The sequence below is a fragment of the Pagrus pagrus genome (assembly GCF_965226575.1).
Source record: "Pagrus pagrus genome assembly, chromosome: 7".
In the NCBI taxonomy this organism is placed as follows: Eukaryota; Metazoa; Chordata; class Actinopteri; order Spariformes; family Sparidae; genus Pagrus; species Pagrus pagrus.
The window spans coordinates 2,178,139-2,322,317 of NC_140191.1; the positions used below are offsets into that span (position 1 = coordinate 2,178,139).

The 144,179-nt window shown below is 43.6% G+C and overlaps 3 protein-coding genes across 18 annotated transcripts in view; 2 read left to right on the top strand and 1 right to left on the bottom strand.

The window, feature by feature from the left end:
• Positions 1-5,254: 5,254 nt before the first annotated feature.
• mef2d (myocyte enhancer factor 2d) lies at positions 5,255-115,296 on the top strand. Of its 16 annotated transcripts, none has more exons than XM_084358506.1 (13): positions 5,255-5,440; positions 46,083-46,493; positions 55,979-56,182; positions 70,094-70,228; positions 79,630-79,861; positions 83,679-83,735; positions 93,442-93,620; positions 94,595-94,624; positions 98,726-98,843; positions 99,218-99,389; positions 101,226-101,294; positions 105,044-105,094; positions 109,340-115,296. In XM_084358506.1, the coding sequence occupies exons 2-13, from the start codon at positions 46,440-46,442 to the stop codon at positions 109,785-109,787; spliced, it is 1,749 nt and encodes a 582-aa protein (XP_084214632.1). In that variant the 5' UTR covers positions 5,255-5,440; positions 46,083-46,439; the 3' UTR covers positions 109,788-115,296. The 16 variants fall into 16 exon arrangements, with proteins under 16 accessions (XP_084214632.1, XP_084214622.1, XP_084214633.1 ...); XM_084358496.1 differs by lacking the exon at positions 70,094-70,228 and adding an exon at positions 70,350-70,487; XM_084358507.1 differs by lacking the exon at positions 70,094-70,228 and adding an exon at positions 70,350-70,487 and having other exon boundaries at positions 94,595-94,615.
• A 9,439-nt stretch (positions 115,297-124,735) lies between these two features.
• nes (nestin) lies at positions 124,736-135,113 on the bottom strand. The gene is made up of 4 exons (XM_084356939.1): positions 134,162-135,113; positions 132,132-132,256; positions 129,438-129,511; positions 124,736-128,235 (listed from the first exon to the last, which is right to left on the bottom strand). The coding sequence occupies exons 1-4, from the start codon at positions 134,990-134,992 to the stop codon at positions 125,414-125,416; spliced, it is 3,852 nt and encodes a 1,283-aa protein (XP_084213065.1). The 5' UTR covers positions 134,993-135,113; the 3' UTR covers positions 124,736-125,413.
• A 5,029-nt stretch (positions 135,114-140,142) lies between these two features.
• The window catches only part of LOC311260067 (killer cell lectin-like receptor subfamily B member 1B allele A), a gene marked incomplete at both ends in the record, with an annotated part of 6,893 nt that continues 2,856 nt past the window's right edge, over positions 140,143-144,179 (top strand). The window contains 3 exons of the mRNA XM_084357580.1: positions 140,143-140,209; positions 142,163-142,240; positions 143,349-143,453. Of these exons, the coding sequence (XP_084213706.1) occupies positions 140,143-140,209; positions 142,163-142,240; positions 143,349-143,453 (250 nt within the window). The remainder of the gene's footprint in view (positions 140,210-142,162; positions 142,241-143,348; positions 143,454-144,179) is intronic.

A 144,179-nucleotide genomic window follows, 5' to 3' on the forward strand; every position in this document is an offset into this window, starting at 1 on the left:
CACAGTATCATATTTTATTAACTGGTAATGTGCTTTGTTTTCAAAATCTCGCTCAGTTAAGTAACTAAAGCTGTCAGATAAACGTACAGAGTACAATAATTCCTTCTCAAATATAGAAAAAGATGAAGTATTTTAATGAAATACTTACGTTAAAGTACCTCAAAATGTCACTCAGGTTCAGTATTTCAGTTGCTCTCCACCTCAGAGCGTCTGACTCAGACAGCGTGTTCGTTAATATGCTGCTATGACAACCTGCACTCTGCTGGTTTCAGTCTCTCCACCAGATGTTGAACCTGCTGCAGGGATCTGCTCACACTCAGCCTCTCGAGCCTCACCGAGGGTCCATCACTGATGTTCGATGATCAGAGTCTGGCCTCCAGTTTACCCCCCGAAGGCTTTGAGCGAGGTTGAGGTCAGGCTCAGTGCAGCACAGCCTTCATTAAGATTTCTCTTCACTGAAAAATAAACAGTCCCAGACGACCAAACGGATGTGGACAGTTTTAAAAATCCTTCAAACTGCTTTTCATTGCAGACGTTCAGCCCTCAGGCTCTCTGTTCCACTCGTGCATTAAAATGTGCGACATATGAACGAACACATCATCAGAGCATTTTTCTCAGCAGGGCAGCGAAGTGGCTCTTAATCTTGGAAAATTAATTATGACATGAAAACAATGTCTTGCACCCAGTGAACTGCTGCTGGAGAAACGATGTCCTCGCTGCTTCAACAGGGGGCGCCAAACTGTAGTTATTGATCGGGTCCTGCTGGCTGATATTAGTTTGAGCAAAATGAATCTTGTTTGTGGGGTTACACAAAGTTTAACATGTCGAATCCTCTCCTCCAGCAGATCATGGTGCCGGTCCTGCCCGGACTCTGCTTCCTGTGTGTTTGTGTTTGTGTATCCAGACTCTGGCCCGGCTCTGCTTGTTTGTTGTCATTTTTTTCCCGTGGCATTTCTCTGACCCCGGAGCACAAATGGCTGACCGCTGGACTACCCAGCTGTACGAGCAGAGCGTCAGCGGGACATCCATCTGACTGCTGCAATTCCCCCTCTGAAATAAAAACCCCATCACATAAGCTTCTTATGCAAAGCAGAAAACACTGTGTAATCTCCCTCTGTGTCGCTCCCTCTGTGTGTCTGAGCCGGTGTCAACACTACTACTACTACTACCGCCAGTTACTTCACTGCTTTTAGTTCTGTAGCTACTTAAGAAATCATGACAACTTCCAGTTTTTATGTTTGGTGGCGCATTACTCAGCTGTTCCCCCCTTAAACTCAAAAATACCTATTCTTCCTCTCACCTGTAGTGATTTATATCATCTAGATTGTTTTGGTGTGGAGGTGAAGAACAGAGAGCCTCAAAAAAACTACATCTGAAACACTCAACAGCAGAAGAGCAGTTGTCTCTTTCCAGATATCACTACCTAGTTACTCAGGATGACCCACAGACCTTGTTGTGAGCAGTTACATGCAGGAACTATTTTCTTTCTACCTGAACACCTGCCAACTGTATCACTCCACCTACTCATAGACAAGAGGCTCATACCTGTGATAGTTCTGGATGTAAACATTAATGACGTCCTCCACGGCTGAGCTGTGTTGTAAAAAAGTAACCAAAAGTCAGACTCTAATAAAAGAAAAGATGTCGGACATTGTGTTCAAATTTACAGTCATACAGTAAAAGTCTTAAATCTGACTGTAAATCTACTTAAATTAAAGTATTTTTCAGGCAATCAAGTAAAAGTTAATTATACGTATACTTACAGTTATGTATCAAATCAGTGTTGTTTTGTTTATTTCATTACCAATAAAGCAAACTAATTTAAAATGCACTTTGTTGGCTCTGATGTAGCACAATCTGCAAAGTAGCAACAAACTAAAGTTATCAAGTAAATGCAGTTGAGCAGAACATGGAAATACTCTCAAGTACAAATACCTCAAAATTGTGCATGAGACTCCTCAGGACGAGCTCTGTGGGTTATCTCGAGTAACCGGGTCAGGATTTCTAGAAAGAGACTCTGAGTTTTAATAAATGTATTTGTTTGGGTGCCATGTAGCTCCGTTATACTGGAGAGGAGGCCGACGTCTCTACAGCTGATGTGTCCAAAACTCTGCAACTCAAACCAAAGAAATCTAGATGGATAAATCAGCGCTACAGGTAAGAGAGGACAAATATGTGTTCTTGATTTTTAAACGTAATGATTGCCCCGCCCTCAGGTTCTGCCAGTCATATTGATGAGGCGTCACTTGTGTCCTGAGACTGAGATATCGACCCCCCGCCTCACCTGAGTGGAGACACAGCACGAGTTATAAAAGTAGATTGATTAAAACACCTTTGTTCGACTTGTGACCTGTTATAAAACAAGATGTCTGGTTTCTCGTGTCTCAGACGTCTTTGAGTCGTGAGCGGTTCCACCAAACAGAATTTCTCCTCTGAACTCACCGCCTGGTTTCAGTCCAGTAACAGTTTGAGGCTGAAGGAGGAAAAATGAGCCGTTATTTAACAAATCAAAAGATTAGAGAACAGTCCAGAAAATAAAAACAGATTTGTGGATCAGAACTTTGTTTTTTCTTCTTCCCTCTCTTCGTCATCATCTGACGACCCTCCAGATGGATCTGGTGACCATTTGGACGGGCCGGACCCGCAGGTTGGGCACCACTGGACCTGGAACAGCTGATGATGATGACGTCAGAGAGAACCATAAAAAAGGTCACAGGAGACATTCGACACTTGAAACACAGTTTGCTGTTTACTTCAGCAGATTTTTGGACGTAGAGCTTTTACTTACAGTACTGTGGAGTTGTTCTACATTGTGGTACTGATCCGTTTACTTAAGTAACAGGCCTGAAAACCACTGTGGGTTTGTCTGTTTCCAGTGTTGTGTTCTGGTTTTTATTGTCTCACCAAAAGTCTGTTTTATATTTGAGGATTCCTGACCCGACTTCAAACCCTTTATTAGATTAAACTGTTAGTCAAATGTTTTGGATGGTGGAAGTGGGTTTTCTGTCTCCAGAACCATGTGTTCTGGTTGGTTACATACTGTTTCGTACATACACCACATCACCCCACGATGCCACAAGTGTTAACTTTCAGTTCCCTTTACGGCCTGACCTTTCTGCACAGCTGAGGTCGGGCCTGCTCGTACAGTGCTGTAGGTGCTGGACTGTCATCGATCCGGCACCGCAAATGTGTGCAGCCCGGTACAAGAGTACAAGTCGGAAGTGGTGGAGAGTTTTGCCAAAGATCTTCCTCCTCTGAACTCCTCATGTGGTTTCACTCAGCTGTTCAAACCGTCTGATATTTCACAACAAAAAAAGGAAACGTAAAAACAAGTAATAGATTTAATCACCTCATGACCCGTCAGAACTAAACCCAGCTCCACCCTGAGCAGTAACGTGACGCTGACACACCATTGCATCAGTGTTACAAATCTAATAATAAAAAATAAATGATTTAACAAGTGTTTAGTTTAAAGATGTCACTGCTGCTCTGAGTCTGACGCAGGGCTTTTACTTGTAACGGAGCATTTTTGTTTAGTTGTTTTGGTGCCTTTACTGAAAAGTTGCTCTGTGTGTATGATCCTGCTCACAGAACCACGGTCCAGTCCGGACTGAAAACAAAAGGGGGGATTATGCTTCATGGTTCTCGCTCCAACAGTGTGGAACAAACACCCACCAGATATCAGAGCAGCCAAAACTTAAAAAGCTTTAAGAAACTCACCTGTACAGACGAGTGTTTGCATCGTGTATTTAAAGTCTTTTGTATTTTGTCTTGTTTGCTGCTCTTTGTTTTGTATTTTTGTGGAGCAGCTGATTTTATTGCATTTCATTTGCTTAGTTTGACTTTCCTGTACTGTACTTTATTCTGTGGAGAACCTTATTATTGTTGGAGCTAATTGTAGTTAGTTTGGTTATTATTTGTGTTTCTTTAGTCTATTTATTTCCTTGTTTAGTTTTGTCTCGTTAGTATTTTGCTTTGTTTTTGGTTTATTTAGGAATGTGTGTAACACCTGAGCTCATAGAGGAGGAGGTAGGTCAGACGACCATGATGCACTTCTTCTGCCTGCATAAACTACAAACACATGGTGGCTCTTTGATTTTTATTTTAAAGTTTGATTTAGATTTAGATACAGTTACTATTATAACTGTTTTGTTATGTTTTTTCAAGGTTAAATAAAAAACATAAATACATTTTAATTTTCTGAAAATTATAAATGTTTTTAAATATAGTTGCCTACTCTGCTTTTTAAATGTATTTATTTTCACTTTAACTGTTATATTTTGACACATGCAGACTTTAAATTGTTTTCCTGATGTTTGTTTTTACATTTTATTAATTTATAAATGTTTAAATACAAAGAAGTTTAATTGATCTTCTTCTTTTCTCGTTAATTAAATAATGAACCAACTTCCAGCCGTCCCAAAATAAAACCACCTCATGCACGAGCTGTATTACTTTAAATCTCACGAGCCGAGCACGTTTGATCCACGCTGACGTAACGTGACGTCGCCTCACGCACGTACAGTGAAGCTGTAAACAGTGAGAAAAAGCTGTAAACTGTGAGCGTCGTGTCTTTTCACGCGCACTTCTTCCTAACGCTCACAAAAACGTGCGCACGTGTGAAGGTAAACATCTGGCACAGGTGTCGCCGGCCGTGCCTTCACGCGCACACACACTCACACTGTACGTCACTCTTCCGCTCACTGTAAACATCGTGTTCCTCCGCCGCTGGACACACGAAGTAGTGCGGCGGAGATTCGCACCAGTGAAAGTACAGCGGAGGCTTTTTGGGAGCTTTAATTATGTTTATGACGCTTTTACAACACGGACATGATGTTATATTTAATGTAGAGACCCTGTATGGCATCTTATTCCTGCTCCGCTGGGTAGATGCACAACTTAAATCCACGTTAGGGGGTCTATATGATGTCATTTATAATTTTTACACGTAAATATTTAGATTTTAAAACACTTTGAACGCGTGTAGTTGTGTGTAATCACACGCGCTGACTGTAAACTCTGATTTAATATTAAATAAATCAGTTAAAGCGGAGCGAGTGCGCCGTGAACACGACGGGCGGAGGGATATAAACTCTTAACACATGATGTCGCCATCAGCCCTTCCTACTTCGCCGCTCACCTTCCAGCAACTCCGCGCAGGGGCGCTGTGATTGGTGGAGGCGGCGCGCACGGCTCGCTCCCATTGGCCCGCGCTTCCCGTCAATCATAAAAGCAGTGCCCACAGGATAAGATAGGCACCATTTGCCATAACTAAATAGTTACCTTGTACATCAAGTAAAGGGAGAATTGTTTTTAATTGGCAGCCCACCGCGGCCGGCGGACTCTTACCTGCTCCTCCACGTCCACACCTGCTGAGTGCAACACAAGTGTGACGTCTGACGCTCCCGTGTCATCAAACAGATGTGGATACAGAGCTCGGGTAAGTCTTCACCAGCTTCTATTTGCCTCATTTGTGTTATTGGCTCTTCCTGTGTCTGTGCGCTTGTGACAGTTGTGTGTCTGTCGGTGTTGTGTTAACTCCGAGGGAGGCTGTGCGCCCCGACCCGCAGCCCTCAGCCTCCCTCGGCGGGTTTCGTGTGTGTCAAGGACACGCAGCGCCGCTTCGTGTAGTTTGTGCTGCTAAGTTAACATCAGTATCACACTTCCAGCTGCTTCCATTCCGACTGACTCTTACTTGCGTGCACGTTTTCCCGTCCCGCACACCACCTTCTTGGAAATAAACGCCCCGCAGCAGCCCCGGCTGAGGGGCTCGTGCGTTGTGTGCGCAACAGTAATACCACTCCATTAAGGGAGCTGTCAGGAGCGATTTACGACAAGTGTCAGGCTGCTGTCTGTGGATGCGATTTCTCTTCGTTTCTGCAAAGTGGATTTAATCTCAACTTTTTTATTTTATTTTTTTTATCGCGCCATCAATTTGGTTCACGCGTCAGATGGCAGCGCAAAGTGGGCAGATAAAGAGAGGAAACAGTGTTGTGCCTCAGGATCTCTGTAGTTCTTCATAACAAGAGAAACACACATATATCCTTAAAGCTGTTGTGTCTGTCGAGTCATTTTATGTCTCTTTCATGAGCCCATTTCCGACAATTGTGCTCTCATCGCTGTGCGTAATTGCTTTTCTCCCGGGAGAGAGAGTGCCATCAAACTTCTAATTTCCTCCTCCAACCCGGAAACCATTTTGCTCGTGGAAGCAGCCCTGTGTTAATGATGGCATCAATAAACCCGAATAAAAACTCCTGTCAAGTTCAGCTCTGAGGTTTGTCTTTGGCTCATGATTTGCGTTCTTTCCCTCTGGTTTGGCTGCAGCTCAGGAGAGGCAGGTGACTGGGATTAGAGGGCAACAAGACAATGAGAATGTGTCTCTGGAGGGGAAGTCTCCGCTGTCAGGAGGCAGGAGGAACTGTTATCTATTACATCATTATCTAGTGCAGCAGAGGGATGTGCTGCAACACGGACGGATGAGTGTTTCAGCAGCGCCTGCAGGTAGAGTCCAGGTTGCCAAAAAGGTGTCACGGGGATCTCGAGGGAGACAGTCCAGATAAGGGTGCTGAGTCCCGGCAGTCAGAGGAGGAGAGCAGATTAGCCGTTTCTTACGCGAGTCTTTGGCAGCAGGACGCCTCAGATGCTCAGTGTTGCCAATGTTTGACCAAATAAGACACGAGTAAACTGCTGTGATAAGACTTTAGTGATTCCTCAGCGGAGAAATCAACTTGTTAGAGTCCCATTTCTGCCCAGACACAACAAACCCATATCAGCCATGAACGGCGACTGTTGCGTTGCCTCGCGTCGCCAAAAAGCTGCACTTGAACACACCGCAAAGACTACAGACTACAGGCAACGGCAAACTGCGTGAGAGGAAATGGCTCTCGATACCACAAGGTGGCGATAGTCTGTCGTTGTCATTCAGTAAAAGAAAATATTTGGATATACAAGCCGTCGTTACGATAAAGCAGTGTTTGCCTTTCATTTTCGCACCACCCTCGCTAATGTAGCCACTTCTGATCCAGAATAAGTGTGATTAAAAAGAGGCACATGGTGCTATCGACGAGGCGTCGGCGAAAGATAAGGAGAAGCCGCGCTACATGGGTGAAAGTATGGGTACTACAGCGACAGGCTCGAGGAGCTTCCCTTTTATTTTTCCTTTCCCAGAGTGATTTCTCTCCCCGACGATGATTCTGTGCTCCGCAAACAACTACGGCCGCAGACGGCCCTGACATTGGCAGGAGAAGGTTGCACGTTCGAGTCCCTTAACCAAACATGTCCTGAAGTTTTGCCCCTGAAGCTCTCAGTTCAAATAGCATCAGATAAGAGTGCAAATACCCAAACTGTCAATATTAATCAAAAAACCGAGTCATCACGATTCAAGATTTTGTAGGTAAAGGTGTTGGAAATAACAACCCGGAGGTCTGAAGTGGAATCAGAGTCAGAACTACGTCCAAAAGAAATCCTGCCAACATCAGATCTTCTTCCTTCTCTCATCTCGTTTCAGTCTAAAGCTCCAAATCTTCTGTTTGAAAGTTTGCTGCCGTTTGAAGCAACCAGTATTCGTTCAACAATTCCAGCGTCAGAATAAAAAAAAACTTGTGAGTTTTGTCAAATTTCACCATGGAGACAGGTTTATGTCAGCACCTTCCTTTTTTTTTTTTATTGTCTGAGGTGTGAGCGAGCGTGGGTTTTGGCTGACAAACAAAAATAAACGCTCTGTTGTTTCTGACGTTGTCAAGATGTCAAAGCTAATAGGAGCTCTGAACCAACACACACACACACACACACACACCTTATCTCTTCCTTCCTCCCACTGTGAGATGCCAACATGCCGTCTTTGTGGGCCTCGATTCTGGGCGTTATTGAAGGCCCGTATCCTCGTCATCCTCTCCATCAGCTGCTCGTTGGACTGTGAGGACGGAGGAAAACGTTGATGATGCACTTTAAAGATCCGACACCTCTCTCTCCTCTCCTTACATTACATTCATGCAGCAGCAGTCTCACATTTCTCCTCAGTCTCTGGAGGGCTCTCCCTTTCACTCGTGTACTCACACAGGAACACAATCCATAAATTGAACCAAATATTGTAGCTGGACTTGTTCAGTGAAAAGGGGCTTAAGCTGCTGATAACTTATGGGCTCAGCTCCAGTAATGGGCTTTTGTGTCCCTGAGAAGCGTGACTGCAGGCGAAGCTGTACGCCTAGCTCTCATCGACAGAGCGAAGCTTCCGTGCCAGGACAAAAAAACTTAAGGAGACAGTTTTTATAGTGAAAGTAATCTTGGAATTAATTCCCCTGAACATCTCATCCAAATTCTCAGAGTTTTTTGCGAGGAAAGCAGGACTGAAGCCGAAGCCATGTGCTCCATCGTGTGCTCTGCTGGCTACAGTCAAAACACAGCGGGAGGAAAAAAAAACCCACCCCCTCCTCTGCCTCCTTGTTTCTGTTAATTTGAGGAAGTACAATCATTCTCTCCTGCCGCAGCTTCCTGCTGAATTGCAAACACAGGCGGTCGGCCGTCGTGCTCTCCAGACATTACAGAGAGCGTCAGAGTCTGTCAGAGGCGGCATGAGGTGACGGCGTGCACGGCCATGTCGCTTCAGCAGACACAAGTTCAGTGTGAGGTCTTTAAGCTCGTGTGTCTGGATGCACCAATCACACCAGTGTTTAGTTTATATTATCGCTTAATCTGCTATTTATCTTACTTAATGCCATTTTTTTCTGTAAAATATCAGAAAATTGTGGAATAAATCTGCTCTTTATGACTTCTCAGTATCCAATGAGACGTCCTCAAATATCTTACCCGTGTATCAGTGTTTTCCTTGTGTCTGTGGATGCAGTTTCACCTTATTTAGACCGTTATTATATCCATGTGCGTATGTGAATAGTAAGTAAGGCTGGAGCAGATAATAAATAATCAACTACTAAAAAGAAAACGTCCAAAAATAAGTCCACTGGGGACAAACTACAACTATTAGAGCTGTAATCGAGTCAGTTTAGATTCTCTCCATATTGAGTAAGGTGGTGCCAAAACAAGCTTGGGGCATGATGTGCGGTAAATCCTATATATATTTAATTTACTGTAATATATGACAAAGGAAAACTCCCAAGACTTCCAGTTCCCTATTTTGATGAGTAAAAGGAAGAGAGGTTTTAAGCCTAATTTCTAAGAAACATGTTGTTCTGACTCTTTTTATATCAGAAAATAAAAATGAAGGTCCATTAGTAGCTCTTCTTGTATCACACAACCTTGTCATTAAAATGGTAAAACTTCCATTTTCCATTGTTTTGAGCACTTTGAGGAGTTTTTCTGCCATTTTAGCTTTTTGTATTTTGAGGCCAACATGCAGAAGTTTTTGTTAAAGTGAAAGAAAACCTTAGCTGCTGATGGAAGATCATGTACGATCAGGAACAGCTGCTAACGGACTGTTTGTGGTTTTTTATAGGTTTTCTTTGCTAAACTAAGTGTAAATGTACCTCGAGAGGCAGCTGGATCCATTTTGTCGGACCACTCAGCGTCCTACAAGGAGCTACTGGCAGCTACGGGCCGGGCTTTAGATGCTTTAGATTGCTTCGAGCTTGATTTACCAACTGGCTCCGCTGGTGGTGTCGCTCTCCTGCTGTTGATCTGATTGGTTGAAGTTAGCCTGTGATAGACAGATGGTTCGTCCAATCACCTGCCAAGTATTTTTTTTGAAAGTCTCTGCCTTTTTCCAAAACATTTTCCTCGTTGTTGCCAGATCGTTCTGTGTAACAAACCATCCGGCACCATCAGGTTAAATGTGAATGGAGTTGATTGAAGTATTAACATACGATGCGCAGATTTGATTAGTTCATCAACAGGAAATTGATTTATGTTTGTTTCCTCAGTTATTCTGGTCAAATGTGAAGATTTGTCGCTTCTTCTTGTTTAACGTCATTCTAACTTAAATATCTTGTGTTTATTTTGGAGATGTCAGCTCGGACTCAAACAACACGTGGTTAACATTTATCCTGTTTTCTGACATTTACAGATTAAATGATTAAACTAAGGGCCGAGCACCGGCTCCTAAATGTTGCTGTTGGCTTTGTGCGAGCTGAGACACTCGAGCAGAGACGATCTGTGAGGAGACGAAGAAGGTTCAAACCAATTCGTTTGAATTAAAACTAAAGAGCAAGTGAGCAGCGACACATTAATCCCCTGACAGATTTTCCAGAGCTCTCCATTAGTCAAGACCCTTCAGACTTTCACGGTGGACCCGGAGGGGCTTCATCCTGCACTATAATTTTAACTGGGGTCTAATTTTCACTAATCAATTTGTTTGTTGGCCAGGCTGAGTATCGACGGGCTTTAATCACTGCCGAGGCCAGCCGGAGCAGAAAATGACATCATCACGCTGTGGAGGTTTTAAAGTTTGTTTTCTGCTCCGACACCGTGAAGCTGGACGGAGAAGTGTTGAGTTTGAGTGCTAAATGGAGGCGAGCTGAGCGCCCGCAGCCTCCTGCCACCTCATTGATTTGGCTGTTTACCTCTTCGCCCCAGACTCGTACAGTAGAGCAGCTTTTGGTGGACATGTGTTTCTGCGTGCGCTCGCCTGCAGCTGACCCGTGCTCTCATCCCACGACGGCAGAAAAAAAAAAAAAAACCTCTTCTTGTAAGCCGGGGTTAGACGAGCACGCCCCCGCGACTGCTGTCGAACTGAAAGCCCTCGCCCCACAAGCCGTGCTCCTTTTTCAAAAAAACGGACGAAAGCATTTCAGCAGAAAGGAGCAATTACTACCTGCTCTGCTCGTGTTGCTTTCATGGCCCTCTTTTGTGTTGCTGATTCCAGGGCAGATTTTGTCCGCGGCTGTTCCCACGCTGAGCGAGGAGAACAGGAAGAACTCAGCCGCGCAGCAGGCCTCTGCCTTCTGCTATTATGGCTATGATTCAATCATGGCAGGGCAGCGTTTTACCCCAGCACACTGAGAGAGGGAAAGAAACGTCCTCTCTCCTCTCTCCGTTAATGGAACTTAAAGCCAAAGGTGTTTTTGTACAAAGAGGGAGACCATCAGCCACTTAATGTGGGAAGTAACAGCAGCTAGCCTCACCTCACAATCCACTCTCCCCCCCTTTACTGCACTTTCAAAATGGCCTCCCTTCTGTGCTTTGCAGCCAGAGCAGCAACACGCAGGGTGGAGGAACCAGACCGGGCGAGATATGCCTCTCCCGGCGCTGCTCATCACGCCTACTGTTTGTTTGCTTTGGCCTGAACTGGAGCGGCGAAGTCGAGTGTGTTACAGTTACAGTTCTGGATTCGGTTCATTTTCAGTTTCACATTCTCAAATTAGCAGCAAAGCAAAGCAAAAGTTCTGTGACTCACAAAATCGCAGTTGCTCACGTTCGAAGCAGCATTTTTTTTTAATGGCGGCGTGGGAGGATTTTTTTAATGCCGCTTCACCCATGAATGAACTCGTTTCTCTTTGAGTAATCTCTCGAGCCGACAGCGACGATGATTACACGGAAATGTAAATGTAAAGGTGAGAATGTCGTCGAAAGGAAATTAATTACCAACTGGTCTGACGATCGATGAATCGTTTTTTCAGCAAAAATGTCGAACGTTTGCTTCGTCATTTATTTATTTATTTATTTGAAGATGTCGAAATTTTTTGGGACATTTTACAAACATTATTTTCACCACAAACTGGTGAAAGTAATGTGCAGATTAATGGATGACGGTCTGGTGTGTTGCTGGCTGTCTGGATCACTGTCGAGAGGATGTTGATGATATAATTGTTGTGCAGCTCTGATCAGTTTTCACTGGTTTCTTTCAGTTATTCTGTCATCAAACAACAGGAAAAATGAACCGACAATTTAACCTAATTAACCGTCAGTCGTCATGGACTCTGATGAATTTAACAGAATAAACAATCAGAAGATAATCCTGGATCATGCATTACACATTAATTTCCTGACACTCAGAGAATAAACGTCGACTAAACGATTGTTTCAGCTGCGTCACACTCCTCAGTCGTTACTAGTTATTGGAAGGAAACTCGAGCACACACAGTGAGAATGTTCAGAAATCACAGAGCTGAAGTGATTTTGATTCCTGTACATTCGTCTGAGCGTGAACCTGCTCGGCTCGGCTCTGCTGTAATCGTCCAGCTCTCATTTTCACAGCAGCTGCGAACACTTGAGGAATAAAAACTGACTCCCAGCATCCATCCTGTCCAGCCTGCGCTCCAGAGCTGCTCTCCAAGACGTCGATATAAACCTCAGTCTACCATCGAACGGTAGGGAACAACATGCGCCTGAAACCCCTTCGTTTGGTTTATTTGCCGTCAGTCTGACCTTTGTGAAAACGCCAAACCGTAAGCATCGAATAAACCACTCGAACATGCATGTTGGACTCAGTACTGAGCCGCCGAAATGTTTCCTCAACACCAAGAACGGTCGAGAACAAGAGCTGACATTCTCAGATTTAGATTTGTGATGTGATAGTTTCTGATATTGATGATAGTTTTTATTTAGGTCGTCTTGTACGGCTGAGTTTGGCTTATTTTTTGTAAAATCTTGAAATTGGTTTGGAAAACAAAAACTTGAGTTCTGATACTTGGACATCTTTTAGACCCGAAACAGTTAGTTGATGGTTGTTTTAATCGTCTTTGATGGTAAATGTTGTTCAGGCACTTTAAAATGGAAAAACAAACTATGTGAAGACCGAGCTGTGAAGGTTAATCAATTCATTCTCTCATCCTCAGATATCTTGATAATCCATTTATCGGGTTGACGAACAAAAAAAAAATCTAAATTCCAGCTTCTTCAGTGTGAATATTTTCTGTTTTCTTTCCTCGTCTGTGACAGAGAACTGAACTGATCTTTGGGTCGTGGACAAAACAAGACATATTTATCGACCAAACAACTAATCGATTAATCGGATAAATAACCATCCGATTAATTGACATTGTGAATCCTCATTAATCGCGGCCCTGTGTGGATGAAGCTGCCTGAGCTTCTTGTGACTGTTTTTCACTCTTCGGTGACATTTTGTCGACCGAACTCTTTTTATTGATTAATCAGGACAACAAACTAATGATGATAATAATTAGTTGCAGCCCTGTAAAGACTTCCAGACACCCAGCTGTGCATGCGTAGTGTAATTGTCCTATATTTGCCAACATGTCCTCCCTGCTCGGACCCTCGGGGGCCACAGTGAAGGATTAGGGTCCAGATGAGTCGTGGCTGCAGGGCAACAAACTGCCGTTACTTACACAGGACTAATCCCCCCGTCCTCCAGCAAGCTCCTAATTGAGCCATCATCAGCTGCTGATCTACGGGTTAAACATCAATTAAGGTAATGAGCATATAGAGAGGAGGAGGAGGAGGGTGGTGGTCCTCAGTCCGGAGGGCAGGGAGGTGATGCAGACCCGCCCTGAGGAGGAGGAGTGATGATGGTGGCGGTGCAGGATGGAGCCTGATGGTGGTTTGTTGTTGGTTTAGCTGTGTTTGTGTTGGACAGGCCGCCGTCTGAGCTGCTGCTCAGCTGCTGCTGGACACTCACACACATTTTCGGCTGATGTCATCATCGCTGTCATATTTAGATATCATACCAGAAATGTTCAAAGTAATGAGATCTGGGATATGATCCTCAAAATAAATCTGTTTCCGTCATTTGTGTCACAGAGTGATGTCGCCCAGTGAAACCTTGTTTTGGTGCCGTACTGTCGGACTTCTCGGTTCATCTTCAGCGCTTCACCATGAAAACTAGTTTTACTTTTACGACTTAAAATTGAAAATAACTCGGTGATGACTGGAATACGTTGTTCAGAAGTAGCCAAGCTTCTCGCTGAAGGTCTCATGTGCTGATGTAGGTCATAGACAGGCATCAGGGTTCAACTGAAACTGTTTCATAAGTAGTTAAAAGTTCCTCGTGGTCCATTTCATTAATCGTTTAATCAATAAAATGGCACATGACGAAGCTCCCAGAGCCCAAAGTGACATCATCAGATCGTCTTATCATCAGTCCAACTCGCCAAAGAAATCAGATTACAAACAAACAACACATTCCCAGGTCTGAGAGGAGCTGTGCAGTGATTCAGTCGCTGTATCGATTAGATTTTATTAAAATATCCAGATAGTTATGATGTCATAATGATTTCAAGTCATCTTGGCACAAAAATCTCTTTTCCAGTTAAAATCCCCCAAATCTCTCAGTACTTGGTGACTTACATGACTTTATAACTATTGTTATCTTAATCATAGTAGATTTTGGATAATATGTTATAAGTGTTGTCTGTTCCTGGTTTTTAAAGGCTTTCTGACACATTACTGACGATTATTGATCAGAAATCTCATTGTTTTCAGATTTTGTACCAAAAGTCAATGTGCCAATATCGATATCGAGATATTTGGTCAAAAATATGATTTTGTCACCCAGTCCTGGCATTAATGACGTGCTTTCGTGTAGATAAAATGTTTTTGGGTATCACGTGTTGCCTTAAAATATTTGGTTGAAATCTTTAATATATGCGGACACACCGCTCGGTGTCAGGAGGTGATATTTCAAGTCTCTGTGGTTGAAGAAACTGAAATTATTGAAACTGAAACTGCATCTGAAGAAAACCCAAAACCCGCCCACGCCGTTTGATTGACAGGTGCTCTGTGGACGTGCGGCAGCAGCGTCTCGTAGATTACCGCTCGGAAATTACATTTTTAAGCATATTTATCCTCGCCGAAAGCTTTTGAGGAAATTAACGATTAAGCCTTAAAAGCGTTTTGTGCAAACAAACACACATTTGTCTTTAAGGAGGACGTGTTGAAGAATGTCATCTGTCCCCTGAGAGACGCTCGGTTGGTTTATTTAAACAACAACAGTCAGCCGGGTCGGACGGGGACTCGTCACAGCGCCTCTGGTCTGTTTTTGTTGTGATGGCAGAAGCTTGATAAAATCAAACTTCCTCATTATTTGACTTAATGATAACAGATTCTCCTTTTGGGTTTTTGATGCTGCAATACGCTGCAATTTGTCTTCCTGCCCGACTTCATTAGAAGAAATTGTGTCTAACGGGGTCAATAAGAAGTCAAACGTGTCTCCACTTCTGGAAATGCTTCCTGCCATGTTAAATTGATCATTCAATATTTAACAAACACTGATGATTCAATCTTTAAACGCGTTATTATTTTATAAGCAGAGCTCTTAAGATGACTCATAGATTTAATAGAATCCCAAAATTGCGCCTCGCTTTCATGTCAGCAGTTTAGTGCTCCTCATCGACTCGTTCAAACAGCTGCAGAGTGAAACTTTGAAGTCCATCGCGTGTCAATTATAGATGTTTGTCCTCCGAGATGAGATTTGATTGACATTTTTAAAAACATTGATTTAGTGATAAACAGAAGGTGATTCATGAGGACCGGGAGTCTGCAGCTCCAGCGTCGCTCCGTCTGTCTTGGCTGTATCGAACAGTGAAACGTGTCCGTGTTGATCTCAGTCTTCAGATGTGGTGCAACAGTTTACTTCCTGATTTGGTTCCTGAGGTTGTTTATTTTCCTCGTCCTTCCTTTTTAACAGTTCCTGTGAACTGGGACTTCACCGGTATTTATTTGTTGTAATCAGTGAAATATGATATGAAACATGAGGAAGTTGTGTTGCTATGAAAACAACCTGATATGTTTGTGGCTTTTGTGGGCGAGTGGCGACTTCATGTCTCAGCTTTCAGCAGGAGCGACGCGCTCAGCCTCCGAGCTGCGAAGGGGAAGTTGGATTGCAAATTCCTGTGTGCTGGCGTTTGCCCCGACTGTGTCACCCCGGCCTAAATTATAATCAACCTTTCTGTGGTTGACCGCGGACTTTCCGTTCATCTCACAGATGAACAGAGCAGCAGAGAATGCCTCTGCTCGCTCCTCAGATGATGGACTCTGGGGAAGTAGGGCAGCAGGGTGGCCTGGACTCTACAGAGTCTTGTCCTGTAATCTGAAAGGTCACAGGATTGTATGCGAGGTGTTCGTCCAAAGTGCCCTTGAGCTGGACACTAAACTCTCCAGCCCTCCTCCTGCTCTGATTTCAGCGATGATTTCATTTTGTTTGTAGAAACATGAGTCACACAGCTCACCAGGTCTGCTCACAAAGATCTGTTACATAAAATGTAAAAACGGAAATGAGATTTTTATATATATATAAAAAACCTCTGTGTGGTAAATCCCTGCTCAGTTGTTGATTTTTTTTTTTGTCTCTAAAAATACTCAGTTCAGGGCACTAAATATATCCGGTCTGCCTCGGAAGAAATTGCTGGAAATAACCCGCTTTGGAGCCAAAATGGAAATCTGTGCTGACCTCGTTTTGACTACGAGGTAGAAACAAGCGAATGAAAACACTGACGGCATGTAATATTTATTTTGATCAGGGATTATAGAATCCGTAGGACTCTGGACATCTCATTACATTTCATCTCCGGGTGTCTGTGCCGTTTTGTGATCTCGCTCTCTCTCTTCCCTTTTCGCAGTCGGTCGCCGAAGCACTTTATCCAGATTAAGTTGTATTTTCCTTCCTTTAATATACTCTTTACAAACCAAGAGAGGTCATCTGATGCAAAGCTGCCCCAAATGGACATTGTATCGGGCGTGTGGTGGGATCAGAGGACAGTGGTCCCTGGATCAAGACACAAACCTACGGCATCTATGTGGGTTAAATGCAACTTAAACCCAACACAATTTGCAGGATTAACCTTAAATAACGGGAGCTGGAGCGCAGAGAGTCGCAGCACTCGCAGGGTTGCAGCAGCAGCAGCAGCAGCAAGCGGCGGCACTCTGAAAAAACCAGGCCCGGCTTGACCTTGACTGGGCCGTGGTGTCAAAATCCACTTAAATTCAATTTGAATCCATTTAGTTCAGCTTCTGGCAACCTTCAGCAATACAGCCTTTTATTTAAAACTCCATTACGTTCTCAGTAGTCTTGGAGCTTTTAAAAAGTGGCTGGAAAGAAGAAAAGTGACAAAAACCAAACGAACAGAACTGAATGTAAGAGAAGAAACAGAGAATCTGCACTTTCTCAATAACTGATAATGATAATTTAATTGATTAATCGATTAGTAGATTAAAACAAAATTAGTTGCCACCCAGTTGGATAACTGATTAACTGTTTAAGTCATTTTCAAAGCAAACATTTGCTGCAGTAAATGAAGAGTGTTTGGGTTTTGAACTGTTGGTCGGACAAATGAAGCAGTTTAAAGACGTCACTTTGGCCTCTGGGAAAGGAAAATAAGCATTTTTCACAACTTGGTGACATTTGTAGAATAAATAATCTATTAATTATGCAAATAATCGTTAGTTGCTGCGCTGTTTTTTCCACCAAATTGCAGAGAAAATCAATTTTCTCAAAATAAAAAAAAACACTTAGTCAACGGTCATATCAGCGGAAATTCATCAAAGCATTTTTAACGGCCAATGCTGATGACATGACTTTGCATAGGCGCTCTAGCGTTTTTTTGTTTGTTTAAATCACTATTGTCTTGGACAAGATTCAAATAAAAAAGGTAACAGCTTCTTGTTTTTCGCGTACAGGTTCAGGTAGCTTGGCTTTTTTCAGCGTGTAAGTTGTGAACTCCGAGGTTGTTGTTGTGTCTCGAAGAGACCGGGATCTGGAAAACCGTCTACATCCAGTGATTGGGACTCCTGAGGACGTATATCCCAAACATCAACACCTAAACCGTCATAGATACGTGTGTTTTGATTTAAATACACAACCTACGATACTGAAGTGTGTCAAACTTTGTTGATTTACCTCAGGAGACCTTTGCTTGTCCTCATTTGTCTGAATGTCAAAGGTCAAGGTCGTCTTAACTTAGCTGCAGAACGGTAACCTTGAAGGTCGGAGGGATTTAGTGTCAAGGGCAGTAAAGTAGAGCAGACACCTGCCGACACGGGACCCGAGCAGAAAGACTTCAAGCATTCATGGTCACGACAATGTCCTACCAACCTGTCCTGGTTTAGATCTCAGCGTCATGGCAGTGAACTTTTTACCGTTGCATCACATGCGTGTGAACCATTTCATAACTTCATGCTCATTATTTCATAACACAGCTGGAATAAAAGGTTACTGACGACGCCAGAGATCCAGTAAGAGCAGCACGACCCGGGAGGATTATTGAGAATCAGAATCACAAACGACCAGCAAATCGACTGCATTCTGTTCCGCTCGGATTAAAGCTCCTCCGTCCAATGACTGAAGCTGCAGTCTCCACTGTGCACACACTGAGGGTTCACCGGAGGTCGATCCGGTACTGTTGCCAGGGAGCTCCGGAGAACAATGCATCACCAAAGATCATAAAGAAAAGAAAAACAGAAGAAGCTGGGACGAGGATCAAGGAAGCGCTGCACACCTACAAGACCGGAGGAAGCTGCGAGAGAAAAAGAGACGCAGCAGAGAGATTTTATACATCTGTTTTAGGAAAAGTGTTTCTGCCTCGGATGCATCATTCAGTATTCAGAAAACACGGATCATTCTGCCTCCAGAAGCAGAAATGTTTCATAATCAAAGGTCTTTCTGCTGACTCAAACTTGAATAGTAAGTCGTACTGTAAAGTTGCTTTTTTTTTTGTGCCAGATATGGTTTTTTGTTACAGCGAGTGCCAAAATCTTCCAGCAGAAAGATGCCGAAGATCTGCTAAAGGAAGCTCCCACTGCCGGCCTCCGTGTCGTCGCCTAAATTGCTGTTTAAATATGACTTCTTTTTGGATCACATTTTATTTATTGCAGGTTTTAACCTCGTGATACTGCCAGTAGTACTGAAAGAGACGAGCATGAGTAATCAAAAATATCACTTCACTGTTTCGAGGCGTCTCCCTAAATACCAACCGACTCTTTCTCTGGCTTCCTTTCTTGTCTTGTTTCCTCTTTGCTAACGTTGGCTCAGCCGCGCCGCCTCGGTGCCAAACTTATGACGATTGTTTCAGATGAATGACGTGAGATTAACACAGTCACCGTGGTGCTTTGTGAGAAGTGTCACGCCGGCTACAGCGCATTAGGATCTGATCCGGTGCCACAGATCCATGTGGTCCAGATTGGTATTTGGAGCTAAAAAAGCTGCGACTTCACTCTTTTGCCAGTCACACTGAAGGAGGAAACATCAGATTGAGTGGGGGGGGAAATAAGAAGTGGGAGACTTTCAGCTGCAGTGTGAACGCAGCCCGAGTGCCGTGCCACCATACTGACGGGGTTACGATGGCGTGAGAGCAGGGGCTGCTGGCCAGCGCTCCGGCACAGCTGAAATAGCAAGCAGCAGAGCCAGGAGCTGAAACACAACACTCAGGCTTCTCACACTCCCCCTCTCTCTCCAAACCTCTCTCTCCGGCTTGCTTCCTCACCTCTCCTCCTCACCCTGCCTCTCTTATATCTGAGGTCCTGGCATATTTCTTGCTCTTCATCATCCTCATGCAGCCTCCATCCATCCATCCATCCATCCATCCATCCATCCATCCATCCATCCACCCCCCCTCTGACTCTCTCCGGGTCCCGCCTCACCATTGAGTTCCTCCCACACCTCTCTCTGTTCCACTTCCAGCGGAGCGCAGCAGAGAGGTTATGGCCTCATTTGAATATCTGAATGTATATCAACCTCCTCCTCGCTGGGGCGTGGAGTCGTTTTACGGTCGCACAGCTGTGGTGGTGTTATGGGACCATCTGCGCGAGGCTCATTGAGTTAGCCACGAGCTAAAGTGGAGTGTGGAGGGAGGGAGGGAGGGAGGGAGCTTATTCCTCCTCCTTCTTCCTCTGTTGTAGAGTAGCCATTACAGAGTTGGGAAGAGGAAGAAGAGGAAGAAGAAGAAGAAGAAGAGGGAGGAGGAGGAGGAGGAGCTTCTGAAGTCACACACTTCCTTATGTTTGTGTATGTGCATGTGATGTTGCCATGACTCCAGGCATGTGTATGTGAGTTCATGCGTGATCACATACACAGTATCTGTTCATGTGTTCAGTGTTAGCGAGGCACAAATGTGCGTTTGTGCTGAAACGTTTCAGCTTTTGTTAAAAAAAAATAAATAAAAAGGATTTTTTCAATAAGATTTTAAAGATGCAAATGCAAAGAATGAATTCAAGAGAACAAGTTCCTGGTGCAGTTAAAATGATCATGCAGGGTGTCATTTGAAAGAGTTACCAGATTGTGTTTCTTCTACAAAAACCTTTTCTAATACTCGTTCGACAAAGCAACACTTCTCAAAGGCATCAGAGTGAAAGTCTCAACACGAAGCAGCCCGACAAGAACTTTGCAAACGAACAACAGACGAGCAAAAATACGATTTAAAGGAAACGAGCCTACAGAAATACTTCTGCTTTAATAAAGTGCAAAACTTGGACACAACATAACGAGTCACCATGATGAGTAATGTTTTAACTAGCTAAACAGTTCTTTACTGGCCTTCATCTCACATACAGGAGCAATCAGTTCAGCCCTAGCTGGTTAGCTTAGCATAAAGACTGCAACCCCAAATGCTGAAGATGATATCCTGTCGATTTTTGTTATTAATACACAAAACATGACCACAGTTCCTGTCAAGTTGTACAGATTTTAAAGGTTTTTGACTTTGGAAACAGACGTCTGACTAAAAATCTCTCAGTAGCCCGAGAGCTGCAGCGATTTGTGATTTGTTTGAGTCATTTTTCAGGCAAAAAAGTCAAAACATTTGCAGATTCCAGCTTCTTAAATGTGAGGATCTGCTGCTTTATCTCATCTAGACAGTAAATGAAGAGTTTTTGGGGTTTTGGGCCGTTGGTTGGACTAAACAAGCAGTTTGAAGACGTCACTTCTTCTGCAGATGAATCATTAATGAAAATAATAGTTAGTTGCAGCACTTACCCTTACTGGCTTTATTGGAAGTGTTCAGTCATGCAAAGAAAGACCTCCAGGAAGAGTTTCACCATCTATCGTCTATCTTTTTTGTTTTGTTTTTGAAATTCAGGATCTGAAACCTGCTTTAAGCCGTGAGGACTTGAGAAATAAGGACAGTTTACACAGTTAAATAGTGAAGATTGTGTGGAAGTGGTGTCTGCAGGCCTTGTGTTGTTGTAATCACACTTGAACACAGGAAGAGTTTCTGTGTAGTTGTTTTTTTTCCTTGTTTCGGTCTGAAGCAGCGTGTCTCCGGCCCCTTTTCACCACGGAAACAGTGTTTTTCTTTCTTTTGGAGCTATTAAAGAAGGTCTTAGAAGTCATTAAATGTGTGCTCAGAAAGAGCGCAGATACCCTGATGGCTCTTAAAAAGCGCCGCTGAAATCCATTTTCTCTGCTCTGATGTGTAAAAAACCAGCTCACGGCGTCAGCGAGGAGTGTTTTTTTTCGCGGGCAAAAGCACAGCCGTGCTTTCAGTCGATAGAGAGTGTACTTGTTTTCTGGCGGGCCGTGTCAGCGCAGGCATTAGATAACGCTTTATTTGATGGTGTTCAATGGCTGACTCGTCCTCACCTCTCGCCCAGGCCTCTCCTGCTCTCCAGCCCACACGCGCTCCCATGTAAAAACCAAACGCACACAGACATCCACCCACTGACTCACACACACACACACACACACACACACACACACACACACACACACACACACACACACACACTCCCGTTCTCGCTCTGCATCCGTCCTCTGGAGGATTCTGACAGTTGTTTATGTTATTGAACTGGTTATCACATTACAGCTGGAACATCACCAGGCTCGGAGAGAAAGAGTCCTCCCGCTTTCTCAAGAAAGGCAAAGAGAGTGCGAGCGGGGGAAACAACACGAGCGGAGGGGAGGAAAGATAAGGATGTTTAAAATGTTTCTGCTCATCAGCATCGTCAGGCTGCTTTAATTATTTTGTTTGAACTTTAAGAAAACCACACAGAGTCTCAGCTTCAGTCCTCCACACTGGATCACAAAACAGGTCGGTTGTCGTTTTCTCATCTGGGTTCACTTTCTGCAGGAGGACGTTGTTTATCAGTGGCTTCCAAATGTATTAAACATATTTCACCTGTTTTCTGATCTGCCACCTTCAGGATTATAGTTGGTTTCTTCTAACCGTAACCACAGTCTTTACCTGAACATAACCAGTGTTGTTTCTCTGGTAGGACTCCCTCGTCTCTCTTGGTCTTCAGGTACTTCTTGCAAATCTTTGAGGTGTGACTGGGCTCATTATCCTGCTGCAGTATGAAGTCGAGTTATATCATGGCGGGAGTTAAGGTTTCAATACATCGAGCTCAGTTCCCTCAGAGTTAGAAAAGCATCTTCATCACAGATACAGAATTTGCAAAAATAACAATGACAGACTCAAATCAACAAAAGTCCTGTCCTGTCTTGCAGTGTCGATCTCTGAACCCGCAACCGTTTTGAAAGCTACGCAAAAATAGTGTTGTGCTGCCGTCCACCTGCTGGTGATTAGCTTTTCTGTCGCTCCAGAGAAGGCAGATTGTTGCAACGTTGCATTGTGGGTAATGTAGGCACCAGGGTTTGAAAAGGAAGAAGAATGCGTGGAATAAATAATGGTGATATTTTTGAAACGCTTGACTAGTTGACTGCTTTTCAAAACCTGGAGCCCACATTACCCACAATGCAACGTAGCCACTGAGTGACATCACTGGAGGGCAGTTTATCACATCAAGCTTCTTCTGGAGCCACAAAAGACTTTATACTACCTATAAACACACTTTAATGTGTAAAACTGGTGGATTTACCCTTTAAAATGACAGGTTATGATAAACGCCTTCAGCAGGTATGTCTACAGCACCATGGAGATTAGCATTTTAGCATCAATAGCTTTTAATTTGCGTTGAACCTGTAACTTTTGCACCATTAGTCCCGCTTTAGGTAGAGTTAGACAGAATATGAATATGTCATTCGAGCGGCGTTGTGCCTGAGCTCTGTACTTTTATAAAAACACATCCCTGCGTGTTCTGCCTGTTGAGCTGCACTACAAAATGTAAATGACTGTTGATAAATCATTTCCTTTGTCACAGCAGGTTAGAGGTTCTCCGTGAACGATGAGGGAAGAGAAGAAAGAACAGATTTGGTGGTTAAAAAGTCTCTGCACTAGAAGTTACGGAAACTTCTTCTTCTTGCTCTGTTTTGCACACCCAGCAAGAATACATAATCCAAAGATGTGTTTTTTTTCTTCTTCTTCTTTCACCCCATGGTTTTTGTCATCCAATCCAAAGAAGTGCTGCGCTTTCAAATCCCCTCTCTTCTTCCCGGCTTTGCTCCTTTTTCTACAAACCGATACTCGTCGTCCTAAATATCCCGCCCGCGCTCCACCACAATTCACTTTGCAGGAAAACTTTGTCAGACAAAAAAAAAAAAAAGGCGTTGTGGAGACTGTTCGTGTGTCTTCAAATTCCTGAATAAGACTTCTGTGACGGAGCCTTTTCAAAGAAGACGTCTCGCTGAATCTGAAAAAGTTTCACTCGACAATCGAGGAAACATTCACACTCGTGATGAAACGACTTAGAGGTCGATCGTTTTCCTGACTTCAGCCGTGACCTCAGGATTATAAGATCCACATCATATGGTCAAACTGTCGCTGTGATTGTACACAGTGCTGATTGAAGTAAAAACCTGGGTATTGTGGGTTAAAATGATTATGGATTAACATGACAGCGTGGTTTTCTCCCTCGCTGTAATGCCGGCACCGGGCTCCAGCGAAGCAAAGCAAAGGAGCTTAGAGCTTTCAGCCTGTAGTTCTGGTCCGTGGTAGCATCTGTTGTTCTAGTCGGACACAGCGTACACACTCCCCAGCCACTCCAACACATGCTGGAGGGTCATAAAGCCCCTGTTTTAATGCACTGACAGGCAGAGTGTGTGTGTGTGTGTGTGTGTGTGTGTGTGTGAGAGAGTAGGTGGGTGATACAGTATGAAGGAAGGCTTTTCACAGAGGACAATTCCTCTGGAGTCACAACAGGTGTGTGTGTGTGTGTGTGTGTGTGTGTGTGTGTGTGTGTGTGTGTGTGTGTGTGTGTGTGTGTGTGTGTGTGTGGATTGCTGAGGGGAATTATGAGCCGGGCACTAAAAGGAGGAGGAGGGGTGGAGGGCTTATGAAGGGTCCCCTCTGCCCCACCTGTAGCCTGTCAGCTGTTGTAAGCCTGTTAAAACGTCAGCTGTTTCTGAGGAGAAGTGTGTGTGTGTGTGTGTGTGTGTGTGTGTGTGTTAGTCAATGTCAGGGAGCTCGTGGAGGTTGACGGGGGAGGGCTGGCTCTGTGTGGCCCTCAACGCCCCATTGCACATCAAACGCCTCGTCGCCTTCGGGGATTTGTTTGTGAAAAACACAGCGCCTCGTGCTGCGTCGAGCGAGCGAGCGAGCGCCATGACGGTCTGGTTCCTGCCTTGTTTCTTTCCTGCTCCTGTGTTAAACTGTTAAAGTAAAAAAAAAAAAAAAGTTGGACCCTCAAGATTAAAAACAGAAAAAGACAGAACCTGCTCAAGAGAAATGTCAAAATTTTAGCTTTAATCCCCCAAAATAAGTTTGATATCTTCAGAGCAGAAGATGAATCTTTGTGCCAACAGCCAAACCTGAAACATGTCTTTATTTGACAAAAAACTAAACTTCATTAAATTCATCTTGTGTTTAATGTTGAAAGACAAAACAGCTGTTGGAAAGGTTGTGCCAAAATAAAATGAAAAATGATCTTTGTCAGGGCAGATCTGATCAAAGACAAAGAAAACAAGAACTATTACTGAAGTACTCGATGATTTTCTCTGGAAACTTTTTGATTGCTACATAAGAAGCTCAGATCTAGAAACAAAGTAACAACAGCTGGACGTCTTGGCAACCACTTTTGCAAAATTTGGCGAGTAAATTAGTTCCACATTTGGTTCTTTTGTCAACAAGTTAAGTGAAGTGTGATTCAGTCAGAGACTTTTAGGACTCTTTGATGCGGTTTTGGCGTTTTCAGCTGTTTGGATCGGACCTCTGCTGTCATGAGCTGTGCTGCTCATTATCGACTCATTTCCACTTCTTCCTTCTCTTCTTTCAAGTATTTAACACGAGGGCTGCAACTAACCATTATTATTATTATCAGTTAATCTGATGATTATTTTCTCCATGATAACTACATTTTGTAAAATGCCAGCACCTTTCCCAGGCGGCATCTTCTCCAGTCTGGTCTTGATATTAATTTTACTTTCTTTTTTTTAATTAAGTGGCTCCTATTTATATTGGCTGGTGAGCCCTTATTAAAGTCTGTTTATGGCCCTTCATGGTAATGGCCTACTTCAAACATGGCAAGTTACTTTTACTTCTCAGATTGTGTAATTTGAAGACGTTTTAAAAGGAAGAAGATGTGAAAATATCCCATATTTCAGGTAAAAAAATAATATATTTTGAAATGTTTTTTCAATCTTCAAATCATCTTCTGACCCTCAGATTAATCCAGGTGCTCTCACATCTTGCACATTGTTACTGTTAATAAAGTGTTAATTTCACAATCTGAGCTCACAGTAAATAAAACTGAAGGTAACTATAGCAACAGAGCCTCTGCCTGGTTACATGATGATCATTTGTAACTTAAGAAAGGGGTTAAACTCATAGATTGATATATAATATAACCAGATACCAAAACTAGAGATGCACGATATAGATGTTCTTCAGTCGATACGATAGCGATACGATTTCTTATGCTTTTTTCTATGCAGATGATGGTTTACTTTATATTCCACACTTTAGTTTAACTTGAAGACTTTTTCTCTCGTCTGCAGCTGCAGCAGTTTGACGTTATGAGTGCGACATCAGCGTGTTCACAAAACAACTTTAAAGGTGCATACCGCCACCTACTGTGTGTATGTGCTGCAGTTGTTAAGACAACATAAGCGATTTGGCTTTGTATTATCGGCTATCATTTTTTTATCTGCTGACAACTGATAATGTAAATTTTCTATTTTTTGGCTGATAATTTATCTTTCTGATATACATCGTGCATCCCCAACCAAAGCCAAAGATTGTGCCCAGATTTTTAAACCGTTTTTCTCAGCTCAAACCTTGATGGATCAATAATACTTCAGACACGTCTTTTATCATGGTGGTCTATCTAGAAAAAGTATTTTTTGGGCTGTAGGGGCACGTTCAGCTGCAATACCACAAGTGGTCACTGGGCAAAATTGGAAGCAAGGCTGAGCGGCAGCATCGTATCCAGGTCTAAAAATATTTCTTTCTTCCTACAAAACATGAATTCAGCCTGACATTACCTTCATGTTAGCTGATTTCTTGTTGGACCTCTGCAGACCGTGGTGGTGGTTGGTTGAAGTTTCATTGATCTCATCTTTGCTTGGCATCATTTTTCTGACATAAACGTAGCGAGCTAGTTATGTTGGCGGTGATTTAGACGTCTTCATGCAGACTAATTTAAATCTGGAACTGTCTGATCAGAATAAAAGAAAGTCTACAACTCTAACCAGACGTTTGATTACCAGCTGCCACTTCTTGATCTGAAAACACTGTGAGACCCAGTAGGTCATGAAACAGGACTGTAAACACAGACTTCATCAGTCCACTGCAGGACTATCACATCAACATGGAGCAGTCTTGAGCGAGTGCATGACCTTTTTCTCCTCCTGTAGTATTTAACTCCGGCGAGCTCACAGAGGCTGTTTACATTCAGAGAAATAAGAGTCGATTTTGGCCACAGAACGATTTTTCCAGCAGCACTTCAAACAAGAATGATAATTTAAAAGAGAATTTTCTTTTTTTTCCTTCCTCCTCAAAACTTCTTAATCCAAACATCTCTTTGAAATGAACATCGATGAATCTTTAATTCCAGACGTCTGCTCTTCATTTTTCTGGGCGTAAGCTAAACGTCTTCTCTCTCCGCTCTCCAGTCGGTCATGCTGGCGTGGGAGTCGCAGGTGTTGAGTGATTTATGGCTTTAATTTGACTCGATATATTAAATTATAATATAGAAACAAGCATGAAGAAGTAATTACGGATAACACAGCGAGGTTCTTGTTTCCCCTAAGTCGCTTGGCAGGGAGACAGAAAAAAGCTTACTACTTCACTTAACAGACGTGAATAGTGGACTGTACCCAGGGAGACATGTATGAAGTTTAAGATTTGTTTTCCTTCATATGAAGTCAAGAATCATATGAGACAAACACCTCGACATGAATAATCTGTCTCTGAAAATGTGGAAGGTGTTGGCCCAGAAAGGCAGACGGCTTGGAGCTGCAGAGGCTTGGGGGGGGGGTGGTTGGAGCCTTTGTGGTGGCAGCTGAGTGAGGCAGACAGTTGAAGGGAACAGGTTGCTGCGTCTGTTAGGGCTCGTCTTGCTGCTCTTGACCTTTAACCTTTAGCTGTGACAGCTCCTCGGGCTGGGAGATACCAACATTTTTCCCCTCGGATTGGGAGAGCCGGGCCGGGTTAGATGAGAGTCAGAGATGCAGAATACTGCTGTTTAGAGAGAGAGATAGAGAGATGATATACTGAAAGTTATAAGCTTATTTCAGTGGATTTTTATGAATAGCACAAAAACCACGCTGACTTAAAACACATTCGTTTTATCAGCTTGAATCACAAACTGTGGCGACAGCAAACAAGAGCTGTTCACTGGTGCCAACGCTGTGGATTCACCTTATTTGCCCAAATTCGACTTTGATGTCGGTTGTGGACACTTTTCCTACCCAGAGGATGTGATGATGAATAAAACCCAAAAGCATGACAAGCACACTATGTCCTAAAAAAACAACAGCAGCCTTTGTCCAGCTAGTTTGTTCCAAGCAGCAGACCTGTCAGCTGTCTGTCCCCTTTTTTTGGGCTGAATGCAGTTTACTGACTTCACCTCAGAGGATTTCAGGGTAATTAAGTTAAGGATTTAATTTCTTGTTGGCATCTCTAATCACCAACAGAATCATCTTGTGCTCCCTCTTAAGCAGCATGGCATGACAGCCGACGTGTGGAGTGCAAGAAGTAAAAAACAAAGTTTGTGGCTACAAAGAATTTTCTGTCTATAAACATTTAGTAGAAATTATTTTTACACCCAAAAATCACAAGTTTGACCCCGAAGGCTTCATAATCTGCACAGCATACGACAGAGTCCGTCCTCAGACTCTCGATTTTGGACGAGGAGAAACTCCACGAACACAAACATCATGTGATTCCTCTGGACTCGGCCGTTACCTGTCGTGTGCTTCATATCGCACTGGGACGCCTGCCTGATATTGTTGACTTGCTCAGGTTGTGTTTATTTCAATGTTTGTGCTTCTACTGTGGTTGAGTAGTTAAATCTATTAGTCATTTGTCTGTTTTAAGTTTGTTTATTTTCAATTTTTCTGACTTTGTTGTGCTGCAGACCCCAAGTTGGCACAGGGTGCTTTATTTTGAAAAACTGTCCGGATGCGCTTTGCCATTCCGCTGTCTGACTTCCTGTCTGGCTCGATCTGCTCCGTGCAGCTTCTGTCAAAAATAGATTTGGCGCTTCTGGGACGCTCCTGAAATGTGCCGCGGTGCAGCCGGTGGAAACACGAGCGCTGTCCAGCACTCGGGGCGCAGGCGGGACCGGGGGAATCTGGGGATAAGAAAGAAGATTAGCATCCTGTTACCAGCAAAAAAAAAGCTGGTTTCAGTTCAGTGACCAGAAGTCGTAACCATAATTTGCACAAGGTATCATGAGGGATAGAACAAACGATGGACACTGAGTAGCACAGAGGACTTAATATTCAAGCAAAATGTAGCTTATGAACCAATTTTCAAAGATATTTTAGTTTATTAAGAGGAAGAGTTTCAAAAGTTTCCAGTTTGTTGTCTCTTGATCATGACTTGTTTGTAGCAGTGACCTCAACACGGCTGTATTTGCTCCTGCGTTTTAATTTTTATGACGTAACTGAAGGTGGTCTTTAAGACACCGCAGAAAACAACGTGTTGATACTGAATCCTAATGTCTTGATGGTGCAGACATGGGTTTGTTCCACTGAGGAACACTTTGGGGCAGCCGTCATCACCGAGGACTGAAAACCCTCTCAATGCTTTGAGATCAACAGACGTCTTCACATGCCGTGCAGATAAAACCTTCGGTGTATCGCTGTTCCAGCATTGTGGTGTCGTATTTTATGCTGTGAACGTTGTTGATTAACGAGCCGCTCGGGCGGGTTTAAACGACGCTTGTTTCAGGGCTCAGGTTTGATCTGGATGTGATGAGTTTTGTCTTGAAAATGTTCATCTTGTGAGCTGTATTATGCTGCGAGATTTGTCAAGAGTGTGACAAAAATGTGGAGAATTCCTCAATAATGTAGGTCACACACAAGAGAAGAAGCTCACAGCAGAGCCACACCAGAGAAAAGCTTTGTCATTTTTTTAATTTACCCCATCCTCAGGAGGGAGGCAGATTTGCATAATCAGGTTATTCACTGTCAAACCCTTGAAAGCATATCATGTTTATTCACAAACCTATTAGTCATTTGGTACAGAGACAAAGTACCAAATAAGCTTGTCTTCGGCAAAACCTCTCGAGTTTTCCTTTGTGACGGCGCATCACTCAGGTAACACACCTTTCACACGCAACAAAAGCTACAAAAACACGTCTTTTTCGCCTTTTCTACAACTGTTTCTAAGTATTTGCAGCTACATGGATGGAGGTTTATCATCGCCGGAGCAGTAGCTTATACGCTTCGTGTTTCCTTTCAACATAAATACACTTAGCCTCTGGGCAAAGAAGCTGCTTCCTCTCACCGCTCTGTTAAAGGAGAGAGAATAGATATCCTTTCTCTCCGTGTTTGTGCCTCCCCCACCTCTCCTCCGTGCCCGATCCCCCACCACATGTAACCAGCACCACACAGTCTTGGCCAACGCTGGCGTTTGTCTCAGGAAGAGCGGAGGTAGGCTCATAGATCCCCTTTTTAGGCTTCAGGCCAACACCCTGTGTTCAACACGGAGGGCCCCCAGGCAGCCGTGCACATGGACGACAAATGTGGATGGCAACCAGGGGAAAAACCTGGAAAAGGGGCAGCGAGATAAGGCCGAGCGCTTGTGTTTGTTGTGGAAGTAATTGTGTCCTCAACGCTGTGACATTTGGATTGTTGTGTTTTAGTGGTGGTGTATATTTTTCCCATCCATTGGCAGATTTCCTGCTCCTGATAGAAGAGGGAGTTCATGTTTTCCGGCCTTTCCTCTCAGATTTATCCATATAAGTTGCTGCTTCGAGACCCAACGAGCCCTTGGAATTTTCTGCCCCTTGTTTAACCCGTTGGGCTCTGGGCACAGACGTGCCTGCGTCCATACATACATTAGCTGTGTTGTGTGGAAACTCAATGACACAACTGTTTAGCAGACTCCTGGCCTCCCATTTCCCACACCCTCCGGGCCCCCTCGGAGATTTCAAGGTCAGGAAAGGGCAGAGGCTGAGGTTCGTTCCTTGGGAAGCGGAGCCACTGTCGCAAACGTTCACAGACAGCGAATCTCTCCTTTTACAGTCCTCTCCCCGCGGTCATCTTACTGTATCTCACCAAGTTCGGATATGTGAGGATTTGATTTCCAACGGCTTTGGACGCGGCGTCAGATCACAGCCGTCAGCGGCGGCCTTCATCAGAGCTAACAGGGAGTGAAGATGTGGCGCTGCAGCCGGCGGAGTTTGACAGCAGAGGAGTCATTTTAAGAATCGAGTACAGAGAGTTTGGTCTGTGTGGCACGAGACATTACCGGTGTGTTGAACTCTCCGACAGCTGAGCATGCGAGTGTATAGTGTGTGTGTGGTGCTGTGTGTGTGTGTGTGTGTATAAATTTCGGGGGTGGGGGGGCCTCGAAGGGTCCAATGGAACAAAAGGTATGTAGACAGCTGCCGTCCCACTGCCAGCAGCTCATGATCCAAATGGAGGATGTACACACACATGTGCACGAGGGACAGATTGGTGTGCAGCGAGGATCTGACACACTCAGCTAGGCAGCTAGTTACTCCCTCACACACACACACAAACACACACAAACACACACATATGTTTTGTGCAGGCTTGAGCTGCTCATCGTGTACACACCACATTTTTTCTTGTCCATCTTAAATGTAGTTTCACTCTTTCAGGAGTTTGTTTCCGACCAGGCAGCCGCTGATTTCACCTCCTCACTGTGTGAATAAACCTAAAAGTGCACACCTGAAACTGTGTAAAGCTCCAACTAACGATTATTGTAATTATGAATCATTCTGTCGACAATCTTATACGAGTAATCAGTCATAAAAAATGATCATCACAACGTCTCATTGCTCGTTGTGATGTCTTCAAACGTTTGTGTTTTAATCCGACCCATTAGAGCTGGGTAACGCCACCGATTTAAGTTGATTGATTCCAACTTTATTCAATATTTATTGGATATGAAAGAGATTCTGAGAGCACTGACTCCTCTATAACTTTAGGAATTTAATTAAATGGCTTCAGAGATGTGTGGTTTAAATCTGCCTGTGGAGAAACGAAAAGGATATTATTGTGATTTTTGTTAATGTTATTCTAATAAATGTAGTGAAAGAGGACAAAATGAATGACCGATGTAGACCTTTATATTTAACAAAGGACACGTTAGTGTTTTAAACGACCTCTGTGGCCGTTCTGCATTTACGTGGTGCATTCAGGTGCACTTGACCTCTGGATTTTATGAATTTACACTGGATTTTTCCATGAAGATCAGTTTGAATCATTAAAATATTTTCTAAATCTAAATATTTGTATTCTGCTCAGATAAGAAAAAGTAATTAAAAGGCATCAACTTGTGTTCTGGGGACTCATTATGGACGTTTCTGACCATTTGAACACATTTTATAGAAACATGTACTATATGAATAATTGATTAACTGAAGAAAATACACATAGTTTAATCTATAATGGCAGTAATTGTTAGTTACGGCCCTGGAGTGATACATGACAGTGTGTTACTTTGGTTTGTGGAAGGCTAAGGTGCACATTTATTGACCCTCACATCATTTTTACCATCTATGTCTTCAAAACGTTGGAGAAGCTGCAGCAGATAATAAAAAATCAACATCCAGAAAGTTTAATGATAAAACTTTCTGTAGAGGTCCACTGGGGACCAACTACAACCATCACAACCACCATTTACATTCATTCGGCTCAGGTGGACGTTGGGCTCCCGACCCGGCATATTTTTGATGTTTTTCAATATTAAAATTGAAACTTTACCTCATTTTTAGGTCATTATTGTCACCTGTGTCTTCAAGAAACTACAAAAGCTGGAGCAGATAATCAATAATCAACAGCCAGCAGAGAAAACCCTTCATTAGTTGTTTTAAATGGTACAAAAACAGTTTGAACATGAAGCGCCTCAGTTGCCATCACAGACACTGATGAATTGGTGGCAGTTGCTGAAGGCATATTAGGGCAAAGGGTGACCTGGGAGGGGTTTCTGGGCAGGGAGCTGAGTGTACTGTGAGGTGTTGGTGTTGGTGGTGGTGGTGGGGGGGGGGGTGACGAGAAGCAGCAACAGGGGAGGAGGGGTGGTGGTGCTGGTGGTGTCCGGTGAGAAGGGTAATTTGGGGCGTCCAGAGTGAGGCGGTCCACCAGCAGTTGTCACTTGAGCAGCAGTCGATGGCACATGTGCTGCTCTGAGTTTGTCTTCAGGACTGTTTCCCCTCTCAGATCTTTGACTTGGACTATCTCGTCTCGTACTCGGGAGCTCTTTTTCAAATGAACTGGCCTCAATCCAGAAAAAATTGAGACGTGTCTTTTTCTTCTCTGTTTATGTCAGAGCACTTCCAACACCGCCTCTTGGCATCTTTAATCTTTGACGGTAAGAACGACAAATTCGAGACGCTGCGGCTCTCGGTGTGTGTGTGTGTGTGTGTGTGTGTGTTTCTTTTCCATGTAATTGGTTTGAATTGACATGAACGCCGCTTCGCTTAAAAACCATAATTACTTTGAGAGAAAATGTCATTTTTGATGGCTGTTTTTAAGTGTTCACATTACTTCTCCTCTGGCTGAAACTAACATTTTTTTTTTTCATCTTTGACACGCTTGATCTGAGCCGAGAGAGCGCTCGCTGAGAGTCGGTCTCAAAAAAATGTTCTGATTTCTCTAATCAGTCCCAGGAAGCCAACAATCGGTGGTGGTGGTGGCGGCGGTGGTGGGGGGGTGCACCGCTGGTGGCGCCTCCGAGGTAGATAGCGAGGTGACTTCACTGTGTTGGCCTGTTGTCCATCATCAGCCGCCGAGATCTGCTGAGAGGGGGATCGAGAGCGGAGGGTGGGGGTCTGTTGTGAAGATTTATGGTGGATAGCTTGTGTTGTCACGCAGCTCGTAACATCACACCTGTTCTCTTTCTCTGCCTGAATTGAAGGCTTAAGTGTCGAGTGAGCTCCATGATCCTCGTGCTCTTTACACCTGTTTCAACCATGTTGTGGATTTTGAAATTACTCACAAGTTATAATGCTTTGGAGGTATGCATCAGTGCTTGATATGACCTTGTTTGACTGACTGACTGACTGACTGACATGGCCTTAAGTGGAAGAGACAGACAGTAAATATCAGGAAGTTGTTTATCTGTGCTCAGTAGCCTGGAGGTATTGTTTCAGAGCTCAGGAGAAAGCAGCCTTATCTTTATTTTCTTATGTAAAAAACGGTGCGTCTGCTTCTACATCCTCTACAACAACCCTCAGAAGAACTGAGAGGGATCCGTCTCACAAACTGCACATGTGAGATCAACGGGAAGTTGGCTGCTCTGAATTTTGAGCTTTTTCCTGAGGCGAGTTAATCACTCAGCGTGTTTATAATATCGCTTATTCGCGCCTTGTTTGTGCGAGTTTTATTGAGTCGCCTTGTTGCCCGCCTCGTTTGAAACGAGAGTGCGCGGACTCGCCGGGGGGGGGGGGGGGGGGGGGATCCGAGCAGCTGCTCGACACTTGTTTTGAAGGGTATCTTGACAACAAAGCTGCCCCTGGCTCCATCTCCTGTGGCCAGATTGAAAGATGCCTCTCTGAGCTGCCTCTAAATGACCGCACGTATAAACAATCATGACAGAGTCGGTTTATTCTGTGTCCCTGCGAAAGACCTGTTTTCTTCAGGGAGAGTTAATCTGTTGAAAGGATTGCAGTTCACAGCGGCAGCGGTGTGTGTGTGTGTGTGTGTGTGTGTGTGTGTGTGTGTGTGTGTGTGTGTGTGTGCCAGACTCTCTGCTGAGTGTTTATTATTATTAAGTGCCTTCAGCATAGTTGCGAGTGCCCACATTTTATAGCTAATGATGGATAAATCTCACAAAACAGTTTGTGTTGAGCGCTTAAAATAGACAGCAGGTATTATGGTGCCCAAAAACAACAGCATTCCTTCCTCCCACTCACCTGCATTCATGAAAATAAACCTGATAGTACTTGTGATAAACGGTTATATTTAAGTGTCGGGTCGGTTGTCGGAGTCTCACCCGACTCGCTCTCGTCTGAGGCCTCTGTTGACGAGAAACGTGTTCGACTGGTGATGGCAAAACACTCGTGCGACGCCCTCTGTCCTCCAGTGTCACGTTGATGTCATCAGTGTTTTGTCTAGAGGGCATTTTTCTCTGTCACAAACCTTTTGTTGTTTGCGCCAAAGACAATTTAAGACGATGGGAAAACCTGTGACGGAGGAGGAAACCTGTAAACATGTCTTAGAAAGCTCGCTGCTCAAGAGGTGTGTTCCAGAAATATGTGTGTGTGTGTGTGTGTGTTCGCCCTGATCGAACAGATAGGCTGTTGTTTGTCTTCAGATCATTTATAAGAATGATTGTCATTGTGAGATCAGATAACGCTGTTACTTGGAGCAAACCGATGACACAGAGGTAGAGCCGTCCCTTCTGCAAGTACAAGTGTTTTCATTATTCATTTATTGGTCAGTTATGTTCGTTAAGTCTTTAAAATGTCAGAAAATAGTTCCCAGAGCCTGAGGGAACATCTTCAGATGTGATGTTTTGTTCGATCAACGACTCCCAAAGCCACAGATATTCAACTGAGAAGAGCAGCGGATCATCATATTTGAGAAGCTGACACTGATTGGTGTGTTTGCTTTACAGTATAAGTTGGTTAAACTGGTGCAGAACGCTTCATTGTTCGTTGTAACGTGAAGTTTCAGCAGTAGACTGGTAGACTGACGTTGAAGTTATGAGAAGTACTCGGACTAAACGAGTTCATTAGACTAAATCTCATTAAAATTCATTTAATTAATCAGAAAACGATCTCAGTCAGTAGTCGCAGCTCGACACTGAGGCAGGACAGGCAGCTGTTGCTGGGATTGAACCTGTGGCCTTTTTACAGGACGGTCTGTCAAAACACAAGACCACCCCGAGGACCGACAGCCGTGTCGTCGCTGCGCGTCGACTGTTTGGGTCCAATGGATCAGAATCAGATACTCGATCATCAGCAGCATTTTGTCTGTTTTCTCTTTTACCTCTGGTCCAGTGTGAGATCTTTGGCTTGATCAACAGAAAGTCTGACATTAACAATTTAAAGTGAGATTATGAAATATTCATTGGTCCCAGCACCGTTTAAATGTGAGGATTTGCTGCTTTCTCCTGTTTCATATTATTGTAAATCGAATATCTTTGGACCGTTTATGTTCTTTAGCGATTAATTAATTGATAAATTGATCGTTTAGTCTATAAAATCAAAAACTTCTATTTCCCAGAGCCCAGAGTGACGTCTCAAACTGCTTCTTTTGTCCAACCAACAGTCCAAAACCTAAACACTCTTTGACTTTGACATTTTTGGCTTTAGAAATTACTTTATCACCTCAAATCATTTTTATTGATCAACCACTTCATCATTGTGGCTCTAATTTTAAAGATGTCATCTTAAACTCTGAGATCTTTTGCTGTTTTATCAAATTTCACTAACAAAACATCTGATTAATCAAAACTGTGAGCGACAGATTCATCTATAATGTCTCATAATCAGCAGTTACAGCTCTTCTCTGAAGGCAGCTGTGATGAAATGAATGGAAACTAATGGCCGGTCGGAAGACATCAACTCGTACGCTCTAATGATGAATCAAAAACTTCTCCCGTTGATTAATTGATTAGGTTACAGCCCTAATGAGCCCATCCGATACTTCCTCTACAACAGCACCGTGAGGCTAGTTTTTTAATTGTTTTTAAAGCAGGGTTGCCCCAGTTTTAAATCACTTCCTGAACTCCTGGCGCTGCTTCGCCAACAATAACTCGTAAAAACTACTAACTGTAAGGTCTCTGCCTGTCATTGTTCCACTGTATGGTTCAGTCGCCTCACACCTCTCGGGGGATGGGCGTGCCTCCTGAGTTTTGTTAACTGTGTTTACCTTCTTGGCAGTGATGCAACCTGACAGGTCAAACCGCATAGTCCACACGCTGGTGTCGCAGTGACGGCCTCCGAATCAACAACTCACCACAGTCAAAGTCCCGTGTGACCTGCCAACATGTCCTCTCTGCTCCACATGCTCTCTGAGCTGCTGGACAAAAGGCATCTTTGTGTGTCTGTGTGTGCACGTGCGTGGCTGTATTATGGGTATTATCAGGGTATTTTTTGCTGTATTCACGCCAGAGGCGATGAGCGCACACACAGTAGATCAGTGACAGTTAGGGCGCCCTGTGTTAAACGCGTGGGTGTGTGTTTTTCTTTGTGATTGTGTGTGTGTGTGTGTGGTTGTTTGTTTTTATGTATGTGTTTTTAGAGTGTGTGTGTGTGTGTGTACGTGCTCGGGGTAGACTGCGGTATTGACAGCGGCCCCGGCAACGTGGGCGTGATTCACGAGCCGAGAGGCACAGATCTCTTCGCTGCCCCTCCCATCCCATCCCATCCCCCCCAAACCACCACCACCACCACCACCACCTCAGAAGTGCTGCCCTTGCACTGCATCTCTCTCCCCCACCTCTCCAAAGACTCACCCATGATTGGTTAAGAGGAGGAGGGGGGGGGGGGAGGGGAGGGGAGATCATATTCCTACTGCCAGGGTTGGCAGCGTGCACTCACAGGCACAATCACAGTCACAAGCCGGGCTTCAGATAGAAGGCCAGCAGCTCCCCTCCCTCCTCCATCTCCTCCACTATTTGTCACAATGCCTCCCCCCCCCTCCTTCACTCCACCTGCGGAGGCTCCTGTCACAGAACCCTCCATCGGGTTTTGTTGATATATCGGCGATTGCACGCTGGGTGACTGAAGCCTGAGTGTGGCGGGAGCCGTGTCCAATGGTTGCCCGGGAACATGCAGCAACAGGCTGTAAATATCACACAGCTGGTGCTGGCAGAACACCCTCAAGGTTGGGCCGCAAACCGAACCCTGCTGGGTCAGATGAGGGAATTCAGTGGCCCAGTTAGACGCCAGCAACCAAACCCCCCCCCCCCCCCCCCCCCCCCCCCCCCCCCAACAGTCCAACCTCGACCCCATCAGCGGTTCTGCCTGCGCCCCAATGAGTATCGAGTCCCGCCCCCTTCACCCCGACCTGATTCATGCTTACAGAGTATCTTGATGCTGTTGAGCTGCGTATGAACCTTGGCATTAATGCCTTCACGATGACAGTGACTCATACGTGCAGATATTTGAAGCTTAAAGGGGCACTCCAGCTATTTCGTGTTGCACTTTCATGAAGTCAGGGGGGCTCAGATGAGAACGAATAAGAAGGGTTGAAATGGAAGCAGCAGAGGCTTCGAAATCGAAAAATGTTGTCAGACGATGATCCTGAAACTCCCGGTTCAGTGACAGATTCATTTGAAGGGTTAACAGACGCCTAAATGAAACACAGCAGTTTTGAGGATTTCACAACTCTGGAAAATCATCATAGTGTGAAATACTTTGTCTTTTGTCACTTGATCCGACTTACTGCAACCCGGCAGACTTCGTTCTGCTCCGCCCTCCCAGTCTGGTGAAACGCCAACATATTTCAAACTCTACATCCCTCGACATGTTTTCTCGTTTTGATCCTGAGAGCTTCCGCGATTTATTGATAAATCTTTTATTTGTAGAGTATTAAACTAATAAGCATCTTCTTTATAAAGTGTCTTTTGTGAATTGGGGTTTTAGTGTCGAGGCAACCAAACACAACAAAACTCTACCAGCTTCAAAAAAACTCTGCTGAATACCAGGTAACATTGTTACATGTTTGGACATGAAAAGTCTACTGTGAAAGATTAATCAGACTCGAGCTGCAGAAGTTAATGGATTAATCAATTAGTCGTCACTTATTAAATTCATCTCCATCTGTTTTGATAATCGATCGTTCGGTCTGAGTGATCTATCAGGAAAAAAAGGTCATATTTCTCTGATTGCAGCTTCTTAAATGTGAATATTTTCTGGTTTTTGTCCTCCTCAGTGACAGTAAACTGAATATCTTTGGGTTGTGGATAAAAAAGAGGGAATTTGAGGAATTTATTTTGGAGTTTGGGAAACAATGAGTGATGTTTTTCACCATTTTTTTGACATTTTATCGACCAAACGAATAATAATAACGAAAATAAACAAGTTGCAGACTTAACGACACGTTTCTGCTTATTATCTGTGGCACATTCATGGAGCAAATGCAACAAACAAGTACTTTGATACGCTTTGTCTCCATTAATCGGCAACAAAATGTAAAAAGGCTTTTAAAAATGTTGCCCAGTGATGAGTACGTTTTTGCCATTTTGCTTGAAAATGTATTTTTTATCAGTCAACTTCTTGTCTGAGCTCTGCTGTAACAGTCAGATATCAGTTCCCTAACGAGGATCTATAAGATGATCAATGTCTCGGCTCGTGACTCGAACACAAACACCTTCTGATTTGATTTCACGTGGTTCCCAGCTGTGTGGAACATCTGATGGCATCATTTGTCATCTCGTGTTTCGCCCATCACGTCAGTCCGGTCTCAGTGAACATTGAGTGATGAATGAATATTGGTGAAATATTGATCCGCCCGGACTTCAAACTGAGGGACAGATCAGTCATTTTGATAGCCTCGCTGCAGAGGTCACGACTCCAGCAGCTACATGAAGGCAGATTGTCCTGAAACCTGAAGCCCTGACGTCCTCTGCAGATCCAGAAATGACCTTCGAAGGGATATTTTATTTTTTATACATTTCATCAACAGTTAACTTGATTTGTAAAGACATCATGACATACAGCCTCTGCTGTTAATTGGACACCTTTGCCCAGTTTAGCAGCTACAGCGAAGAGTTCAGCTCAAAAATAGGGTGTAAATAACTTTGGACGAGCTGTACGGAGCCATTTTGTGTTTTTCTTCAGTTGGCTTTTACATTTTAAATCAAGTCTCCAGCTGCTTCAGTTGTTTAGCACAAACTCTGTTTTGCTGTGAAGCTCCAGAAATGTTTTGTGGACGATGATGACTTGATGTACATTTTAAGTATAGTATAGTAAGCATAGAGTTGTACATGAATCCAGATATGTGAGCATTTATTGGCAGAGGCTTGAAAAAAATAGATATATACTCACTTTTTGGTCATTTTCAGTGCTGGCAAAGATCCAGATGCCCCCCGAAAATGCCAACTGCCACACAGCATCAGTAAACAATGGCTCTGTGATTCACAGGACGGATTTCTGGAGGATTTCTTTTTCACTTAAAAGCAGCTTGAGTGGTAATTTTGTACTTTTGTGCTTCAGGGTCAGTATCAAGTGTCCGAGTCTGACATTATCAACAACACTTACAGGGTTGTTTCTTTGCAAATAACAGTTTATTGCTTCAGTTATTCCCTTTGACCGACACGTTCACGGAGGGTATGATTTACAAGTTGTTGGCCTCAGTTTGACTTAAATATATATCAGTGAACTCTTTACATCAATCTTCACAGTTCCCACGACATCTGCAGCATTTACCCCCACGCTCCATCCGTTAAACCAGGCAGTAATCACAGCGTGGCTCGGTGTGGACGCTGCGGTGGGGGGTCTGCAGTGGAGCTGCTGTGGTCAGCCTCGGCAGATGTTGGGTCTTGAGTGGGAAAAGTGATGGATTTCTCAGCAGTCCTCTGGCAGAGCTCCAGCAGCTGAGAATCATCTTCACCACCCCCACCCCTCGACTAGCAGCCCCCTACTGCTGAGTGTTATCTCTCTGCTCCAGGCTGCCCTGCTGCCACTTAACACACCAGGGCAGTAAAGGATGGACATGCAAGACGACACACACACACACACACACACACACACACACATGTGCAAGCAAGCGCATAAACAGATAACACACGCTGAGGCCTGACCAATATATTGATGCCTCAATGTTGTATTAGAGACTTATCGTGTTGGCACACTGATAACGCTGCTCTGAAATGACTGGAGATGATTTTTTAGCCCGATGACTGACTTCCTGTCCCAGAACCAGAGGATTTTCAAACTGTGAAGTGCTACTCCCAAGAGAGAGAGAGAGAGAGAGAGAGAGAGAGAGAGAGCGAGCACACTGCTGCTCGTGGTCATAACTCAGGCACATCTGAACACCCACGTCCATGAATCTGCTGAGGAATCATGGAAAAGAGTTGTCTTTTTATAACCACAGAACTGGCCTTCGAAACAATCCGTTTTTAGGTTGTCGTCGGTGTCAGAGTAAAAAAGGGGTAATAGTTTGTACATCTATGTGTTTATCGCAAACAGGAAGTGCTAATAGTTAATTCTGCTGCTGTTAATGGTGCCAAACTGGGCTCAAGATGGGGGACAAAATAAGTTTTTCCTTAATAAACAAACAGAGCTGCGTATCACCAGATTTCCAGATTCGAAATCCTGAGAGAACTAATGTTGTAAATTGTACAAGGAGTCCTCTAAACTGGAGCCTAGCTAGAAATATTAATGTTGACATGAAGACTGTAATTAAATAATTTGTGGATTGTGGTTATGATTTGTTATGATTTCTGCATTTTATTATTAAAAGTATTGGTTAAGAAACAAGAAAATTACTGACAGATGTAGGCCGATGTCAGAAAAACAAAAAAGTTTGTGCAACCAAACTTTGTGGACCAAAGGTTGCCAGCAAACTCCTGCACACATCAGGCCTGATGAAGGTTTACTGTGGAAATGCTGCAAAATAAGTATTAAATATTTTTGCAAGTTAGCGTGCGAGAGTTTCATACAACTTTAGGTCTACTCATCCCTCTCCTACGCAGCTGACAAATGAAATAGATGTGCGTAGACGTATTTTTCTGTTTTGAAACAACCTTTGTTCTCATTCAAGTATAGATTTCTACAGGAGGTGCACTTGAATGCATCATGAAGTTTCTGTCGGTGGTGGACGGACGATACATCGTGTTATGACTCTCAGCAACGTTTTTAATCACATGACTGTTTTGACACAAACATGTAGAGAGGTAGAGATGAAGTTGACAAATCTACCGAGACAAGCATCCGCAGGAAAACATATTTATTGAGAATCAGTGTGAGGATTTTATGAATCCATATCAGATCATTCAAATTCAAATCGTTTTCTTTTAACCCGGCTCTATAAATAAACCTTGAAAAACATATTTTTAATTTGAGTCTATTTCAGGTTTTGTTCTGCTCCAATTACTCTCTCGTGTCTGACCCAAATATTGTACTGTATCAGGCCGGCCTCAGTGTGCACACACACACACACACACACGCAGCTGCATCGTCATCTCATTACATCACATCTTTCCTGTTTTAAAAAAAAAATCCATCACAACGTCGTGGAGACTCAAATCACGTCTAACCCAAACACACCCGTCTCCTGCTGCATTCTGTGGCATATAAGTGGTTTATTTTCTGTGTCATGACTCAGTCACGGGCCCGGCGCTGCCTCCCTGCGGGGCTCTGACACATTCAGCCTGTGGCACAAACATGGGTGGCGATGTATCTGTAATATCGAGGGCAGCATTAGCCTGGAGGACGGCGAGGCAGGTTGTCAGGAGGAAGGTCACCAGTTCACAAACCTCGGCCCGGCTGGGAAAGTCTGGGTGACGTGCCCTTTTAGTAAGTCACTTAACCCCTGATGGCCCAGGGGAGGCTTCTTATTGTCCAGCTGCAGGAGACTGGTTGAACTGGGAAGCTTCAGCTGCATCACGATGCTGCTGTAAAAAGAACATCCCTATGTCAAATTTCTCCTCATGAATAAAATGTCAAAATCAGAATCTAGCCCTCGCAGCTTGTGGCTTTTTCCACCCACATCGCTGGAATGGAAGCTTAACGGCCGCAGCAACAGATGTCAGGGATAATGATGCAATGCAACATTTTCTAACTGTTCTTTTATGGACTAATCTTTGTCGCGGGCTGCTCCGAGGCTCCGAGGCTGTGACCCGATGCGCCCTCCTGAAAGCTAAACGGACACATTCGTACAGCGTCAGTGTTTATATTTCTTTTCATATCATTTCTAATGCGAAGCTAAGAGACTTTACTTTGTCGCCCAGTTTATGTTTTTGCTGGTTTTCTGCTGCCTGTGTATGATTAAGGGCTGCAGCTAACCAATATCGTCTTTGTTGATTATTCTGTCAGTTATTATGCATCTCAATAGACGTCGCCGGAGGCATACAACCATGTCGATCAGTGTTTCCCAAAGCCCGAGGTGAAGTTCTCACACGTCTTGTTTCATCCACAACCCAAAGATATTCAGTTTAAAGTCACGGAGGAGGAAAGAAACCAGAAAATATATTATATTAATATTCACAAGCTGGAATCAGAGAATTATGACTTGTTTAACTGCCTAAATGATTATTAGAACAGATGGCGATTAATTTAATAGATGACTGATAATCGATTAGTTGTTGCAGCTCTAAACAAATGTGATCAATGAGTTTCAGATATTATAAAAACAGATGATGGTGCAGAAAGAAGCTTTACTGAACGACAGAATCTGAATATATTCACATTTAAGAAGCTCGAGTCAGAGAATTTTGACTTGTTCTCTTAAAAATCTAATCAAATATTACCGATTAATCTTTGCAGCTCTAGCATGATTAATCTATCTTTTACAGAACTTTGTCAGATCAAATATAATTTTTGCAACCAAACACAAAACAATCTTCAAATTCAAAAAAGACTATTTTACAGAAACAGACTGAAATGCTGTGAAATACACACTGAGTACTCTCACCACTTAGTTTTTCTGAATACCTCAATACAAATGTGCATGAAACCATCTCGCATTAGAGAGGAACGATGCATCACAGAGCTTTATTGAGAACGAGTTAGCCAGTTTATCCGCAGAGATGATAAAATTTTCATCAAGCCTTGACAGCTGTAATATTCCAGCATCTGTACTTTATAAAACTGAAGGACTGTATTGGATGTAGCAGCTGCACTTTAAACGCTTGTGCAGTTTCCTCAAAAGCTTTGAATTTCTTTACTCTAGTGTGTGCTTTCATGTCCAAACTCCCCGAGTCCTTCTGTTATAAAATGTAAAAAGAAGAGCTTGTCATTGGCCCCTCGTGAAATAAACCATTTAGACGCACTAAGGCGTTCCCCAGGGCTCTAATCTGGGTCTGCTGTAGATTCCTAATTATCGGCGTTAATCTTTTTTTCATTGTCCAGAGCCTCGCTGTCGCTCCCGCCTGCTCAGCCAGGCAGCAGACACACTCCAGGCCCTCTGCTTCCCATGTGTGAGCTGAGATTCTGCCTGACATCAGACATGGGAAGCGAGGCTCCGGCAGCATGAAGGGTAAAAAGGTCGAGACTTGACCACCCCGGGCAGATAAAGCAGCCTTTTCATGTGTGATCAGCCCACAGCCCAAAGACAAATCCCTCCGTGCGCTGCCTTTGAACTTCAGCTGGAGCGAGTCCCTCCACACACGAAGGCTGCGAGACACTCTGAGCACACACCTCTTTATTATTTAGCTAAATGATGTTCCCAACACCTCTCCCCTGTTTTACTCTGTGTAACTGGAAGCTGAATGAAAAGAGTGATTGTGCAACATATTAGGAAACACCTACTCTTGTCAAGAGTACACTAATGAGGTGATCCAGGTAGAATTCATTACACTTTTTCCTGATCGCTGTGATTAAATCAGAAGAGAGGAGATGAAGCGCTCGAACATGGATTTTAAAATATGATTGTGCTGAATGTGTTGGAACTAGAATATTAGAAACTGTTGCCAGTAGTTTGTACATTCAGTTCCTGCAGCTCACTGCAGATTCTCCGTGCAGAAACCGGCTCTGGCAGCCTCCAGTTCTTCATCAAGCCTCTTTTACAAAACAATTATGACACTCATTACACCCTCTTTCTTCAAAACCCTCCCTCTCCTCCCCCTCCTCCCCCCAATCTCTCCCATCAGTGCATAATTCATGCGCAACTCATCGCCAAAGCAAAGCCAATTGCATCCACTCTAAACGAGCGTGCTGTGCGGCGCCCACAGCAGCACAAAAGGAAAACGTCAGTCTCATGACAGACCGCTTCACATGCTTTTGTTTCATAAGAATGGATGTAAATAGAGGGTGTTTCTCCTTCTGCAGCTCTCCCAGGTAGAGGGAATGCAAACAATGCTGGAGAGCTGGTGTGGCGTCTGTACGAGCGGCTTTCCAGATGCTTCAGCTCTGTAATGCTGCCACTTGGCTCCCACTGTCGTGTGTGTGTGTGTGTGTGTGTGTGTGCGCACTGTACAAGTGTGTACACACACAAGCCTGTATGTATATATAGAGCGCTATTTTTAAAGCTGATCCACAAATAGTAGAAACGGGGCCTAAAACGGTCCTCGCCTCTGTTGCCATTCCTGGGCTGCTGCTGCTGCCGCCGCCTTCTCATTCATTCATGAGTTTGCATGAATCTGCACAAACACTCCGGGCTTCCTCTCTCTCTGCTCTGCCCTTTGTAACGTCCACATCCTCTGTGTTTCTGATCAGGCGTCAGACCACTCCTTATTTCATGGTTAGTTAGATGCACAGTGGAATTAGACACACAGTTTTATTACACTCTTTGTCGCGTGAAATTAGGTCAGTGTTCAGCTTAGGTAACAGGGCATAATGTTATTACTGGACACTAAACGACAGCGGGCAGCTCGGCGTTAAATGCTGAGTGTCATCAGAGGGAATCTGCTCACTCATTCCTGCTTCACTGACGTGTTGGGGATATATCCCGAGAGTCTGGAAAATCACAATATGAAACTTTGTTCTTTATTGCCTCCCCCCATGTTGATGGAAAGTCAGGTGAAGTTTCATCGTCCACACAACATTTCCTAAAACTTGTTTTAAAAGGTATAAAGTAAAAAAATAACTGTTAAACAAGATGAAATGGCTCCATACAGCTCGTCTCTGGACGCCCAGAGATCACATATTGATTTTAAAAAGATGTTATTTACATCCTTCACGTGCAGTCGGGCTTGTGCACCCTTTTCAGACGGGCTGCACGCTAACACTTTTAGCTTAGCAGCTAAACTGATGTTTACAGCTTGCTGCCTTCCTTCCTTCCTTCCGTCATTACTGCCTTCCTTCCTTCCTTCCTTCCTTTCTTCCTTCCTTGATTACAGCTTAATAAAAGAGTGTAAGTAACATGTTTTCAAATCAGTTTGAGATGTTGGTGCTTTTGGAGGCTTGGATTACTCTAAAAACAATCAGTTCAGAGACATTTTATGTTTTTTTTCTGTTGTTCCCTTTTAAAACAAGTCCCCAGCTGCTTCATGTCTCTATGAGAAGAAGTGATAATGCCTGAATTGTAATTTTTTTGAAAACTGCCCCTTTAATTGGAGACCGATGTGCAGTTCAGTGCAGAAGAATTTCCCTCCCGTGCAGCGTGGACTGTCGTATCTCCCTGCCACTAGGTAACGTTAAACACGGAGTAAAGTCTGTTTCCTGTCATGAAATTAGCACAGAGCTGGACGGCGTTTGTAAAAAAAAAAAAAAAAAGAGGAAAAGCGTCCACAGACTCGGTGACTCCTCTCTGCTCTGCCTTCGATTGGGGAATCACATTCGGCGTGTCAGGCGGCCCTGACCGGGCAGCAGGCCGCCGCGGGCGACCAGCAGATCAGTGATGTGGCGGTGATGCCTCTAATGAAGCTGACACAGCACAGCCTCCCTCCTCGCGGGCCCCTGAGGGCCTCCTGCTCTGCATGTAGCACCACAAACACTCCCACCCCCCCCCTACGCCTTCATGTTTCAGCCCAATGTGCTTCTGATTTGATGGCGCCTCAAATGCATTGCTGCATCATTTATTCTCTTGTTGGATATCAGGGGTGAAGGCAAATACTGTGTTTGTAGTAGCTAAAGTGGGTCACAGTATGCAAACAAAGCCTCTCTCACCCTCTGCAGTGTCTCTGTCTGTCTCTGATGAATGCCTCTGTGTTGTTGTTCAGGAGCTGCCCAGCTGAGGTGAAGGGGAGGGCAGAGGACCCCGGTTCAGCCTGAGCGTGGATGACCTGCCCCCGGAAACAGGACCATGATCTGAAGAAGGGCGTCGCACACCGAACCCCGTTCTTCCTCTCCTCCTTCTCCCTATCTTTTTTCTTTTCTTTTCATTTTTTTTTTTTTTTTTAAACTAACGGTGTGACAGCCTCCCTGCCCGGCTGCTTCCGACGAGAGTCAGCGTGCACGGAGAGGACGAACTGAGAGAGAGCAGACTGTTTAAAGGAGGAGATAAACACGACGACAGCCATCCGTGACCTCTGACGTTGCCACTCCCCCCTCGCCCCTCCCGCCGCAACACCGGAAACATGGGGAGGAAAAAGATTCAGATTCAGCGGATCACCGACGAACGCAACAGACAGGTGAGACGAGCCGGCGATATCTGGACGTATTATAACTTCCTCACTTCAGTCAGCAGCTGCGTCTGTGACGAGCAGCCTGATTAGAGCTTCAATTACACAGAGACGGAATGAATTAATGAATAAACGTAATGAATGCACACGCTGTGATACAGGACGGGAATTAAACCAGCAAACGATGGATGGGAATACTCCTGTGTTAATAAAGGGTGGAGGAGTAGCTACAGCAGGTCAGCCTTAAAGGAAAAGTTCAGCCAAACATGTAAATTCAGTCGTTATCTGAGCACCACAGGTCAAACATGTCTGCAGCTTCACAGGAAAACACTATTGCAGGATTCTCTGAAACAGCAGAAGAAGCTGAAGGACCAAAACAATCCTAAAAGACTCCATAGAGATCTTTCTTCCTTCCTGCCTTCATTTCTTTCTTTCTTTCTTTCTTTCTGTCTATCCTTCCTTCCTTTCTATCCCTCCTTCCTGCCCTTCCTTCCTTCCTTCCTGCTCCAGTAGATGATGATCATTTTTTGGGTGAATTGTTCCTTTAAAAGACAACAGCTCCAGTCACATAGTTTGCAGCACTAGTACATTTTCTCAGTAAATGTAATTTGTCATGTTGGTGTCCGTCGTTGAGTTATCTGAAAGATCTCAGTCTCAAAACGTTTGAGTGGCTTGAACTCCCTAAAACTAAAATATTCCTGTCATCTGCTCCGATCTAAGAAAAGATAATTTTCTACTCCTCCACAAACTGAATTCCATTGTGGTGACAGAAAAACTGTAACAGCGATAACAGATTCCCGCAGGGATCTGTGGTGTTTTCACATGTCCCATGTAGCATGAACAACATAGTGGCTGTTCTCTCACCAGTGGCACAACAAAAGATAATAGCATCGTGTTTTATGAGGCTCACATGACTTCACGGAGCTATCATGAGGTTTCTCAGACGCTCGTCTTCCTCCCTACAGTGAAAAAGAGCAAGAAAAAGTATGATATCCCCCCTAAAAACAGCCTCAGTCCCTCTGGTTACATCAGCAGCATTGTCAGAGAGGATGAAAGGGTAAATGATCCATCTAAAATGAGTCAACTGGTAAATGGGCTTCGCTCCATTGAGCAGATTGAGTAATGGATTTGACGTGCCCACCTTCAAAAGCAAGAGAGAGAAGAAAAACAAGACGGAGAGAGGCAGAGGGAGAGAAACAAGGTGCCTGGCTGAATAAGACCCGAGCGGTGTTGAGAGCGAGCTGGGCCGGAGGCTTTTTGGAAAAATCATCCTCAGTTTTCTCCTCATCAATCTGAGCGGGTCGCATTTCCATAAAGGCGAACAAGCGGCGCCTGCAGGGGGTCAGCGGAGAACGATGGCTTGTTATTCATCAGTACACAATTGGACATAAAGCAGGAGGAGGAGGAGGAGGAGGAGGAGGAGGAGTGCTGGTTAATGGAGCCAGCACTTGTATCAGGTGTCGAACAGTTCGTCGATAAGGTGATGCACTCTGCGGTAATACACGGCCATCATGTCAGGATCAAATATTACTCATTGACCGCCATCAGGTGATTAACAAGCAGCAAATGGTTTTTCTCGATCACTGCGGCAAAAACTGTCGGGAGTTAATGAACCGAAAAAACTGCGCCGAGCATTTACATCTCCGCTCCGTGTTTATCTTCTCCAGCTCGATTTAAAACAGTGAAATAGGATTCAGTTCTTCTATCAGCGAACATTCAGAGCGACTCTGCAGCGTTTCGAAGTGGAACAGAGAATTAAGAAGGAAAATAAGTGCTTTTTTTTTTACACGCTCGCTCCGTGTTGATGCGGCTAATGAACAGCGGCCTGCTTCTGAAAGGAAATCAAATGAATTTTTTTGGAGTACATGCAGCCCGTCACCCTCCTACGTGTTGATTCAGAAGATGCTGCCATAAGCTCCGCAAAATAAACAGCGTTCAGAGTGTGGGCCCCCGACTGGAAGCATGACAGCATCTCAAACACCACATTTTTCTTACGGAGACAAAGACGCACGGTGAAGAATAGAGAATTGGACTGAGCTGATGGGTTTTTTTTATTTTTGGATAGTGTTAGTCACTTCAGAGCTAAATGAGTTGACTTTTCATTGACACCATGACCCTTCAGGCTGGAGGGAACACGTTTTAATGCCAAGCAGAAGCTGAATTGGCCTTATCGCTTCACCTGACGACTATTTTTTTGTTTGTTTGGTTTTAAAATGTCATCACAGTTTCCCAGAGCCTGACGTGACGTCTTCAAATGGCTTACTTGGTCGAACAAGCAGCCAAAAACTCTTCATTTACTCTTTAATGACAAAGAAAAGAACCAAGTCCTCCCGTTTAAAAAGCTAATGTTTGATATTTTTTGCTAATACAAATACAAAAGTAATGCATGCAGTGTTGCAGTTGTACAAACGGATGTGAAATATATGAAAATATCTGGTTCGTTCATAAAAAGTCAAAGGTACGAGGCTGTGTGCGTAAAAACCTCAACAGCAAAGTACGAAACATTGACTCAAACAGCTCGACATCGTGTTTTTCCTCCGCTCACACTCCTTTGAGTTAAAGTTTTACACTCCAGAAACCTGATTCTACGTTTAGAAGTTTAAATCGGTTCAGTTTCGGATGAATTCAGCATCTACGGTGACGCTGACTGGTTCCAGTTTGTAGCCGTCCAAACCAGACCATCAACAACACTGATGGAAAAAACACGATTTCTCTGAAACAAAGTGTAAATAACTATAACTCAGTCCTATATTATTAAATCATCCAGGAGACTGAAAGGAGAAAGGAGGAGAAACTCTTTCTGGATGACACTTTTTGTAATAACCAAACCAAACGTGAGGGCTGGTTGTGATGCAGGAGTGTCAGGGTTAAGCTTTGTGTTGTTTATGTTGCGGTACAAAATGAAACATGTCGTCCACCTGAGCTCGAGGTGCCGACTGCATCCTCAACAGAAAACATTGGGTAATTCTGAGGGACTGTTGGTGTTTTTCGCTGTTGGCTACGATACCCATGAGCCTCAGCTGCCATTGTTAAACCACTCAGAGTCGGAGGTGTTGAGTCACTGCTGCTGGGAACAAAAACACTGACGATGCTGAACTCATCCAGAACCGACCCGGAGTCTGAATGTTTGAAGTCGGGCTGCAGCTACGCATTATCCTCAAATCCTCATATTTAAGAAGCTGGAACCAGACTGTATCTGAAGTTTTTGCACAATACTTGGCAACTTATTTTCTTTTAATCGCCTCGTCGTTGCAGCTCTAACGTGAACTGACTCAAGCGGCTGATTGTGTTTAGGAGTCATAGTTTATGTCCACAAGCTGGTGTCTTTGATTTTTTTCAGTAAGAAACAGAGTTTATAAAATGTTTTTGAACAGATGATTCAGTTTCATGACGGGACTTCACTTCTGAAAACCTGAAATAACCTCAAATTAGTCGATTTTACTTTCACTTTCCACAAAATGGCAAGTAGAATTTAAAACAACGTTACAGAGCAGAGTTCACGTCTCAATTTTTCAAGTTGAAAAACAAGTTTTCGAGCTCTCTTCAGCGCTAAATCCTTCAGATTGATCCTCACAGAGCTGCGCCGTGACGATCGGTATCTGCCTTTAAATGATCCGACCTGAGACTGAGCGAGCGAATGAAAGAGAGGGTTTCAGCGACAGGAAACAGCGAGAGGAGGTTGCGGTTGTCAGTGGTGGTTTCCTCATCCATCTGCCACACAACCACAACCTCGCCAAGACACACACACACACACACACACACACACACACACACACACACACACACCAATGAAACCACTCGCCCCCTTTCTTTCTTTTCTTTCTCTCTCTCCTCACTGAGGATGTCTTATTCTTCAGTTGCCATTGGTTACCTGGCAATTCTGTTTCTTAATGTCAATTACCTCCAGCTTGTTTATCCTTTGTGGCAAACATCAGGATCGAGACCCAAAGTCGCTGCCCCACCGCCCACTTTCCTCTGAGGAAACAAGAAGAAAGACAGACGGGGGGGCGGGGGGGGGGGGGTTCGAGGATGTTTGCTGTCGTTCTTGTTTGTTTGCCGCGCTGCTGGATGACCTTATAATTTGTTAGCAGAGCGGTTGTTGGTGTTTGCAGTGGCTTGTCTCTTCATCACCAGCCACTCTTGTCATCCTGCACAGCCGTAATTTCCTCCCTTTCCAACATCGCCACATAATTTATCTGCTCGCTGTGTGTGTGTGTGTGTGTGTGTGTGTGTGTGTGTGAGGGAGGGAGGAGGGGGGAGGTATGTAGATAGACAGTGAGATAAAGATGAAGGGGGGGTTAGAGAGAGAGAGAGAGAGAGTGAGGGAGGTAAGATGATGGTAGCAGTGTGTGATGAGGTGAGAAATGGGGGGCGGGAGGGGAGGCAAGAGGGGAGTCGGTTGCCCATGGATACGACCCCGATATAATTTGATTTGTGGCAGCAGGAAGCAATGAGTGAGCGAGTGCGAGAGGAGGGAGGGAGGGAGGGGGAGGGAGGATGTGGAAAAAAAAAAAAAAGCGAGAGAGAGGAAGAGAAAACGAGGGCGAGAAAATAAAAGACGAAGGAGAGGAAGAAGAGAGAAGGTGGGATGAGAGAGGCTTTAAACATGTCGGGCGCCGAAGGAAAGACGAGCGAGAGAGATGAGAGATGGAGAGATTGAAGGTCTCATCCTCGACGTCTCTATCTCATCTCCTCCTCTCTATCTGCTCCTCTCTATCTGCTCCTCTCTCTATCTGCTCCTCTCTATCTGCTCCTCTCTCTATCTGCTCCTCTCTATCTGCTCCTCTCTCTATCTGCTCCTCTCTATCTGCTCCTCTCTATCTGCTCCTCTCTCTATCTGCTCCTCTCTCTATCTGCTCCTCTCTATCTGCTCCTCTCTCTATCTGCTCCTCTCTATCTCCTCTCTCTATCTGCTCCTCTCTATCTGCTCCTCTCTATCTGCTCCTCTCTCTATCTGCTCCTCTCTATCTGCTCCTCTCTCTATCTGCTCCTCTCTATCTGCTCCTCTCTCTATCTGCTCCTCTCTATCTCCTCTCTCTATCTGCTCCTCTCTATCTGCTCCTCTCTATCTCCTCTCTCTATCTGCTCCTCTCTATCTGCTCCTCTCTCTATCTGCTCCTCTCTCTATCTACTCCTCTCTCTATCTACTCCTCCTCTCTATCTGCTCCTCTCTCTATCTGCTCCTCTCTATCTGCTCCTCTCTATCTGCTCCTCTCTCTATCTGCTCCTCTCTATCTACTCCTCTCTCTATCTGCTCCTCTCTCTATCTACTCCTCTCTCTATCTACTCCTCTCTCTATCTGCTCCTCTCTCTATCTGCTCCTCTCTATCTGCTCCTCTCTCTATCTGCTCCTCTCTCTATCTGCTCCTCTCTCTATCTGCTCCTCTCTATCTGCTCCTCTCTCTATCTGCTCCTCTCTATCCGCTCCTCTCTCTATCTGCTCCTCTCTATCTGCTCCTCTCTCTATCTCCTCCTCTCTATCTGCTCCTCTCTATCTGCTCCTCTCTCTATCTCCTCCTCTCTATCTGCTCCTCTCTATCTGCTCCTCTCTCTATCTGCTCCTCTCTATCTGCTCCTCTCTATCTGCTCCTCTCTTCATTCATTTCAATTACTTTCAGTTCAACAAATACAAAGTCCGTGTCGATGCAGGTAAAAACCAGGAGGAGCGGCTCCGAGCTCATTTTAATATAACAAGAGATCACAAGTGTTTCTGAAATGTTGTGTTTAAAAAATGCAAATATCGAGTTAAATATTCACTGATTTGCAAACGTTTCCAAAACAAAAATCTTGCATATTGGATAAAGTCGAGTTTAAAATTCTTGTTTTTTATGTTGCTGATGTGTCAGAGTCAAATAAACCTTTCATCACTCCATCAATCAGCAGAAAAAATCAATTTTCTCTGTGTTTTTAGGAATAAAATGTTCTATAAATCAGGCTGTGGATGACGTATGAACAAAGCCCTCAGTGAAAACCTTCAGAACATAGATCGGGCTGAAACTCGAGAGTTTGGTGGATGTAAGTGCTGCTGGAGTGACTCAGAGTCTGAGGAAAAAAATAACTTTTTAGTTTTTAGACAGAAAGATGGTGAGTAGAGGGAAAAACTGATGACGATGTCGCCATGAAACTTCCCCAGTTTGTTACAGTGTTTGTTTGTGACGACCAGAATAGAAATCTGAGCCAAAAAAATAAATAAATGTTTTCTGTTCACTAGTCGGAAAGAAGATGATCTGTGAGCAGCGCATAAAAGATCAAACCTGCCGCGCTTATTGCTCGTTCTTAAAGGAACAGTTCGCCCAAAAATGAAAATCCAGTCATCATCTCCTCCCTCCATGTTGATGTAAAGTCAGGTGAAGTCTCGTAGTCCACAAAACATTTCTGGAGCTTCACAGTAAAAACAGCATTGCAGCATTCTGCTAAACACCTGAAGCAGCTGGAGACTGCAGCTCGTGCATCTCCAAAAGCCCCAAGATCCCAAATAGATTTGAAAAGATGTTATTGAAACCCTTTTTGTGAACCTTAATCTTTGCTGTAGCTGCATTGTTAGTGTCTGAAGTGGGTGAGCAGGGTGAGAAGGTTTTATAAAACATCTTCTGAAACCAGTTTGGGATCTCTGTGCTTCTTGGATTCCACCAGAGGCATTTTATGGGTTTTTTTCTTGGTTGTTTTTCACATTTTGAATCAAGTCTCCAGCTGCTTCAGGTGTTTAGCAGAATGCTGCAACTCTGTTTTACTGTGAAGCTCCAGAAATGTTCTGTGGACTACGAGACTTCACCTGACTTTCATCAGCATGGAGGGAGGAGATGATGACTGGATTTTCATTTTTAGGCGAACTGCTCCTTTGAAACAAGTATTACACATTGAAAGAAGATGAAGACTTTCAGTTCAGTGCAGAAAACGTGATGTCACCGCAGCTTTTCAGCTGTTCGTCTAATAGAAAATGTGATGATGTCACTCGTGGGCGTGGCCTGGAGCGCTGGAGACCTCTTAGCCCCTTCGGTTGGCTCCGGCAGCCCATCTGTGCACACTCTTTCTTTATTTGCATCCCTCCCATATCAAACACCAGATTCTGCCTCGGTACCTGAAGCCTCTCCTCCTCCTCCTCCTCCCTCTCGTCTTAATCTTTCTGTCCCCGTGCGTGTTTGTGTTTGTGCAATCCTGTGTGTTTAATCCAAACAAAGCCAAATCTCCCCGGATTGTAAATACCAGTTGGTTATAGCAGGGAAGCGCTTTCTAAAGCCAAGCAGCAGACAACAAGGGACCCGGTGCTTCAGCAACACTCCCAGTTCTGTTCTGCTTGTTCACAACTGAGGGGGCTCGTACAAGTGTGTGTGTGTGTGTGTGTGTGTGTGTGTGTGTGTGTGTGTGTGTGTGTGTGTGTGAGGAAGAGAGAGAAATAACATGCGACAGAAGGAGAGAGTGTGGAAAAGCAGAGCCGGGAGAGAGTGTGTGACATAGAAAGAGAGCATGGAAAAGAGCATAACAGAGTGTGAAAACGACGAGGAGAACGAGTGTGACGGCAGAGAAGGAGTGTGCAGGGAAGAAAAAGCCTGTGTGTGTGTGTGTGTGATGTGCAAAATACAAACTGAGTACTTGAAAGCGAGCATGTTTAGACGCTCTGTCTGGAAGTCTGTTTCCTGAAGCACACTTCAGTACTTTTCATGCATTCAGTCCGTCGGTGTTTTCTGTCCCAAATACCCCCCGACTGCATCGGCCTTAATGCTCGACTGTAAAAACAGATTTAGTGCTCTGTGGTGCAGGATGATGTGGAGCTGCGCCTTAAAGGAATAGTTCATCTTTTGAGGAAATGTGTTTTTTTTCCACTTTCTTGAGCAAACTGAGATTGAGAGTCGGCCTGAGGTTAACGACGAGACTCAGGAAGAAATAGTCTGGCACATAATTCATTCACGGATAGAACAGCAAGATAAGTGGTGAGCTTCAGAGGCTACAGCTAGGCTACCTGTTTACCCTGTTATTAGTCCTCATGCTAAGCTAGGTGTATCTGCATGTATTGGTCGGCCGATCAGCTGAGAATGGCCTGACACATATATCAGTGTAGATATTTTGAAAGTCAACTTTGAGATACATATATATACATTATTATAAAAAATAAATGACCTATACTGACATTCCTTACGTCCAGTTCAGGTTCGTGACGATGAAACTGAGCTGCAGCGATGTAAACGGACCCGTGTCGGCTCGACTCGGGCCGTCTGGTGCATAGATTCATATAGATGAACTAGATACCAGATGGAAAGATGGCGGCCGTTCAAACCGAGGAGAGTTGCTCGCCTAGCGCGTACGCCAAAAAAGTTTTCTGGCGTCCCGTTGAACGGACCGTAGACTTTACATTGTGATGACGTCACAGACTTTTCTCAGCTTATTGAGAGTTTTTACAAATCTAAAACCTCCACGGAACAAAGAAAGAGTCATAATGGACCTCGTGTGTCATCAGTTTTACAGATGTCTCTTTTATAACGGCGGAGGTATTTCTTTCACCACAGTGCTGCTCGTGGCCACCGGGCCAGTTTGGAAGCGGAGCTGAGCGGCACCCTCCGGGGGCCTGGTCCGATTGTGTCAGCCGACTTGAGTCTGATACTCGAATGCTGAAGGGATCACCTCATTGTTTGAGTTTCAGCCATGTGCTCCGTGACACGAGCCTTAAAATTCAAATGAAACTGACAGCTTCGCTGCTCTCACCGCTCTCTGCCACTCACCTTTGGTTTTTCATTATTTCATCATTACTTGAAATGCAGGTGTAGCTCGAAACTCTCCATCAGATACCTCCTTTATGTTTTAAGACACAAAAAATAAAAGAGTCTGAGAGTTTATTCGTCTTGGTGTGAAGTGGCAGGATTTCAGGACAAGTTTCTAGTTCTTTAATTCTCTTTTTAATTTGTTTATTTTACTCTCACAAGGTTTTTCATTTTCACCCTCTCCTGTCTCGTGTCCACTTTGCTGTCAGCCTCCGCCTTGCAGCGCATCAAGAACTTATCTGAAGCCGATCGGGCTGGTCGCCCTTTGAGACCTTTAATAAAATCGTTTATATATTCTGTCATGACATTTTTATGGTTTTGCGGTCATCTGACAACAGGAGCAGAGAGACAAACACATGCCGGGTGTGAGCAGCTTCAGCTCGGAGAGAGTCGGAGGCCGCAGGAAAAGTTGTTTTCTTGTTTGGTTTGAGGAAGCCAGACGTGTTTATGAGAGGCTGGATGTCTGCTTTAAGTGACTGTTTATTTTTAAACTGAGCTCATGCGGTTTAGGTTGAAGTTGGAGATAAAGGAAGATGGTTATCAGTCTGTATTTTCCCCCGGGGCTCCGGTCCAGCTCTGTGCCCAGAGCATCTAACATTCAGGGGCAAAAGATGCTTTAATACGTGTTTTTCTTACAGCAGCTAAGGCAGAGCACGTTTTTATTTCTGTTTTGGAAATAAAGAGGATTTTGGATGTAATTTTCTTTCCTCTCTCCTCCTCCTCTTCCTCCTCCTCCTCCAGGTGACGTTCACCAAGCGAAAGTTCGGTCTGATGAAGAAGGCGTACGAGCTGAGCGTCCTGTGTGACTGCGAGATCGCCCTCATCATCTTCAACCACTCCAACAAGCTGTTCCAGTACGCCAGCACCGACATGGACAAGGTCCTGCTCAAGTACACCGAGTACAACGAGCCGCACGAGAGCCGGACCAACGCCGACATCATCGAGGTAAAGCGTGGGATGGGGCGGGTGAAACAACAGGAGTGTAACACAATCATCAGTGATTTAAAGATGGAGTCAGTATTTGTTAAAAACATTATGAATCGTCTCTGTGAACGTGTGAACGTCAGCTCGTTGTAGTCTTACTTACTGTTTCTCCTCGTCTTTGTTGGTGAGTTGGTGTTGAGTTTATTTTCCCCGGTGGGATCGTTAAGACTGAAACCTAATCTGTTCTCGTCCTCCACAGACTCATTCAGACTTAATTAAGTCTAGTCCAGTCTATCAAAGCCAGTCCGGTTCACTGCTTTCAAGTCTGTAAAACTGAGTATGAACTGCTTTTCCCATGTCTTTGGTGATATCCAGCCTTAAATCCAGCCCGGGCCTGTAGAGCTATGGCTTATTATTTTTTTTCACCTGGATTTTATGCCCAAAAATTGTTGTTTCCTGCTGCAAAAAGATGCCAAAGTCACATCCCCCTTTGTTTGACTGACGAATATTTTCATTGTTGATTAATCGACTAGTTGTTTAGTTTATAAAATAATCAGTGTTTCATTGTAAAGGATCCTGCATCTGTCACTTCATACAGATCCACACCAAAAAGTTAATGGTGTCTGTTCTTGGCTGAGATCCATCCTCCGCCTGAGTTTAATAGAAAAAAGAAAATTTAATGTGTAATCCTGTTGACCAACAAACAAACAAACAAACAAACGGACACAGACAAACATCCATCTACCAGCAGCACCTCTAACTCTCTACCTTAATGTTTTATCTCATTTGATTAATCCGTACAAAAACTAAAGTATAAACACAACCAGTTGTGTTGTTACATGGGATTAGCAAACTCTGAACATGGCTAATTGTTTCAGCTCTTTATGCTAAGCTAACTGTTTCCCAGCTGTAGCTTCATATAACAGAAAAATGCAAATAAGATGGTGATTATGCATCAGATCTCTTTAATAGACTGCAGATTGCTTCATTGGAAATTTTCTTTTGATTTTTCCATTATTATCTTTTTATATTACATTTAAAATAAATCCAGAGATTTTTTTTTTTTACCCTTTCAAGACTGAAAATGTTGAGCCTCCACTCGTCTTCACCAGGGCTGCAACTAATGATGATGAAAGTCATTATTGATCTGACAGTTGTTGTCATCGATTAGAAATTGCGAAAAATGCTCAAATTGTCACAATCCTCACATTAAACACTGGAACCAGCAAATGTTTGACATATTTGCTTGAAAAATCAATGAAAAAGGGTCATAAAATAATTGAACTTTTGATCGATAAATCAACTGATCTGGTCTCGACCGACTGCTTTTATTCCCGTCCGGTTCTGAGTTGTTGAGTCCAGCCCATCCCAGCGTCGTTGCTGGCTCTACTCTGGCTTACTGCCTGCTAGCTTGTAGGGAGGGCAGAGGTAGGGACAGCTGGGCCTCCCCCGGTCCTCCCCCCTTTACCCCTCTGTTGTTGGCCCGGCGTTACGCTGAGACCTCTCCAACAGCCACAACAACAGCGACGGGCCAAAGGAGGACGCCTGGAACCAATTGGAAGCCACCTCGGCACAAAATGGCCACCGTATATAAGAAGCAGGGCCTGTCAGGCAGCTGAAAAATAACATGTGTTCATTTGCATATTGACTAGAAGGGAGGTCAGTGATGAGGTGAGGAGGAAAGGTGTGAGGGCGATCGTCGAGTCCCGCTTTTTATGTTTTTGTAATAGGAATACATTTTTTTCCGAACGTCTTTCATCCCTGTGGGAAAAATGCTCCGCTGGAGCTCGTCAGGCGAACACGGAGCACGTTCACATGCCTTGCTGACCCTTTTATACATAATGGCCCTCTCATGAATTGAACACGAGATGGTTAGGTATGATTCAGCGAGCCGTGCTCGCTGCAGTGCAGCACTTAGGCTTCATATGGAGCGTGGACTTAAAGCCGGACTCGCGCTTGACTTTGAATGTTTTTTTGTTGCTTGTTTTTTTACATTTATTTTGCTGCAGGAGTTCACGATCGGTCAACCGTCAGCATAAAGTCACCGTCAGATATTTATTGTCGTGTTGAAAGCTTCAGGATAGTCCAACAAAAACACACACAGCAAACCGGAGAGAAAGTAAGATGATAAAATGAGCCCTGATCTGTTTGGACTCTTAAATTACAGTTTATGTGTTGTTGATTTACCAGGGAATCTCAGGTCGGGGGGAATGTATCAAATTGGACAGTTATTTTTGGAATAAAACCACTTTTTCCACATGTGTAGCCAGGGTCAAAATGCTTGAAGTCATACTGAATGTTGCTGATAATCTAAAATGAAAATGGAGGAAACAAAATGATTGGAGTGGGATTTATGGCCATGCAAAAAAAAAGCGAGAATATTTTATTATAGTTAAATATCAATTTCAGACATTTGTTCTCCAGTTTTTATTCATCCTTCATGAACAAAGTGGTGCCTACCTGTGTCCCAGGAGTGCTGAACTTTGACACCACATCATGAGTTTTATTTCCCCCTTTTCAGACTTTTTTTATATCAAACGCGTTATTGGAAAAAGCTCAGAGGCTTTAAAGATTGTTTGATTCATCTCACAAATCCCTGGGAGGCTCCTCCGACCTCTAGCTGCTGCTTTAAGGCATCACTCTTCTCCCAACTTGTCTGAAGTTATCCACAAACATCTAAATCAATCACTAGCTGGTGTGCTGGAGGTGTTTCAAAACACAGCTAACAGCTTCTCTCCACTGCAACTTTCATTCAGCGCCCTCTTTCATCGGTCGCGCTGAGCGTTCCCGGGCATAAATCAGATCCCGCTACAGAACGTGTGTTTTAGAAATCGAAACCTTCCTGATTTTAACAAAATAATGATTCATTCTGAGCGTTCAGGAAACTACAGTTCCCGTGAAAAATTAAGCAGCACAGCAGCCAACAGGGGCGAACATCTTCATATCTCGTTATCGACAAACTTCTTAGGTGTAGTCGTCCGTCTGACAACGTCTTCAACGTAAGGTCAAGTGTGCAGAAGGACTTTTACTTCCTAGTTCAGTTCCTCAGACTATTTGGGAGTTTTGTAGGGTGTGTGGGGGCCGAAGCCGAGTTCATCCAGCGACATTTAATCCAATGAGGGCTGAAATCTCAGTTAAAAGTGAAGGTGAAGCAGTTTTTGGATTCGAGTGGGCGGACGGTAAACGTGAGGCAGCAGAGTTTGGTGTCGTGTCTTTCACCTCCACTTCCGTCTGTCACTTTCTTCCTCCTAAATCTCCTGATTCGCTCGGTCACGACCGTTTCTCCCTTCTCTCCTTATCCTTCCCTCTCTGTCTGTCTCTGAGTGTCAGCAGTAAAGCCTTTTCTGTAGGCTGTATCTCCAGCTGCAGATGGCTCTTAAGTGTATGCGACCGTGTGCGACTGTGTGCGACTGTGTGTGTGTGTTTCGTGTGTGTGTGTGTGTGTGTGTGTGTGTGGCTGGGCGTTGGGGCTGCTTCGGGCCACATCAGCTCAAGCTCCACTGGCCCTGTTTGTGTGCGTACATGTGTTTGTGTTTTCAAGTGTGTCACTCTGTCTCTTCCCCTCTCTTTATGTGTGTTCATTTGTGTGTGTGTGTGTGTGTGTCCACGTCTCTCTCTCTCTCTCTGTTTGCACGCTCTGCAGTGGCCCATGAGAACGCCTCATACAATATTCAGGCCTGGTGAGCCTCTCAGTTGTGTGTGTCGACCTGTGTGTGTGTGTGTGTGTGTGTGTGTGTGTGTGTGTGTGTGTGTGTGTGTCCTACGTGGTAGCTTCCCTCCTATACCGGCCTGTATACCGTCCCCCCTCCTCACCCGTCCTCTCTGTAGGCCGGGAGGCATTTATTTAACAACTTTTCTGCAGGGTTTGTCCTCAGACGTCCCCTCGTCCAGATGTGCTGCAGCACACACCTCCTTGTGAAGCGGGCGTTAGCGTCTGCGGTGAACCTTGTTATCTTACATTTGCAGTGGCATTTGGAATAAGTCATCACAACCTACATACGAGAAACAAATATATAAATCTACAGCAACACGTTCAGGGTGAAGGTTCAGTGTGTTTTCACTCGTCCGTTCAGGCAAACTCAGAAATCCCACTCGAAGTCAAATTGTTCTTGCAACAATACAATTTTTTAAATGTATATGAAGGGTTTATCAAATAACAACAAATGACTAATACTAATTGTCATGTTTATCTTTTATCTTGGTCTCAAACATGCAACAATTGTTGGAGCTAGCACCACCCAAATAAACTTCTGTTTCCAGGCTAATTGAAATGTTCGCTTGTGCCTCAGCTCATAAACTTCTTTAACTCGCGAGTACATCAGTACTGCACATGTGCAACTCTCAACAGAGATGAGAAGGAAGCAAGATGGCTCACTCCTTAGCCTCCTTAAAAGACGGTGTGTTCAGGTTTTAAACCTGACATGAAACATCTTAATCTGTGTTTTAACTAGTAAATGCAGCCATCACATACATGTAGCAATGTAATATTTAAGGCTTAAATCCCATATATAGTGAGGTAAAAGTGAAAAATTCAGCAAAAAACGAACTAAAAACAGAGTCAGGCCTTTATTTGAGACTGGCTTTTATTGAGATTCGTCACTGGATTTTTCTTTGTCTGCTCAGATTTGATATTAAAAAGGATTTCAGATGTTTCATGGGGTTATAATACCTTCACTTCCCTGGAAGGTTTAATAGTAAAACACTGACAGGAAGCGTTGAGTGAATATGTACTATTTCTACATTAAAACGTCTAAAAACGACTCGACCTTTTGTTATTGATGTTGATATATTCTGTCCCTACATTATCCCAAATGTTGCCAGCAAATCTGAAAGTTCACTCAAGGTCACTGAGTTTCATTTGGTTGCCTGTCGCTAAACATTTCCAGGAGAGTCAGGAAGTCTGCGAACAAGAAACATAACTTTAAAAACATAACCTCGTCTGTGAATATACTTTAATGTAGCAGCAGTGTTAGTGTTTCCTACAGTTTCTCTGTCAGCCTCTCCATCACATCGAACATGTTGCACATTCAAAGGCCACGACTGGTCACATGTGTCAGAAACACTCGTGTTGGGACTTTCAGGGGATTTCCAAGCAGCACGGCCGATCCGACACGGATGTATGGATGAAATATAGAATAATCATTAAATTATCTGCAGGGTGTAACGTGGTTGGTCGAGGACAGAGCCGAGACGTAACGAGTGACAGAAAGACAGAGAGAGAGAGAGAAAGACACAGTGAGAGAGTGAGACAGGATAATTGGATAGTCACAAAATGTGCCCGTTTGCCGCTCTGCCTCTGTGAGTCTCTTGAAGCAAGTGCTTCTGAGTATGAATTATGAAGTGTGGATCGAGTCACGCAGGCACGCACACACTCCTGCTGCACATGCACACACACTCGTATGTTTTGGCTTGTGTATGGTCACCCTACATGTACTGTACATGCACGCAGCGATGCTTAGAAGCACTTACTTTCACATTTGTGTGTGTGTGTGTGTGTGTGTGTGTTTAAGCATGGACTTCATCACACAGTTGGACATTCCTTCACTCCACTACGAGGCTGAGAGGCGATGCATATGCACACACAGCCTCTCTCTGTGATGCACGTGCTGCATGAAAGAGTGTGTGTATTAGTGTGTGTGTGTGTGTGTGTGTGTGTGTGTGTGTGTGTGTGTGTGTGTGTGGGCAGCCTGCCTCTCCTGCCAGAATGTGTTAATCCGCTTGACTGCAGATCCCAATCAGGGCAAGGGGAAGGAGGAGAGCGAGGGACAGAGGGAACACGAGCGAGCGAAATGCTAAAAAGAGCGGCGATGAATAGGCGAGAGGGAGAAGGCAAGATGGGCGGAGAAGGGGGATGCCCTTTTTTCTTCTTTAAGCAGCTCAAGAGGAAGGCAGATCTCAGCGCCGAGCCTCGCTGCAGGGGCTTAAGGACTCCGGGGCACCGCCCCGATTCCTTCCTGGGTCGCGGCCAGGTGGAGCCTCACGTATCGCAGAACACCACTCGACAGGGTTCGTAACTGATTCTGTTAGCCGCCACGATAGCATCGACACGTCCAACACAAACTAATGGAAGTATGTTTTCACCCCTCTCAAGGCTTGTATAACCATCAGTCCCCCCTCAGCACACACACAGGCTGGAGGTGATGCCTCTGTTTGCCTGGAGATGTTAATCCTGCCAAGAACTCTGACGACCTCCTTCCAACACCTGTCATATCCTAATCTGGACCGGACAAGGTTACTGGAAGGCCTGTCCCTGTGCATACATGATTGGTCAGCATCGGTCAGCTGATCACTCTCACTGGGACTCGTTTAGATAAAGTTAGATTTATCTAAACAGCCTGCAGGGCTGTGGCTGCCACTGTGGTCCTGTCCTCAGTTGTAATTTGGGAAATCTTATCGTAAGGAGTTCACATCCCACAATTAGACACAGACTGCATGTGTTATAAGGCACATATTGATATTTATTAATGTAAATGTCTTAAAATATTAAAAATCCTTCATAGAGAAAATTACAGACACTGTGATACTGCTGTATGTCACCAGACAATGATAATACAATACATGACTTTAGTAAAAGTTTTGTTTACCATCAACCCAATGTTTACATTCATCCGCCATGTTTAGTGTCATATGGCGTCAACTCGGCATCTCCGGTACCAACATTTTCTCTGACTTCCGGAGTTGTTGTTCTGACTTGAGGGTATTTACGTGAATTTTCCCAGTCAGGAAAAACATTTTTCTGATAATTCAGACAGCACATGAGTGGACAGTAAATCTTAAAATCATTTCTGCTGATCATAACCATGCAGGTTCACAGAATCCCATTTGTACCTCGCAGGTTTATGTGATCTATAAATCTGAAAATCAACTTAAATTGACTGTATCTGCCTCAAACACACAGCTGGGGAGTGTGTCGCTCTCTGCTGCACATGCTCCATAAATCTCATACAAAGTTCACCACAAGCTTGGACACAAACAGTACATGTCCCAAACTAACCAGCAGGAAAATGACTTGGATCGAGTCCAAATAAGATTTCCATGTCGGAGTAAAGTATAGTAAAAAGAAAACTACCTAAACATGTTTTTTAGTTTATAAATGAGGCCCCAGGTGTAAATAACTTACCTTCAGGCTCCGTTAAAGGCAAAGAAAACCTTCCAGAGAATAATAAAGATAATTAAAAGACACACACGAGGATTCATTCAAAATGTAAAGAGGCGTTGAGTCAATTTCCTTCAGTCTTTTTATTTCTGGTCTTTAAGGCAGAGTTCAAAGCTGTTTTGTCGCCGCCTCTAAACAGAGCGCTCGTTGAGATGAGGGGTTAATTGGAAGTGATTTCTCATTATTACAACAGCATTTCTGCAGCATTTCAAGGTCAAAGACTTCGCTGAGATATCATTGTGCCACGCAGTATTCTGTTCAGAATTGAAATCTTGATCCCTTCCTGCAAAAAAATGATTAATAGTCGTACAATGAAAAAAGGGGCCAAGACTCCATTAAAAAGATATTAAGTGCTGGAAGTCCTTGATTGATGAATTAGTGACTCGCTCATATTGTAGAGATTCTGAGTGATGATGGGAAAAACAGACACGTAGCAATTCTGAAACAAAAGTCTCCTTTTAATAAATTCATCTTCTTTTCACAAATGATGCCCTCCCCTCCCCTTTGTTCAGCCTCCATTAGTGCAGGCAAACAACAATGATCAGGGCAGAGACGTTATCTGTTTTGGCTGACAGGCCGTCTGCAGCCGAGAGGGGGGAACGTCCCACACGGTCGGCTTCCTCTGTAACCAAGCGAGTCGTCCCGAAGCCTCCCAGGAGCCGGCGAGAGGCGGAGGTCCATTAACCTCATGGATAAATAATACGAGTCGGAGCTGGAGGGGTTAGTGGCTGATGGGTTACCCAACAGAAAGTGTCAGAATTAAAGGGAGGATGAAGAACAGAACAGCTCCATGTTAAATCCATCTGGACAACCTCATTAGATTATCGTAAAAAGATGGAAATAATCTTATTGGGTTCACTCAGTACGTTGTTTTTTACTTGTGTCCAGTCGCTAATTGACAGACGATGACTTGATTTCATGTCGATTGTTTCCAGCTTTTGTCTCTGAAGCCTAAAAGTTAAATTTTTCATGCTAGCGAGCCGGTGACAGACGAGGCCGTTTCCTCGCGTCTTGCAGCTCAAACGTTGGCGACACAAGAAAACGACAACTGCTGATCTATAATACAACATCTGGGCAGCCGGTGCTGTGGAGAGAGACTGTGGACATGATGTCCCATATGACTGCTGGAGGGGGCCGTGTGTGTCCTTTATGCAACACGCTAGCATGGGACGTGACATTACGTTGTGCTTGGTGCTGGGCAAGAGAGACTCTGCCTGCTACCTCAGTCGAAAAACACACAACAGCACAAACTCACCGAGAAGAAAACAGTCTGAGTTAATCTCGTATGTGTCGGGGAAATAATGGAGAGTATCTTCACGCTGGATTAAAACTCACCAACTTTATTGGAGGCCACCGAGGCTTCAGCAGCAGAAACACGAAAACAGCCTGATATTAGAAGATTTCAGCCATTTAGTTGCTTCAGTATTGGCTGGAAAGTCATTATTAATATTTATTAATATATATTATATAATTTTGTTTAAAAATGTTTGTTCTTTTATGTCCTAATGTAGCCGTCTGATTTGACATCAAACACAGATCATGTCAGTGGTTAAATGTTCAACATATCGGTCGTTAAGGCCGCCGACTGTCGATTAAAGAAATTATTTAATCTCTATAAAGGGAAATTCAGCAGGATCAACTTTTTTTGATGATGATCTGAATTAAAATCTATATATTTGGACCACAAAACGTCTTCTGTACCGTGAAGCTCTGGAAAAGATTGACAGAAAGTTTCCTTTATTTGAAATGTTGCATTTCAGTCAGAACCAACAGATAAAGGTTTCAGACCAGCTTCAAGAAGAGAAGTAAAGGATTGAACGTGAGGAGCAGCGACGAGATGAGAAAGAAAAGAGAGGAAAACACGATGGGAAAGCTTTGGGAACGGGTCAAGAGAGGACAGAGAGAGAGAGAGAGAGTGGTGGGAAAGTGATGAGAGAGGGGAGGAGGACGAGGACGAGGAGGAGGAGGAGGAGGAGGATGAGAGGAAATGGGCGACCAGGGAGATTCACATATGGAGACATTACAAGAAAGAGGCAGAGATGTTAAGGGCAGGAAACACAGAAGGACGAGTGTGAGACTTTGCACTTTTCTGTGAGAGAGCGAGAGCGAGCGTTAAAGGTGGTGGGCCGAGAGATGAGAAGGCGAAAGAGAAAGAAAGAGGGAGAGAGCTGCAGCGTTTTCATGGAGAGCTGGAAACAGAGGTCGGGCGGACAGGCGGGTGGGCGAGCGAGCGAGCCAGAGGGGAAGGAAGGGAGGGAGGGAGGGAGGCGGGGGCGGGGCTTGTCAGCAGCCGCAGCCAGTCAGAGGCCGGCGTGGTGCTCTGCAGGGTGAATCTTACCCTGGCAACACAATAGAGGGAGAGAGAGAGGGAGAGAGAGAGAGAGACGGCGGACAGGTGAACAGATGGCTGACTGACTGAGAGACAAGCTGATCAGTGGACTACAGAGGGTGTGTGTGTGTGTGTGTGTGTGTGTGTGTACTGTTACACAAAATGTTCACTGTGGGAGAGGAAGAAGAGGAACGATGCCCCACGTTTCTACTGTAATGTTCACAAAATACTGTATCAGTGTTAACATGAGAGGAAGACGGAGAGAGACGCTTGTGATGTCTCAGAAAATACATCGAGTGTGTTGGAGACGAGGAGGGAAACCTGCTGCGTTGTGTGTTTACAGTGAGAGCAGTTTAATTGAGATTTGAGGACGCTTGGTCCGCACTGGATGAAGATTCGTTACTTGACAGTTCATGTCTGCTGCTGTCAGGAGTTCAGGGTGGTCGGACGGGCGTGAAGTGAGTCTGAGTGAAGGTTTTTACTCAACCAGAAAACTTTCTCTCAGCTCATCCACAGTTGCATGACTCCATCCTTATCCTAATTATGCACGATCTGATATCTGCTCGTTGGTGTTGTTCCTGGAACGTCACGAACATCACTGCAACCGGCCAATCACATTTTTCTAGTATCATAGCTTAGCGACTTGGGAATAAGATATCTTTGTTGCCTAAACCAAACCAAGCTGCGACAGAAAGCTGGAAAAGAAAAATGAAAAACATTAAGTCAGCAGTCCTGGAGCAACCTTCATCCAGATGTTCATGAACAACACCAACATGGCGACATCAGATAAACCTCCAGCAGTAGAGTCAGGGTCAGGATTGAGTTTTAAAACTGAAGGACAGTACGGTTTATTTAAACATGTCTCATTTTTCTATCAGTAATTACAACATCGTACTCACCAGGTTTATTTGTAAGATCTGGGATCATGCCAACGACGCCAGAACAAAGTCACATGATCAGACAAACTGATTTAGAGGACAAAATGTGGGCTAAAGGTAAAAATAGTTCCCAATCTGTGTTTAAACATCCATCACAGTTTACTAACAGATGCATTCTGGGAATTGGAGCAGTGTTTCAATGGAAAAAGTCTTTTTGAGCCACTTAGCATTAAGTGACCTGCAGTACCAACTGTGGCCACTACACCCAAAAAATCACCTTGCCCTCCCCGTGCTGCTCCTCTGGGATAACTTCCTGTGTTTTTTTACTTTGATCTTCTGTACTTTGTAGTTTTCTGTGCAATGAAAAATGATTAGCGACCTGACAACTTCCAGATGTGCTCACTTCCAGTTTTACCTCCAAAAAAGTAGTAAAATTAGTAAAATGTAGGTTAGTTTATAACCCGATCATCCGACTGTTCAAGTTTCTTATGTCACAATATTTCCATGTTCTCTAATCTTAGCAGTTTCTTTGGTGAGTACAATGTTGTCAGAAAAGATAGAAATAAAGACCAAAACTATGAAAATGAGACCCGAGTTGTAATAAACAGTAACTGTCCTTCAGGTTACGGTTTAGTGGGTCAGACTGTGGTTGTGTGATCAACATTAGGGTTAGAAAACACCAGAATTGTGCCACCTTTAGTATAAAAGTGTGTGCATGTGTGTGTCTGTACATGTGAACGATGCACCGACATGGCTCCAGTGTCATCACAGTTTTGTTTGCGGGCTTTTTTATCTTTCTGTGTCCTGACAGTCGGGGGCAGGAGGTCCACGCCTCGATCACGTCTTCCACGCAGCCCTCTGTCACATGCCGTCATTGTCATGCCCGAGTTGTTTTTATTTCTTTGTATTTTATTTTCTTTTGTTCCCTCAATATAGTTGTTTTTTTTTTTAGGTCAGAACACACACACACATATCTGCACACACCGACTGCCACTGCAGAGAGTGTTTTCTATGAACTGTGGACAACAAAGCGTGTGGTGGCGGCTCCCCGTGCGTTAAATTTGCATTAAGCTGCAGATCAGAGCGCCGACTTGTTCTGGTGAGACTGAACAGCTGAATCAGGCGACTGTCTCCGTGTTGGAACAAATCTGTCTAATAACCCGTTTCTGTGGGTAGATAAAACGCGGCGGCTTTGACACTGCGATAATAATAATGGCTTCCAGTTTTAATGAGATTCATATCAAAGAGCGCTATTGTTATTAAAACTGAAAGTGTCTTTACCCGACATCCACATGGCATCATTACCCTCTTGCCCTCACCTGTTTTGAAGATTTAAGACTAATTCATCCAAAATTAAAGGAATCTCCGTCTCTGCCTCCTCGAGGGGTTTTTGTCGAGAGCTCTCGCAGGTACGAGTTACCGCCGGCTGCACATCTGAGGTCGAATTGCACGGGGTTGAATCATCCTCACGTAACAGTGAGAGTCGTGAAACATGTGCTTATGTTTTAATCAGACCACCACGAGGCTGCAGTCACACTTGACACGGCATAATTAATTAAAAGAAATAAAGGATGTGTGAAATATTGAATATGATCTTAGAGTACTTTGTGTCTAATTGATAATCTGTGACATGATGCACTGTAAAAAAAAATCTGATGCTCTCTATGATCTATGATTGAGTCCTTAGAGGAGCAGTTCACCCACAAATGGAAAATTCAGTCATTACAGTATCTCCTCACCTCCACGCTGATGAAAGTCAGGTGAAGTCTCGTAGTCCACAAAACATTTCTGGAGCTTCACAACTACATGAAAATCGTCTGCTGTGCACTAAGACTATTCCACCCGGTTTCCAATACAAATGAACTTGTTTAAAATCTTTTTAAATCAATCAGAAAGCAAGTTTTTCTTGATGCAGGATACTTTATATATTGTAATTTCTAGGAAATTCTTGAAATAGGTCAAAGTCTGTTGGAGACATGACGTCATATTCTTCCTCAGCAGTGACAGATTCTCTTCTCCCCCAAAACATTTTCACATCAACAAATGTAACTTTAATTTTCACATTAACTTTGATATAATACCTCGAAAAATATCCATATTTGATACCATTTTCGACACCAGGGGAAAAAAAATTGACACAGAGGGCTTAATATTTTAGATTTTCATTTTAATTTTAATTTTCAAGATACCGTCTGTTAAACATAGCAGCATTTGAGTTCATTTCCTTCTGACCGTTGTTGAAAGAGTAAAGGACGCAGGGCTATGTGGTGAGAGTGAAACAGCACTTGTGTATCGATGTTTTCCAATAATCTGTCAAGATATAAAGATATTTTTTTGTTAATATGCAACCAATTCGTTCTTCTAAAGCCATTAAATCGCGCAACCAACATTTACTTCATAATGATACTTTAGAGCAACAAACATGTTTGTTGCCAGTGTAAGAAAATCACGTCTTCAGGACTCGGTTAAAGATGGAAATGATTTGATAAAATGAAGATTTTTTTTGCAGTGTACTTCATCCTTTATTTCCTTTTTGCTGATAGATTTCAAGGCGAAAGGATTTTCTTCTTCTTTCTCTTCATCTTATGCCACTCAGGGCTAAAGCTTGTATTTGGACCACAGAAGGCTCTCCAGCTCCGGTTTAAGATCCATTCTGCTGCGAGGATCTATCTGCTTGGCTGTGTGGTCAAGGGCCCACCAGGCAAAGCTACTTAACGGCAAATCTCGTTTAGCAGAATCCTCTCAAAATAAGAGCCTCTCTCTCTCTCTCTCTCTCTCTCTCGCTCTTTCCAAAGTGTGCTAACACTGACACAACCTGACTGCCGTTAGCCACGCGCTAACACCACCGCCTGCTCCCTAACACACCCTTTACCCTTTTTGCTTCGCTCAACCACTTTCCTCGGCGCAAAGCTTCACACCAATTAGTAACACTGTTGATTAGCTGGTGTGTCGAGGTGCGATGCCTCACTGTGTCTTCTGACATGCAGCTCAGGTTTATGCACTTTACCGCCCCATGAAAGAGCCACGGGCAGCTCCGGCAGATCTATAACTTGGTAAAGATGGGGGCGCTTGTTTTTCTAACATCTCAGCCTTTGATTTCAAAGCTTTCTCCATTTGGTATTTGAATCAGTAGTTCCTTCACCCTTTTAATCCATGACTTCCCCGAGAGCACCTGCCGGGTGAACGAGTGCAGATTCGGTGGTAATAAGTTGCCTTCACGTGGGCGGCAGATGTTACGAACGTTGACCTGACAAATCGATCGAGGATTATCAGAGGGAGAAAGTTGTTTTTCTGCGAGGCCCGAGAAAAAAAAACATCCTTGTATGTCATCGGCGGGGTCAAACTGTTCCATCTGACTGGTGCTGCTTCGTTTTTATACAATGAAGCCGTGTGGGAGTCGGCAGATGTGGTTCAATCACGATTGGTCATTTGTGTTTGTTGTGAAATGAAAAATGGCTTCACAAAAATGTGCCTGAAGTGGTGATCCAAAAAAATGTGCATGAAATAAAATGAAATGTAAATGTGCCTCCTCCTTCTCCTCCTCTACCCCCCTTCTCTGACCGCTTCAGACGTTGCGAAAGAAAGGCTTTAACGGCTGCAACAGCCCCGAGCCCGACGGCGACGACTCCATCGACCAAAGCCCGCTAAACGAGGACAAGTACCGCAAGACCGAGGACCTGGACAGCCTCTTCAAACGCTACGGCGTGAGTACCGTCACACTTTTGTCACCTTATCTAACCTACCCTTTCTCTTCTTCTCTGTCTCTATCTACCTTCTCTTTCTGTCTGTCTGCCCTCTTCTTGTCTTTTTGTTTGGGGAACGAAGGCTCTGAACAAGAAAGAGCACCGGGACTCTGAGAGCCCAGACCCCGAGGAGCCCTTCTCCCTCACCCCCCGCACTGAGGAGAAATACAAAAAAATTGACGAGGAGTTTGATAAAATGATGCAGAACTATAGGCTGTCAGTGAGTACCGCCCCCCCACCCCTCTGTGTAACCCTGCCCCCCTCCTCATGCTGGTACCTCCTGCTGCCGGAGGTTTTTCCGGCTCTTGATGGCGGCCTGACTACTCACAGAGCACTCGCCTTCACCATTCCCCCACCCCCTCTACCTCCTTCACTCCACCTCTTACCAACAGCACCTCCACCCCCACCCACAAAATCACTACCCACGACCCCCCTCTGATGGTGTGTGCCCGAGCAGGAAAAGGTAGAGCAGAGAGGCCGAGCTGAGGGAAAACTTTTAAAACCAGTTATTATTTTCATTTTTTAACTAATCAGCAGATTATTAAATAATAGTTTGCTCCGTAACATGTCAGAAAATGGGGAAAAATGTGTGCCAGATGTTCTCAGAGCTCAAGGTTTCACCTAACAATCCAAAGTCGGATTTTATGGAAGCTTATGAGGAAATGACCCTATTCTACCTTTATTTATCACCCCAGTAACCAGCTTACTAATGACTTTATGGTCTTGATCCCTTAGTTTCACGTCTTCTTCAGCACAGCATGAAGTTCATTTTGCAAATTATTGTCCGCTTTAGAGTAAAATAGACCAATAAAGTATGAGTGTGCTTCAGGGCGTGGCTGCCTTTATTTGACAAGTCGCTATCATGGTGTCGGTTTCTTTCAGGGCAAACCACTGAAGTTTACTACGACTAGAGATTTCATTTTTGATTAATCTGCAGATTTTCAATAATAGTTTGCTCCAGAAATAGTGGATCTGAAGTTATCAGCGCTCAAGGTGACGCATTCAAATGCTCTCAGTCGCTTGTTTCAAGTCTTCTTTGACACAACACGATGTCCGTTCTGTAAATCACGGTCCCATTTAGAGTAAAATAGACGATAAAGTACGGTGTGTTGTAGGATTGATAAGTTGATATCATGGCTTCTCAGGGCAAACCTCTGAAATAAGGGCTGAAATTTAAGATTATTTCATTTTTCAATTGATCTGCAGATGATGAAATCATTTTTTGCTCTATTAGATATTAGAAAATAGTAACAAATCAGAAGTTCTCAGAAATCAAAGTGACATTTTCAAATGTTTAACGATCCAAAATCCAAAGATGAAGATGAAGAAAAGCATCCTCATCAAAATATTCAGTATTCAAAATTCCAAAATAGTTACAGATACATTTTCTCTCAGTTGACTGACTCACTGCTTAAGCTTTAAAGATATAACATCTAACACTTCTGCATTAAAATGTCTTAAAGGACCAGACCTTTGTTATATATTTTGTTGAGTTGTTAATTTATATTATTCTAAACGTTTCAAAAAACGTTCACAACCCTGAGAAATCCCTACGTTTACTTCAGGTAATGATGCGTTCAAAGTCACAAAGATAGATTTCCATCAGCGGTTGTTGAACAATGGAAACAGCAGCTGATGCCACGCCACTTGCATCATTGATTTGCTTTGATTAAAAGTACCATAGCAGCAGAAATTATACATAATCATACATTAAACAATTTCAACTTGTTTCCACTACCAATCATCTTTCTTTAAGATATCACAAATTACTTTCCTTGATTTTTTCCTGACGCAAGTTGTCGTATTTCAAACCATCTCTAGACTATTTTTAAAATGTGCCATGTGCACTGAAACCCGTGTGACATGATCCACCTGTGCTGCCAGACTTCATGTCTTGTTTTAATAAAAAAGGGACTTCTAGGATGAAGAAAATGTCTTTTTTTTTTTGCAGCTCTGCAAATATAACTTTGTGTGAGTAAGAAATCCTTCGAAAAAAGGCAGTATACCACCAAATAGGGCGCGCTTCACTGTGATTATTCATCTGAAGTTAGAGTCATCACAGTGAAGAGCATCCTCGGGAGTATTATGGCTTTAATACACTGTTTTCTGGAGCCGCTGCAAGTTCAGTAATGTACAAGAATAAACAACAGAAGGAGAGGAGTGCTAACTAGGTCCCCGGTTTTCACAAAAGTTGGCATAGCAACTGTTATCGCAAGGGGAAATCATGCTTTATGGTAATAATCAACACGTTCGGAGCATGCCTCTGAGCGCTCGGATTGCTTGGCTGAAAGTACCAATTGTGTAATACTTAGCAACACTAAAGAAACGAGCCTGCAATTGCAGACGTGCACCAGGCAGGGCTGAGCTTACTCCTGACATTATGCAGGTAGCAGAGAAGAAAGCCAGGGTGCAGCCGCTAACTGCTCGTCATTTGCAGCGTTACTGAGGTCACTCTGTTCCCGGTGCAGTCCTGCTGGATGTGCTCCTGACATTATCCAGGTTCTGCCTCCTGACTGGCGCGCCGCCAACCCCCTTTTTACCACTCCGCTCCTGTGCCAATTTCTCTGTGATTCATTTTTCCTCCGTGCTCAATAATGCCATTAATGTCACTTTAATGAGTAGCACTCAATTTACAGCCCCGCTTCCTGTCTGCCTGCTCCTCTGATTGGTCACTGGGGACGGGACAGGAGTCATGTTAGCAGCGCTGCAGGAGAGTTAGACAGCGGGTTATTCTTTAAACCATATATGTGATAAAAGGACGAGTCAGTTTGTACCTTAAATATGACTTTGTTGAGGATGTTATCTGGAGACGTGATCGGATCAGAAAGGATTGTAAACAAGTTCTGTGTCTGACCTTCTGCAGCCCGATGTGTCCTCCTGTGGGACACGAGCACAGAACTTTTCAGGGACTGCTTGTACTGAGAAAATGAAGATATCTTAGTGCAAAGATCAGTGCAAAGATGGGGCCTGTGAGAAATGCTTGAATAGTATTCTAGCTTTCGGGTTAACTTCCTGAACTCCACCCAGCCGGCCCCTCCCGCAAGTTCACTCCCGGCCCGTAGACTTTACATTGTGATGACGTCACAGATTTTTTAATTGGCTCGAAGACAGACAGATGTATAAAAGATTCATTATTGACCTTGTTTACAGTTCAAGGTTTCCTGTCAGTTTTACAGACGTCTCTTTTCTGATGGCGGTCTGTGAGGAAAATGCTTTTTGGCTGCAATACCACAAGTGGCCACTGGGCAAAACTGAAAGCAAGGCCGAGCAGCGCCATCGTACCCAGGTCTAAATATTGATTCATTATATGTATAGACAGTATATTAGGTGCACAGAGCTTCCAGGTCCAAGTTAAACCTGCATTTCTTCTAACGGCCAGTAGGGGGGAAACGTCAGTGGTTTCAAAAAGAAGTCAGATTGTATGTAAGCTTATGATAACAGAGCCTACGTCTTGATTTATGACCTCAGTAAACAGTTTTCTGACGAGTTTATCGTATCGATCACTAGTTTCAAGTCTTCCTCAGTTCAGCACAGTGTTCATTTAGTACATTTTGGTTCCATTTAAGAGTAAAATAGACGATAAATGAGTGTGCGACAGGTCCATGATTTCTCAGTCAGATCCAATCAGGATATCCTCCCCAGCGCCACCCTCTCATTTGAATTTGGGTAATTACTGGTGCCAATAAACAATATGGCGATGGCCGTAATGCCGAACTCGAGGCTTCAGAATGGTCATCCATCCCATAAACCAAGGGGTAATGTTAATAGTAGGTGTACCCTTGTGTATGGATTAGACTCGTCTAGACAGTTAGAAAAATCTTAAAGATATTGTGTCTCCAAGAGCAAGGATGTTAAAGGGCTCATGATTGATCAACTCTTGATTGTCAGAGTTGATCAATCATGACGAAAACAATGAACAAACTAGATAAACAACACCCAGGCGTGAACAAACTGGACTTATCCCTTAAAACATAATAAATATTAATTGCCTTCATGTCGCGCCTAAAAGAGAAAAACGAGCCGCCTCTTAACTCTCGTTTGCCAAGACAGAGGAATATAATTCAGTCCACCTCCTGCAGAGCTGCAGCTCCTGGCGCTCTGCGATTGGACGCCAGCCGAACATTAGCGGGTAATGTCCTCACCGCCGCACTGCCCCCCGGTCTCTCAGCCTGCCCGGTTTGCCCAGCACACCTTTCACAGGGCACCAGCAAACGGAGGCATACACCACCACCACCACCCACCACTCCTCCCCTCCGCATCATAATCCCCAGCATGACAGCTAGGGGCCGGGATATACAAGCTTAATCCCACTTGTACTAAAATACCTCCTGAGGTAGGGAGAGAGTGGCGAGGGGAGAATGGGCAGGACGCTCGGCGAGACGAGCCTCGAGCTAACGTATCTCTGTTCCCGTTACACTGGCGCTGTGGTAGGCGAGGAAAAAAAAGGGAGCTTTTTTTTTTTTAACCGCAGGGCCTCTGGTTTGATCCTTTTCTGGCTCTGAGATTCAGTGTCGGGGAAATTGAATAAGAAATAGATTTCTTCCTTTTAACAAGTAGCTCCGTGGTGCCCTTGAGCAAGGGAGCTGAACGAATGAATGTCTCCTGTAGAGGCTCGGTGTGAATGTGAACAGGCAGAATGTGAAACATGAAAGTAAAAAAAAAATAAAATGCTGCTCCAGCTGCACAGTTCATCATATCGCATTTGGGTTTTTTTTTTATTTATGGCTGTCACATTGTGTAAGAAGTCATTTCTCAGCAGAACTGAAGCTTTTAAATCCACTTAAAATATAAGAAGTCAACATTTTAATGTCCGATGCAATCAAACTAAAGTAACGCGCCTGTTTTGGAGGAGAAAAGACGGATATTTGTGTTCAGATGTAGGGAGGGAAAGTCAGAAAAAGTCAGAAAAATAAAGACTCAAGTGAAGTAAAAATCAACTTAAAGTATTTGTACTCTGTTACCTCCCAGCTCTGCTAACTGGTCAGCCGCTGTGGCGTCTAAAGGTCACCCAAACACGTCTCTGACGCCGCCTTTGTGTTCAGATCCACAGCTGCTAACAAATGCGACGTGACACTACGAAAGCTGCAAAAAAAAAAAAATCTTTCAAAGGCTTCCAGGACACGAGGGAGGGAAAAGGCGAAAACTAGGCCATGAGTTAAATTCATTCTGATTTACCCCTCGTTGTGAGCGCTCCTCTGAGGGGAGAACAGGTTGGCTTTTCCTCTCGCCTCTTTTTGTTTCCCTTCGCACAGAAGAGGCCTCGAGCTTCCTCGCACGAGCCTCCGGAAAAAAAAAGCTCCCGGTCAATTTATTTACCGAGCTGGGTTCTCCTGCAGGATGACGAGCAGACGGGCCCAATTAACCCTCGTGCGGCACCGGTGTGTTAACTGGAGCTGGAGTGGGCAGATGTAAATTCACTTGTAATTCTTCAAAAACACGGATTAATGCTCAGCGGAGCACAGTGCGGCGCAGGGTGAGGACGGTTTTTAAAATTCATAGTTAGTGAAAGGAAGTGAAGAGGGTTTGGTGGTTATGTCATCGATCTCCTAGCAACCAGGAGCTGGCACCTTCATGGAGGTCCTGTTGAGGCCATTAGAGCCCGGCAATGAAAAGAGAAGGCAACATAAAGAGGATTGTTTGTGGTGCGAGCTGAAGTTTTGGTCGCAATTAAGAGCCGTGAAAACACAGCGAGGCGGAAGAAAAGTTCTAGATGACAAGCGAGCGAAGCAGGAAGTGTTTTTCAAATCACCTGATGTCGACGTGCTTCTGTCCTCGTGACTGTAAAGCAAACGAGACCATTAGAGGAGAAGATTGGCTGTTTCTCTACAGTTATTATCGTTTCTCTCTCGTGTGCACACACAAGCCGGATAAAGAGCGTTCAAGAATCACAACAGATGGAAGTTTCTGTTTGCTCGGGGTCGTGTTTGTAAGAAAAGTTGTTTTTTCAGTCTCATTCCCAACTCGTCAGTATCTGACGAGTTGGGAATGAGACTGAAAAACCAACTTTTCTTACAAATATGACGTAAATATTCTTTAATTTGTTCAGTCTAACACTGCAGCTTCTTAAAGAGTCTTAAAATGTCTCTTTTTTATATAAATATTAATATTTAAAAGTCATTAAATCGTCTTACATTTGACTTTGTGAGGTCTTAATTCCCACAAACATTTGATCCAAAGTCATTTATCTATTTCCTTTCGTAAAAACGAGTCAAGCTCCGCTCTTACACTCTCTTTTTACTCCATTCTTGTATTTACCGGTCATCAAAATGTAGACGCAAGGGACCACATATGTGCTCGTCACCTCTATTCTTACCTGCAACGCTTGAATCAGAAAGTAGCCCCCCCCCCAGCCCCGACAGGACCAGTCTTCTCCACAGTGTGTTTACACACCTCCGTCCACCTTTGCACTAACCCTTCACCCCCTCATCCATCCCTCCATGTGTCCATCCCCTCACTCCTCCCCCCCCCCTCTGCTTGGCCGGTGTGCAGTGGTGCAGTGCTGTCAGCTGCTATCTCCGCCCGCCCCGGGGTCACCACTTCGCTCCGTCTTTAGAGCAAACGTCCTCTTCACACTCTGATGGGTGACATTTTAAATCTCAGAAGGGTCGGAGGATCGGGGGTTTCTCTGGCCTCTCGATGCACCGACGGACTCATCTCGTGTACCGGTTTAACCTCCCCGTCAGGATTCAGTCATAAAATATCATGAAATATAAAATTGTGCTTGATTTTACAGCACTAGCGTTTTCAATGAAGGTTTTCTGGGTTTGCCTCATTAACTGTGTATGCAGGTCTACATATACCGAAGATAAAGTTTACAATAATAAATAAATAAGGAGCCTGACGATAGATAATGTCGACCGATATCAGATTTTTCAGTACTGCGCTGATATAAAACTTTTTTTAAAGATGAAAATGCTTGGGGTAAATTTTAATTATCACATTCTTGGTGAAGTTTAATGTCTACGATCTCTGAGGGATTGAGGGTGTATATCAGCCGATATATTGATATTTCATACTCCCTAACATCAGTGTCACCACTGGAACGGGAAAGTAAACTTTTCTTTCAAGGATATTTCCTATTTTTCTTGATAATCAGGACCAAAAATAAATAGTTATTTTCCACCAAACTTCCTGCAAAGTTATTAGGAAATGATGCAGCTTTTTTTGTTCCCGTCAAAATAAAGTGTGAGCAGATATTACTACGTACTTCTCTGTTCCCTCCCAAAAACAAAAGTTGCAGAGGAGAAAACGAGGAGGCAGAGATCGAGGGCAGGAAGGTGCCCTCGTCCTCCTCCTCTGCGTTAAACTGGGTCCCAGGCAGTTTGAGTACAGTACAGAGCAGCACTGGCCCATATTCTATATATAGAAGTCCTTCTTTTCAGATTGACTTGGAACAGGGTGAAATGGGTCGGATGGCTGGACAACCCGAGGTCCTTGCCCTTGATTTATTTTTTTTTTACCAGGACCGCGGGCTGTCTGGTCATCGACTCTCAGAGGTTTTAGAAAAGTAATAAAGAAAGCGTTGTTAGATGAGGCGCTTCTTATTAACGAAGTATTAATGCACACGAACCTCTCACACACAGTCAGGACACCTCCTAATGTTTCCCCCGGTGATGAGCACGTCAGCGGGGGTGGTGGTGGTGGGATGTAGCTGGAATGTGACGGGCACGCGCTGAAAATGTCACCAATAACACGACGCAATAACCCGCTGCTGCGACAAGTGTTTAACCTGAGCATGAGATGTGAAAGGCGACACAGCTTTTTTTGGCCTTTTCTCCACCAAGTCACCTTGCATGCTGAAACTGAGCGAGAGTGTGTGTGTGTGTGTGTGTGTGTGTGTGTGTGTGTGTGTGTGTGTGTGTGTGTGTTGGCTGGAGGAGTTCATTTCAAAATCACAGTTTTACTTTAAAGGAATGTTTCCAATGTTTTTATATATTTAATCCCATTTAAAAGAAATTGGAAATACTTGACATCACTTTCAGATTTATTTCCTGCTGTTGAAACCCAGTAGATCCTGGTGGGAAGGCTGGAAACTGGTCAGTAATAATATAAAGTGTTAGTTAATGGGCTGAAAAATGCAAAACATCAGTACGTCTGTTGGATCCAGTTCATTTTAGCTCCTGAGGTCCTGAAAAAAACTGTATTTTCTCTCCAAAAACCTGCTAATGAAATAATTTCTCTTTGTCACTGAGCTCTTTAAACATCACTTTCTGAAAATAAATGATTATCTGTCGGTGCAGAGGGAAACTGGTTCATCTTATTTCCAATGCAAATCGACTTGCAAACAAAATCAGTTTTAATCTCTTTTTATTCTGGTGCAGTAACCTGCATTATTCTCTCTAGTATCAAGAAACAGACACTCAAAGTCCTGAAGAAATCTTGAAACAAGTTGATTTCTGTTACAAGTTGAAATATTTTCACTGCGATGGCTTCAGTCTGAAGAGAGTTGGGTTATAAGGAATCAATTATTATTGATAAACTGGAGATTTCAGAGCTATAAAGGTGTTTTTAAAGGTCCAGTCTGCAGGACTAAGGATGAGCTATTGGCAGACATGTAATATTATATTCATTATTATGTTGTCTTTAGTGTATAATCACCTTTTTTACAGTAGCCCAGAAAGGACAAACCAAACGCTCCAGAGGGCCTGTTACATTTTTCACGGGGACTCATGATGCACAACAGGCCGATGAATTATTATATGATAATACAAGGCCCCTTTTTTTCATTGGCTGAACAAGCGCAGCATTTACGTTGAAAAGATGAACGTTTGTTTGCGATCCCCCGAAAAACATGAAGAAGAAGAAGAAGTGACAAGAACCTTTAAATAATATCAAGTTTCACAGTTCCTCCGTGATTTCAAATTAAACTCTCAAAGTCTCAACAATTCAAATATAAAATAAAAGAAGATTTAACAGTGATAAACAGCCTCCGTCATATCAGGTGATTTAGGATTTTTACTGAGGCCGTAAAGTCGTTGTTAAACTTCTGCTGCAGTTTGATTTTACGGTTTCAGCGTAAAGAAATAACTTATTATAAGATGAAGACAAAAACAAAACGACCAGATGAGATCATCATGTTTTTACTTTTAGATCCTATATCTGCAGTTGTGTTTTAGTTTAGTGATTAATACAATGATTTAATGTCTCACCTGTTGGAAACACTCTCCTTGCTGTGATTGGTTGGCTGCTGGTGCGACTGCGTGTTTTTTCACCTGCAGGCTCGTTGTGCGCTGCTGCAGATCACTAACTGATCACCTGTCCTTTACTGTAAACATGTATATGTGTGTGTGCTCGTGTGTGTGTGTGTGTGCGTGTGGCGAGACACACATCTGAGCCCCGCCTTCTTCCTGTCTCTCCACCAGTCGACAGTCCCACAGCCCACCTTCTCCATGCCAGTCACCGTGCCAGTATCCAATCAGAACGCAGCAGCGGCGGCGGCCCTCCAGTTCAGCAACAACCCCGGCGGCGCCCTGGTCACCACCACCTCCTTTGTCACCTCCACCCTCACAGACCCCCGCCTCCTGTCGCCACAGCAACCAGCTCTGCAGAGGAACACCGTGTCACCAGGGTTACCACAGCGACCCGCGAGCGCAGGTAAGAGGCGGGCTGAAACGCAGCTGGGCTGCTTTGGTTTGAAGCTGTTTCTGTCTGTGTCGGTCGTGACGATCAATAATTTGTGGCATTTTCATAGAAATACACGTCGAGTGGCTGATTGATCCGACCCGTGTATTACAGCTTGATGTTTGAATGCCGAGCGATCGTGGTAGCTGAACGGTGCTCTGAGGCACAGCAGCTGATGAGTTTTGGGGATTGTTCTGACAGCAGCAGCGGCAGTTTGAAATAAACCGAAGAAGAAGAGAAAACGACAAAAAACTCCAAACTCGTACAAAAGAAGATTGAAGGAAAAAGACTTCAGAGTGCCGCCCACACGGTGTGATTGACAGGTGCTCTGTTGTGCTGCAGAAACAGCAACATGGAGACAATTTTCAAAAAATGAGGAAACTCAGACTTCTGTCTTTAAAACGAGACACTTACAGGCTCATACGTACATTAAAAGAAGTGTCGGTGACTCTGATTCGTTCGCCTGCCAAGAGATCAACGTTGAAGTTTGTCCCCTCGTCACTAACTTTGAAATTACTTTATGAAGCAGCAGAAATTACATTCATAAGTAGCTTTTTAATGCCCACTGGAGCATTAAAGTCAGAATTGAAAACAGTGTCTCCTCTGATCTGACTTGTCCTCTCAGTTGTTTCCCTCTCAGTCACATTCAGCTCCTGATCGTAGTAGTCGGTATCAGCGGTGAATGAAAAATGCTACAAGCTCTGCTATAAATGTGTTTTTCTATTGTTGTGAATGCTAATTAGCAGCAGCTGTCAGCCCTCTTGTGTTTTGCTGATATGAATCATATCCCTGTTTAAACCACTGACATATAGAAAGATGGACGACGTGTCTTCACTTCCTCCCACTGTCAGAAAAAATGAAGCCAAACTGTCCTGGATACCAGCGCTGGCATTTTGTGCCGGAGTCTGTGCAGAACTGAACGGTACCGTCCGTTCACCTGCCGGCTTAATGAGCAGGGCTGAGCTGCTAACTGTCTTTTTATCAAATAAATATTCAAAAGCAAATTTATCAGAGCGCTTGAGAGTGACCTACAATGACAGAAACAATCTTTGTGGAGATGTATTCAAGGAGAACTTTGAGTTTTTGGTTCGGCCCGTGTCCAACCTGCTAACCAGGGAGCGACGGAGCTGCGTCAGAGCCAGAGTGGAGCACTTTTAAATCAATTTATCAGCATTCAGACACAAACAACACAGATACTGATGATCGGAAAAATGCTGAATATCGGCCCCGCTGTCCCTGTTATCTACTCACTCTCATGTCGGTGGAAAGTCAGGTGAAGTTTCAGAACATTTCTGGAGCTTCACAGTAAAACAGTGTTGCAGCGAGTGTCCCTAAGCAACTGAAGTAGCTGGAGACTTGTTTTAAAACATAAAAAACAACCAGAGAAACATAAAATGGCTTTGAAATACGTTGTTTACACCCTCGACACGCGATTAGCTCAGCAGCTACAGTGAAGATTCAGATCAGTTTGGGATTTTGGAGCTTCTGGAGACTTTGATTACACCGGACGAGCTATATGTTGTTTAGTTTTTATTTTGTTTGGTTGTTTTTTTACATTTTAAATCAAGTCTCCAGCTGCTTCAGTTGTTCAGCAGAACGCTGCAACTCTGTTTTACTGTGAAGCTCCAGAAATGTTTTGTGGACTACGAGACTTCACCTGACTTTTCATTTTTGGATGAACTGTTCCTTTAAAGACCTTCTTCATAAGCTGCTACAGGTGCTATTTCTCCACCGTCCGTATGTAGACGCACAGTTAATGCAACAGCAGAGTTTTTATCGAGTCGTCGAGCAGCAGAAACGACCAGAGAAGTGAGTGTGAGTCGGTGCATCGCTGCCCGTTCTCCGTGTTGGTCACCTGTCAGCGTGAGTGACTCCTGTTTGCTGGAATAAGTGCGCAGCCGCTCGTAATGACACAAATCCATCACTTCCTTTGACGGAGGCTGGTGCGCTCCTGTGTATGCGCCTGCTGCCTCTGTGTGGCAAACCAATCCTTCACCCTCTGACTAAAAGGATTTGTGCCCCATTTTTGCGTCTCAGACAAGGTTACTTATCAAGCTTTGTTCCGACCAGCATAATCTCATTGTAAGTCAGAATTAGGTGATGTAACGCGCAACAAATGCATTACAGCATCTTTCATAACATGCCGTTCTCCGAGGCAGGAGGGTTTCACATAGCAGTAATGGACCCCTCCTCCCTCCTCCTCCCTCCTGTTCATAACCTCAGCCGTGCAGACACTCGGCTCTGCCCCGCTATGCATCCCACATTACCGGAGATGTATTGGGTTCGTCGTGTTGTGCTTATTGGTGTTTTTCCACGCGTCCACTCCAGCCAGATATTTTTCAGTCGCCCTTAATGACCTCAACTTTTCTGCCTTTCTAAAGAGCGTTTGAGCCAAAAGCCGAATCTGTACCACGACGGGGGAAAAACAAGTGTCAGTGCAGAAGAATGCTGTCTGCTCGCTGGAAGAGAAATGTGTTGAAGTTTAAAGTATGAAGACGTATTGTACTGCTGAAGATATGCAGCACCTGACCTCTGCTGACGTTTTAAAGCTGATGCAATGTATTTGTATTTATTTTTGGTTGTTTGGAGGCAGCAGAACAATCTGCCAACACAAAGTTATCTGATTCAGCTTCTTAAATGTTTAAACTTACTGCTTTCTGTCCTCCTCTGTGACGGTCAACTGAATATCTTTGAGTTGTGGACAAAACAAGACATTTGAGGACGTCATCTCGGGCTTCAGGAAACACTGATCGACAGTTTTCACTTTCATTAGTTGAGAAAATAAACGGCCGATTAATGGACAGTGAACGTAATCATTAGCTGCTGCCCCAAAACACAACGCTGACATGTTAAGCTAACTGAGCGCCCAGCAGACACAGACCAACATGATTAGCAACATTAGCATTGATTTGGAGTCATTTTTGTGGCCACCTGATAAAACTAGCTCTGTTTTTTGTTTCCAGTACGACTGAAACAAAACTGTAAATCTGTAAAACATTTTCCTTTTGTAATTTCAACCTAAACCTGCAGAACCTCATTTATTCAGCTGTGTTTCAACACTTCAGTTCTCTCACTCTTTTCTGTTAATGTTTTATGAATTTGGTTAAATTCCCCAAAATGAGCGACAGCGTTAGTTCAGACAGAAGTCACGATAATGACGTATTTCTTGGAGGCCAGCCTGGACGTCAGCATCGACCCGGTTCCCTCGGACAGAAAGCCAAAAGGATTTTTAGATAATCTTTACAGACGGAAGCTGACGTGAGGCTGATTGATTGTGTGCTGTTGTGTTTTTGGCCTTTTGAGAGAGAACTTTGTGTCAAACTCAAGTTTTCATCAAACGATACCAAACAATAAAACTCACCGCACGATATAAAGTAATAACAGAACAACACAGTCACACAGTTAACTGATCGACAGAGATCTTGACCGTTTGTTCCAATAAACATCGCACATTTTAAACAATGTTGTCCGTTTTAAGCATCAGAAATGAATCTGATGATTTTAGTTTTTCTCTAAATACCATCTGACATAAGCACCATTGAGAACTGGTGAAACAGGCTCTTGAAATTAACTGGTAAAGCTGGAAATTGAAACCAATTACGGCCCTTCATCGAGTGAAGTGAGTGTCGACGGCAGAAGCACTTTTTTAATGACGCACTTGATTTAATGATATTTTTTTTCTAAATGGGTTATTTATGCTGCATTTTTTCGATTATTGCTGTTCAGGTGAACTGAAATGATCTTTAACGCTGTCGTGTTTTAACGGTCGTGATGCGTTCTTGTGTTTCAGGTGCTTTGTTAGGAGGAGATCTGGGGAATTCAAACGGAGCGTGCCCGAGTCCAGTCCGTAAGTCGTCTTTATTCTTCGTAGTTCTGTTTCCTGAATTGAAGCTTGACTTTATAAAAAGAGAAATGATTTTTGCCTCTGACTCACAGACGGAGCGACGCAGAATATTTTACGTGTGGCAACAGTCGGTCACATGCGCACAACTCAAACACACACGCACACGAGCAGGGAAAACACCTGTCGACTGGCGACAGCTGAAGGTCGCAGCACAAGCTGCCTGTAAACAGTCCAGAGAACAGACCGGGTTTCAGGTTGTAGGAGAGAAACTGGAGGAGCGGAGAGAGTTTTAGAAAAGAGAAACAGAAAACTGTATGAAATCTCTCGTGGAGCTCCTCCGCTGGGTTTTTTGTGTCGGTGTTGTTTTGCAGAAATGTGGTTTGGAAAGCAGAACTAATTCGAATGTCTTAAAAATTTGGCAGCGCCACCGACCTGGTGTGGTGCTCACAGCTGCTCCAAATACCTGAAAGTGAGCTTAACATTTTGTTCCAGTCGCCTTCAGTTCAAGACTTGTTTGTCATGATTGTCAAATTTTAACGTCAAGATGTTTTTTACGCATGAAGCGCTAAATAAACTGAGATTTTACCATGAATCCAACATGGCTGCTGCTCATTCCAAAGTCAGTATTGTAAACAAATAAGTTGCGCAAGAAGGAACTGAATTTTCCTCGTCACTCCACAGATTCACGCTCAAATGAAAAAATAGTTTCCACGGTATGAGGCCGTGCAGATCGTTGTCAGCGATCAGATTTCAGTGAATGAAACTTCACTTCGTCTAAGATCTTAAAAACAAACCGTTCTGAGACGAGCGTTGGTTGGTATCACTGGGACGAATCTTCACTGGGACGACGACTTTTATGGTAGAAAATTATTATTTAGATGGAAAATTAGCTGGAATATTTGCAGCTACCTTTGCAAGAAGAAGTGCAATAATTCAAAAGCATTTCATTGCTCAATAGTGAAATAACTATTAACTGAAGTTTTATTAATTAAAACTTCACCATTTTTTTTTAATAATGGATTGTATTGTGTTCCCGCACGCTGTCTCTGCTCTGCTAGTATAAAGATTCATTAGTTATAATCTTTGTCCTGCTCCAAATGATCGTCATCGGCCTTTAAAACTCCTCAAATCAAAATCAAATCAATTTTATTGATATCACCCAAAATCACAATCACATGGCCTCAGTGGGCTTTACAGTCTGTACAGTGAACGACATCCTCTGTCCTTAGACCCTCGATCCAAGTGAGGAAAAACCCTTTTAACAGAGAAAAACAAGATGGAGGAAACCTCGGAGGAGGATCTCTCCCCCAGGACGGACCGACGTGCAAACATGTCAAAATCACAGGTTACAAGTTGCATTGACAGAATATCTGATACACATTATACTCCTCCATCGGTCGACCTCGAGGACGTTGACCCCGTTCTGAATCGCGCCTGCAGAGCTGTGATTGGTCGACGGTTTCTCCAAACCAGCAGGGTGTCAACAGCTGTCAGTGAACGCAGCACCGGGCTTTCTTTGAGTCATTGAAACAGATCAGAGGTGTGTGTGCGTGTGTGTGTGTGTGTGTGTGTGTGTGTGTGTGTGTGTGTGTGTGTGTGTGTGTGTGTGTGTGTGTGTGTGTGTGTGTGGTGATTCACAGGTCTGGACACTTTAACAGTCAGTCTCATCTTGACTTGAGCTGGAGCCAAATATCAGAGTCGGTCTTTTCAGGAGTTTTACTGTAACGATGGAACCAAATTAAAACCCCTCAGATCCTGACAGCAGCCTGCTCCTCCTCCTCCTCCTCGTCCTCCTCGTCCTCCTCCTCCTCCTCCTCCTCCTCCCTTGCTTTCATCCTGTCTCTCTCAGCTGTTCCCCCTCGTCTTCTCTCTGGAATTATCTACCGCCCCACCCCAACCAACCAACGCCAGCCTCCCCCCCTTCATCCAACTGTCCCCTGTCTTGGCACAGGACTCTCCTCAGAGGTGACTTTGACACTGGCCAGAGCTCTCCCCCCTTAAATCCCATTAGCCGGCACAGATAGTGCCAGCCAGCCTGTAGTAATAGATACGGTGGGAAGGTGTTTTTTTTCCCCCCCTCTCTTCTATATTCACTTGATAAACGTATTGTCTCGGTGGTAAGGTGGGCCAAAAGAAATCAATACATTTATATTAACTTCCCCTGCGCTGTATCGGAGGAATCTGCCAGAGCCGAGTTTCAATATTGATATTAGTTTTTCGGCGCTATTAATGAAAGTATACGTTGTTCTTAAAAGTTGGCCTTGATCGATGCGCGAGTGTTGAAAGAGCAGTTTTGTGTGACAGAGGAAGTTCAGATTGTTTCATCAAATCACAGTAAAGTATAAATAGAAAAGTAGATAAAGAGTTTGTTGTTTGAGTTTTCCAGCTTTTCTTCTGTGTTGATCTGGAAATGTTCAGCGATGTGGTTAAAACTTCCAGTCATGATGTTTTGGTGTATTTGTGATTGCTCCAGTTGATTTTGCCTGATATGAAAGAGTCAGTGTTTCCCAAACTCTCCGATGAAAAAGTCTTTGTGTCGTCAGTTTACAACTCGAACTGACCGGCTGCTCTGTCGCTGCAGGTTCTCGGGTTCAGCTCGTCACAGTGAAACACGAGCTGACAGCGTTTCTTCATTCCCATTGTAGATTCTGAGTCGACTATTCACTTGGAGTCGGATTAAACGGGCGTGGCGTTGACATGCAGCAACAGATCTAATCGAAACATCTGCGTGACAAGATCAACAGTGATGTTGCATCATGCATTCGACTTCCTCGTCAGATATTTTATCTCTTTTGGCAAGTGTTCAATCAGCTCCCTGTCCCAGGTCACCTTAGAAGCCGCCATCTTTGTTAAGTGGAGAAATGTGCGGCGCTACGATTAAGGTAGTGAACAGCTAACGGAGCTAATAGCTAACAGCTAATGGAGCTAAAAGCTAACAGTTGAGCTAAACACACAGCAGGACTGAGAGTTGGAGCACGTTTCACAGCGATAACTTTGAATTGGGCAAAATAAATATAAGCATTTATTAGCTCAGCATGTTGACAGTGATGATATGATGTCACTAATAACAACCAGCTCTCTGTGACAAAGTGAAGAAACGTCCTTTTGATCAACAAAGTCACGACTTAATGAGACGAAACCTGAAACATCTTATTCCCAAAACGCAGCTCAGGTGACCCGATCCTTCCTCCTCCTCCTCCTCTCTCCTTCATCTCTTCTCTCGCTCAACCTCCTCCTTAATCATTTTCTCCTTTCCTTCACCCCTCACCTTCCCGGCTCTCTTCTTCTTCTTCTCCTCTACCAACGTCTGCACACTCTTTCTTCTCGCTCCCTACTCTCTTGTTCCTCTCCTCTCTTCGCCCTAATTTTTAATTTCTTTTCTCCTTTTCTACTCAAGTTTCACGTCAATATTTATTCCTCTTCTCCCTCCCCCCTCTCTTCTTTCATCCCTTCCTTTTTTCCCCTTCTTTACTGTCCTCCCCTCCTCCTCCTCCTCCTCCTTTTTCATCCCATCTTCTTCTTTTCTCCTCCCCTCTCTTTTCTCCCTGTCCTCCTCCTCCTCCTCGTCCTCCTCCTCTCTTGGATCTGTCGTTCTCAGCTGTTGTCCAGGGACTAGGGGCTCCGGGAATGTCACCATTGACGTCACCCGGCATTCCACACATTCCCACGCCCGGCCTCGCGTAATACGAGACATCACACACACACACACACACACACACACACACACACACACACACACACACACACACACACTGAAGACTCAGCCACATGTAAACGGGACAAAAACGTTCATACAAACAGTCGACTACTTAAATAAAGACACAGTCACATCGACATGTTTCTGTGACTCACACACACTCTCAGAATAGGAGTGTGTGTTCATGCAGGCTTCAACATACACACTGTAAACATCACACACACACACACACACACACACACACAGTATTATGATTCAGTCATCTCAGGAGTCAACACGATACAAACTACAGGACGAACAGCTGATATTTGTTTTAACAAAGTAGTTTAGTTTGTAGTTTAAAAGTGGTTTTAGGAGTAAAACATTTTTTCAGTTAAAAGAAGGAAAAATTAACCAGATATTTGTTTGTTTTTTTGCCTTAAAATGACGTGAAGTCAAAATAATAACAATAATCTCTGAGGTCATTTCAGAGTTTGTCAAAAAGTCCAGTGTGTTTGTAGTTCAGTGGAGTCTGGCGGTGGGGGTTAGCGGGTTAGGTCGCCGCTAAAAATAGAAAAGAAACACGCCAACGGCTTCCTCTAGAGCTCCAGTGTTTGGTTTGTCCATTCTGGGCTACTGTAGCAACATGGCAGAGGACCTGCTCCCTCTGCAGACATGAAAGACTCATAACAAAAACACAACCATTCTTAGTTTTAGATTTCCTCTCTTAATTCTCCCTAAATCCTACATGGTGGACCTTTTAAAGGGTCAGTTCAGCCAGAGTATCTAACCAAGATATTTTTGGATTAATTTGACATATTTTGTCACATTGACTTTACGCGGGCGGTCGACCAGGCACATTTGGCAACCCAGCGAAAAAACAAGTTGCTGTTTTGTGATTTTGTGAAGCATTCAGAGTCAACTGAGCAGACACATCTGAAGAAAGAAAGTTTATTCTTGAGTCTCATTCTCAGATCGTCATATACAGACGCTTTGAGTTGGTGGCTCAAGCCCGACGTAAACAACCACAGGTCCACGGACCTTCTGTGGGAAATCACTGTCGTAATCACTCCGGATGATCCACATCCGTCTTCTAACGTAATTTCCAGAAGAAAGTTATTCACAGTGACGTTAACCGTGACAGAAAGGTTCTTGTTTTTCAAGCAACACTAACATTGTGTTGCATTACTTGATGTAAGCTGAGGTAACTGAGAAAGTGTGTTTTTTGTAAATTTGGTGAACTGGCACTTTAAGACAGATTTTAGTGGTTGGACACTTTCCATACTGGCATGTCATCTGCCTGTCAACACTTCCAGGCAACAGTCCTGCGCTCCGTGCTCGTCACATTTTTGTGTCACGATGTAATTTTTCCACAATTTATAGTTTCACTCTGAAAAACTCGAACAGGAATGTTTTCTGAACGACTTCAGGGAACACAGAAACACACAAGAATGTACGAAAGATCTGCATGTATCAATTCCAGTAAAACCATTACAGTATAGTGCAGACATGCACACACACACACACACACACACACACACACACACACACACACACACACACACACACAAAGATGCCAGTACCTCCGGCTGTGTCTGTACGGGGATTTGTTGTTGGCTTGAGGACACCTGGAAACACACATATTTCACTGACGCACTCACACACCAACCCACTCTCACAGTGTGTGTGTGTGTGTGTGTGTGTGTGTGTGTGTGTGTGTGTGTGTGTGTGTGTGTGTGCGTGTGTGTGTGTGTATAACTCTCATAACTTGGGGTCAACACAGACGCACCCCCTCCTCTTTTACCCACAGACATGAACACAACGCGACCAGCAACAGATTCCCATCAGTCAGTGACGCACACGCACGCTTAGTGCACGTTACACACACACACACACACACACACATACAGGGGGTCACTGGATTTCCCAGAAACACCTGATGCAGGGAGGGTCCACTGTGCGTCAGAGGGACAGGTGATGTCATTGGTCAGATGCCTGCTGGGAAACAAATTCTTCTCCTCTCTCCTTCCTTCTTTCCTTCCCTACATCGTCACTCAGTTCCTTTTTCCTCGCTTCCTTCCTAGCATCCTTCTTTTTTATCCTCTCCTTCCCTGTCACCTTCCTCTCCTTCCTTACTTTTCCTCTCTATCCTTGCTTCCTTTCCTCCTTTTCCAGCTCATTCACTTCTCTTCTGTCGTTCCCAGCCTCTCTACATTCCTTCTTCTCCATCTTATTCCTTCCATCCAACCAAGTCTCCTGTTTCCTTTCCTACCTCCATCAGACCTTCTCTACCTCCTTTCTCTCTTTACCTCCTCCCTCCTCCTGTTACTATCTTGACCTGTTTACGCTCCTCCTTTCTTCCTCTTATTTCCTTCCATACCTCCTTGCATCTGTTCTCTGCCTTGTTTTCTTCCTTCCTCACTCCATCTCTACACCCTTCCCACCTTCTCTTGTTCCCTATCCCTCCTCTTTCCTTCCCTTTTTCCTTTCCTCCTCTCTTACTCTCCTTCTCTACCTCTACCTCCTCTCTTGTTCTTTACATGCTTTCCTCCTTTCCTTCTTCCTACCACCTTTTTATTTTCCATCCCTTGCTCACCTCCTCTTCCTTTCTTTATTTCCTACCTCCTCTCTCCTTCCCGTTGACTGAAAACTCTGAACTTTCCTCACCACAGCTCCCCCATCCTCCTTTTTTTTCCCTCATCCATATCTTGCCTTTTTTTCCCCTCCATCGCCATCGCTACACCCTCAGACCTCTCCCTCCTCCTGCCTCCCTTCACCCGTTCCTCCCCCACCGCCTCCATCACCTCCATCACCACTTTTCACTGTCACAAAAGGAGCTTTTTCCTCCTTTGCCGCCTTTTTTCTTCCCTCACATTGAGCTGTTAGAGGTAGAGTTCATTTGTTGTTGTTGTTGTCAGGTTTAGTCTGTGTGTGTGTGTGTGTGTGTGTGTGTGTGTGTGTGTGTGTGTGTGTGTGTGTGTGCGTATCTGGAGTGTGTGCGGCTGAGATGAAGCAGAGTCACATGCCGCTGTCGTCTGGAGGCGGCGTCATGGCGAACTGCTATCTGCTATCACACACACACCCTGAGTCTGTCTGTCCGAGGGGAATACAGCCTATGTGTGTGTGTGTGTGTGTGTGTGTGTGTGTGTGTGTGTCTGTGCGCGTGTGTGTGTGTGTGTGTGTCTGGGCTGGGAAAGTCCCTGCTGTCCCTCTTTCATGCAGTCTATAACTGACGGTGACTATTTGAGTCGAGCTCTTCTTGTGACCTCAGCAGCACGAACAGGCTGCTGTCTGCTGGAGTCCTGTTGTCATGACACCCATGACACCCCCTCCATCCCATAGTTTTTTTTTTTATATATACAACCTGAATAAAAGAAAATCAATAAGCAATTCACACCAAAAAAAAACATACGAGTCCAGAAAACATTAAAAGTGTAAACACAGACGAAATGATTAATGTTAAAAAGGGTTGGATATGAAAAGTGATGTCACACACACACACACACACACACACACACACACACACCCACACACACACACACAGACACACACACACACACAGAGGTGCAGCTCCGGGCTGAAGCGTGTCGTGTGTCAGGTTGTTGTTTCCTGCAGCGTAACTGTTGCGTTGCAGTGGAGGAGTTTGGAATGTGACCAGTTTGAAAGGAGGGTGCGTTCAGCAGACGTGACGTTTGGTAACGTTGCTGGAATGCAACCGTGAGAAAGAAAACCGAAGGCCACAGTTACTGCACGCTGCAAGAAAAGTCTTTGTCCCGTTATTAAAGGATAAAGAGCGTCAGTGAATGTACGTGCTCACGGCCCCCTCCGTCACGAAGAGGAAGAAGTCGCTCACAAACTGTTACAAACACATCAGTGAGCCACGAACACACACACACACACACACACACACACTGTAGTTTATTTTGACTCGATCCCACACACACTAAATGTGGAGTAATCCTCCGCCTAAAATAGTCCCCGACAAACGCTCTACTTCCTCCTCGTTTGATTGATAAAATCTTTTTATGAAATTGCTGAAGCCTTTTCTAAATATAAGAGTTTAGTCGTGACCTGTTTTTTTTTTTAGGTTTACGTCTTTGGTGGGAATCAGTCGGCTTTGAGCTGAAAGTCACAGACAGGAAGTTAAAAAGTAATGAAAGCTTTGTCTGTTCATGCAACACGTTCTCAGTCTGAAGCCGTCGAATGCGGCAGCCTGGTCAGCGGCCTTAACCTTCACCTCTGCCGTCAGGTTTCCATGTTCAGGGCTCAGGTTAACAACCAGTGTAACATTTAACAGTAATATATTAAGTCCGGTAAGACGTTACCACCTGAAATTAAGACCCACTGGGTCGTTGGCAGCCCGTTAAAGCTAACGTTACTTCAGAACAGCCTCATAACAATATTAATGTTTTAACTTTTGTCAGTATGCACATGCTACACATGATTAGATCAGTTTGATTCTCCACAGTTCAGCTGTTCAGTTCATTGAACAGGACCTAGAAGAACCAGAGAGTCATTATTTGTGTCTCTTCTGCTGGCAAACCTGAGCGACGTGGAGACTCCCGACCTTTGAAGCGATAGTGAAATCCTTGATTTATCTTCCCTTCGTCCGATCAAAAGAATCCAAAAAATAGTTTTTCACTAAGTTAAATGAAAACCATCGCTCACTGCCGGACAATAAACATAACTTCTTCTGACGGGAGACATTTTTTCTCTTGCTGCCGACAACATGAAGGTCTTTTCACCCCAGGACAGAAAGCACTACCCAGTTGGAAGGATCGGCTCTGCTTGATCAGACACGGCAGTTTTTTTCCAGTTGTTTTCTTCACGCAGCTGAACGCAGAAAAGAAGAGAAAATACGATAATCAATACGTTTTGAATGATTGTCAACAGAGACTAGAAGCTAAACAGTATCACCCGCTTCCATTTCATAATGCCTAGTTGTACTTCTGCCTTTCTATTGGTGAAGTAATGCAAAAGTAGTGTAATCAGTAACATATTACTCTAAAAAGATAGTAATCGTGATATTTAATACTTTATATTTTACATTTAAATCCTAAAAGACTTATTTTCTTACATGAAGTAAATCAATCTCACGTCACAGTGAGGTCGTTTCAGCCCGTTTTAATACAATCAAGAATCTGAAGTGTCATTTTTCGGCCCGGTTCTGTCTCGTTTCAAGATGCTGACACTCATTTTTAGTAAAGTCTTGAAAGAAATTGCTTTGGACTGTTTGCTCAGGAGGCCAAAAAACACGAGCTGTTGAGAGAGAACAGGATCTGCACACTCGGGTTCAACGCAGGTATTTCATCAACAAGGCGATTCAGCCTTTGAAGTTTCATCTGGGAAAATGTTTGACTGAAGCGAATCTCACAGTTTATAATCACATGCAGTTATGCAGGTACACATGGGAAATGCACCTCGCGGTTGTAGTTCACCGGGTCCAAATACACAACGCTCCAGTCATTTTGATTCACTGGAGGATCGTTGCAATAATGTCGCTGCATTTTATTTTCCACCCCCCGTTTTAAGAAAAGGAGACTTTAAGGGCTCAATGATGGTCAAAACAGATCTAATACCAAGGATATTTTTTACAGTGTAAGACGGAAACATGGATGGAGTCCAGGGACAATTGTGTGTGTGTGTGTGTGTGTGTGTGTGTGTGTGTGTGTGTTTTTCCCTCGAGCGCCAAGACGACTGAAACAAAAGGGGAAAGACGTCAATAGAGAGAGTGGAAATAAAAAAATAGTTCTGGAGAGAGAGTGACACGGTTTTGATGTGGAGGAGCTGCATTAAAAAAAAAAAAATCAGAGCGGCGCCAAAAAACACTGTTTGAGCTGCAGAAACGACGAGGAGCATGTGGAGCGACGGAGCGATCCAACTCGCTAATGAGAACACACACAGGCAGACATCAACACACACACACACACACACACACACAGCTGAAAACACACACCGAGGCAGACGAGCGAAGACAAAGTTCACAGGTAGATGACGTCCATTAATCTCTTTCTCTTCTCTGTGTCTCTGCAGCTAACGGCTACATCAGTGCCAGGGCCTCCCCGGGCCTCCTCTCCGTATCCAACGGCAACAGCCTGGGGAAAGTAGTCCTGGCTAAGACTCCGCCTCCGCCCAGCCCTCAGATGGTCAACAGCCGCAAGCCGGACCTCAGGGTCATCACCTCGCAGAGCGGCAAGAGCCTCATGCAGCTGGTGAGGAGAGAGCGCGGCTACGGCAGCCACGCAGGGACAAAATGATCGGGTCCAAACTCACAGGCAGTCAGAGCGAACTGAATGATACTGTGACTCGTTTCTCTCAGGAAGCTTCATTATAAACTGAAGCCCAGTTGAACTTCACTAGAGCCGATGATCTTTCCCTGCTCCTCCACGTGTTCGGGTGACGCTGTGTATTAATACAGTGCTGCAGGGACGACAAAAAAACCCGTTGCAACCGCAAGTTTATGACACTTAAGATAATCTTCACAGATGAACGACACTTTTATGATTTTTGAACCAAAGATTAAATGTTGTTCTGCTAATGTCTGACGGCAGCACTTGAAGCTCAGCAGTGTAGAAAGTGGACGACAACAGGCCACGTGGTGTCCGTTGATGAGGGTAATGATTAAAGGTGCCACCGATCGTCATCTGCCAAAATTCAATAGTTTGATCGGTGGCAGATCAGAAGCGAAGTGAAGATCATTAGAAGGAATGTCACGAGAATATAACGAGCTCTCTCTCTTTCAATCTCCCCCCACATCTTTCTCTGTGCAGCATCAGTTCATTTAGATTTTCCACAGCCTTTAAACTAAAGTTGATGTAAACTTCTCGACTGCATGTGAACTGTGCAGCAAAGTCGCAAATCATCTGAGAAATCGCAGGGAAACTTCTCGTTGAGTTTAAGAAAAAAAACTTGTGAATATTCCTCCTTTTCTTGTTGTGCAGTTCAACATCTGGATCCAATCGTTCTCCTTCAATCAGCCGTCGATCAGTTTGGCAGCATTTTAACTTTAAAGTCGAGGAGTTTAAAAAACAAACTACAGGCTTTCAGCTGCATACATGTAGAAGTGTCTCTGTGAGCTGAGTTGTTGAGACTTTAGATTCATGTGTTCATATTTTCCTGCAGCAGAAACGTAACCGTCCTCTGTTTTCTACCCCCCCATCCTCCTCCTCCTCCCCCCGGCGTGCAGACAGAGGAAGAGCTGGAGTTGGTGAGTGAGGTGAATAGACTTTAAGACTTTTAGCCTCGTGGATGTGCGGTCGAAACTCTGTGTGATCTCACTTGAGCATGAGTGTGTGACGCCGTCAGCAAACGCATCCCATCAGGGGCTGACTCAGTGGCAGCGGTGCTGTGACGAGAGTAGCAGAAGAAGACGTTAGCATGTCAGAGCATCGGAGCAGCGGACACACAGCGGACAGGTCAGCTGGTCGCACTGGTTCCTGGAAGGTTTGGACTGTAGAGCTCGGTAGGTTTGTTACAGTCGACTACAGTGAAGTCACAAACATGTCGACTTGAACTTCAAAGGAGTTTAATCCCAGAACAGTACAGAATAAATAATACAGGCAGGCCTTTGCATAATGTATTTCCAGCCCTCTGCAATGGAAGGAGACAATTATGCAAACAAAAAAAACTCCATTAACAGTCTGAACAGGAAAATGTTGCACTATTTTAAGCATCAGTCCGACCAGATAGACTTAAATCATAACTTGCAGTTTGATTTTGAGACCTTAAGGTGCAAAATGTGAGAATTTAAGTTGACAGCGTTCAAAAATTAACTGAAATTATCAACTAAATGTGACAGTTTCGATGATGATATGACGTTTATGTATTACAGCTACTGTAAGCAGACGTTAGCGGTCACTCTGGTGATGCGCTGCCCCCTACAGGTTTGGAGTATGAACTCAACATGTGCTCAGTTCTTACATTTTGCACCCTTAAAGGAATAATTTGACATTTCGGACTTATTTGCTTTCTTGCAGAAAGTTACACAAGAAGATTGATTCCGCTCTCATAGTTTGTGCAGTAAATATGAAGCTACCAGCAGCAGCCAGCTAGCTTAGCTTAGCATAAAGACTGGAAACTGTTAGCCTGGCTCCGTCTGAAGAAAACAAAAATACACCTAAAGCACTTAAAGCTCGCTAATTAACACATTGTGTCTCAGACAGTTTCACTGGGTCTATGTGCCAAACCTTTTCTTGGCTGAGCAAGAAAAGAAAAAAAAAATCCCAAAAAAGATTTTATTTAAGACATCAAACATGTATTAGTCAGAACACCTTCATGTTGTGTTTGCCAGTAACGTGCTCCTCCCGCTGTACTGGTGACGAGCTCAGCAAGATCCAAGATTTAAAGAAGTCTTTATTGTCACGAAACAGCGAAGCTTCTCCCCGAACACAAATATAAGAATAGAGGAGTTACTAAAGAATTAAAATAGGCAGTTAAAGGATTGTCAACACTTATTTCTTCTGCAAAATAGAATAAGACAGTTATCCAACATAAACAGATATCACATTTTCCATTTCCTCGCTAATGTCCCATTTTTATGTTGACCTTTTAAACAGCGTGTACATATAACAGTACATATAAGTGTTGGCTTTATGGTGTAGGCAGACAAATTGTGTTGCTTGCTTCTCTCAGACTGGAGTATACTGAAAAACATCCAATTTCTGCAAGATACATTGATTTAGAGGCAAAATACTCGACATAAAGAATCACAGAAATGATTTTTTAAACCAGGCAGAGTGACAAAATTAAAAATGTGTTGACGTGGTGCTAAATTAACAGTACAGTGGAGCTTAAAGTGACATTTGTGCTGCTCAAACAGTCTTCAGAGGGAATATATGGAGGGAAGCGGAGCGACCAGCTGACTCTCCGCTCTGTGTGGAAGCTGCTCAGCATGTGCATGTTTGGTTTCATCTGAGTGTCGATGTTCTGAGGATCAGAACCACAAGTCTCCAACCTGGAGCTCAGGCGGACATGTTGGACACGCTGACCCCTCCAGTGCCACACACACACACACACACACACTCACACACACGTGCATGCTGACATGTGTTCATGCATATTCCTCTGCACACACACACACACACACCAGCTCAGAGCAAACACACACCTCACATTGTGTTTTAATTCCTGACGTACCTCTCTGCAGACATTCACACACACACAATGCAAACACCTTCACACACACACACACACACACACACACACACACACACACACACACACACACACACACACTCCTCCCCACTCATCCCTCCTCTGTCAGCCTTGTCGATGCATGCGTTCCTGTCAGCATGATCCTCCAGCACAGCGATGCCTCTCATAACACCTTTCTCGCCGTGTGACGCTACATAACACGAGCGCCGGGGCCCTGGCGACAGCGTTGCCGTGCCAACGCCACCTTTGAGACGCGAGACACTTGTCATCTTGCACGCAGATGTTAAAGTGTCACCGAAAAAAAAAAGTTAAACGCCTCGGAGAGAGAGGTGCTCTCACAGAAAGTCTGTGGCATGATGAATAAAACATCTTCCTCTGTGATGTAACTCTTCATTATGTCAGACTTTAGTTATTAGAGCTCTCCTGGAGTCATTTCTGAATATCTTTCTTTGTTTAGTCCGTCAGTAAACCTTCAAATGTGGGTTAAGAGTGAATTATAGTCGCTGCACTTCAGCTGCATAAAGCAGAGGGCACAAATAAATCACAGGACGGTATATTTGTTTCTTTACTTCAGCTCGCAGCAGAACAAGCTGTGTTTTTATAGTGAAATATTTCAGTAGTAACGGCGTAATTAAAATCGTTCTCAGTCACATTACGAGGTCTCTGCATCCACTCTGCCGCACAGTGGAAAGCACATGCTAACCATTATCATTATTTGCTGTTGAAAATGGATGAAGTCATGTGCCGTGAACTCTTACACTCACGCCCATATAAGGAGAAAAAGACACGATTCGTTGTGGAACCGGACCAGGATTTCTCACGACACGGAGCCACAACACTGGATCCAAAGATCCGAGAAAGAGAGGAGTTCAGTTGTAGCTCTTACACGGATGTTGAAGCATGTTTTTACAGAGTAATTACACGATTACAGACTGAAGCAGAACGCTTTAACTCTCAGATATCATCACTTCTCCACCAGACTGCTTTTGGAAAATTGTAAAATGAAGTGTTAGCATGAATTAAGAACACTGTTCACAGAGGAGATGCAGATACTCGTACCAAGAACGAGTTTTACTTTCAGTACACGAGTTAAGACGTTTATAAATTCAATTCTTAAAGGGACAGTTCCCCCTAAAATCAAAAATGCATATTATCCCTCTTGCATCTAGATTTTGTTTTTGGTTTGAGTTGCAGAGTTTTGGAGACGTCTGCCTTCTCTCCAGTATAATGGATCTAGATGACACTCAGCTTGTGGAGCTCAAAGATCCCAAAAAAAGTACATTTGAAAAACTCAACAGCAACGTCTCCTTCCAGATATCATGACCTGGTTACTCAAGATAATCCACAGAGCTTGTTGTCAGTGGTTTGCTAGGTTTGTGGAGTACTCAGGTCCACTTATTTGTTTTATTTACAATTTATTCATTCTACTGAAGAAAAGTAAGAAAACAAGTGTGAGTAACAACAGTATTATTCAAAGAAAACTATTTTTATTAACAATTTTCAACTAAAAAATAAGCAATTCACATATTTGAATTGAAGTTTAAAGAAGTCACCTGGGGACTGCTCAGGTGCTCTCCACACTGACATTGCCCAAAATGGCTCGGGTGCTGCGCCTAAGCCTGTATAATTGTGGGGAAAATCCATATTGTGAGCAGCTTCGTAGGAACTATTTTCTCTCTGCCGAACTTCACCCACCAACCGTATCACCGCGCAGAAGTAAGGTTGAACATTAACAGCGTCCTCCTCAGTTGGCCTCTTCTCCATGAGTAGGTGCACGCTTCCGTTCTGCACGGTGATACGGTAAGAAAATAGTTCCTACATGAAACTGCTCACAACAACATCCGTGGATTATCTTGAGTATCTGGATCATGATTCCTAGAAAGAGACATCGCTGTCGAGATTTTTGAATTTGTTTTGTTGGAGCTTTGAGCGTCACAAGCTGAGAGAAGAGAAGACAGAATACTACTCAGCAACTCACCAAAACAATCCAGAGGGTAAACAGCTCGACTGGTTTTGGGGTGAACTTCAGCCTCCATTAGCTGTAGATCCAGTAGAAACCCCCTCTCGACCCCTGAAGGTCCACCCACACCAAACATCTACAACTTCCACCTCCTGTATCTTAAATGTTCAACTTTTTCCTCCATCTATCTTCCTGTCTTGCCAGAATGCTCAGCGGCTAGGTGGCTCCCAGGTGGCACAGTCGCTCACCACACCAGTGGTCTCCGTGGCAACACCCAGTCTCCTGGCGCCCTTCTCCAGCATGCAGACGGCCTACAACACTGGTAAGGACGGCTGAAGGCGGCAGGATGGACGACTATGAATCAGGACTTTAACAACCTGGAAACAAAAAAGATAAAACGCGGAGCCGAGTTAAAGATACACAGTCGTGAAAAATCTTAAGTGTCATGTCGGGAAAACGTGAGCTCCTCGCAGTGCGACGCCACAAAACCACCATGAATATTCACTTTGTTCATTGTGTGAGAGCTTCTGGAATGATTCCACTTCAAAGGTCTCCATTAATATGGATTAGCTGTGATTAATATTGATGCTCCAGAAAGTTGTATGATGTAAAACAATCCCCCTCGCCCCTCCTCCCCACCTCCTTTCTCTTTCCTTTCTCCCCCCCCCCTCCTCCTCCTTCGTCCCTTCATCTCAGAGTACCAGCTGACGAGTGCAGATCTCACGGCGCTGCAGACGTTCACACCACCGGGGCTGGTGCCTGGCAACATGGCTGCCTGGCAACAGCAACCAGCAGTCTCCCAGCAACAACAGCAGCAGCAGCAACAACAGTCACAGCAGCTGAGCTTGGCGTCGCTCAGTAACTTGGTGTAAGCTCCCTTTTTCCTTCGTTCAACTCATAAACCAGATTGATTCCCGACCTTTGACCTCTCCCCGTCCGACTTTTATGAGCGCCACGCACGTCAGCTGATTCGGCCATAACGCACACACATAAAGCACATGAAGTACCTCTCCCATACGAGGCTGTAGCATCACCCCAGCTGCGGTTGATTCATCTCTGTGGTGACCTAGATACTTCCCCCCCACTCAGCTCCGACTCCCACTGGAGTCCCACTCTCATTTAGCTCCTGGTAGCGAGGCTAGGCAGCTAGCTTTGTAATCACAGACACACACACACACACACACACACACACAGGTTCTGAAACTGTAAAAGCCGGACCGGCTCAAAGGTCTTACTGCAGCACTCGTCTTTAATGGCAATGATGTGATGTCAGTTCTGGAATAAATTTACCCGACAGGTTTTAAAAAAGGGTTTTTAGTCTCCATGTTCTCTGTTACCTTAAAGCAAAATGCACCCCGTCCATACGTGCACCTGTTCCTCACCCACGCAGGAGGTTCTCGGTTATTTTGTCGTCTAATTCACATCCATGGCTGTTTAAACTCTGCCGGTTCAAATCTGGACTCTAAACTCAAAGACACAATGTTTGACACAAGCTTCAGACTAATCAAACTAATTTGGCAGTAAAAAATATTAAGATTTAGATTCTGAGATCTACTTTCAGCTGCGTTTATCTGTACAAAACGTATAATGTCGTGTTTGAAATGGAGACTTCAGAGCCGCAGGTAAATTACTGAAGATAAGATACTGTTGATGTGAAGCCTGAAGGTTTCCGGCTTTTCCACCGACGTCAAAACACATTTTGAAATAGTTAATAGTTAAACAAACCGATCACATGTTAGAAGCTCTCTCAAAACTTTATTTTACTACACAATCACAGTTGTAGGACAGCTGAGAAGTGCATGCTGGGATATCCCAAGTTCATCAATCAATCAAACCTTTCGAAAAAAAAAAAACAGGTTTAGAGACTGATGCACACCAATTACAATGAAATGTATAGTTAAAACAATAAAAGTTAAAAATAAACCTCTGCCAAGGCCCAACAGTCCTTTAAGGACTCGATAGCTCTGCATCACTTTGAATTTAGACCAATCATAACTGCGTAACTGTGTTTTAATCTCATCAGATCGAGGATCCACATCAGATTGTTCTCACTCACCATCATTAAGATCCATCCATCACTCACTGAGCAAGTAATGCAAATATCAAAACATTTTATGATCTTGCAACGTTAAAGAAAGTGATTTTAACGGGGTCTATTCTGGGCCGAGACCTTTCATCCATCCTGGTTTTGTTGAAGTAGAATTTGTGTAATCCTGCTGACAAACAAACAAACAAACAAACAAACGTCCTCGTGGGAGGTAATAATGTTAATATTTTGCTGCAGCCACATGTGGAGAGGAGGGTCACATGAGGTCATGTAGCAGCTTTAATGTGCTTTAACTTTCTTATCTTGTGTTGAAAAGTCTTCTGCTTCTGATTCTGATACTTTAATCAGTGTTTCATGTAACTTCAGAGATGTTTAGTCCTCGTCAGTGATGTGTTTACATTATGTTGTCTACTCTTGGTTAGCTCGTTACAGGTCGATGGGAGCTGCGTCTGTAAAATGTTTCCAAATGATTATTTTCACATCCTCGAAGCTAACCGTGCCCTGAGCCCCATCAGGCACATTTTTGTGTGGTAGCATATTTTAGCCCGTTTAGCCGCTAAGTCTTGTGTATGGCTGTGCTAGGCTAACCTGTGGATGGGGGAGCGGCTTGTAACATGCCTCTTGTTTTGTCCTCCCTCCCCCCCTTTTTCTCCACAGCATGTGGGGTGCAGACAAACAGAATGCGGAGATGGTTAACTGCATCTCCAATTTTGCTGCTAACCTGAGGTGAATGACATGATAGCATCTAGTGCTGCGCAGCTGTGCCATGCCTTTTACTATCTGTGACGTTACTACACCTGCTCACAGACTCAATAACAGAAAAAAATGAAGCCAAAGAAATTACAGAATATTTGCAAATGCATGACAAACTATCTTCACTCTTCATGTGTGTGTTGACTGTGATGCCTGTTGTTGCTTTTTGCCGTGTCTTCATTTTTTCTCTTTCAGTTCCTGTCAAGGCACCGTTTGTTTGTCTTCCTCCAGATTATCACTCTGCTCGTTGCGTGTTATAAGAGTCCTCGTGCCGCCTTAAAGCTTCAGATCTGAAGCTCTTTGGAAGTGTCACGCACAAAGAGGACGATGCCGCAGTGTGACAGCGGCGGTGTCTCGCTAGCTTCTCGAATTGAAAAAAAGGAGTCTCTGGATGCTGCTTTCAGTCCCGAACGCTCGTCCCGGTGCACAGCTGTGTGCCCGCTGACATGCTTACTGCATTAATATTTTACTTTTTCCGCCATTTAGCTGTCACCGTCAGCCGACAGACAAGACACGAGTTTCAATCCCTCAGATACGTGTCGGCCCTCAGATGCCTACAGGAGCATGACTCAAAGACAAATGCAGATGTAGCTCAGCTGTCAGAGTCGGTTATTTAGATGGATAACAGTAAATTAAATGCAGTTTGAAATTTATTATCAGTTAATGTCCTGTAACACTCTTGGTTCTGATCTCATTTTGGCGATTTATGTTAAACAAAATAAGCATTTTAACATCTGTCAGCGCTCTGAATGCTGATCTCTGTCTGTGCGTTCAGACTGTTCAGCTCCTCACAAACTCAATCAACACAGAAGAAAATTAAAGACGCCAGAAACGTGTTAAAAGACAGTAAAAATAATGCCAGCTGTCAGGAGCGAGGCTGTTATTTGTTTCTCCGTCTGACAGGCTGAAATTTGTCCGTGAAAATATGATAATAGGTTGTTTGTTATGGTATACAGCAGCTGTGCCTCGGGGGGGGGGGGGGGGTACAAAGTTAACGCTCACCAGCTCAGACGCAGCAGAACTTTTCATATCGCCTTGTAAATGTTCACAAATGGTCGTCCAGATTGTACGAAGATCGCTCAGCAAACAGATCCGAGACTCAGAAAGCCGCCGGAGCTCAGAGTGTAAACTGAAACAATCCAACTACTGTTTATTTTATTTTCACATCACATGTATCCTTCACTTAGATAGCAACTAATGTTTCATCAGTTAAGGTGGAGAATCTCAATAATACATCCTGACGCCTTCAACAGAGAGAACATGTACAGGTTCAGATATATCTCAACAACTGTCCCACCGACTGGATTCATTTCATTCAATTCATCTTTATTTGTACAATAATGTGATGCATCGTACCAGAGTTAGCGTGGAGCTAATTTATATCTGCATTAACATGAAATTTGGTTCCCGACGTTCTCGATCCTCCGAGGATGAATCCTACTGACTTTAATGATCCTCTGACTTTTCCTCTAGCGCCACCCTGAGGTTGACAAAATAACATCTCGAGAAAACAATCTGTTAATGAATCGAGGCTGAAAACAAGCTAAAAGATTTCACTCAGTTTCTGTTGTGCTTTAAAACATCCTCTGGATCGTTGCTAACAATAGTCACGATGATTCTCCTGAACGAGCAGTATCTGAGTCTCCTCCTCTCTCAGGTTTTTGACACCGCAGCGAGCAGCAGGCAGGTTTTCTTGTGTTTGTGTGTGTGGGGGATCAGAATGACAGATTCGCTGTCACTGAAAACAAGCGAGCTGCACAGAAATGTGGGAAGCTTTCCCAGCGCACCAAACTGTTCTCTCGGCAGAAGGGAAGAATCGTGCCGTCCTAGGACAGCATGGGCAGACGTGGGCACTTGTGCGGCACAGACTGCTCCGGTTTGTTTTTGATTTCATCGCAGCGAAGCAAACAAGCTCCGTCCAATCAGACGAATGAATGGCGGTCTGGCTGCGAGCCCTCGCCTTTTCGCTGTCGTCCACACTTATCCTCGCCACGGGCTCCCCGAGGAAATGATTTCTGTCATCTTACCGTCTCCCCATCCCCCCTTTTTTAATCATTCCTCTTCCACTTCTTCTGCTTATTTCCTGCTCTTTTGTCGGACTCGGTTTAATTCGGCGTACACCTGTTGACTCTCATCTTCCTCCTCCTCACTCCCCCAATCTAAATGTTAATGTCACGGCTGCCCTCCCTGCAGAGCCCTGCTTTCAGCTGGTGTGCCTGTTTATATAGAAACGCTCTCTGGACGCCATTTGTTGTTTGTTTCCTCACTGAGTCGATGTGTTATTGGCAGACCGGGCCTCCATTTGGGACACTTTAGCAGGAAATAAACAGAGCAACTTTTAGGGCTGTGTGCTGGTGCATCAGTGTTGTTTCATCCGTTTCTCGTCTGTAGCTTCAAATCGCTCCTCCTGAGTGGATGAAATGTTTTTATCGGTGGCTGAAATTTGTGCCGAGTGCTCTCTTCTCACTTTGTACGTGTTTTCTTCGCCCACAAAAACACACTTTGTCTTTCTCAGTCTGTCTCTCTCCCCCTCCCTCTCTCAGCTCTCTCTCTCTCTCTCAGCTGTGGTTTAAGAGAGAGAAAATAAAAAAACACTTGCAGACAGTGCACACATTGCTAAATTGCTTACAGGACACAGTGTTTGTCTGCAGGGCACAATGCACACATGCTATCAGAGGCTGTTCAGTAAAGCCTCCCAGAGGTATATCACTGTTTTCCCAGACTACAGATTAGAAGCCACAGTGTAAATACCAGCAGCGCCTTCATTAGGCTTCCTGCTAATACTTGTGTTTTATTTACCACCAAATATGGAGTCTTGTTTCGTCAGCGCAGGTCACTTTGATCCATGTTTGCATGCAGCTATAAAGAGCCGGCTGTCGAGAATCTGCACTCACTGACGATGAGCTGATGTTTGGCATCAGATGGTCCCGACAAACAAAAGATTTACTGTCAATTCTCAAATAAAAGACAGGAATCGAAATGTTTGAGGAAATCAAGGCTCAAATGGGACAAAAGTGGAAAACTAGATTGGCACTCAGTCGAGCGTATACCTCAGCCAAGGCCCAACAGTCCACTCAATCAGATCTGTGCATTGTTCTCTGAGAAATTCTCGCAATGTTAAAAACATTTCTAGATCGGTCCCTTTATCCAGATCCACACCAAAAGAGTTAATGGGGTTTATTCTGGGACTGAGACCCGTCCTCCATCCAAGTTTTGTGGAAATCTGTTCAGTAGTTTTTTTGTCATCATGTTGACAAACCAACCGACCAGCTGACGGACACGAGCCAAAACTAACCTCCTTGGCGGAGGTAAAAACTTCTGCTTTATTTTACCAGTAAAATGGGGCCAGATTGAAAAAACTTGGAGGTTTCTAATATCCTGTCTGTAGTCCAGTGTTTGAGAATTCACGGTATGTTCCTTTAATTGAGGATTACCATTGGCCTGATCCCATTTAAAGGGAAAAGCCTGTGATGTCAAGTTTATTGGAGCCGACTGTTAAAAATGCATTTCATGTGGACGACCATCAGATCTCTGTCATCTCGTTAACGCTGCTCTGCCTCTGACATCATCGCAGTGCGGCTGACGCAGCTGTTCGGCCTTCTTCTTTCTGTTTCTAGTAACCGTGTGTGGACCGACCGTCACTGGCCTCCGTCCCACCTGTTTCCCTGCTGTTTCAGCTTCTTTAAACTTGCTTGTCTCTTTTTTCCCACCTCCCTCCACAGCTTGGCCTCTCAGTCCAACTTGCTCTTTGGCAGGGAGGAGGGCCTCTGCTGGTACTGTACTCTCTACACTTACAGCCACTCAGCTACCGCACGCCGCTTTCCCAAAATATCTGCTGCTGAGGAACCTGAGCATCAAAAGTCTGACTGCAGTCTGAAGAGACGTCACTGTGTACAGAAGATCACACACACACACACACACACACACACACACACACACACACACACACACACACACACACACACACACACACACACACAGCAGAGGGACAGGAACCTCATGGTGCATTCAAATGCAACATGTAAACTCGAGACTTTAAGACATCTGTCATGTTCTTTCTCTACACAATTTTTTAATAATTAGAAATCAAACCATCACAGTTTCCCCTTCATTTCTCCCTTTAACCGCAAATCAGAAACTATTTAATCAATTCTTAATGTAAACGTTCATAATTTATTAATAATGCACCTCGTCTCTCAGAATTTCTTTAATATCCAAGAAAAGTCGGTGTCGTAACTGAAATATATCTCGAACTGGATCGATATTAAATCAAAGTGAATCAGGACATCAGTGGTGATAACCAGCTCTGTGGCTGATAAATGTCTCATGCAGTAACATTAAATAAAACTTGTATTGGTCCTGTTGTTATCCTTCTTTCTGGAGCATAAAGGACATTTTAAATTCAAACAAACCTTTTTTTGACAATTTGAGAAAATGATCACAGTGATCAAAAACACTGGAGTCTCATCTGTCTGCGTACTGTCAGTGACATGGTCATAAAGTCATAGTGTTGTAAACGTGTTAAATGGCACCTGTACATGAACCATAATGTTAAAATAAAGTACAGTACTTCATCCTGTTTTAGACAGAAATACAGGATTACAACAGCGTTGTATTCAGAGCTCTCTGCTCATATTTCTTCTGCCAGTGGTTGATTGGTAAGTTCACGGCCTGATGCAGAAGGAGTTCGGTTATACAGCTCTCGTTCATGCACGTGCAAGTTCAACTCTTAAGTGAGTGATTATGCAGAAAGTTTGAAGTCAGTGACGTTTTTTTGGTATTACTGTTTCGGGTAATTGAAAATTGGAAGTCAGCAAGTCCACAGTGGTGATGGCTGCCATCCAGGAACGCAGATTTGAACTTATCCAGCACACAACCCCGTTCAAAAAGAGTTGGCACTCTCAGAGGTCGACCATTTGCTCAGTGACGAGGGGGTTATCACTCTCTGGAGGTCCAAGATACAGATTTCTACAAGGATGTGATTCTGAAGTTGACTCCTTCTGCATCTGGCCGTGAAACTTATCAATCAACCCTTTTATACATAATGTCAGATTAATGTTTGGTGTGTTTTTCATCTTTTCATCTGACTCCCCACTGCCTGGTGAACAGTTTTTAATCTTATACTCCCAGTTTGTAATGGCCCTTTAAATGTGCATCTGCACACACACAGGCTGTGGTGACCCTGATGACATCAGTAGTCTTATTTTCCTCAGACTTGATGAAGCTCCTTCAGAGCCACAGAAGAGATTACACAACAGGATGAGTAAAACTCTCTGTGACTAATAAACTGACCTCGATGTGTAGAAGTGGTGGAGTGTACCTTTAAATATCCAGAGGTACAGATACAGATCACATCCTTCACTGCAGCTGACTCTCATCTGACAAACTGTTAATTACGTTTGAATAAAAGAAACTATTTGAGTGAATCTGAATTAAACTGAAGTTGCATCATCGTGCGGCTTGTCGGTCCTCAGAAACGCAGAGCATTTTGGGAAAAACACACGGCTGCATCTCATCACACCCCGCACTGTAACCAAGTGTCTGCTTCTGGCTGTGCTCGCTGTGTTGTTAGCGCTCGGGGGGCTAGCCTGCCGCTCTCACCTTCATCACTGTCACCGGAGCGCTGACTCCGCCGTTTTCACTCGCCATAGCAATGGCACCCCCGTGGCACCGCCATCCATCTACCTGCGCCGGGGCCCGAGCCACGACGCGCAGGTTTGATGAAGTGGGCAACGGCGAGAGAGAGACGGAGTGAGCCTCGCCGCCGCCGCCGCCACCGAGGGATTTGTGTGTGTGTGTGTGTGTGTGAGAGAGAGAGAGAGGGTACAGGAGGGAGCCAGCATTTGTATGTAAGGCAGCAAGAGTGCATGAGTTTAAGTGTGTCAGAGATGGAGCAAGACAGCGAGAACATTTGAGTGCCGCAGACCCAGACCGCCTGAAGGACTGCTATCTTAAATTCCCCTCTCAGTCTGCCAGTAATTGAGGGAATATTAGAGATACAGTGCTGCAGATGGCTCATGATATGACATATTAGAAACACACCCGAGGGGCGAAAGCGCAGTAATTGGGAGCTTCAAATTCAGATCGACCGTGTCAGGCTGGGGGAGAGAGGGAGGGAGGCGAGAAAACGAGCGCCATCCGAAAAATCCTGTCGACGGCGTCAAAGAAGGGAGCCACAGTGCAGCGTCAACAGCCGGTGTCAGCGTCGGTGACAGGTTAGAGTCAGCCTCCAGCCAGCACAGGAGGAGGAGGAGGAGGAGGAGGAGGAGGAGGAGGAGGTGAAGGCTGAGTGTGAGGGTGAAGAGGCTGATCAAAGAGCCGTGGCAGGTAGAGGCACCGACGATGACACAGATGTGAGCTTTTGGCACACGACTTTGTCCCGAGCATCTTCAGGCACATGAACAGAAATCAAGTTCGGGAGCAGCTTCATGTGACAGAGCGATCGTGCCTTTTTAAACCTTGTGCACGTTCTGCAGATCTCAGCGGCGTGACTGTGGTCAGCTGGAGATGTTTTACCAAATTATAGTGAGATGGCAACAGACTGTGGTGATTAAACTTCATTTATCTGAAGCATTTTCTTTAAAAGTGAGCTCAAAAAGTCGATCGTGTTGATGTAGCTCGCAACACAGTCATCCTGCAGAGAAGGTGGGCGAAAGAGCACCTTTGTGGTGGATGATTAGTAACATGAAGATCACAATGCTATTGTCTGCGATCGTGAAGATGGAGGACGTGTTTTTTTGTCGCTGTGACAGTTTTAAGTTCCCTCTTTTCAGTCTTTTAGTGTCTGTTAATCCTTAAAGGTCCAATATCGTAAAAAAGTGAGATTTCCTGTCGTTCTTTGATTATAAAACAGGTTTCAGTGCTGTATAGTTTCAGTGTTTTGTTCAGTTGTGATGTCACAGCTCACAATTTGAGATGCCTGCTCAGGCCTGTGAGAGCCGACCAATCAGAGCTGGGCTTTTCACTTTTCAGGACAGGAGAGCCTTAAAGAGACAGGCACCTTCTGCGGGGGGGGGCAGTGTGAGAAAAACAACGCATATGGACATTTTTTTTAGTAGACATCAAAATAAAAGTACGATATAGGGCCTTTAAAACTCTTCTCTTGGATCAATCTGATGGTTCTGGTTCTGGTGAGGTGTTGTGCAATAGCCGAGCCTGAGAGGCAGAATCACAAACACATGTACAGAGCAGCATCCAACAGTCTTACAGTTTTAAAGGAGTCGTCTTTTATTATCATCCGATCCGCTCCGCCTCAGCATCAGATCCAGGTTTTCGAGAGATCGGCAGAGGGATTCAGATTTAGTTTCCTGGTGTTGTTTTAAAGCATCGGGTGGAAAGCATGTAATCGAAACCAACTATCGTAAAGAAGCCATAAAATGCAAAGCTGTTGCAGGTGGACGGAGCAGACAGATGTTGTGAAAGCTGAACAGACGAGGAATTAACTGCACCGATGCTCATATTCGACTGTTTCTACGTCTGTTATGGATTCATATCAGAGAGTTTCACTGCAGCGGAGCGGCGTGTCGTCACAAGGACTGAGACTTCTCACCTGGCTGGTTGAAAGTGACCGATGCAGACGTACCTGTGATCCTGTACGACTCTTTATCGCGCAACGTGAACTTTAACCAACGATCTCAAGAACATAAGGATGTTCGGGCTGCATGGCTTGTGGACTGTGCTTCAACGTGGCCTCAGATGTAGTCCTGTTTGTTTTGTGTGTCCGTGTTCTCCATGTGCTGAAGTCCACCCAAGCCTACGTCTGCCTGGTTTACAGATTTGTGTTTGAAAGCGGCGAGCTTCTCCTCGTTAGAGTCCCGTTCATGTTTATCTGACAGCGACCATTCCTTGAATTTGTTGCAGTTTTGGCTGAATTGTCTGTTTCATCCCTGCAAACTGTCTGATGAAGGTCCGCTCTCATGTGATGTTCAAGGATAAATCAAGAAGTTCTGTAATTATGGTCTCGATAATGTTGGTTGTCTCACTCTTCTTCTTCTCCTCCCATCTTTCTGTCTCTCCAGGCCGGTGGGCCCGATACCTCAGGGCGCCGCGCTGACAGTCAACACAAACCCCAACGTCAACATCAAGTCCGAACCCGTCTCACCGAACCGCGACCGCTGCACTCCCAGCTCCATCGGCGGGGGCGGCGGAGGCGGCGGAGGAGGAGGCCAGGGTCAGCTCCAGGGACAAGGTCTGGTGGCGGTCGCCTACCCCGGCACCCTGCGCCTGGAGGCCGGGGGCCAGGGCCGCTCGCCGGTCGACAGCCTCAGCAGCAACGGCAGCTCGTACGAGGGCAGCGACCGGGACGACGGCACCCAGGGGCGAGGCGGGGGTCCGGACTTCCACCACCAGGCCGGCGCCGGAGCCCAGCAGCCCACCATGGTCCTTCTGCGGCCCTCGTCGGCCGAGCCCCAGGAGCAGGACGGGACCAACGTGAAGAGGATGAGACTGGACACCTGGGTGACATGAAGAGGCAAGCGGAGAGGGACGGACGGACGGATGGACAGATGGAGGATGGAGATGTGTGGCTTGTGTACATGCCCCCACCAGCCCTGATGCCCCCCATCTCCTTCCCCGCACACACACACACACACACACACACACACACACACATATATATGTACCCGCCAATAACCCAGGAAACTTCACACACACATACAGACACACGCATGTCGCACGTATGGACACTGACGCACTCGTATGGCAATGTGCATACACATTTGAACTGTAATGTACCTTCACTCACACACACACACACACACACACACACACACACACACACAAAACACCCCACGGGGTCGAGCCACCAAACCAGGGATTATCTGTCAAAACAGTCACAATGTTGGACTTATACCGTATTTGAATAGAAGCGAACGAGTTTTTAAAATCAGGCCGGAGTGAAGAGAAAAATTTTGGCCACTTGGACAGTTTCACCCAGATCTCCCAGCATGCCCTGCATTTGGCTTAGCAGCTGGTAGTGTTGTCCCACACTCACGCTCTTACTGTTCATCAGTAGGTTTTTCTGGTCAAACACGACCGCACTGCATGAAGTCAGTGCCACCACACCAGTCTTTGTACACATCGGGCCCGACCACGGTTGTTTCGCTCTCGCTCTAGATTCTTGTTTCTTCTCTACGAGCCGGGGGCCGTTTTTTGCTCTTCTTCTTCTTTTTTTTGTTTTTTTTAAGCGTGGAGTTTTGTCCTTCTGTCTTTGACTGTTGAATCTTTAGAGTTTGGGATTTTTTTGAATATGAAGACACTAAAAGAAAACTCGCCTCCCTCCCCAGCCGAGCCGAGCCGAGCCGAGCCGAGCGGCGGGCCGAGTCAAGACGCCCGGCCCCGTACGAGACTGACTGACGACCCGCGGGGTCTTTTATTTAATCTGAACTAAACGAGGAAACCTGACGTGTTGCCGAGGTAAAAAGACTGCTTCTCTTTGAATCAGGGACGAGCTGCAACAGCTCAACGACACATGACGCAGATAGTTTTCGCCCACATCTTTGTCAACTACAGATGCTGAGAAAGGCCTGTGTGTGCGTGTTTGTGTGCGTGTGTGCGTGTGTGTTTGGTGTGTATGTGCTTGTGTGTGTATACGGGTTTGTTACCTCAACTGGTCGTTTTTTAAACAAAGTGATTTGGGCAAAAATTCTCAATTTCACCCTCGAACACACGCCTGCGATGCACACAGCTGAAATTATTTTTGTGAAGCGACTTTTGAATAGAGAAGCGGAGATTTCGTGAGGTACCATGTATATAAGCAATCTGTAACCTTTGTGGCTTTTTGTGTGACAGGGATATAAGGTGTTTTGAAGGTTTAAAAAAAAAAAAACGTAGATCATATACAAGTATATATTTAAACTAAAGCTTCAGGCGGTAGCGAGGGCAGCTCTGCACCTGGGGGGCCGCGACTACAACAAGACGACAGGGATTGTATATATGAACTATATATTCGGCAGGATATCCCTCAACGAAACAACAACAAAAAAAAAACATAGCGAACACGTTGATTCTCAGTGGATCGGTCTCTTTTTTATTATTATTTATGCGTGTATATATAAAGTGTAATATGTCGACGAGCCGAGAGAGGGCGCTGTCGAGGCAGAAAGGGAAGACGTAGCCGTGGTGACTCGGACTGTTTGGAGTGAGCAGTGGTTTGGACTCTGTCACTGATGGAGCGCACTTTACCTTCACCCCCCACCCCCACCCTCAGCCCCGCCCCCACCCTCAGCCCCGCCCCCTGACACCTGACACACACCTGACACACACATACACTCACACACACACACACACACACACACACACTAGGGTTAGACTGATAGACAGCTGGTTTGTTAAAAAAAAAATCTGATACACAAATATATTTGTGCACTTTTTTATTTAAATCCTGCAAATTTGTGTTTTTGTTGTAATTTAATTTAAATAATTTATTTTACTGTCGATCAACCAATCAGAGCTCAGTTTACAGTTAGTGGGCCGGACCACCTTAGATTTAAAATTCTGGCCGCCCGTTTAATCAATAATTAAATTTGAGATTTTTGCCTTTTTTTGCTTCCATGACATAAAAATAAATATACACATTTATGTTTCCATTTTAGAGTACTTTAGAGTACTTGATTTTTTTTTGTTTGTTTGTTTTTTTAAAAAGGAAAATCTAAAATAAATTTAAACTTTTCCAATTTAAAGGCTTTTTATTTATGTATGTATTTCAATTTAATTTAAAAGAAATGGATGACAGAAATACTTTGGACATTTAATGATCATTTTATTACATTTTTGTCTTTATAAGCATCAAACTTAGTCGATTATTTTCAATTATGTCAATATTTTAACACTGAAAAAGTCCAAAATGTAAAAGTTTCGTCATTTAAAGGCAACAGCAGCTTCTTCAGGAAGGAACAACAAACACTACCTCGAGAGCTGCAACGATTCAGCTATTAAATTAATCTCCAGCTGTTTTGATCAGTGATTAATCAGATTGAGTCAAATTCTCTGATTCCAGCTTGTTACACCTGATTATTTTCTGATTTCTTCTTTTGTCGACAGAACGAGACACTTGAAGTCGTCATCTTAAACATTTTTCACCACTTTCTGACATTTTATAGAAAATAATCATCAGATTAATCGACAGCGAGCATCATCGCTGCCTTCCTGCTTCATTATTCTGTCTACATTCAGAGTTTTGCCCATGATGGTTTAAATTACCCCCCCAAAGAGGTTTATCCCCTTCATAATATTATATATATATTATATGTATTATATACAGCATATCAATCTGTTGAGTATTTGCAGCGTCGGCACTATCTGTCACAAACATATCAGTCAAACTCTTGAGCAAACACACAGATTTTGTACGAGTAAGCGAGCCGAGGACGAGCTTCACCTCCTCCTCCTGTTAAAAGCCATGTGTGTGTGTGTGTGTGTGTGTGTGTGTGTGTGTGTGTATTTACAGGATCTGTCGGCTGTTTTTGTATCTCGGAGAGGTGAAGCGACGATGAAGGAAATGTGAAGGATGTCATTTCTGTAAAAAGTGACGGGGTGATTTAGGGTTTTTAGATTTTTAGCATCATGGTGGTCAAGAGTGCAGCTCCGTGTATTTATTTTGTTCCTAAAAGCACTCTGAGCCTCCGTCCATGTGCTCGTTAAAAGCTTCGGAGGGCGGTTTGGGTATCGTTTAGTCGTTAAGCCGGAGGTTTCAGGACGAGTCTTGATCTTTTAATGACTACCTCCCTGATCCAAACGGCACACTTGTCGACTTTGGGTTTTTACCACATCCAGCCACCACATCCTTCACACGGGCAGGCCCTCTTCACCTCCCGCTCACCCCGTCACTCACCCATCAGTTAGCTCTCTGGAAGCTTAATCTGACACACACACACACACACACACACACACACACACACACACACGTCATGTCATCACACACTACTTTCTGTTTCTCCGTCCAGACAGCGGGTGTCAGCGCTGACATATTATTCGGGGGTCATTTTGAACACACTACTCCCATCATCCTCTCCTCACTTCATCTCTGATTTTTTTTTTTCTTCTCTCTCCACGTCTGTCACTCACACACACACACACACACACACACACACACACACACTCATCCACTCTGTGACAAGTCTGAGCGTCAATATTTCTTCTCTGAGCGCGTGGCAGAGTGAACATTAATCCCCCGAGTGTAAACACTTTGACTGTTAAGACTGTTGTACCCTGAGCTACGAACAAAACAGAAACATAAATCTCGACCCCACGTAGACGACCTCGTTCTGACAGAATCGGGCGATGCTGCGACGAAAAGCGCTCCTCCCATTCATTTCAATGAAGGTGGTGTGTTCAGGCTGCGGCTGTGCGACCAGCAGGGGATGTCCGAACATAAAATGACATCACAATGCGATGGCCAATCAAGTAAGCTGGCTGCGGTCAACCCGACGTCCACAGCGTTTTATTCTGACAGAAAAGCGGCGGCAGAGCGCTGCAGTGTGTGTTGACATCAGCTAGGCAGCTAAATGATGAGATTAATATAATGTAGATTCAGAGAAATAAATATAATCAAACATTAACTTGATAAAGTCTTTCTGAATATCTTCTCAATCAAACTATGTCACATTTAAAGTGAAAAACTGTCAGACAGACTATAAGAGAATAAACTGAAAACATGAAATGAACACAGACGAGTCAGTCGAGTCCAGTTGCAAGTCATCAGACAGTGACTTGTGTCCACATCACATCTCTGCGTCACACAAACGGTTTACAGAACGACACTCCCACGACGCCGCACAACCCTGCAGCCGGTCGCCGCCCCGCCTGGTTCTGTCTGCGTGAGGCCTGAAGGCTGCGAGCCACAACACAAACATCCTCTGCGACGGGACCGGTCACATGAAGCCCCGGACACTAGGGGTCGCTGTAATCACCAAACAGAAAAGACAATCGTGCTGAGAAATAGTTTAAAGAACCTGCATCCCCCCCGAGAGAAGCGACACTTTGCTCCTGTACAATGATGTTTAGAAGTCTCACTCACTTTCCAGTGTTAATTTGTGCTGGTGACAGTCTGTTTTTAATTGTTCTCTGAGAATTGATATTATTATTATTATTATTATTATCATCATCGTCGCCGCAGCTCTCGCTGACGGTCGCTGTCATGATGATGTAGAAATCTGCGTTTTATTTTTTTTTTTGTGTAGGTTTAGGCATCTTGTTTTATTTGGAATTTTATTTTATTTTATGATATTAAAAATATTCTATAAATATATATTTTTTGTTTTTCGGGATTTGTTTTCCTTTTTTTTTTTTTTTCTTCGACAAAAGGGTGTTACTAATGTTGCACGATTTTTAAATGACATGAAGCAAAAACAAACACAAGCGTAGTGATATTTTAGTACACGTGTGGCTGCGGACGGAGAGACGCCGAACGACACAAAAAAAAATAACTTCTTGCTTCGATGCTGCAACTTTTGAGTCCAATGTACAAAACCTCTGAGTCCACACATGCTAACATGGAGGGAGGGCGTTGGGGGGGGAAAGTCAGTGTGACACGTCTAACTTATTTCTGACCAGACACAATGATGTCAATGCATGGGCGTTTAAAAAAAAACAAGCGACGAGTGAATCATGTTATAGGAAATACAAATGTAATATCGACACAAATATACATCACACAGAAATACGTTTAAGAAAAAGAAAAAAAACTGAAGAAAAAAGTTTAAAATAAATTATAGCTAATATATTGTGTTCGGCTAGTCTGCTTTTTTGTTGTAAAGATACATTTTTTTTGTTGTTTTTGGAGAATGATATACAATTTGTGTATATTTTCATAAATAAAGTATGCACTGATATGTTATTACAAATTCTATACTGCTTTTACAAAAAAAAGTGTTTGTTATTGTACCAAAGTATCCATTGGTCCCCTCTTCCCCGCCTCCCCTTTTTGCGTATGTTTTACCGTATTTTATATATTAAATAGACAAGTTGACCTACAGAACGTCTGGCTGGGTGTCCTTTATTGTCTGCGGGTGTGTTGATGTGACGGCAGTACCGCGCTGTCGACACTAGATGGTGCTCTCATGTTTTGTTATTGGTGCTTTTGTATGGCAGGACACAGGAAGCTGCAGAGGAGACGAGAAGCTCCTGTTTCCAAAATGTTCATGTTTTATTTTAGTTTGATTAAGTTTTTTTTATGGTTTAAGACCCAAAACTATGTGTTCACTGTGTGTTTATAACAGTGAAGGAATGTAACTAAGTACACTTACGCAAGTACTGTACTTAAGTACAATTTCGAGGTACTTCTCTTTATCCACTCCACCACATTTTGAAGGCAAATATTGTACTTTTCACTCCACTACATTTATTTGATAACTTTAGTTACTAGTTACTTTGCAGATTACATGACATCACATTTAATTTATCGGCAATCAGACAAAAAAAAACACTGATATTTAGAATAATTCTGAAAGTCTGATCCAATAATCGTCCAGGCAACACATATTTTAAAGTACATGTAAATAAATTAATACTTAACTTATACTTTTTATTAATTAAGTACATTTCATATCAGATACTTTGAGACTTTTACTCGAGTACTATTCATATGAGAGACTTTCACTTTTACCAAAGTAACATTTTAACACGATATCGTCGATGAGTGTGACCTCTGGGTCTCTTTTACATGAAGCTGCAGGTGAGTAACTTTGTAAAATGCCGTAACAAAACATGTTTAATTGTTTAAAAGCTTCACCTACAGTAAATATGTGAGCAGAAGGAGGAAGGTACGCTTCGTTTATTTAATCTCGTATTTTGAGATTCAAACCTCCAGTTGGATTTTTATGTCGACCTCTTAGCGAACAGGTTAAAGTCTCCAGTAAACTCAATCGTCGAGATGTGAAGAGAAAAATCCTTCTTGTGCAGAAGAAGCACAACGATCGACTTCATGACTCAGAGGATTTACATGTTCGCTGCTCAGCTGCTGCTCGAGCTTTGAGCCACTTAGAGTGCAGATCAATGAAACTGGATACTTAACTGATTGATTGAGATAAAGGCTGTTCTTCCTCCTCCTCCTCCTCCTCCTCCATGTTCTGACCACAGATGAGGTCAAAGGTCAGGACAGAAGCTGAAGGTCTTGAGTCGATTAAAGCGAGACAAAGGTGAGTTCAGGAGAGTTTGTATCTTGAGCTACAACTTGCAGACCGACTCCAGAGAGCACAGGGACGAGTTTATAAATGTGCTATATTGTTATTTCACGGCTTTTAATCATAACAAGCTCGTCTCCAGATAAATCACAAGAAAACACTTTGCCTCATTATCTCAACATAACAAGCGATTATTCCTTCATCTCACCATCAGGTGTCAAAACCCTGAAATCAAACGAGTCATTTAGTGATAAACGGCTTTACAGTAAGTGACGACTGTGAAGTTTTATCGTGTGATCACAGGAGAAACCTCATGTCGACTTTAATGATCCTCAGGAGAAATGATTTCAAAGGTTTTTATACATGTCGGTGTGTTAAAGTCTGTTTAGTCTATTTTTATCTTTACAGAACGGCTACAAAGGCGACCAGCGAGTGAGCGGTAACAGCATAATATGGGAAAATGTAATTAAAAAAACTCGTATTTAAGACGTAATGAGGTTTTTCCCTACTTCATATTTCTACAGCTTACATGTTAGAATGGCAGTTAGTAGAGCATATACCTCCGCCGAGGCCCAACAGTCCTCGACACCAGAGGTCAGCAACCAAAATGTTATCAGTTAATCAGCCTTCAGGTTCACATTAAGTTTAATTACGACACCACATCAAAATTTGGACCTGTAGTTTTATGTCATCACTACGGCAATTTAAAAAACACGTTTCTCCCATAATCAGGACGTTATAATTATATACGATAATAATAGGGTTTTTGTTATATATATAGCACTTTTTGTTGCAGGGTTACTGACTGTAGCTGTGAGAGAGGTCATGCTAACGTGTTTTAGCTTAGCAGCTACAGTAAAGTAGAGTTTAGCTCAAAAAGCTTTTAAATAACATCTTTTCAAATCAGTTTGGGATCTCAGAGCTTCGGGAGACTTGGATTATACATGACGAACTGTATGGAGACACTTTTATGTTTATTTGTTGTTACTGTTGTCGTTTTTGTTTCCATTTTAAATCAAGTCTCCAGCTGCTTCAGGTGTTCAGCAGAACGCTGCGAGCTCTTTTACTGTGAAGCTCCAGAGATGTTTTGTGGACTACGAGGCTTCACCTGACTTTATATCAGCACTGAGGTACGAGTTATGTTTCTGTGTGTTTCCAGGCGGCAGCATCGTCCACTGTGGAGCTGTTTTTGGTGATGGTTGGTAAATTTGGCTATTGTTCACCAGAACCCAGCCAGGACCGACTGAGCTGCCCGTCAGCTGCCACCATCAGCTGGTTTGTCCGCAGCAGCCGTCAAACAGACACACACACTCATGGCTCAACAGGATGCTAATAATAACCACACACACCCTCAGGCAGCTCAGTCAGAGGTCCAACTGGACGGTCCGGGCATTGTCCGTCCAACAGTCACCCCTTTTCCTGCCACTGAGCCATTTCACTGACACTGATCTTATCTTTGTTAAACACTCAGCTGACTCAAATATGTTGCTGCATCATGTGTTTAAAAGCAGTTTGTATCTAAAGGAAGTCTTGATTGAACAGATTGTTTGTTCCTGTGTGTTTAACACTTATATTTTCTGTGTTGTGAATGTATTTTGTGGTTGAGAGACAGAGAAGTGGAGGTCTGGGTGAGTCATCCTCCTCCTTCCTCTCCACTCTGTGCTCTGGGTGTGGCTCGCTAACTTCGTTTCCAGACGCTGATCAGATTAAAGTGTGGGCATCTGCAGGCCGAGAGAGGAAGTGCCCCCCCCTCGCCTCGGCCCACATCGCATTTAAAACTGAATCAGTCGCGATGAGAAACGACAGTTATTATATTATTAGTTATTATAATACAGGGAAAAATCTCCTGAAGTTTAATCCACGAGTTAAATAACCGACTCATGGAAATAACACAGACTCATCCGAGGTTTCCTGAGACATCCTCACATCAGAAAGGATCTCTGGACTCCTGTTTCCTAGATGTTACCTGGTTAAAACCTCCCAGAGAGTTTAAGTTAATGTCCTGATGTGCAGCTGCTTAATGTTAGACTGTCAGCTCCTGTTTTTTCAGTTTAAGTGAAAGATCTCAGACTTTTTTTAAATAATTTTTTGCAAATTATGAGCCCAGATTTGTGAAAATGCATGTTAGTCAGCACTTCTCTCCATCCACCTGACAGCTGTGGTGCATCACAATCAGATTAAACAGCATGATTAGAGGAGCTCTGCTCTGGACCAACAAACAAATATGTGTAAATAACTGAAACTTCATAAATCCAACAGGGTTTTTTGTTTATTTTATTCCTGTTTGGGATCTTTGCTCTGGAAAACATGAGTCATGAATTTCAAATTATCTACAAAGATTATCAGTGGATGTTTGTGATCGTGGATCTTGATTCACTCCAGAATGAATTTGATAAAACATTTATTCATAAATAAGATGTCGATGTTTGTGCAGGCGTCACCTTCTTGTCATGTTTTCCTGATAGCGTTGCACCTTCATGATGTGGTGTGCGTTTAACCAGCCTCTCCCAGTTTTATCACACAACACAATGCCACAGATATCACACGTTTTTCATGCTGACTGCAGGAATGTCCACCAATGTGTTTTTAATCATCCGTCAATTATTTATTCATTTGTCCTTTTCAGAAGTCTGGTTTTCTCTTCTGGTCCGTCATTATTCCTGACCGAACCCTCGTTTGTGCTGCCATTATATAAACAGAAGTCACAAGACAGGTGCTGATGCTTTTTAAGTTGATCTGGTGTAAGTTACTAATAGGATTCTTAGAAACTGCTTATGATCATCATTCTTCTATTAATTGAATGTAACCACTGAAAATGATCCAAAGACCAAAGAGTTTAGGTATGAATCCTAACATGCGACACGTGTCCTTTGCAGAGAGTTGATCAGGTGGTTGATGAGGCCTGAACCTGCTCTGTAGATAAAACCAGCAGTCAGCGTTCTCCTGATTTCTGAGAGTGAGTGAATATCTGAATCGGTCATATTGATGAAGACAGATGACCGTGAGCTCAAACATCCAGGTCACACGCGTCTCATTCACTCGTCCTGCAGCTGTCAGCAGCAGATTGCACACCGCAGTGCAACTTCTGTTCTATTTTCTGATGCGAGCCTGTGACTGATGACTTGATAACCAGAGATAGACGCTGGTGTCGAGGCGGGGGAGGGGTGTCGGACAGAAGTTGGACATAGTTTCTTAACTCGACGCATCGTGGATCACCTGTCGGACAGTAATCTGCTACTAATGACCCACAGAGGAAGCCATTTTGGATTTCAACTGTCCTCTGTCCTCATTTCACATTTAAACCCAGCGCCTGCAGTTCCCAGTGCCTCAGAGCAGAGGGAAGCTTCAGTTTCTGGGTTTCTACTATTAAACCCTGACTGATAATATGACACTTTGTACTGTATACTGATATCTCGACTTGCAACTGCAGCCAACCCGTAAACAAACACCCGTCTCCCCCTCAAATCAATACTGAACTCATGTCTTTTTAAAAGTCAGTGTGTTCAGCTCTCAGTACTTTTGTATCTTCTAACTGAACTGAATCTCTTTAGTTTCTCTCGTCCTGTTTGTTCTTTCAAACATCTGCTGTGTTTTACTGTTTCATGTGTTCACTGTCAGCTGGTTCAGGAGTCGTGTTTAGTTACTGCTGCTGAAAACACAACGTTTCCTGTGATGCTGCTTCATAATAAAAGCTTTTAAATTACTAAATAAAAAGGGGCTTTTATTGTGAAGAAGTTTTGTTAGTGGTGACTCTTCGATTGTACTGCGGGGATCGAGACAAGAGCGTCATTGGTTTAAGACACACCTTCAAGCAGGTAGCCCAGCTGTGATGGAAAAGTAAAACCCCGGCCGTGCTGAGTCAAACCGGGTAGAGCCAGGCCGGCAGATGTGATGGAAAAACACACATTTTGGTATATAAGATATCTTGTAAAATACTGGCGTGATATTTCCTGCAGATATTGATGTTTCTGGTGACTGTGAGGCTGGACATGGTCAGCTGCAGCAGAGAGGTGTCGAGATGTCTGATGAGAGCAGCACCAGGTGAGCTGATTGTCACGGCTGGTGCTTGTTGGCTGATTACACTCTCCTCTTTAATGCAGCAGCATGCTGGACCTCAGATGACTGCTGCTGCACACAGAGGACGGGTGGATAGGCTTCTGTATTTCATTATTCAACTGTCACAATGCTTTGGAAGTGTTCCCAGTGAGATCTCAAAATCTGACCCTTTGAGTCTGATGACAAACAAACAAACTCATCTCTGGTCCCGCCTGTAGTAAGATACGATTCATGTTCGTGTGGTTTTGGATTAATTGGAAAATAGACGTGAATTCTCCCTCAGGTCAGAGCGACAACTCGGACTGTCAGAGAAAATGTTGGTACACGAGTTGCAGAGGTGATGTCATGTAATGATGAAACACGGTGGACAGAAGTAAACGTTGGGTTGAGGGTAACCTGCATATTTGTGAAATATATTTCACAGCTTACATGATCCGTTTCCTTTGCTCTTCTTTGTCATGACATGCCGACATGTTGTTTAAACGCTCTGAGCGATAAAATGCAAAACGACTTCTTTTATGCGTCCATGTTGCTCCCACATTCTGACTTCGACGACCACACCGAAGTCGGAAGAACGACTTCCCGACTCGGGAAGTCGGACCATCTGAGGAGCACGTGAACGCAGCAAACCTCTACACGTTGTTAGCTGGGTGTTAGTGAACCTCCAGCAGGGCTTCAACTTGTTACTCAGTGGCATCACATCATTACTTCTACTCTCCTCTCTCACGCCTTGTATCTCCCTTCTCTGATATAACAAGGTAATGTAGGTAAAGTGGGAGAACACGGAGCTCCACTCAGTCCAGATCTGCAGCTCCTCCATCATTCACACCAGTGACATCAGGAGTAAATCAGTGGAGACAGGATGACGGATGGCAGATGGCTATCAGAGCACACATGTGCAAACACACACACACACACACACACACACACACCGCTACAAAGAGCTAAAGAAGCGGTACGTCTCTCCTAATGGACTCGTACAAACACACACCTCCCCCATCAGGCCGGTGGTCATGGCTGGACCAGACAGGCGTGTTCATACCCGGCGTGTCTTAAGTGAACGATTGTGGATTGTTCTACTTAAATTTAGTTTATTCCAGCGAGATTAATGCCTTTGGTTGCACAAAATCATGGCAACAAGACCTGAAGATGTGTCAGTTTGTAAGAAATCAGAATGAAGATGTTCCTCCACGTCTCTCTAACTGGTTTGAACTGGCTGAAAACACGTTCCCACTGCGCTGATAAGTCAACCACCAATACTTTATCAGCGGCCGTGCCAGGTTTTGTGGGAACCAGGGAGCTTGTTAGTGGAAAACTTGGCGCGCGGTGAACACGTGTTGTTGACAGTCGGTTTGACCCTCGCTAACAGGGTTTTACTCTGTTAAGTTGCCAAGGAATAAAGTGATTCATGCAGCCATTAGAAGATACATCCCACCTCTGCAGCGATTTAGCGTTAACGACTCATTTGTGCCAGAAGTTCGTCGGTGCCAAACTAACTTTTAACAAACACACAAACACTTGTTTATGTACAGGATGGCAGGTTCCCTGGAGGCTCCACTGCTTTAGATGAAGCTTATTAGTTAAAGCCAAACTATCAACAAAAACATATGTATGTATATAAATACGTGAAGATGAAGAAGAACAACTAAAGAAGGACTTGGGGATGTGGTCTATGGTTGTTTTCTCTTCTGTTACAACTGTTTCCAGCGCATTCGTGACGTGAAACATGACGTCAGTGACGTACAGCGTGACGCTTCAGATAAAAATCACAGACAGCCTGCAGGAAGTGTGAGTGGGGTTAACAGGTGATTTTTTTAGCGAGTCGATCTGCGTTTAAAAAATACGTGTAGACCCGCTAATTTGGCTGGAAGAGGGGCGTTACATACACTCACATGTGAATGGCTTTTTCTCACCCAGATGAGAATTTCCATGTGTGGAAACAAAACATGGCACATGAAATCACATTACATTTGCTTCTTCACAGGTGAATTTTACATTTTCACAGATTTTCTGAAGTGGTTGAACTATTTTTACAGAAATTTACATTTTATTTACAATTTACAAGGCAAATTTCACATGTGAAAATGTAAATTTCTTAAGTTGAAAATTTAAAACAAAACTCCAACCCTAAAATTTTAACATGTGAAAAGAAAAATAATGTTAAATGTGAAGTGGACACACTGTACTGTAATGTACTGTAATTTGCTTTTTTCGTGTATGAATGAAAATTTCCATCTCTTCACACATTTTCGCATGCAATTGTTTTATTTTTTCATGTGTGAACTGGAAGAAAAATATGTCACATGTGAACTTTACATTTTCACAAGTAACTGGCTTTTTATCACATGAATGAAAATGTCTGAATATTTACATGTATTATAAGCTTATACACATTATTCCTCATGTGGAAACAATCACTGCATGATCACTGGGTCCATAAGACCTTTTGTTCAACACATTTTAATATAAATCAGAGCTGAAACAACAAAGTGTCAGACAGAATTTTGTTCTGGAGATTATATTAAATGGACTCTGTTCTGTTTTCCTCTCGAGGCCTCAACACAGTTCTCCTCGTCACAGTTAGTGATTGTATTGTTGGTGTCTTGAGTAGGACAGCGCCGTTGACATGCAGAGAATAGCAACATGCCAGACAGCTGCCGTAATACCATTCCAGCACTCCAGCTTTTCTCACAGTGAATGCGACCGTCTGCGGTTTCCTTCCTCCCTGAATCTCTCATTGGGCACATTTGGGCAGCGAGGAGGCGAGCACCCAGCGAAAATAGCCATCATTGTTCGGGGAAACTGACTAATGAATGACAAGAGGGGGGGAGGGAGTGCAGCGGTGGGGGTTAGGGAGGGAGAGGAGGTGAGGTCACACATTGTTCCCTCTTCAGTACTTTTTTTTTCCTCGGCCGTCTCGTGGGACGGCTGTTTGCTTGTGGAGGGCCCCGGTGCTGCTTTGTTAGCTTGCCTGCTTTGAGGTCAGTGAGGATGGGATGTTGCCAAGTCCAGGCGCACAAACACACACACAAACACACACAAACAAACACACACAAACAGCCTCACTGCCTTCCTCAATGAGAACCCCAAAGGAAACAGAGATGGATGCTGCTGGAAGGCAGCAGGCAGCTGCTTGTTTCTTGACCTTGTCTCACCGACGCGACTGTATTGAGTCAAAGAAGAGGTTTATAGTTTTATAGACCTGTCTGATAAATTGTCACAATCCAATCCAGTCAGCCTCCGCTTGTTATTTGTTACTCATATTTGTAATATTTGATTTATGGGTCTATCATTTTGACAGTTTTATAGGAAAATTTCCTGGTAAGAACAATGAAATAATGTGCCTGGTGTCGGGATGGCTCCGAGTAAATATTCATTACTATTACTTTATTATTGGAAAATTAACTCTCTATATATTCTGGATTGAATGCTCACATGTTAACACATTTCTGCATGTTGTTCACTGACTAAAAGACTCTCCCTTGCATATATATTTCCATATTAATTATATGAAACTACATTGTTCTCTACAGGGCACAAACCTGTAAATATAAAGTGATACCTTTGTCCTAAATCAATATCATGGCATTAAACAGTCTTGTATAAGACTGTCAGAGTTCAGGGGTTCAGGCCCACACTGTCAATGTTTTTATTTACTCAAAGCAGCGATAAGGAACTTTTCTTTTTGTTGATTTTGGAGCCCCACTGCCTTCTGATACAAAGATCTTACTTTTTTTTTTTTTTACATGCATAGAAATCCTCTATTTACAATTATTTCTATTTAGAAATAATTGTAAATAGAGGATTAGAAACCTTAATATGACGATTGTTAAATGTAAGCTTTGTTTAGGTTAGCCTAGATTAGCTTTAGATCACAGCTATGCTGTTTAAGCTGTTTTGTTTTTGTGGGATAAAAATGCTAAAAGATGCAGGATCAAGTCAGTTGGGATCCTGGTGCCATTTTGCATCTCAGCAACTCACTAAAATAGGTGTTTTTGGCCTGAATCGAAGTTAATTTAAGAAACACTAACAGGATGCTAACTAGAAATGCAAACACTAGCATTGAGACATCATCATGTAATCGTAAATGGGCTGTATGAGTGATCAGTAAAGTCTAAAAGAGTTTCACTCAGCTTTCCAGAGGTTAAATATAATGCTAAATACTTTACATCTACTTTGGTAATGTCGATTTGTGAGGTGCACTGTGCAAATAAACGAGAAATTTTCAAACAAGGAGACTCAGGGCACATCATGAATCTACTTTATTTCAGACTGTTAATGTACCGCATCAAAAACTTCATGGATGTTAAATAAAATGTTTGTTTAATACACGACAACCAAACAGAAGCACAACAATTTGTTTACCCAAACTAGCTACCTGTATCATAAACCACTACAACCAGTCATTCATTCTACACGTGTCAAACATGCAAATATGTTTTCCAGTGAAATGAGATAAGTCACCAGGAGGAACAATAGTTGTCTGTTTAATACGCAGAGAAATAGCAGCTCTTTCAAGGAATCCTTCCCTCCTGGTCTCATTGATTTCCATCAGTCAGTGAAAATCAGATTAGGCAGCGATCAATAAACACTCTGACTTTCAAATGACATTCTTTGTTCTGTCTTCATGCCGTCTCCTCATGCACAATACTCAGCCTTCCTCTATAACATGCACACTTAAAAGACTGAAGGGCTTCAACGATCAGAGTAGAAATGGTTAGTCGAATACGTCAGTGTAAAGAAACAAGGCAGGTGTTCAGTATCAGTATTGGCACATTGGTGGTTAGCGTCACTGAGGTGCGCACCAAGGCACGACTTTGGTTTTTTAAAGTAAATGTATTATCAGAAAACTTGACTTTCATCAGACTAACATTGATTAAATCTAAACTGGCTGAACTCAAATTTCTGTCTACTTTATTACACTGGTTCCTCCCCCGATGACCAGGATTCACCCTCAACTTCAGACTCCTCAGAATGAACCAGCTCCCCCTTCAACACCTGCTTCACCTCCGCATGCTCCTGCTCCTTCTTAGCGACCAGGGCTTTAGATGATGAGTCAATATCCAGCCTGGAGTTCCAGTTAACCACATTCGGGTTTTCCAAATCCCCCCAAACCAGATTGTCAGCAAACCCTAGATTCTGATTGGTTTTCTCAGCTGCTTCATTACAGGGATCGTCTGGCTGAAAGGTGGCACCGGTCTCCAGGGAGGACATCCAGAAGTCGTTCTTCACACCAGAGCTGAAGAAACCATGGAGGCCGTTGTCTTTGCCATTTGTGTTCGATACTTCTGTTGAGTCCTTCACCCCAAAGATATCATTTTCATCAGGAACATTATCAGGGGAGATGTCGACGGGCTCCTCCTTCGGCGTCATACTGCCCTCGTCAGAGCCTGCGTCATCCTGAAGATACCTTTCAGCTGATTCAGGCAAATTATCTTCAACGTCTTGAATCTGATGTCCGATTTCCTGCTCCTCACTTGGGTTCTTTAGGACTTCCCATTCAGCTTCTGTTTCTTGAACATCCTCAACAAGATGTTCTTGAGATGCACTTGATGCTTCCAGTGGTGTAACCTCTTCCACCTCAGTGGGGACGGACACATCCTGCAGGTTTTCCTGATCTGCTGCTTCCTGTAACGCAGAATTTGGTTCCTCTGTGTTGTTGATTTCTTCCACATCAGGCCTGCTGATGAAGTCGCTGAAGCTGGAGTGATCTTCGGTTACATCGACATGTGTCACCATAGACTCATTGTGTTCATCCTCTTCCTCCTTTTTCTCTGGAGCTTCTTGATCTTTATCCTGGAGCCCTTCATCACCCAGACTGTCAGTTTGAGGCATTACAACAGACGTAGCATTGAAATTTTGGTTCTCAGGTTGATCAGCACAAGAAAACGTGTCCTCTGTTTCAGTTTCTTCAGCCTCTTCTTGCTCAGTCATTTCCTCGACAGACATCTTCTCACTCTCACCGACTTTCTGCTGTGCAAAGTGAACACTGTAGCTGTCTGTGGCCAAGTTTTCTAATTCCTGTTCCACAAGTAGGTCTATCTCCAACTCCTCATCGTCGTCGACATTTGTAGGTACCGTAGGTTTGTTAAGTTCTTCGGTTTCTTCATCCGAATGTCCCTCGCTGACTTTTCTGATCATTTCTTCTGCACTTGCTGTGTCATTCTCTGGTGTAGCGTGCTCACTTTCAGTCATACCGTGGTCGACATCCCTGTCCTCGGTATGAATATATCCCAGATCATATTCCTCATCCAATGCTTCCACTTCAACCTCTTCACACAGATCTTCCATGGTTCCAAATTTCTTTGTCTTGTCTTCGCTCCACGTCCCAGTTCCCGTCTCTCCGATCTTCTTTTCCTGTTCACCTTCGCTCGACTCGCTCTCGTCCATGTGTGACGCCTGAGTATTGGCGTCGGTCTCGTCGCTTTTGTATCGGATAAGAGGACGAGTGTCGGCGAGCGTGTTATCCAGAGCGTAGCTGTCGCTCTCCAGCTCGGTCCTCCACGACACGGAGACATTTTGAGAATCCTCCTCTTCATCTTCGTCTTCTTCATTGTTAGGAAGCGGCGCATGCTCTTGATCAGCATGTTGTCCTTCATCGCCTGCTTCCATTAATGAAGAGGCCACTTTATCGTCTTGCTGTAGATTTGCAGCAAATGGATGCTTGATTTCTCTCTTTTCAGGCTCTCGTCCTCGTGCTGATATATCCTCCTCTGGTTCAGCATGCTGTTTCTCTTCATCCTTGTTCACACCAACATATGTCTTCAGATCAACCTTCCTTTCAATCACGCTGTCCCATGTATCCATCTCTTCTCCATCGGGGTACAGCTTATCCTCGACATCCGTCTCAGTTGTTCCCACTGCTTGTTCAGCACTGTTAATTTCTTGTGTTGTCTCAGCTGCATCCTCCTTTAAGATGTTCTCATCTTGGCTGAGGTCTGTCACCTTGTTCAACGGGCTCTCTTCATGCTCAAATTCAGACACTGGACTGCTCGTCCTGGATTCAAAGTTCTGATCAAGTACTGCCTCAGTTTCGGAGTCTGAGGCTTCCTCTTGGACACGCTCCACTTCTTGGCCTTTGCACTCTTTCTCCCCCCATGCATCAACTGCAGCATGTGGCTCTTGCGTAGCTTCTTTCTCAGCGGGTATTTCAAAAGGCACATCTTTATCAGGTTCATCTGAGAAACCACAGGACTCCTCTGCGATTCTGACGTGGTATGGTGTAAGGTTGGGTGTCGTAAACTGATGCTGATTCACCTCATGGTTGAACGGCTCGGCGCTGAGACCAGACTCAACCTGACAACTGGTAATTGACTCAACAACTGGTCTTTCCTCCGGATGTTCAACACCAACATTACTCCAATCCTCTTCACCTTCTTTGTCCTCTGATGTTTCAACAAGAGCCTCCTCCTCATTAGGAGGTGATAGGGGCTCAGCGTAGGTGACTTTCTCATGAACCTCCTGTGGTCTGAAACTTTCAACAGCTCCATCCTGCAGTATTTTTGGATAAGGGGTTTCCTGTGTTGCTGATTTTGTTGTGTCTTCATATGCAGGTTTCATGTAAGTCTTTGGAGTTTCAGTGAGGGTGACGGGTTTCCTACTCCAGACTGGTGTTGCAGTTATTGACGTTGGCCCTGTTCCTGTCATACCACGGACAGATGAGAAGGAAGTGGTCTTGTAGATAGCGGACAGCTGGGGCTGGTAATTTGTTTTAACCCCTCGAGGACTGAAGGCCGCATCTGTGGAGGACAAGAGACGAGCTCATGAATACACAATGAACTAAGCTACTGTAATAATAATGACTTGCATTGATTTCTTCAGTCTTCAGTCAACAGCTCTGGCAAATGTACTGAATCCTTGATTTTGTTAGTGAAAACTATGACTAAACCATGACTAAAACAAGACGCTGACAAGCTAAAAAATAAATCGAGACAAGCCAGAACTAAAATATAAGTGGTGAGCTATCTGACATTTAAAATTCTTAATATGTTCCTCCCATCGTGCATCTAGTGTGTCAAATTACAAACAATATATCACTGTCATTGATTGACGTGTGCAGATTCCCAGAAGCCCAGGTGATGCTGTCCCAAACCGAGAGCGAGTTAATGACATCATGGCTTCAACATAAAAGGATTTGGATGAAAAAGATCTTTGGACAAACTTTTTTTTTGACTGATTCAAAAACCCATTGACTTTGAAGGTGCAAAAACCCTTCTTACTAGGATTTAGGACTCACCCCTGCAGCACGGCAGCTCTGAACACGGCATGCATTGCAATCACTTTCTAGTCAAACTGTTGTTTCTAAGATTGAATGAGTTCACCTAAAGTTGACCAAAATGCATCATCGACTAAACTGGACTAAACCATGATGGATATAACGGCTAAAATGTGTCTAAGCAATGAAAAGTAGATTTAAATTAGCTGCCAAAATCAACACTGAATCCTGAGTTATCTGATATCCAGCACAGACTAGTATTTCAATTCATCGTTAGTAATCTTAACTGGACAGAGATACTGTGGAGGAGCTGCCTCCCCAAAGCATCATTAATACATATGTTCTGAATGGAGGCCGGACACTAATGGGGAAATATTGATCGTCATTTCCTTTCGCTGCTGTCTAAGTTACTGGAAAGCAGAGCCATACGGCTCAGTAACCTGTGGGGACTGTCTGAGGTGGCTTACGTTACAGGACCCAAAGTGCCGACCTCAGCTGCCTGAGAGAAGCCCACCCCCCCACAAATACACCCTCCCCAGTTAGACTAATGCGATTACAAATACTATCAAACATGTCGCCCACTCTCAGGGGCTTTTAGTCAGACTAAGTGAAATTATACCCACACGAAGGAGAGTGGAGAGAAAGGAGAGGATTTATGCGACATATTGAGATTCAGTGAAGTCACCGACACGGTGCTGATGTATTAACACTGTTTACTTTAATTACCTGTGATGGAAATGTTTCTTGGCTGATTCAACAAAGAGACGTCTCCTCTGAGGTTTTCGCTGTCCAGCAGAGCTCTGTGGAGACAGACAACAAGAGGAGCAGGTTACATCCTGTTACAACACGAGAATATTCTGATGTTTTATAATTAGGATGAGCCACAAATGTGTGAACGCCGACGTGATGCTGCGCACAGAGAGCTGGGTGGGAGGAGGAGAGGAGGCCGACTCGTGTTGCTCCTGAGCAGCAGGAGCAGACTGAGGTCTGTTGTTATGTTAATGAAGGTAAGGCCTCGCCATTGAGGAGCCATCTGCAGCGCACAAACCTCTGCCATCAATTCCTCACACACAAGAGACACATGCACACACATAATGACAGCAGATATTATGAGCAGCCCATGCAGCACTAATACCACTGTGTCTGTTCACACATGTGGATCGCACCAGGCTCCATTCCGACACATACTCGTATAATTAGCTGCGTGTCTCGCAGTTTAATCCATTTTAAAAGGAAAATTTTACCCAAAAATGAAAATTCAGGCATCTTTGCCATGTTCCTAACCACCCTACTGAAGATTTGCATTTGCCACCGGCGGCTGCTGTCCTCCACTTTCTTACTATAACACATCTCCAAACCCCTGGTGACTCAGCCCGGTCACCAGGATATTATGTTAGCAGTGACCGTTTCTGCCAACCACAGATACGTCCAAGGTTGACAGTTTTATCCAAACGGGGCATATACCATTCACACCATTCCAACAAGGCTGCCAAACGGACGACCAGATGTTCGAGTCACACCACTTGATATTATATTTCCATCCATTTTGTGCCGCCCAAAAGCGAGAGCTGCGAACATTTCCAAAATGTGACCAAAACCGGCTATTTTTCACAGGAAGTGTGTGATCGTGGCGACCAAAACAGGTATTTTGAGCCAAACCATGAGGTTTTCCTGATCTTAACCAAGTGGCTTTTGTACCCAAACCTAACCAGAGCATAACACAGCGCTGTGATAAAGTTGCAACATAAAGACACATCCGGTTTCAACTTATCTGTGGTTTTGCAGAAATGTACTTGGCATCAATCTCGAGAAAACCAGGCTTTGCTAAAATCTGCATACCCCAACACCGGAGCAGAAATGAGCTTCTGCTTCAAACAGCTGATCAGGAGAAGGCTTCCCACTCCCATTTTCCTTGACACCTGTGCGGTGGAAGAACGGAGGGATGCTGCCAACTTGGCCATAGAAACTCGCAAAGCATGAAAAGGACTTCAGCGAAATTCTGTGTTTTTACGAAAGAATGAGCACTTACTCATCTTAACCTTGAGGTAAAACTGTTCCGGTCCAGACAACAATAAACTGAGATGTTCAAGACGCTGCTCAAAAGTAGAAGAAAATACAACAATGTCATCCAACCTCCACTCTCCTAAAGTCGAGTCCTTCAGCCGCTGAGAGGTTCTTGGATTGAGAGATGTAGAGATGTCTCCAGCTACTTCAGGAAAATGCTCGAGGATAGTGACTAAAATTTTTTTTTTAAATGGTGAACTGTCCCTTTTAAAGATCCTGTTTGATTAAAATATCAAGTTTCATGTGTAGTGATTGACCTTGAAATGTGTCCTCTGCCTCCCCCGCTCCCCCTCTGCTGTTACTCTAGACTCCCACAGCTCATAAATCTGAGGGGTGAGGGTCAATATTTGAGGAGGGGGAGCAGCAGCAGAAAGGAGGCTCCACTATAGAGCTCCATAATGGATCCGTTACTCTGTCCGAGACATCAGAGGCTGCTGTTTCAATGCGGTGACCTTCAGTCCAGACGGCTGCAGTCGCTGTGGACGCCTCTTTATTTCTCCAGCTTCTCGCACAGATTGAAGAGTGTAGGCTCATTATCTAAATCCGTGCCGACCCAGCAGTGATGAGAGCTCAGCTGGATGCTCGTGGGGTCGTTTTTGAATGAGACGACTTTTATCGAACATTAAAAATGTGCCTCCTTATTTGACTTTTAAGCATCCGGAAATCAACATTTAATTCAACGCTCGCCCACACCTGTCTGACATCAGGAGGGTTCCTCAGATCATCCACTCTGCTGAAGTTTCAAGGCTTTAATGTTTCACAGCGTGAAGCCGAAGTTTCTACTTTCCTACACTTCATAAAAGACTCCCTATCATGACGAGTAAACACAAAGGCTGACTTCTAAAACACACATCTCCACCAATACTCCATCTGCTGTGTAAATGACAGTAGTTATATAATTTGGACCAAACCAGAGCTAAAACAACGATGCCTCGGGAAAAAAAAACATAGCAGGTATCACAAAATCACTGCTGTTATTATGGTCCAAATATCTCAATATTTAAAATGTTTGTGTTGACCTGTGACTGCAGGACAGTCGCCTGCTGTCCGAACATCAGAAATGTTGTTTTTTTACATTTCTGTTTGTGTTCATCTGAAGAAAATCGATAAGCCGTATTGATTAGTGACTTCAGAGGGGCTGATTCATGTGGGGTTTTTTTTTTACTTCATTGTTTCCACATTGAATTACAATATATCAAATATGTCCCATGTCCTGCTCCCTATCTTATTCACACCTTCAGAGTAAAACATCAGCTTCCCATCAGCATGTGGGGGAGGAGATAATGACTGGTTTTAATTTCGGGTGTATTTTTCCTTTAAACACTCCACAGGATAATCAGGTATATAACAGCGTACCTGTACGTTGCCACCTCCAGGCCCAGAGACGTCTTCGCCTGCAGGAGGCCTCGGTTCTCCAGGACCAGACCATCGATCTGCTGGCCCAGCTCCTCTCTCTCCGCCTCCAGGCCCTCCAAGTGCTCCTGCCAAACACAGGAAGTGAAAGAGGAAAAGGAAGTGGTTTAAAAAAAGGTATGAAAGCCTCACAGCGAGGGTAAACATTAACATTCTCTGTGCTTATGTTGGTCACATTCAGTGTGTTGGTCAAACATCTATTTCAACCTAAAGATTTATTAAAACTTAATTCTGTAATTCTGATATAATCAAGTCAACACTTCTTTTTATTGACTTGTAAATGACCGCTCTTCTCGTTGCTGGCTGTTCAGGACCACACTGGGAGAACGCAGCTTTGTCCTTACAAGCGCTCCATTTTGGGCGCTTCACCTCTCTGACTTCACCGTGACCCCGAACTAATCCCAACAGACTCAACCTATAAATATGTAGTCGCCCCGTCGCTTTCACACCCGAATGTTTTCACTCCATCAGAATATTAAATGAAGCAGACAGAGGGATGGAAAGCCGCCAGGGGGGGGGGAGAGCAACTCAGACATGCTCTTTAAAGCCTTCACTCGAAAAACTGGACTTTTACCAAGTGACCTGAGTGTTTGGCACCAAATAAGATATTTAATAAATGTGAACAATATAAGATGATTGTGATCGATGGTGACTGTCGGGGTTCATGAATACCTGAGGTCCGTTTAAACTGTCGACTCATTTAAATCAGGGCTTAAAACTTTATTATTAGATTGGATGACTGGTTCCCTATTAATCTTTTACTATTTATATTCTTGTTTTTGCTCTTTTGAATTAAGGTTTAAAAGGCGTTTCCAAGTGGTTTTATTGTTGTCAGAAAGACAACTGGATTTTTTCCAAAAACACGAGAAAAAACACAAGTTTATTCATTTAACTAGTCTATAACGGAGACACGACAGCAGATAGAAATGGTGCCAGCAGAGCTGAAACGATTGATCGATTATAAGATCAGTTGTCAACTCAATTAATTGCAAACTATTTTGAATTTGGAGTAAAAGTCCAAATGCTCTGATCCCATCTTGTTAAATGTGAATATTTTCTGAATAACTTTGGGTTCTGGACAAAGAAAAACATTTGAGGACGTCGTCTCGGGCTTTAGGAAACACTGATCGACATTTTTAAAGATCAAACAACTAATCGATTAGACGAGAAAATAATTGACAGATTCATCTACAACAGCGATCAACCTAAACGCCAGTGATGTCATTATTATTATGTAACTTCATAACGTATGACGGACTCTTAACTGACTTGTGTCTGAACCCTGCTTTATAAATAAACTTCCCTCGACTCCATTTTGTCTCACTGACCTCAGTCGTGCAGATGCTGATTGTGAACTGTCCACATTCCCCTGTGGTCCGTCACTTCATCATTTTAGACTGTGTCTATTTGTACCACATGAATCTTTATCAGACGCAACAGATGCTGAGGGGTTCGCAGTTTCCCGAGCAACAGTGTGCGACTTTGTAATCTTTGTGTTCACATGACAGAAGTTCCTGATTTGCTGCGAACTAAAGAAAATCCACGTGTTGAAAAATTGAGCTCTGTTATAAACTTGTAGACATATTAAAGGCACAGTATGTCATTTCTAGGGGTGTAGTGTGGCATCATGGGAGTTGTTGTCTTCGTTGTTCATTGTTAAACAAAAACAGATGCCGTTAAAAACCTGATGTGACTCAGGCACAAATGTTCATGACGAGGTAATGTCACGTTACGTTAAGTCTCGTTCCTCTTTGACTCTCCAGGAAGTTAAAGCGATGGGTGAGCAAATGAAACGCACCCTTATCTTGAATAAAATAACTAATTTCTCTAGATTTCAATCAAAGACAACTCAATGAAATATAAATCAAAGTCTAGTTATTCTAGTCGGGGCATTTTTAGATATTTTAATGCATGTTTGTTCAGTACAACCTTTGTTCACAAGTCAGAGATAGGTATGGATGCTTCGCTCTCACCTGCAGTCTCCGGACCTCCTGGCTGTATTCGTGTCCCCGCTGGGCGACGCTCTTCTCCAGATGCAGCCTGACGTCCTGAGCTGAGGCGATCTCCTTCTCCAGGGCTCGGAGCTTCTGCTGGCTCTCGCTCTTCTCCTGACCCACTTGGGTTAAACGGCTCCTGGCCTGGTGAAGTGACTCCTCGAGGCGAGTTAACTGCCCCTGATGGGCCTCCGCTGCCTCCTGCCATGCCCTGGTGGCCCTCTGCGAGTACTCCTCTCCCACCTGAAGAAGGTTGGATGTATGGTTGGCCCTTTGAGCCAGTGTGGGTGGCACTGTGGCTCTGGAGTGGGTCATAGTGGCCTCAAAGTGGACCACTTCCTCCTGATGGGTCTGAATCATGTGGCTCATCTCGTGCTCCAGCTGGTTGACCTTCTCCCTCAGCCACATCTGTGCCCTCTGCTCCTCCTCCAGCTCCTTCCTGCTTTGCTGCACCTTCATCTTAGCCTTCACCTGGGCCTGAGCCTCCCTCTGCCTCAGCTGGTCCAGGGCTTGGAGCTCCTCGGTCAGCTTCCTGACCTCCAGCTCTGTGTCGACCCTGTCCCTCCAGGCTGCATCCACCTCCAGCCTCGCCTGGCGCAGCTCTTCCTCCAGGCCCTTCCTCCGTGTCGAGGCTCCGTGGTTGCTCCGTCTCAGAGCTTGGATCTCTTTTGCAAGCAGAGCATTTTCCTCCTCCAGGAGCTTCACCCGGCTCAGGTAGGTCTCCAGGCGTCGGTTCAGATTCAGCATCTGGTGCTTCTCCTCGCCCAGGTGGCTGTGGTGGAAGGCTTTATGCATGCTGTGGAGCTCCATGTCAGAGAGATTTGGCAAAGCGAGGCCTCACTCAGAGGTTCACTGAATATGATTTGGCAGCCAAGTGAGTCTCTGCGTCCAGGCCTGAGTCAGGATGTTTGGGGCTTTTTTTTTTTTTTTTTTTTTTGTCTGAGTGAGGCTCCTGCGAGGCTCTGGGAGTGTGACTGCCAGCAAGAGGCTTCCCTTTCATACTGGAGTTAATGAAGGGGCCGGGCACATGGACGAGGGGGGGAGGAGGGAGGAGACTGAAGGCTGAAGGGAGGGGGGAGGAGGCGAGGAGGGATGGGAGAGGGAGAGATGAGATGGAGGGGTGGAGGAGATGGGAAAGGGCAGAGAGAGGCAGTGATGTAATATCCAAGGTTAACTCTTTCACCACTGGCACTTTCTGCAGCTGATTTTACATTCAAAAGTCTTTATCGGGTTTTTAATGGAACGGAGGTTCAAAGTAAAGGGCCACAAAGCTTTCTATCATTTTGTTTATTTCGGTTTATTCAATTATCACGTTGTTCTGATTTCATAAAGGGAAACATTGCCTCTAAAATAATAATAACTGTTCTTTTTGCACGCTACTGTAGGTTTCTCTCTCCACCTCACTCGTATTACGAGCGTAATTTTGTAATTTATTTAAGAGAATTTAAGTGGCCATGATTTCTTTTTTTCATGTGTTTTAAATACTCCAAACCATTTTTTACTATCAGAATTTTTCCTCGAGAGCGGAACGGCAGCTCGGCCTTGTGCACGTCCTTGCAGAGATGTATTTTTTTATCCTAAACCAGAACTTTCAACACAAACAGTAAGTGTTTTGAAATGCAGAAATTAAGTAACAGTCAGTAACAGTCTGATTACACAACATTTAAGTTTCTAACATCCTGTTTTTGACAGTAAATGTATCATGAGTATCACAGAGGGTTTATGTATACAGTTAATATTAGTATCATATAATCAGGACAAGAAAAACTGAAAAATCTTCTGCTCAATGTAACAAACAAACAAAGAAGTCAGGCGACATTAAAATCATCTGGTGTGTAATTTCATCTCCACTCAGACGAGCTGAAAAGGAAGCAAACCTCTTCCTGCAACTTCAGCATCGTGACTTTGGTCTGAGCTGAGCTGTGTGAGCTTCACAGCATCTTCACAGCATCTTCACAACATCCTCCTCAATTATTCCAAATAACTCCCCCGAGCTCCACTGCACCTTTGTAAACTGCTTAATGATTAAACCAAATAATGCAAAGTGTGAACTAACAATTAGAAAAACCTCATCAACACACCTCAGGACACGACTTACAGTATCTGCAGGGTGAAGGGGAATTCATTTACCACACAGAAAACTCCCATGTATTTAAGTGTGGAGCCTCTTGACCTCACCATCTCCATCTACTGGGCATCTCTCAGCACTGCAACAAGCTGTCATCACCCAGTGTAAGAAGGTGACCCTGCTAACCGCAGTGGTGCAAGATAACCAAAGTACATTTGCTCAAGTACTCTTCTTAAGTATGTGCATACGAGTTAATCAGTGTCACCTCGTCTTGATTCGTTGTACTCGTGTCACTGACGAGTGTTTTATGGGATGAACTGTTGTCAAGTAACGTCTCTGTCGCTGCCACTCTTCAAGCCTCTGGAGGGTTTTTAATGCAATCTACCTCCACATTCTCACTTATTAAACATTGTGTTTTCTAACTTTATTAATTAATTATATATATATATATATATATATATATATATATATATATATGGAAAAGAAACAAAAAAAGTATAATTTTAATGTTCATGTACTTGATTATTTCCATTTTCTCCTATTTCTCCTGCCTATATTGTACTTTTTACTCTATTACATTTTGTGTGACAACTTTAGTTACTGGTTATGTTTCTGGGTTTAGTATAATTATACAAAATATGAAATCAATACATAAATGATGATATAATATTGTAGATTAAGAAGAAACTCTCAAGCTGCCCGTCACATGAACTATATGAAGAAGTTAAACCACCTCAGCAGCTTCAACAGAATGCATCAGTAGTTAGTCATGGAGTGTAACTAAGTACATTTACTCAGGTACAATTTTGAGGTACATATTTTATAGATAATAATATTATAAAAAAGAAAACACATATTCAGATCATCAGAAAAATGCTGAATATCGGATCCATTGATTGGCCAGGCCGATAATCGGTCACCACACAGTGTACAATATTTAAATACATGTTAATATATGTGTAATTTACTTTGACTTGTTTTGATACTAATGTACATTAAGTCTTCATCTTTATTTTTACTTTTGTAAAGTACGACTTCCAGGTACTTTATACAACACTGTCAAACTTTGATAGTATTTCTACATTTTCTTCTTTTTATTCAAGTACAATATCAAGTATATATCAGTTACAATATAACTGAAATACTGATGGATTTATTTATTTACTCATCAGTTTACTTGGCAGGGACGATACATGCAGTCATTGTTACAGCTAATTAAAATGCGTCTAGGACTTCTGGCCACGGCTAATTTCCTTCCTTGTCTCTGGTCAGGCTTTTGAGGAATGAAACTACATTACAGGACTCTGAAACAGACATGAAAACTAACAATAAAACATCATCAGTAGAGAACAAGTTGTCCACATGTTGTTGTTCAAATACAGATCAAATCATTTGTGTATTAGTTTCAAGGACGCCTCAAAGGTTGTGACCAGACTGATGTGAAGCCTTCGTATCAGCTGTTCTCTGACCGAGCCTTAAGAAAGTCACAACATTTTAAAACTTCTTCTACCTCTGAGGAAGATGAACTACACAGATAAAGCTGTCGTGAGCTTCTGCTTTTATAAGTCACGCACTTATTCAATTCAATCATTCTTTTGACCAAAAGGACAGAAAGGTTTAGTGTCTGATGATGATGTTTTACATGCATGTTGCACTGACAGATACTGAAAATAATAAATGGGTCATTAGCTGGACCCGAAACCACAGCAGCACTCATACAGACGAATTCACCATCTCAGGCGTAACGACAAGCAAGGAAGTACTGTATATATCTGAGAAAAATATCTGAGTTCAGGAAATTGATTTTGCAAATTTTGCTTCTTCTTTTGAAGTAGATGTCTTTATCCGGAAAGTCAGTGTAACAGACCGCAAATTAAAGGGCAGACCGTCTAATGTCTATTCATGTTTGTGTTCTTGTAATATTACAAACTGGAAATCCAACCTGTACTTTCCAACTTTGAGATAGATCACAAAGAAACGTCTCCATTAAGGGACATTTTGACACAACATTTTGTCCTTTATGTCATGCTATAGATGAAAAATAGTGAACTACTGAACAACCTTGGCTGCACAAAGTAGAACAATGTTTCTTGAAACCACAAACTTTAAATATCCTAACAATGCAGTGCTTATGGTCTGGTCAGGTTGTGGCACGAAAATCAGTCTTGATCAAAGGGTTAGGAAGAGATATCTTGGCTTATAATGTCGCCGCAAACACAGCTGAAATATGTTGTGACATCCCGTCAAAGAATTCCCCGTTTATTTATTGTTAGTATGTCCCCACGTCTCGTTAAAAACCCTGCTTCCTGTCACTCTCAGGCTGTTCTATAAATAAAGCAATGAAAAAGCCCAAAACATTTGCATTTGTCACCACAAACACAGCTGCACAATGTCCCAATATCTTGCTAAAATTACTGGCTTTTGTTGCCACAAACATGGCTGGAATATGTCCCAACATCTAGTCTTTTTTTTTTGCGTTTTGTTGCAAATAACACTGCTGGGAAATGTGTTAGATGTCTGTCCAAAAAATACACACCTTTGTTGCCAGAACGCAGCTGGAACACATCCTGATGTCTTGTCAAAAAAAAATCCCCTTTTGCTGCCAAAAACTTTGCTAGAATATATCCCAAATATATGAACAAAATTAAAAAATATATATATTTTGTTGCAAATAACACGGCTGGAAAATGTTCCAGACGTCTCGTCAAAACTAGTGTTTTATTGTAAACAACACTGGTGGAAAATGTCCGGATAGCTCATCAAACAATCGTGTCTTCTTATCTTCTCTGGAGGAGCTCTTTCGGTTACGCTGATGATGCCGTCATGGTGATCTCAGTTTTAATTTTCGCAAAAATTCATAACAAAGTCGTTCAAACTGTTCGAAAGACGCCGCTGTTTCCCAGGCTCTTACATTCAGGGCCAGGGACCTTTTCTCTTCATGATGCACTTAAAGTTAAAAGTCGAAATGTCGAGAATAAAGTTGAAACTGAATTTTGAGGCCACCTCTTCTAAGCTTGTGTGGTTTTTCCTTCTGAACAGATGCAGTTTTTCGGCACTCGGCTCTTCAGAGTCTTAATGCTGACAACTACACTGTGTTTATGAGCTAAAAGAGAAAAAATGTCTTTGTTACTGAAGCCGACTCTGAAGTACAGTTTCACCAGTTCATCTACACAAAACAAAAGAAATCCTGGAAAATGTCTATTATCGGATACCGAAACGTTGTGTCCGATCTCGCCTTGCTGCCATACCACCTCCACCTCCATGTCCACATCACATACATGTATAAATGTGAGCTTGATTCACACTTTTTGTGAAAATATTTATAAGAGACATAAGACATGCACATTTGAATGCATCTGTGGTTTGCTTGGGCCGAGCAGACGTGTTACACACTCATATTGAACTGTGTCTTTGCTCATATCTACATGAGCACTGATGTCAACAAACCTGGGTTGATACTGACGCAGTTAAAGTGTCACACTGTGGTGTGTGTGTGTTTCAGCTAGGTGTCAAAACCACTATATGACCCGTAGTTCTTGTTATGACGGCATAAATGACGCTTCAGAGTTAATTATTACCGTCCTTAAAATGTATCACTTATTAACATCCTTCTTGCATGAACGCTGTTTGTAATCACGCCTTGTATTTGAGGATCTTATCTTCCTAGGATACAAAAAAACGCACTGTGCTCTGTTTGTAACTCACACCCAGCTGGACGTACATGCAAATTACTTTATTAACCAAAAGCAGAAGTTGGAGAATTTGAAGGCTGAGTGGCAGACTCAACACGAACAGAGGAAACAACCAGTTCTCCTATGAGGATGTTCTGTGGTCGTATTTCAGTACTTCTCTGTCTACAAGTCACAGAGAGCTCAACAGGACGACTGTAGCGATGGCGGAGGAGGAGGTGAACTACGCTTCAGTCGTATTCAAGTCCAACAAAAGTCCCGCAGCTGAAGGTAAGAACAGATATCAGATCAGCTGATGTATCTCTGTTTATGTGCTCATCCTAACATCCACTGTTGACTTCTTTGCACCGGTATTTTCTTAACCCCCCCTAACCCTTATCCAAGTAAGTTCACACCTTTAGTGTGTCGGAGGGAAATTTGTGTTGTTCACTCTGGTTTTAAAAACATGAAAAATGTTGCTGCTCATCAGAAAGAATCAGCGGCACGATGCTGTGGAGCTGCTGCTCTGTAAACTGCAGGGACCAGGTGGAAATAAGAAGTTGAGCTCAGCCGTCACATTTGCATCGGTGTTTTCAAAGTTCCCAGTTTGATTATAGCGGACAAAGAAAAATTCAAATCCATATTAAGACTGTTAGGAATGACTAAGGCTGATATTAAAACTTGAATCCACAGTAATGTTTACCATGTCCTTAAAGCTTCCGCTAGTGAGATAGTTTTTTTTGAGTCTCATTCCCAGAACTCGTCAGTCGCTGCCGACCCGACCTACGATCCCAAAGCGTCAGTGTTACTAACTTTCCAACAGGAGCTTTCTATATGAATAACACCTGAGAAAAAGTCTTAAAGGAACAGTTCGCCCATAAAAGAGAAATTCCTTCATCATCTCCTCACCCTCCATGCTGAACATTTCTGGAGCTTCACAGTAAATCAGTGTTGCAGCATTTTCCTAAACAGCTGAAGTAGCCGGAGACTTGTTTTAAAAATATTAAATTAAATGGCTCCATACAGCTCGTCCGGCTTAATCCAAGTTTCCTGCACTCCAGGATCCGAAATTGATTTGAAAAGACGTTATTTACACCTTTTTTAAAGCTGAAATCTTCACCGTTGCTGCTTAGGTCAAAGCATCGTCACGCACCCTGTCTGAAGTGGGTTTACGAGCTACACCGTGCATCAACGGTGTGAAAATCCTCTTTTTCAAATCAGTTTGGGATCTCAGGGCTTCTGAAGATCTGAATTACCCCCAAACAAGCTGTACGAAGCCATTTGATGTTTTTTTAACAATTGTTTTTTTTACATTTTAAAACAAGTCGGCAGATACTTGTTTAGGAGAATGTTTAACAACTTACTGCTGATGAATTTTCATTTTTGGGTTAACTGTTCCTTTAAATGTACTTAAGCTGGAAATAAATGTACAAAAAGGTTTGTTGACGTTTTCAGAAGGCGGCCCACTCGACCTACAGTATCTGATGAGTTGGGAATGACAGAAAAATTAATTATCTTACCAGCAGAAACTTTTTAGTTAAAGTAAATTATGCATATAAATGTATGTGCATAGTGTCGATCAGGACTTTTCTAACAATGTAATAAAGTTTTTTTGTTTTTTTTTATCCAACTAAATGAATTTAAAAATGCACAACTTGGGTGCAGCATGCAATCTGCAAACTTAACACATAAATATAGTCGTGGTAGAATACTTGCCTCCAAAATGTGGTGGATTGGAGTATAAAGTAGCAGAAAATGAAAATACTCATGTACAAATACCTCGACATTGCACTTAAGAGCAGTTCTTGAGTAAATGTACTTAGTTACATCTTAAAATGTAGAATTATGCAAATGTTGGCTGATAGCTCTAAATATAACATTGTTCGAGGGCTGACGGTAAACATCACCTCGTCTTCATGCTGATACCACACTTGGATGTTAAAAGATCTGTAAGGTCTTTTGCTGACATCAGAGATGCCGCTCTGACCAAAGCTTCCTCAAATCAGTTTGGAGAACTTGTGGTGAAAAAGATGCCTGTACATTTTTTTTTCCCATACAAGTGTTTCCCCTTTGTATGTGGTCCGCTAACTGAGATGCAATTTCAACATCTTGGATTTTCGCTGAAAGTTTTAAATCCCTTTGAAGGTCATCGTGTGTTTTATTAGTTTGAAATAATTAATAATCCTTGTTATTATTCAAACAGTAAATAACCTGACCATGAGTTTGTGTCCTTGAACTTTTCAGCTAAAAAAGAGGAGGACACTGTGTACGACGAAGTGAAGGTTAAAGAGAAACCGACCGACCAAACTGATGACACAAAAGGTAAGCTGCAAAAAAAACAACAACATGCAAATCATTCAGGTATTTCTACAGTAGTAACACTGCCAGTCACTGCCATTCATAATCCAAGTCATAAAGAGTGTTGCTCATCCTGTAACAGTTGTATATCTTCTCTGGAGGAGCTCTTTCAGTAACGCTGATGATGCCATCATGGTGATCTCAGTTTTAATTTAGCAAATTGATAACAAAGTTGCCCAAACTGTGCGCGTGAGGTTTGAAAGACGTTGCTGTTTCCCAGGCTCTTACATCACTGTTACATCCACAGTCTCACACGTGACTTAGTTACATTAGCTGGCTAGCATAAAGCAGCTGTGTAGTTCACTAGATAAGGCTAACGTTAGCTAAGTGCCAACCCAGAGGATTGTGACCGCTTTGAGCCAAAATGACATATTGAGATAAGCTGAGCTGCAAACATGACTGACAGAAGGGGGAGTGCTCGCTTTCTAACCAAAGTTGACGCAACCTTAACACATCTGATGTTAAAAATAGTCTCGACAAAATAATCCAAGTAGTTTAAAGCAGACCGGACAAGACTGTGTGTGCACATGACAGACAGGAGGATGAGATATGTAGATTTTTAAACTGCACAAGCTTCATCTCCACTCACACAAGTATCCCTAAATGAATGTAGAAACAGTCGTAAACATCGATTAGACACTTGATGAATTGAATCATTGACACTGCTTGGATGATTTCAGCTTTTTGTTAGTTGTGACTTCTGTGACTTCTTTGCATGGACGAGTGAAAGTAAAATTAATTTTCAAATATCAGGACCCACATTGGCAACAAATATTTTGAATCTGAACTTTTTTAATCCTTCTCTCCTACAAACAGAGTGTTGGACGATGGTTTTAACGTCATCTAATACCACCACTATGACAGAAATACTGCTGTTATTATCACCAACACTTCTGCTGTTACTGCTTCCACTTCTTCGATCACAACTATTTGTGTTCACAGAGAGATCCACATCCTAAAACAGTCAGTCACTGATGTCGTGCTCGATGCCATAACTTAAGACACCCTGTAGATTTTGTGAAACTCAGACAGCTGAAGTCTTAAATGTGTGTTTGTCGTTGACTCTCAGCAGACAAGGAAGCAAACAACAGACATGGAAACTTTCGGCTTTTGGCTTGTTGTTTGGGGATTCTCTGTGTCCTTCTGCTGTTGGCCATCATAGCAGTCTGTGTCTACAGTAAGTATACAGAACAGGCAGTCTAATCATTAACGATGGACATGTATTTACCGTGTAAGGTCGAACCATGTATTGCTAGTTTCTAACTATAAATGTCTGGCTTGAACAGTTACAGTGTTGTGTGTTGGTGTGTTGATGTTTTTCGATCATAAACACATTTGTTTGCACATTTTATAGCTTTGTGGTTGTTTTTATTGCAAATGAAGTGAAATGAATGAATATAAATTTAAATACTTTTAGATGTTACAACCAACTGAATGTATGAATTCATATGAAACCGAAGCCTCGACACAGCTGAGAAAAGTTTGGTGACAGAATTAGTGTAAACAGGAAGGAATTTAAGGACACGTTAGGTTGAATGCAATCCTCTTCCTCTGTGCCATAAAGCTCCACTGTCGTCCAAAAGCCACTAATAAACACTTAGTTAATAAACATTAATGAGCAACGCCGTTGTGCCGCACGACACGTTCTGCAAACAGAGTGACCAGGGCGGCTGCAGCTGTCGAGTCTATGGCTCATACACCGTCCTGGTGCCGTGTAAGGCTCACCAGTGAATCATATCAGCAGCTGAACAAAATTTCCCCAACAAATACACCATTCACTGGTGTTTCAGTCATGTTTAGTTAAACTATAAGCTAGTTATCTAATATTTACTTATGTAGGAACCAAAGGGCTCGGAGCTGAGTGCCTCAGGGGAAGTTGGGCATTAATGAGACACTGACTGAC

Excerpts from the sequence above, each read along its gene's own strand:
- mef2d (XM_084358496.1), top strand. The coding sequence starts at position 46,440 with ATGGGGAGGAAAAAGATTCAGATTCAGCGGATCACCGACGAACGCAAC. Across the intron at positions 94,625-98,725 it reads AGCTGGAGTTGGTGAGTGAG|AATGCTCAGCGGCTAGGTGG; the intron begins GTGAATAGACTT and ends CTGTCTTGCCAG. Across the intron at positions 101,295-105,043 it reads AATTTTGCTGCTAACCTGAG|CTTGGCCTCTCAGTCCAACT; the intron begins GTGAATGACATG and ends CTCCCTCCACAG.
- nes (XM_084356939.1), bottom strand. The coding sequence starts at position 134,992 with ATGGAGCTCCACAGCATGCATAAAGCCTTCCACCACAGCCACCTGGGC. Across the intron at positions 129,512-132,131 it reads CTGGAGGTGGCAACGTACAG|AGCTCTGCTGGACAGCGAAA; the intron begins GTACGCTGTTAT and ends CTGTCTCCACAG. Across the intron at positions 128,236-129,437 it reads AAGAAACATTTCCATCACAG|ATGCGGCCTTCAGTCCTCGA; the intron begins GTAATTAAAGTA and ends TGTCCTCCACAG.